This window comes from Aquarana catesbeiana, linkage group LG04, assembly GCF_042186555.1.
Source record: "Aquarana catesbeiana isolate 2022-GZ linkage group LG04, ASM4218655v1, whole genome shotgun sequence".
Lineage (NCBI taxonomy): Eukaryota > Metazoa > Chordata > Amphibia > Anura > Ranidae > Aquarana > Aquarana catesbeiana.
In genome coordinates this window covers 394,143,043-394,264,938 of record NC_133327.1, presented here as the reverse complement: position 1 = coordinate 394,264,938, position 121,896 = coordinate 394,143,043, and the positions used below count along the sequence as shown (strand labels likewise).

The 121,896-nt window shown below is 42.5% G+C and overlaps 2 protein-coding genes across 9 annotated transcripts; one reads left to right on the top strand and one right to left on the bottom strand.

The window, feature by feature from the left end:
• Window positions 1-1,499: 1,499 nt before the first annotated feature.
• On the bottom strand, window positions 1,500-32,793 carry HSF2 (heat shock transcription factor 2). 4 transcript variants are annotated; one of them, XM_073627174.1, is made up of 13 exons: window positions 32,599-32,793; window positions 26,600-26,708; window positions 25,779-25,906; window positions 18,368-18,492; window positions 16,831-16,906; window positions 14,510-14,571; window positions 14,345-14,429; window positions 12,499-12,638; window positions 10,241-10,306; window positions 9,864-10,121; window positions 9,665-9,770; window positions 6,048-6,129; window positions 1,500-2,495 (listed from the first exon to the last, which is right to left on the bottom strand). In XM_073627174.1, the coding sequence occupies exons 1-13, from the start codon at window positions 32,689-32,691 to the stop codon at window positions 2,230-2,232; spliced, it is 1,596 nt and encodes a 531-aa protein (XP_073483275.1). In that variant the 5' UTR covers window positions 32,692-32,793; the 3' UTR covers window positions 1,500-2,229. The 4 variants fall into 4 exon arrangements, 3 of the variants coding, with proteins under 3 accessions (XP_073483275.1, XP_073483276.1, XP_073483277.1); XR_012243907.1 differs by lacking the exon at window positions 1,500-2,495 and adding an exon at window positions 8,246-8,421; XM_073627175.1 differs by lacking the exon at window positions 10,241-10,306.
• Window positions 32,794-32,830: 37 nt separating this feature from the next.
• On the top strand, window positions 32,831-92,882 carry LOC141140242 (heat shock factor protein 2-like). Of its 5 annotated transcripts, XM_073627178.1 has the most exons (13): window positions 33,078-33,351; window positions 48,724-48,868; window positions 55,631-55,739; window positions 61,243-61,415; window positions 66,124-66,248; window positions 67,189-67,252; window positions 68,113-68,162; window positions 68,465-68,537; window positions 70,130-70,251; window positions 72,535-72,669; window positions 81,426-81,495; window positions 91,298-91,370; window positions 92,258-92,882. In XM_073627178.1, the coding sequence occupies exons 2-13, from the start codon at window positions 48,794-48,796 to the stop codon at window positions 92,590-92,592; spliced, it is 1,404 nt and encodes a 467-aa protein (XP_073483279.1). In that variant the 5' UTR covers window positions 33,078-33,351; window positions 48,724-48,793; the 3' UTR covers window positions 92,593-92,882. The 5 variants fall into 5 exon arrangements, with proteins under 5 accessions (XP_073483281.1, XP_073483279.1, XP_073483280.1 ...); XM_073627180.1 differs by lacking the exons at window positions 33,078-33,351; window positions 48,724-48,868 and adding an exon at window positions 32,831-32,861; XM_073627179.1 differs by lacking the exon at window positions 48,724-48,868 and having other exon boundaries at window positions 61,243-61,370.
• Window positions 92,883-121,896: the final 29,014 nt, after the last annotated feature.

Here is a 121,896-nt window from a genome sequence, read left to right as displayed (position 1 = left end):
TTTTTTTAGCGATCAGTGTCATGGCGCCAACTACAAAGGGGGATCGTCGGCTTGCACAGTTGTCCATATATGCAAGCTGGACCAATGAAACTATGCAATTAAAAGGGGTTGTAAACTCCAAAAAAAAAAAAAAAAAAAAAAAAGGACTAAAAAGGCATAATGCGCTAACATGCATTGCACACTAGCTCATTATAAAATACTTGCCTTAGAACGAAGCCTTCCAGCCACACTGAGACTGCTGACGTTTTCCCCAGAGTTTCTTCTGGGTTCGTGGGCTCCGGCGCCACAACTTATTTATTTATTATTTATTTCAGGTACTTATATAGCACCATCAATTTACGCAGCGCTTTACATATACATTATACATTCACATCAGTCCCTACACCTTCAAGGAGCTTACAATCTAAGGTCCCTAACTCACATTCATACATACTAGGGCCAATTTAGACAGGATCCAATTAACCTACCAGCATGTCTTTGGAGTGTGGGAGGAAACCGGAGTACCCGGAGGAAACCCACGCAGACACAGGGAGAACATGCAAACTCCAGGCAGGTAGTGTCGTGGTCAGGATTCGAACCAGCGACCATTCTTACTGCTAGGCGAGTGCTACCCGCTACACCACTGTGCCACCCCAATTACATCACTCCTGAGGCCATTCCTTCAGAGCACATGCGTCAGTGATTGCACTGGCTGCATGTAATGTAAATCTCTTTTAAATGGTACATGTTGAGGAGGATATTTACACTACCTATAGGTAAGCCTTATTATAGTTTACTTCCTCTTTAAGATCATACCTGAAAATCAGCTTTAATTTAACTATCATCTTGGGTTTGGAGTCTGAGGTGTCACTACCCTATCAGGACAACATTCATGCCCTTTGTATATAATGCACTTCATAAAAGGTTTCTATGACCTGGTTATACTTGCTTTCATCCACAGTCTCACATTCCAGTCTTCCGATCTTCAGGGCTGTGTTCTGCCAGCAGCTACAGCTCATCTGCTTGACTAGTATTTATTCAAATGGTCCTGCACTGATTACAGTGACAACGTGAGGAGCCAGCAACAAGACTGGGCAGTTGCAGTTAACTGGGTTACCTTTACTGAAATATTGGCTGGGAGAGGGGTAAACACTAGTGTTATTGTTCCTTCCATGACTAGCGTTCAACTTTTAGCTACACAAAACTTCACTAGCTGTGGTATCTTGATCAATACCAGATATCCAAAAAGAAAAAAGAATATATAAACATACACATATGAGTATAAGCCGACCCAAATATAAGCCGAGGCACCTAAATTTTACCACAAAAAACTGGGAAAACTTATTGACTTGAGTATAAGCCTAGGGTGAGAAATGCGCAGCTACTGTAAGTGGAAAAAAGGGGTCTCTCTCTTTGGACCCCAAATGACACGGCTGCAGATGAACACAGCTGACTGACTTTGGGGCCCCGTATCTGAGGGCCACTATATCTATATAAATAAATTAAAAAAAAAAAAGAGGAACAACAGATCTGTTTATTGAAGTAAAACATGTCACAGCCGTAATAAAGCAACCGTTAGTAGTGCATGAATTGGTTTACATATCAGACCCACTGTATAACTGAACAGAAATGTTCATTGGTCCCTCAAAACAAAAACAAAAAAAAACAAAAAAAAAAACACACACTAATAAGGACAGGCACTTTTGTTCCTAGCTGACGCTTTATCGATGTCCATACATATATAATGTAATTCCAGCATACTGTTTATATACATAAATGTACTACCTGCACAATACTGATGCAGACCAAGGCACACTGCACTTCATAATCCGATAATAACCCAGACCAGCATAACAAGATGCTTGGTGTGTTTTTCCCTTAAAGAAAGTGCAGTTTTATTAGTGCTTGTGTTACAGGAAGAAGAATGTGTGTACACCACAGAGCAGGTGTATATACATTACATATAAAAAGCAACATGGATTAAATGGGACTTTGGTGAGAGTTTACAACTAAAAGTAGGCAAAAGATAAAATAAGCCTAGATTATGTAACCATTGTTTAAAATAACTTGCCCTTAAAATGCAAACAAATCTAGCAGATTATTTTGTGCATAAACAAAAAAATGTGAAATTGCAGTGTCTAAAAAAAAAATGCAAAAAACACGAGGGAGAAAAATAGTACCAAAATGATACTTGAAATAAATAGTTCATCATTTTGATGAATATATACAGGTGTACAGTATCCCAGGTATTTAACTGTCCAATAGAGACATGTCACTGTCCAGCGGTGCAGGTGCAAGTTCACATAAATAGAACAAAGTGGCTTCATTAGCCTCAGCCTCAGTCAGGGGCTCTAGACGCACCAGTTTACTCTGAGTGGGCTCCGAATCCAGACTAGATTCTAGAAAATTGTCTATATCATTTGCCTTGGCAGATGGGACCTCCGACGTGAAGCCTCCAGTGTCTCCATCCAGAAAAGCCATGAGTGGGTAAGATGTGTATTGTACCAGCTGTTTTTCTACAAATAAAAACACAAATGATTAGAAACATTTTAAAATGACACTTCATTATTCAAATAGAATATTTTTAATAACTGCCGACATCTACATTTATGTTTACTACAACAAATGCTTAAAAGATGCAAGTCTCATCATTGAACAGTCATTTACTCATAGCAACCAATAAGCTGGTTTCAAATTTTTCTACCCTACAGACATGAGACATTTATTATTTTCTTTGAACAGCACAATGCTTTACCTATGACTTCAGGACTTTCAATCAGGATTTTTTTTTAGTGGAGAATATAAAATCAGTAGCAGTTTGAGCCATAAGGTCATTGTGTCATGTGCAATGCCATTTCCTGGCCCAGCTACAGTTCTGCATCAGAGCCAACAAAGCAGCTGGTATCTCTTTGCCCTTAGAATTGCCTTTTATAAATAAACTATCCAGTAGCTGGACTTTCTTTTGCAGTTTGACATAATGAAGTAAAAGCAACAGGCAGACTTGTTCAAACTATACAGCATGATGTTTCAGATATCCATCTAGCATTTTTACAGCCATTTGCTGCATCTTAGCTTAGCAAGGCTAGAAAGAGGTTTTAATTAGGAATCTTCTGATAGTTAAAGTACAAGTTCCTGCCCCCCCCCAAAAAAAATATATATAGATTTTTAGTTCACTCCAAATCATTTTCACATCAAGGGACACAGATTGTCTTCATATTCATTACGAATAGGGTTATGCTGCCAACCTTCAGGTGAATACTGGCAAACACACACACACTTTCTGCATCTGTGAGGAGTACAGAGGTTGGGTGGGGAAGGGAGCAAAGGAGGAACATGCAGAGCAGTATTCCAGCTCCTTTCTGAGCTCCCTCCTCTCACAAATATCTCCTGCATTAAGAAAACTTCTCAGAAGTGACTCATGCTGATAACACTTAGGGCTTTGGATATAAGCAAGTAAAACACTACAGATATATGTGCTTTGTTTACATTTCATGACTGGGGATTACAACCACTTTAAAACTTGTTAGAACCACATGCAGAAGCCTGCAAGACACACCAACTAAAGGTAGCGTCCTCAGCAGCTCTAACATCCACATGGTAAAATATCTGTGGACAACATAAACCAAAGACCAGGTAGCAACTGTATAAACTTTAAGCTACAGAAACCTTATGTCAAATAGCCCAGGAATCAACCACAATTGCTTGGGGGGGGGGGATTTTGTTCCTTTATACCGCAAGTCTGGGAAATGTCAATGCATCCACTGAGGAATTCAAGATTTGGAAGTTGTGTGACACACACACACACGTGACAGCACGAGAAAAAAAAAAAAAAAAAAAAAAAAAAGGCCAATAACCGGTTTCTGTTTACCACATGATCAGCTATCAACCAATGACCGCTAATCACGGAAAGGGTTGCTGAGAGTAGCCCCTTACCCCGATCTGTGATCAGCCAAGTCCAAAGGACTCGATCACAGAGCGTGCGAGCAGCACAATCACGGGAGGACATCTATGGACGCCCTCCCAGGACTGGAGGCCCACGCTGTAGCAGTCTTTCCAAAAAAGTTGGGATGCGGTGTACAAACAACTTATGCAGGAAAAACTCAAAGGCCCTTTTGGGTTTGAGAGAAACCCTATCTTCCTTGTCCTCCACTGATTGCTCCACTTGCAAGTATGCAGCAATGGCAGATGAGAATTCCTTCCTTGTCACAAAGGAACTGGGGGAAGGTTTCCCGGAGGTAGTGGAGACAACAGATAGGTGGAGGGAGAGATATGGAACAAACTTATAACCAAGATGATGCATGAGGGGGCTGAGTCCAGGTTCCTAACTACCTGAAAAAAACAAACAAAAATAACCCCCCCTTAAACCCCAACATCCCCTCCTCTCTTCCATCAAGGGAGGCACTGGACTGCTGAATATATTACATTTATTTTATATCCTTGCTGGATACAGCGGTCCCAGCCGAGAGAGCATTGTGCCAGAAAACGCTAGTGCACTGGTTACCCCAGAAGATTACCCAATCCAAACCTGCCAATGCATCGCTATTCCCCACAAGGAAAGGTGTGCGCGTGTGGTCATGAATACTTGCTCCGATCAGTAGTCAAGAAGGAAAGCTCTGCTATGACCCTTACTTCCACCATAAAGGTCTGCTGTGATCTGTCAACCCACCTGGTAGACCCTGCTGTGGCCTTATGTCCTCAGCAAACAGCTGCCTGGAGCATGCAACGCCTATGTTGCAGAGATCATTAGTCCCTTGAGTGCCTGGTACTCCGCCACTCTAACAGGAGTTCCAATATAACTACTGCCAGGGCACTCCACCCATCAAATGCAGCAGGCAGAGAACTATCTCTGCCTCCTGCATTTGGTGCCCTGAGCCTCCCAGACCGCACTAAGCTCTGCTACTGCTATGTAGTGCTTTGGAGGCTTTGTAAAGGGGTCCATTCCCAGGGTCCAGTGGGGACTGCCAACCTTTGAGGCCATCCCTGCATCCAGGTACTATTCTTCTGAGCGTTGACAAGCTGTAAGATATGGATCTGCAAAGAGCCAGTCTCCTAATCCCAAGATGGAATAGTTGAGAAATCTAGCTATTTTTGTGCAGAGAGCTGCACAGATGTGACCATAGCCTTCAGACACTAGCAAAAAACTGAAGCCCTAACAGGGAGGATTTTTCTTGCCAGTGTCCAATCACCTGAATGTGGCAGCACAATCCTATTGACAAGATGAAGATGTTCTGTGTCCCGTGAGGTACGGTAAAGAAAGAATCGGTCCAGACCCCGCAATACAACCAGCCGTATTTATCTCCTCCAACTACTGTGACTTCTCACACTGTCTGCAACCCAGGTGATAAAAATCTAGTAAAAAGAGCACCAATCCTAAGGGGCCAAAACTGCAATTATCATCCAGTGGGGAATATCTTATTAGAGGTAGTTGCTGATATAGACACCAGAAAGACTGGTGAACTACATACACCAAAAAACAACCCACAAAAAAGGCACAATAAAGCTTCCTGCAATCAAATATAAGGCATGTCTAAATAGATGTACATTTTCAAGCTGGAGGCCTTGAAACATTGTCTCGGCAATAGGTGACACTTTGCTCAACCTTGAAAATCTGTGTGTAGACATTCTGCTTCCTGGTTTCCCTCCCTGCTTGTGTAATTGAGACACACACACACAGAGCAATCTATCAGGACCTACTCACTTCACAACTATACTGCTGACCAAGGGAAAGCGAGGCACTCTATGATTTTGTATAGGTGTCCTGGATGTGCAGTTAGAGTTGTTCATTGGCCTGGATATTTCATTTGTGGTATCTTGATTTATCATGAACGAAGCCTGTTATTTCCTTACTAGCTACACAGATTATGAAGCTGCTACTCTGAATGCCATTCCAGTGATCCTTGCATGGATTCCTTTGGGACTTTCCCATTTTTAACCCCCTTACATTCTATATGCTTGATATTCTGTTTTTATATCCTTTTGATATTAAAAAGTACATCTATTTAGATAAGGTTTAATTGCATGTAGCTTAGAATAAAAAATGGCTACAAGCAATACAAATCAAAACAAACCTGATTTCACACCATCTGTATTGAAATTTGCTGGTCCTGGAAGAACTTCACTGTTTTTTGTCTCAATTCCTTTGGTTTCCAACTACATCAAAAAGAAAAAAGAAAATTATAAAACCACAATCTTTAAGGTAAAACCAGAATGCAGACTATAAATGAGAATACTACTTGCAAAGAGGTTGATTGTAGATTCCATCGGCAACAGAAGCACCTCTTAATGCAAATATTATTTGCAGCAGAGGCAGTAAATAAAATCATAAAAAGGGTTACACTTGTGTTTCAACAATGTAGTCAGTCGTTTTAGTAGACAGTCAACCATAGCTACCTCCAAGACATGTTGGAATCCAGGGTTGTGCAAGGACCAGAAGGGATGACAAGGCTGTAGTAGAAACTGCCATTACGCTAGATACAAGCTACTGGTCTACAAATACAAGGCAAAATGTTTGGAGAGCACATTTAGGTTTTAAACAAAGGATTCTGAGCAGTATGCAGGTACACAGAAGGGGTTGATAGCAAAGAATACCATTGCTAGAACCCCTGTTGAGTCTTTATTGCTATCGGGGCTCTTATCGAGACATTTTCTCTCATTTCCTGTCTAGCTGAGACAGGAAGTAAGATCATTTAACAGGGGAGGGGGAGGAGAGGAGGAGGGAGGAGAGATTTTTAGTTTACCTGTAAAAATTCCTTTCTTGAAGTACATCCCAAGACAGGTTTTTCTTATTCTTGATTGCTTGGGCAATGGACAATGGGCAAAAATAACCCCAGGCATAACCCCGCCAGCACAACACAACCTAAATCCTAATTCCCAATATCACAGGACACAGGATTTTGCCTATTAATGACTACTTCTAATGTCCCAAAGCACTGAACAAGAAGGGTGTGCAATACAGTAACAATTTCAAAAAAAGAACTGGGAAAAACCCCAATTATACAGCTACTTACAAGACAACCCTCCAGCCAAAACTGGAGCCTGCAGAGGCAAAAATATCTACCTGTTAAAATAAACACGTGAACAGAGGAGGACTACGTGTCAGCCTTATGAATTTCAACAGCTGAGGCTTGATGCTGAATCACTTGACATTCCTGGTAGAATGGCAAACACTTGACATTCCTGGTAGAATATGCCTTGACTGGAAAAAGGAGGAACTTTGTCCTTTATGCCAGAGGTCTGAGAAATTAGTTGTCGGCTACACAGAGAAACAGTTGATCTGGTAGTAGTCTGTCCCTTCAGCCTGTCTCATCAGGCAGAAGAAAAAGGAAATCAGGCTGCCTAAAAGAAGCCGCAGCAGGACCAAGACTGATTTTGGAGGTTCAGTACTCAAACACACAAGGACCTGCACTGCCTGACATATGTTGAATCTATTGCTCTCAAAGGAGCAGGTTGTCCAGGTAACCCATAGTGGGGATGACTAAGGTTTTCAAAAAAACACAGAATTGGAGCCAACACCTAGGGAGGAGTGGGCGGGCAAAATGGCAACATTGAAGCCGTAATAAGGTTTCCATAGATGCCTTGAAACTTTTCCTGTTCTTGTACAGGAACAATTACACAATGAGACAGCAACCTTTCCAGTGCTGCGAAGAAACTCAACCTTCTTTGAAACACCAAAGAGACACTTGAGTGTGTAAAGCTTCAGAATTCCAGCTTGTAACTTCTTGATACCACACTGTGGACCCATTCAACTGCAATGTCCAGACAGCTGAAGAGACCGACAAGCCCAACCATCCCTCCCAGGGCACCGCAAGAGTGGGTGCACCCCTTTACTGGGGGAGTGACTCTGGACTTTGTTTTCAGGTTCTTCTGCTTCGGGCCTGAAGCCTTTGGCTGAAAGGAATACATTTTTGACCGTCGAAAAAGGCCCTGGCCGCCACAGTCATCTTCTACTATGACCCATCTAATAATGGCCAAAACAAACGCTCACCCAGAAAGATCAGCTGCTCTATTAGCTTTCAGCATTTGAGTCACAGGATTCTCTTCATATGGGACTGTCATAATGCCCAGTCTAGAGAGTTGCCTAATGGAATCTACCAAGGCATCCACCAAGAAGCTCAAGGTTCTGAGTAACTCCTACAGGTATTGTCCAATGGCAGGATCCTCAGGATAACACTCCCTGGATCAGACCATACGTTTTTCCTCACATATGCTTGCCATATTCCCACTGCTCCTAAAGAGGACATCTTAGAGAGGGCTTCCCACCTCTTACCTGTAGAGTACTTCAAGACCGCAACCCTGCCGACCCGGACCGTCGGGAACTTATTCAGGTAAGAAATAGCCAGTTCCATGGCTGGAGAACTTCACACTTTTTTTTAGAGAACTATTCCTCCAACTGCTGAACAAACCATTTTGGAGGCACCCTTGTCACTCAGCATACATTACTTCCTGCAAAAGAGGATGCACAGAAAGAGGGGAAGAAGGACCTCATTTTCATCTCAATTTAGTGAAAAACCCTGAGAGCTGTTTGCACAAGCCTGAGATGGCTGCAAAAAATTCGCTGCTAAACATGAACTGGAGGAGTGTGCCCCTTAAGCACTGCAAAAGCTAAACAAGGGCAAGGATTTAAAAAATGGACCTAACCCTGAGGGGTGCCATTACAGAGGGTCTTCCCTACCTAAAGAAGGGACTTTAGAGTTCATCCCTTTGTTCCCCCCTCCGTCCACAATCCACCATGGCTTGCTGAGGGATAAAAAAAGCTTCATCTCACAAAGGAAATAATGCAGCCTCCCAGCTGAGAAGAGTTTCTTCCGGGTTCGTGGCTCCGGCGCTGTGAGTGGCTGTAGCCGCGACGGAATCACTCCTGCGCATGCGCGGGAGTCCTTCATTCCAGCAAGGAGCTCTGATTTTCTGGCAGCATCCATCGGCCCTTCAGAGTGTATGCGCTGCTGACGTCAGTGGCTGCATGCAAGGCGAATATCTCCTAAACCCTACAGGTTATAGGGATATTTATTTTACCTACAGGTAAGCCTTAATATAGGCTTACCTGTAGGTAAAAATCACATAGCGGGGTATACAACCGCTTTAAAGACAAATTACAGGAATTCAGCTCCTTTGTAAAAAAAAAAAAAAAAAAAAAAAAAATGAAGGCACACTATGAGTCCAACAACACCTTCTAACCTTAGCTCTTATATTTATTTTTATATCGACAGCTTTATAGTACTCCTGGAAGGCAGCCATTGCTGTAGTTCTGGGAGAGGGACGATGAGCTCAGAAGGCTGTGCATTTTCAACAGGAGAGACGCTGCAGCTGCTATGCTTGCCCTTCCCCTGCACAATCACAGAAGCCCTAGTATTATTTGAACAGATTCACAAAATACAGAGGCTTCTGTAAATGGGCAACAGAGGGAAGGGGTGGGCTCTGTGGGCTTCTCTCCTCTTAGATCCCCAGAGTGTCTCTTGGCAGACAAATACAATCAAATGTAAAAAAAAAAAAAAATACAGGTAAGCCTAGGAGAAGTCATGCAGCTCCTTGGCCTTAGCTCATAGTGTGCCTTCACTTTTTTTACAAAGTAGCTGAATTCCTAAAATTCAGCTTTAACCAAAATGGAGAAACCACCCATTCTTAGCCCCTGTACATGCACATACACAAAATAAAACACTGTGGAATTGAAAAATAAATAGCTTCATACATCAACTAGGAGATCTCGGTCTATGCTGAACTGACGTCCTGACAATAGTGCTCTGAAATCGTCTAAGGTGCAGTCGATGCTGTCTAAATAATCCAACAGTTCAACTCTGCAAATAAAGTGAACAAGTTAAAGCCTTGTAGAGGTTTCTTCATAGTAGACAAAAAAATGTTGGACTAGACAAATCATATATCCAACTAACTTTCCAAGGAGATTAATATTTTGAGAAATGACACCACTTTCATTAAGAATGGAATCCATCATGGTGACAGGGTCTTCTGCAGTAAGCGAGGACTGGTTATTAAGCTGAAGAGGACCAGACATTAGTGGGCTTGAGATGTATTCTCGGACTGGGCTCAGTGGACCAATCATTTCTGAATTTCTATCGTCTGGTAGAGTGGAGGCATCATCATCCTCAACATCATCCTCCACTATTACAATTTCAGGTGAAAGCCGGTCACTGAGGGGAAAAAAATAAAAAAATAAATTTAGTTTTACCTTTGAAGAAGTAGGTGCCAAAAATCAAAAGCTAATGCATGAAATGTTGAAATCCTGGTATGAACTTTATTGCATACTTACATAGGTCGAGACACTACTGTGGTGTCCCTGCAGGCTGTTTTTTGTTTTTTTAATGGGAAAGAGTCACTTAAAAAAAAAAAAAATTAGAGACCTGTCTTAAGACAGAACTACCGGTAAATATGCTATACGGCAGAGGTTTGTAGATACCTTACCATTAAGCATATATAAAGCTACTTGGTCATGCCTTTCCAAAACCACGGCTATGAATATGCAGTGATCTTGTCCTCTGTGGCTATAACAGTCTGCACTAGAGGTCGTCCGATATATCGGCCGGCCGATATATCGGCGGATATTTGACGTTTTTTTCTTAATCGGCATCGGCTGATTGTGCTGATAAAAAAGGCCAATATAACTCAGCGGACTTGCAAATGACTTCTGAAGTCAATACAAGTTGCCTGTATTCTTCTCTGAAGCGACTTCTCCCCCTCTCTGGGCAGCCTGCCAAATCTGATAAAAAGAACCTGAATTGATACAATGTTTACACTTCTGAATGAGCTGAACTCGTGTGTAGAAGTTCAGTTTAACCACTTAAAGACTAAATCTTTTCTGACACTCGTTGCTTACAAGTAAAAATCCTGTATTTTCTGCTGGAAAATCACTTAGAACCCCCAAACATTATATATTTTTTTTTAGCAGAGACCCTAGGGAATAAAATAGCGGTTGTTGCAATATTTTATGTCACACGGTATTTGCGCAGCGATCTTTCAAACGCAATTTAAAAAAAAAAAAAAAAATACACGAATAAATTTACAAAAAAAATTAAGCAGTAAAGTTAGCCCATTTTTTTTCGTCCAAAAGTTTTGATTACCTGTTTTTTGTGTATTTATTTTTAAGATATAGTTTTTTTTTATATTTTTTTTAATCTAAATTCTACATACAAGTGAACTGATTGGAGGTTTGTTTTGTTTAATAAATGTTTAAATGTAAAAAATTTTCTGTATCACTTTAGGTTGCTTTCACACTGCAGCGGGCATGCGTTGACGGTAAAACGCTGCTAGTTTTAGCGGCACTTTATCATAATTTTAGCGGCGCTATTCGGCTGCTAGCGGGGAGCTTATAACCCAGCTAGCAGCTGAGGAAGGGGTTAAATGCGCCCCTGAAGCGCCGCTGCCGAAACGCTTTGCAGGCGCTTTGGCAGCAGTGCGCTTTCATTTCAATGGGCAGGAGTGGTGGTATACTCCGCTCCAAAGATGCTGCTTGCAGGACTTTTTTTTAACATCCTGCCAGCGCATCGCCTCAGTGTGACAGCACTCGGGATATCACACTGAGACTGCAGGGAAGACGTTTTACAGGCACTTTACAGGCGCTATTTTTAGCCCAAAAGCGCCTGAAAAACGCCCCAGTGTGAAAGGGGTCTAACTGTTAAATTTTATGAGATGAAGGAAAAAAAAAAAAAAAAAAAAAAAAAAAAAAATCGGCCTTATATATCGGCCCAAAAAAATCGGCATCACATATCGGCCATCGGCCACCGAGATTTCTAAATATCGGCATCGGCCAGAGAAAAACCCATATCGGTCGACCTCTAGTCTGCACTCTTCTGGGAATGCTTTCCAGAACTTGTAGGAATGTGCGCCCATTCAGTAATAAAACCATTTGCCAAGTCAGGTACAGATGTTGGAGCAAAGGACTTGGGCTCAATTAGGTTTCCCAAGTCAACCCAAAGGTGTTCAGTGAGGTTGGGGCCAAGGCTCTGTACAGGCCACTTAAATTCAATTACAGACTCATCAAATCAGGAACACTTTTAGACTAGTTCACCTTTACAGAATATTAAAAAAAAAAAAAAAAAAAAAAAAACACAGCAAAAATGTGAACACCAGACACCTTCTGATGCTCACTCTACTTACCCTTGGGTTTACTGTCAGCAATGCCAGAGCAGCTCCAGTAGTCCAGGGATTTCAAATCCCTGCTCCCCCCCATTTCTCAGGCATTGTTTCCAGGATGGACCAAATGGATTCTGCCTGCTCACAGTCTTCTATGGAATAGTACACTGAGCTTCCCAAGCACAACTCAATCTACATTCCAGCAAAGCACCTGTGTGCTGAGATGACTGCACTCCTGCGAATGCACAATAGCAACATCATTCCGTGCCAGCCAATGGGAACCACCTCAACCCAGCTCCCAGTAGAAGCTAGTTAGAAGATGCCAGATCACAATGTCAGACCATTGAAGGAAGGCAAGTATCGTGGAGTTCAATTCTGCTTTAATGCAGTATTAAAAACATTACAGAGTTGAAAACACAAAGCAAAATTTTTACTTACTTCAGCGTGTCAGAAGAATGATCAGAATTTTCTTGAGCAAGTACATTTCTCTTTCCTTCTTCCTCTATATTGTCAGTTATATCAAAAATTACTATATCATCAGAAATCTCTCTGTTTAAGCCATCTCCCCTATGGGTCATCTGCAAAGTATTTTGAAAAGTGAAGCTTTAATATAGACTGTGAGGTTTAAAGTGCGCAAACAGGAACGACCAAACAACCTGCGTTTAAAATTTCATAAAAACATAATTTTTCTTATATTGCACTTTCATAAGTCGGCCCCCAACAACTGTAGCTCTACAATTCTTTAGTTCACCTAAATTAAAAAGATCTAGCACACATCTATGCAAAGTCAAGAGGTTTAGGATATCAGTGAAAAAAAAAGTCCTGCCCAAACATTAGAGGCTCCTAGACGCCTCCGCGGCCCGGTCTCTCAGAAGTTTGCCCCCCTCCTCTTGCACCAAATAGAAACCACATGCGCAGGAGGGGACCGGCTGTAAAGCCAAAAGGCTTTATTGCCAGGTTCCCTGAAGGGGAATGGCAGCGGCTGCACCCGACAGCCAATCCCGAAAGATCGGCTGGGGTGCCGACATTGTGGGCTCCCTGAACAGGTACATGTCCATACAGTAAAAGTCAGCATCTGCAGTATTTGTAGCTGCTGACTTAATTTTTCGTCAGGAGACTGGACCTCCTTTTTAAAGTACCGTATTTATCGGCGTATAACACGCGCCGGCGTATAACACGCACCCCAAGTTTAGGAGAGAATTTTAAGGAAAAAAACTTTTAGGAGGGAAGTTTAAGGAAAAGAAACTTACATTAAAATGCCCATCAATGCAGCCTCATCAGTGTTCATCTGCAGCCTTTTCAGTGTCATTGCAGCCTTTTCAGTGTCAGTGCAGCCTTGTCAGTGCAGCTTTGCCCCAGTGCAGCCTTGTCAGTGCAGCTTTGCCCCAGTGCAGCCTTGTCAGTGCAGCCTTGTCCCCAGTGCAGCCTTGTCCCCAGTGCAGCCTTGTCAATGCAGCCTTGTCCCCAGTGCAGCCTTATCAATGCAGCCTTGTCCCCAGTGCAGCCTTATCAATGCAGCCTTGTCCCCAGTGCAGCCTTGTCCCTGCAGCCTAGTGTCCATGCCTCCTGCCGCCGCCGCCATACACATAGAAGTAGTTTTAAATATGGCGCCGTGGAGTTCGGAGAGACTCGGCGCCGGCGGAAGTTAACGAACGCCGCCGAGATACACATAGCCGAGGGTTCTCGGCTCTTTCCGGCGCCGCTCACAGTCCCGCCCAGTCCCGCCCTATGATGGACATAACACAGGTCCAATGGCGTGACAGTGAGCGGCGCCGGAAAGAGTCGAATACACCCGACTATGTGTATCTCGGCTCTGTGATTTCGGCGGCGCTCGTTCAGCACCGCCGAGTCCTTCCGAAGTCCGCGGCGCCATATTTGAAACTACTCGCTATGTAAATGTCGGCGGCGATCGCCGACATTCACATAGCGATAGCGGGGATCGGCGTATAACACGCACCCACGACTTTCCCCTGATTTTAAGGGGAAAAAAGTGCGTGTTATACGCCGATAAATACGGTATACACTTTTCATTTACAGGGTGGATAGAATAGTCTGGGATTTAGCCTTAGAATTTTCAAAAGTGCAGGAGCCCAGTTACACTCAATAACTGACAAATGTTAGAGAGGTGTGGACGTTTTGCAGTACATACCTGAGACATTCAACAAGTCATCTTTATAAATATGCCATACTGCAAATGAAGTGTGTTACTACTAATATGGCTTTGTTATCTGGAGTTCTAGTGCAGACAACCTACACATAAAATGAAGATTCTACCAGAACTTACATGATGTGTCTCTTCAGCGGTTTCTTTAACCATTGTCTGTAAAATGGTGGATTTCTGAGAACTCTGCGTATTGAGAAGTAAAGGCCTATAATAGAGAAAATTGTTTAGTAGTTTGCATACTGTACATCACAGACCGATCTTAAAATATAAAAGCATACAACTTACTTTTTTCTCTTTAAACTCACTAATCGGTTATTCTGCACCAAAGTCACAATGAACTGCACAATCTGATGAGGAAAAAAAAAAAAAAGTGTTATTACCGGTTGACTAAATTTTCAAGACAGCTCACGCGAGAGGCTACATCTAAAACTGTAAAACGCACGATCCACATTAAGATAAAAAAACCTAGGCAAAGAACAAGACCCTCAGGCATAGGGTCCAAATCGATAATGAGAAACGATCAAATAAAAGCTGGACCGGGTTGGGGCTTTGCAGATCTGGCTTGCCCCAGCCCTTTCTGCCCATGACATGGCCCTGGTGGAATGAGCTTTACAGTGGTTGTAAACCCTTTACAACCACTTTAACCTACAGGTAAGCCAAGATTAAGGCTTACCTGTAGGTGCTGGAAATATCTCACTGACTTGCACGGTCTAGGAGATATTTACAAATCGCCGTAGGGCGATTTCTTCTGCGCATGGGCTGGAGTTAGATAGGGCACGCTCTGCCGTTTCTAGCTCGGGTCATGTCATTAAAGGTGGCTCCTGCGCGCATGCGCGGGAGTGTTGTCACGCGACTCCGGCCAGTCACAGAGCTGGAGTTTGCAGCCCCAGAAGGAAGGGGGGTGAAGAATGAACGCTCGCTACTAGCGAGGAAGATGGGGACATCGCGGGTTACTCCGGCAGGTTAGTGTCACATAATGGGCTACTATGCAATGCATAGTAGCCCATTATGCTTTACCTTTGCAGGGAAACAAAGAGAAAGTAACACGCATCAGGGTTTACTTCCTCTTTAACATCGGTAGGTGGTATCATGGAGAACCCCCGATAGACTTCCGGGATTAATTTCATCCATCAAGTGACCCCCGTGCCTTTTTTTTTCTCCGGCCCTAAAAAAATAAAACAAAAAATAAATGGGAAGGATGAACATGTTGGATATTCTCCGTGCTTTATTGCGATCGATGTATGCTGGTAAGCATCTTCGAACTTACATTTGGTTAAATTCTGATTCCTTCACACTCTTCGAGTCTCCGCACAAAGAAGGTATTCTAATCCCTTGCAATCTGTGGAAATCAGTTGTCACATTTGGTAGAAAGGCTGGGTCTAGCATGAACACCAACTTTATCCAGCAGGACAAAGCAATAAGGTTCTGCAGAACAAGACGCCTGAAACCTGCTGACCCTCCTAGTGGAGACCAGGGAAAGTAAAAGAATCATTTTTAGAGTCAAAAATCTTAGCAAACCATCCTCCAGTGGCTCAAAGGGCTCCTTCAGAAAGCTTTGAGATACTATTGAGAGGTCCCATGTGGGGAACTTTTTCATTTGTGGCCTCTTTTTCCAAGCTATGGTGGTCAGGAAGCTTTTTTTACAAGAGACTCTTCTACCAAACTGCTGGAATAATTGGTCCATCTATACGGTTATCGAGTTTTCTCCAACTAGAAGGTTGAACATGAGGCATATTTTTGATGTTTCGCTGATTGGTAAAGATATGAGTTACTCAAATCCAGGGTAACCATAAATGCTCCTGGGGACAACTCCTACGTTGAACATATCGAGTCCATTTTGAACGTTTTTTATATTACTGCTGCATTTACTGTGTTGAGGCTCAGAATTGGATGGAATTTCCCTGAGGACTTTTTACTCAAAAATGTGTGGGGATAAACCCCCCCCCCATTCTGGTGGGATGAGGCTTATTATTTGATCCAGCATCTCCTGTAAGAGGGATATCAATACTGTAGCCCAAGTTGGGTCCATTGTACATAATCTTTCTGGGGGTCTGCAAAAACTATCCTTTATCCCTGAGATATCAGATGCAGGATGAAAAGGATGATCTTTGACTTGCTGCCATTGGGTGAGAAAGGCCCTAGTCTCCACCCCCAAACACTGGGCTGGTAGGGGGAAGATTAACAGGAACTCCCCCCCCCCCCCCCCCTTTTCTCCTTACCCTTCCTATAGTACCAGCCCTTTCAGCTGCTGTTTTCCTAAATCTTTCTGCCGCTTCATGAAAGGGTGAAAATTCCTCTTCGCTGCCGTTTCTTAATAATCCTTTCTTCTTGTCCGCTGACCATCCTAGCACAGATTCATGCTCTGTTCCGAGCAACAGTTCTCCCACAAAGTGCACACAGCTTCGATTGGATTCCAAGTTTCCCGTCCATGATTTTAACCAGATTTCTCTCATGGCTTCAGTGATCAGAACCATGGATCTGTACAGCGTCGCCAGCCATTTTGCAACACACAACAAGGAAAAAAATCAGATTGTACATACTGAAGCCCAATGTAGGGATTGCCTAAAGAAAGAACAATATTCTCAAAGTGTAAAGCATTACCTTACCTTCCGAATAACCTGCTGCTGCTGGGAGTGTTTGGAGCGCAGATCAGTTATTTCTCTCCACAAGGCTTCATTTTCTCTGAGAAAAAAAAAAAAAAATTCTGGATTAACAAAAATTCTTTAATTATGAGTATGCAGTATAGAACAGTAACATGACAGGACAGCACATTCCTGAAAAAGGTTATCTGTTATAATATAATGGATATTCAAGTAATAGAGGTTAACAATCACTAACCAACTAAGAAACCAAATGTCAATAAGGTAACAAATCATATCAAACACTTTTGGATAACAGATAACTGTAGAAAAAAAGCGCTGCCACGTGATAAGCAGCATTTGAAGCGACATGCCTCGCATGAACATTCTGAGAGGATCTGATCACCTACAGATACATAGCTATTGTCAGGTAATGGCAAGAATCTACTCTATCCGGGGGGGGGGGTAACCACACTCTGCACACAAGGTATTCCTACCAGACGATTGGTGCATATTGCATAGCATTTTTCAAGCAGAGAAGGAGAAGAAATATTTTGGGAGTCGCATTTGCTTTATAGCATATAAAATATGTAAAAGATATTATGTGAGCAGCTTCCCTGTTGATATTTTAATGCAGTGTGGAACTGTATACTTTTTTTGGCAAACTAAAAGAACGAATGTATACCCACTGCCAACTGTTGCATACTTAACACCCCCCCCCCCCAAATGGCAACACCAGACTCAAACATGACCCTCTCAAAATGTTTAAAAAAAGCCCAACTGTCATCCGGTCACGTAAAGACCAACTCCTGCAAAACAATTTAAGCTTTGGATACAGTCAGGAACCGCTCTGAAGACTTCTCTCTGGCTTAGGTCTTGTACCTCAATATATGGAATTTACAGGCTAGTCAAAATTCAATCTCATCTTAATTGTAACAGCACAGGACACCGGCAGATTATTGATACACCATGGGACATCACCAAGCAATGAAGAAAACGGGGGAACAACAATAAGGCAAACAGAAATGCACCAACAGGCCCAACAACAAGGGTAAGAAGACCTCAGGGAGCCACTGCAAGAACCTTGTAGACAAAAGATGCATCAGAAGATTAGATATCCACCTGGTAAAACTTTGAAAATGTATGAACAAAAGACCAGCTGGTGGCCTTGCACAATAGGGCTACAGAGGCTTGGTGCCGAAATACCCAGAAAACGCTCACAGATCTGGTAAAATCGGCACGCGAAAGAACAGGAGGAGGTTTCTCTTTGAGAATACTTTTGCAATCAGATTTTTTATCCATCATGTAATGGTGGACTTTGAAGCACAATGTTCCTTGCAAGGTCCTTGCATAAGCAGCAATTGCAGCTAAAGCCAGCATCCTACCATCCTGGTTTATGAAATCATCATAATCATTCATGGGAAATGTTTCCATCAAATAGTATGCAGAAACAGCCCTAAAGAAGAGTCTTGGCTTGATGTACATGTTGCTACTTTTTAATATACATACATACATACACACTTCAGACTTGGTAATGCTACCTAAATATTATGAAACTACATACCTCTTCAACGTGAACAGTCGCGAATCAATAGTGTCTTGTTTCATCTGAACTTTTTGAGCATTATTTAAAATTTTTGATATATCTTCCTGTCTCACTTTAGTTTCTTCAGGTCTTGTGGCGGATACCTGGCAAACAAAAAAAAAAACAAACACACAATCAAAATTTTACAAGCAACAAGCAACCAAGCCCATATGATTATTAAAAATGTTTACGTGCAATCTTACTATTTTTTTTTTTTTTTTTATGTATTTTTGTATTGCTAATAAAACTATCTATATAAAAAACGAAGCAATAACTAGTAGTAGGGTTGCACGGATACTGGGTACTTTCATGAGTAATGCTTCGAGACCAGAAACCATTTGCGGTGCGATTTGAGCCCGTACTAAATAAATGGGCTCAAATTGCACTGCAAAGAATCTCACGCAATTTGAACAGGAATGCGGTGCAATTCCTGTCAGAACCACATGTGGTTCCGCCCACCGCTAGTGTGTGAATCCAGACTTGTCAGTGATTTCAGTCTAGGTTCACACAGGAGCAGTGAGAAACTACATGCGATTTGTACAGGAATTGCAACACTTTCTGTTCAAATTGCATGCTATTCTTTGCAGTGCAATTTGAGTCCATTCCTTTTGTATGGGCTCAAATTGCACCGCAAAAGGTATCGGTACTCGGCATCAGCGAGTACTTGACCAAGGGATCAGTACTTGCCGATAAAAATCCAGAATCAGTGCAATCCTAAATTAGTAGGTACCACCAATTCCTCATCGTACCTCTATTCTAAGAAATATTCTCTGCCACTACCCCTAAACTTTGCAGAAGACCCTACTGAAATAGCAAATTTCTGAATGCCAGTATTTGCATTAAAATTTAGACAGCACCCCCAAATTCTCTTTAGTTGTGGGAAAAATAAATTACAGATAAAAGCTAAACTCAGGAAAAGGCTTTCTGGACATTTGCCATGTATGAACTACATTGTAGTTACCTGTAAATTGCTTATAATGATAACGATTCACAAAGCGTTACGCCCAGGATGAATAAAAATAAAAGTTTTTCACCTATGGAGCACTAGCTACACATGGACAATCATTAGAGATTATAGATATAGATAATAGTGTAACACACAGTGCCTTGCAAAAGTATTCACCCCCCCTGGCTTTGGCTTTTTACCTATTTTGTTACATTACAGCCTTTAGTTCAATGTTTTTTTTTAATCTGAATTATATGTGATGGATCAGAACGCAATAGTCTAAGTTGGTGAAGTAAAATTAGAAAATATATACATAAAACTATTTTTCAGAAATAAAAAACTGATAATTGGCATGTGTGTACGTATTCATTCTCTTTGTTATAAAGGCCATAAAAAGCTCTGGTGCAACCAATTACCTTCAGAAGTCACATAATTAGTGAAATGATGTCCACCTGTGTGCAATCTAAGGCTACTTTCACACTGGGGCGGGCGCCGGTAAAGCGGCGCTATTTTTAGTGACGCTTTACCGTCATTTTAGCGGCACTATTTAGCCACTAGCGGGCGGTTTTAATCCCTGCTAGCGGCCAAAAAAGGGTTAAAACTGCCACCAAAGCGCCGCTGCCCCATTGTTTTCAATGGGCAGGGGCTCTTTAGGGGCAGTGTATACACCACTCCTATAGCGCTGCAAAGATGCGGCTTGCAGGACTTTTTTGACCGTCCTGCAAGCGCACAGGCAGGCGAGGCTCTTTACAGGCGCTATTTTTAGCACCATAGCGCCTGTAAAGTGCCTCAGTGTCACATGATCTGTCATTACATATACACACTTTTTTGAAAGGCCCCAGAGGCTGCAACACTTAAGTAAGAGGCACCACTAACCAACCACTGCCATGAAGACCAAGGAACTCTCCAAACAAGTAAGGGACAATGTTGTTGAGAAGTACAAGTCATGGTTAGGTTATAAAAAAAATATCCAAATCTTTGATGATCCCTAGGAGCACCATCAAATCTATCATAACCAAATGGAAAGAACATGGCACAACAGCAAACCTGCCAAGAGACGGCCGCACACCAAAACTCACGGACCGGGCAAGGAGGGCATTAATCAGAGAGGCAGCACAGAGACCTAAGGTAACCCTGGAGGAGCTGCAGAGTTCCACAGCAGAGACTGGAGTATCTGTACATAGGACAACAATAAGCCGTACGCTCCAGGAGTTGGGCTTTATGGCAGAGTGGCCAGAAGAAAGCCATTACTTTCAGCAAAAAACAAAATGGCATGTTTTGAGTTTGCGAAAAGGCATGTGGGAGACTCCCAAAATGTATGGAGGAAGGTTCTCTGGTCTGAGGAGGCTAAAATTGAACTTTTTGGCCATCAAAGAAAACACTGTCTGGCACAAACCCAACACATCACATCACCCAATGGTTTAGGTGCAATGGAAGATCTGGACAGCCGCACTCCGGGTTGGAATAATGAAAATAAAATCTTCTTTATTGAAAAAATAACATGATTTAAAATCTGTACATGGCTCTGTTGGAATAATGCAGCATAACCGCTAACGCGTTTCACGCTCCCATAGCTAGTTTGTACGAAAGTGATAACCACTTTATACGTCTCACACATGACCCCAAATTGATTGTGCAACTCTGAACAGCTGATCGTTGGATTGTATGGGATCTTAACTTAGAAGTAATTGGATGTGTATTCTATAGTGGAATCTTTATTGAAGACATAAATGTGTGAACAAAATGTTCATATAAACAATGCAAAAATATCTATGGATAAAAAGTGTATATTTCTTTAAAAAACTTTTTGAAGAAGGAAAGTTAGGGAAGTATACGATTTCCTTTTTTTCCACGAGACTGAGATAGGTGCTAAGGCTAACGTTTAAACGTATGAACGTGTGAATCATCATGTAGATGGATGCGGGTATGTGTGAGATGTGTGAGCTGGTGGCCACGAAATAGTGTGGATGATGTTATATATCTACCCTGTTCGCAAATATTATAAAAATAAAAATATTATAAAAAACAGCGTTATAAGGAAACTGTTTTATGAAGGATGAAATCTTATATATGAAGACCTATAACAGTGTTTGTGTATCTTTCAAATTTCATAAAATTATATAAAATCTACTAAAATTTGAGATGTAAATATAGTGTATATGTATATAGTGCTTTTTTAGTGTTTTGAAATCAACAGAAAAAGATAAATACTTTATAAATGCATGTGTATGTGCGTTCATGTGTGTGCGACAATCTAAAAGAGTGAAATTGAAGAAAAAGAAAAAATAGAAAACACTTTATATGTGTATGTATACACACACACACACAACGAAAAACATCAGCCATCGTGAAAGTATATATAAAATAAAATAAAAACTAGACAAGGTGTCAGTATCTTGACTGGAGAACACGATCAATTGTGTCAAAAATCCAAATGGTCTATGTGTGAGTGAATGTTTCCCATACAATCTCTACTTATATAAATGTCGAACTTATAACACATAAACTGGGAGTAAAGGGCAATAAGACATATACACTAATAATTCCGTGGCTCCAACTCACAAAAACATACTTTTAAAAACATATATCCATCAGCATGAATGTATTCATTTTGATTAAGCAACAAAATTAACGTTTACTAAGCGTCTTGTTTTAAAGCAATCACATCTCTTGAGGAATCGTCTTTAAATATGTGAACAGAACTATATGAGGTAAGGAAGAAAAATGCAACGTCTAAGTATATATCGCTATTCATTTCCATTTGAAGTATGGCATTAAAATGCATATGTCTATGAGTGAATACCGTTTCAATTAGATGAATAACCGAATAAACATGTAGACGGTGTACCTCTTTACTCGCTATAACCCCCAGTATAGGATAATGTACATAGAGACCCTATAAAGGTAAAAGTGGACATGTTCGTACATAATTATAAGGGCCATTCCTATGAAACTGGTGTTCTAGCTTGCGTACAGCTACCGTTGAACAATAATGTCTAATTGGAAATAGAGCTTGAACAAACAAACAAACCAAAAAGTTGGTAAATATGACCAATAATGTCCTCTTGATATGAATGTATAAATGTATCTCTAATCGTTCACCCATATAAATGGGTGGATACATGACCTCATAAAATAAGCCAATTGCAGAGGTTATGTAAAAAAGGAAAAAGGAATATTAAAACCAGGCTATGCGAGACCAAGCTGTTGTATCGTTTCAATGTAAGCTCCTATGCGATTTCTTAATTGGGGTTAGTGTGTGAATGCATGGCTTGAAGGAGAGGTGAGGGGAGAGAGGCACAAATATATTGCTGGACGTGTCTTCAGAAGTTTTATTCATAGAAAAGTGAAACATCCCACTCAAAGTTTAACCCCCGTGGGATTCTGGTGTCTAATGAGAATATCCAAAGGACTTCTCGTTTACACAATATCTGGAATCTGTCTCCTCCTCTCACCGGTGTCATAATTTTCTCAATCCCTTGAATAACCAAACTGGAGGTGTTTTTGTGGTGTGTAAGAATCCAGTGTTTTGATACATTTGTTAAAATCTCTTTCTCAATATTATACAGGTGATCATGTGGCCTATCTCTGAGACGTCGTGTTGTGCGTCCAACATATTGTACCTGGCAGCTGGTGCATGTAATAACATACACCACAAATTTGGTATTGCAGTTTATAAAGACGGGGATCAAAAACTCTTTTTGACTGCTACATGATTTTATGTATTGGCCCGTTTTAAATGTATCCGCAGTAGTTACAAGTTTTTATTCCACATTTAAAGTTGCCTGTAAAATTGAGCCAATTGGATTTGGTTCGATTGGTTGTGAATAGACTGGGAGACAATGAGCGTCCCAACGTGGGTGCTTTGCGAGAAACAACCTTAATCCCTTTGGAGAGGATGTTGTTATATATTGGGTCATTGTACAGTACCGGAAGATGTTTCACAATAATTTTCTTTATTATGTTAAATTCTGTACTGTATGAGGTGGAAAAGACCGGAGCCCCAGGGGATATTTCTCTTTTATGTTGGGTTTTTCTATGTGGTTTTTTGTTTAGAAGTGTGGATCTTGGGATGGATTTTACTGTGTTAAATGCTTTTAGTATTGATGTGTCTTTGTAACCTCGAGCTTTAAACCTATACGCCATACTTTTGGCCTCTGCTTCAAAAACTTCAGAGGAACTACATAGACGCTTTAACCTCAAGAACTGGCTGTATGGTATACTTCTGATTGTGTGTTTAGGGTGTGCAGAGTCGGCTCTGAGTAGAGTGTTACCACTGAGGGGTTTTCTATACAAGCTGGATTGGATGGTATCTCCAGACCCTGCCAGTTTCACATCAAGAAAATCTATGGAACTGACCTGCAGATTTCCGGTAAACTTTAAATTAAGTGAGTTATCATTTAAGTATGCAAGCCAACTGTCTAAATCTGCCTCTCCATCTGATGTGATAAACAATAAGTCTATAAAGCGACAGAAAAAGACAGTGTCTTTACGGCGGGGACTATCTGGTCCAAAGATGCAGGACCTCTCCCACCAGCCCATATAAATATTGGCCAGTGAGGGGGAAAATTTGGCTCCCATAGAGGCCCCGCATTTTTGGAGAAAATAGTCCCCGTCGAACATGAAGAAATTGTGTGTTAAAAGGTACTCTAGAGCTTGCAAAATAAACTCCTGAAGCATCAGAGAGAATTTACCCGTTTTTCTAAGAAAATAAGTGACTGCCTGGATCCCCAGATGGTGTGGGATGCTAGAGTATAAACTCGTCACATCACAGCTGATCCATCTAAAATTGTCTTCCCATTTGATGTCTTGGAGTTTATTCAACAAATTGTTTGTATCCTTTATATGACCAGGGAGGCTAGTGGCTATTGGTTGTAAATGGGAGTCGACCCACTCCCCTAAAAGTTCATTTAAGGAGCCTATACCTACCACTATAGGTCGTCCTGTAAGGGGATTTAACCCCTTATGAATCTTTGGTAAGTGATGGAACACTGGTGTTATATTTGAACCCAATTACCTGCAGCGGTGGTTACCAACCTGCCTACATCACATCACCCAGTCGGAACTGGGAAACTGGTCAGAGTTGAGGGAAAGATGGATGGTGCTAAATACAGGGATATTCTTGAGCAAAACCTGTACCACTCTGTGTGATTTGAGGCTAGGACGGAGGGTTCACCTTCCAGCAGGACAATGACCCCAAACACACTGCTAAAGCAACACTTGAGAAACATGTGTTGGAATGGCCTAGTCAAAGCCCAGACATCAATCCAATAGAAAATCTGTGGACAGACTTAAAGTTTGCTGTTCACAAGCGCAACCCAGCCAACCTGAAGGAGCTGGAGCGGTTTTGCAAAGAGGAATGGGCAAAAATCCCAGTGGTAAGATGCGGCAAACTCAGAGACTTATCCAAAGCAAATTGGAGCTGTGATAGCCACAAAAGGTGGCGCTACAAAGTATTGACTTTAAGGGGGTAAATAGTTACACACATTGACTTTTTCTGTTATTTTGTCCTATTTGTGGTTTGCTTCACAATAAAAAAAAAAAAAAAAAAAAAAAAAAAGATCTTCAAAGTTGTGAGCATGTTCTGTAAGTTAAATGATGCGTCAATACTTTTGCAAGGCACACATATACACACACACAGATATATATATATATATATCTATATATATATATATATATATATATATATATAGATATAGATATATAGATATATAGATATATCTATATATCTATATCTATATATATATATATATAGATATAGATATACAGGGGGTCCCCTAGTTACAAACACCCGACTTACAAACGACTCCTACTTACAAACGGAAGGAGACCACAGGAAGTGAGAGGAAATCTACCCCAAGGAAGGGAAATTCACTCCTGTAAGAGCCATTATGGGGAAAAGGTGTCTCCACTGATGCTTTATCACCAAAGCTTGTTTCCACAACAACCCAAAATTTTCAAAATCCAATTGTCATTGGGACAGAAAGTGAGGTGAAATCTTCTGAACAGGGGCACACACAGCAAAACAAATGTTACAGGGGTGTTAACCCTTCCCTATGCTATCCAAAAAGCTTAAAAATTGTTTTTTTGGCTGGAGCTACAATTAAAAAATTTACCTGTTCCGACTTACAAACAGATTCAACTTAAGAACAAACCTACAGTCCCTAACTTGTTTGTAACCCGGGGACCCCCTGTATGTATATATCTATATATCTATATATCTATATAATAATTTTAACCCAGAATGCAGCTTCAAGATCCATTTTCTATTAACAACATTTGCATTCAATCCAATTATTAGAAGCCAGAAGGTAACCCTGTCCCCAGCCAACAGTACTCATGCCTTTAATATCACTTTCACTGATCTTATGGTGTCTTGTGTTTTGTAGTCTGGAAGGTTTTAATAAAAGAACAGATTTACTTTAAAACAAGCATTCCTATTACCTTTCTCTTGATATTCTCCAGTAACTCGTCTTGCCCTTGAATGAAGTATGGATGCTGAAATTCAACTGGTCCATCCCTCTCCTGCTTCACAATTCCAGAGTCAACATGGACCACCTTTCTGAAACCATCTTAAAGCATAAAAAAAACTTCTGTAGTTAGACACTAATATCAGCCATGCCTCTAAAAATCTCAGTCATTATAAAAAAAAGGTAACATTTATAAGCGCTCTCTGCATCTGGTAAACTGAACTGGTCACCACTACCACAAATGTGTGTTTAGGGTCAGTCAAAAGGAATAAAATTGTTGGTGCTTGCAAGAAGGTGAACAAGGTGAAAAAGCAAGTGCTGAACGCATGGCCAATGGAGTTCACTGGAAGGAACAGTTCCAATACACTGATCCTGGGGCATTTCACTGTATATATTTGGTTAGAACTTTTCTTAATCATATTCAATGCAGCAGCGCTGCAATGTGGTAGTTTGCATTGTAACTCGTTGCGCAGAGAAAAAATAAAAAAAATAAAAAGAAGGACTTCATGCTGACTGTGCTGCACAAAGCAAACACAAAGTGGAAAATCATATCACTTAGGAGAAGGGGCTCAGCAATTTTCAGGTAGTGTGGAGAAGGAAAGAATCTACTATGCACCTTTCTAAGTCAATATGTCATTCAATCCGCATCCATTAGGTTAAAGTTCCCTTTAATGAACAATCGCAAGTTCCACTAGCAATAAAAAGATGTACAAAACATTATTTTGTCTCAAATGAATGCAATATCAATTTTATATGACGCTTGATGCATGCGTACCAGTCTATTACTTTACTTACACATGTTTAATTGTCTCACAAAGCTGGCCATGTTATTGTGCTTGAAGTACTTGGGCAGGATCTCTTTTGCAAATCGTTGTTCATCAAGGACCAAGAAACTCTGACCATTCTAAATAAAAATGAATAAGGTTTACAAAACAGCAGAAAAAGTAAAAGTTTAGAGCACATTTACTAATGCTGGTCACTGCATCAATGTAAAGGCATGCTTTTCAAATACACTTTTCAGTCACCAGACCACTTATTTTCTCAGGTTTAACGAAACCTGGACTTGATCTGTGACAGCCTTGTTCTTCCCTTCTCAGTGAGGTTGATCTACTAAAACTGGAGAGTGCAAAATCTGGTGCAGCTCTGCATATAAACCAAACAGCTTCCAGTTTTTTTTCTTTTTTTTGTCAAAAGCTTAACTGAACAAGCTGAGGTTAGAAGTTAATTGGCTACCATGCACAGCTGCACCAGATTTTGCACTCTCCAGTTTTAGACCTCTTTCACACTGAAGGCGTTTTTCAGGCATTTTAGTGATAAAAATAGCACCTGAAAACTGCTCTCAAGCCACCCCAGTGTAAAAGCCTGAGTGCTTTCACACTGGGGCGGTGCACTTGCAGGACAGGGAAAAAAGTCCCGCAAGGAGCATCTTTGGAGCGGTGTATACACTGCTCCTCCACCACCTCTGCCCATTAGAATGAATAGGCAGCGCCGCATCATGGGCGCTTTTAAACCCTTCTTTGGGGTTAAAAGCTCCCCGCCAAAGTGCAGCTAAAACAAGCGCTTTACCGCTAACGTCGGCTGAAAACCAATGTAAATGTGAAGTAAATGAAGGGCTCATTTCCATCAGAAAATACACTAACACTTGTGTGCCTTTTACAGCATGCTGCACTATGTTGTGGTTTTCTCAAGATGTATTCAAAAAATGTCATACGCACATAAAAAAAGTATAGATAGGTGTCAAGCCGATAAAATAGTACCCTACAATGTAAACATTGTCATGGACATACTGTACAAATAAAATGCAGTTCCACAAGCATCTAACGTAACCCCACGCATTTTACAAGACAAGGCTTGTTTCTTCATGGGTGAATATGTGTGTGTAGTATATCTGAAATAAACAAGTATGTAACACAGTGGTGATGATTATCATTTCAGATATACTACACACGCATCCACCCCTGAAGAAGCGAGCTTTGTCTCGCAAAATGCGTAGGGTTATATTAGATGCTTGTGGCACTGCATTTTATATGTACTGTATGTCCATGACATTTTTTACATTGTACTGTACTATTTTATCAGCTTGACACCCTTGACATGCTAATTTATGTGTGTATGATATTATTTGAATAAATATTGAGAATATGTTTACTTCTGGTATGTTCATTGGCTATCCGTATTCACTTCACTCAAAGTCCCAGGACGACTTTTCTGTGTTTTGTTCTACTATTGGGATGGAGGTGTTCTACGGGTGACACCAGATCTTTTCTCCTTTGCACACTAGAACATTATGACCATTACCTGACAAAGGATGCTCTCCACCCTGTGTTGTCAGTTCTTAGGTGCTTCCATCTGAGTTCACTCTCCCTGCCTGAATGGCCAGGACCACGATGATTCCACCCCCAAGCAAAGGCACAGGAGTCACTTCATCACGGCACAGAGTGGGTGTTGTAAATGTTCCCTGAGCTGCCCATGTGTAGCTTACTATACATTACCGCTGACAGGCAGGGGGATGCATTTATGACAGAAGAGACGGTTAGGGTCTTTAGATCATGTATGGGCAGGCTGATTGTATACCAAAGTCGATCCATCAACTTAGGTACACAATCAGCCTGTCTTTTTTTTGCATGCAATTATGTTTAGTGGCTATAGCCACTAGCAGTAATCATTGTATTCTACCGGCTGGGAAAGCTTCCTGCACCCCCTTGTGGAGGAAGGTAAAAAAAAAAAATCTAGTAATCCGTGGCATGCTTTAAGGAGAAATTCACCTTTAAAAAAAAAAAAAAAAAGGTATTAATTATTTAAGCAGTAGTAAAGTGGCCGGAGCTCCAATGACGTCCTCCGTTCCGGCAAGGAGCTTGGAATATCTCCTAAATCGTGTAGGTTTAGGAGATATTCATTTTACCTAACAGGTAAGCCTTATTACAGGCTTTCACACTGGGTTTGCAGCTGAGGCTTTTTTCAGGCGCTATTTTTAGTGCTAAAGTGCCTGAAAAATGCCTCCAGTGTGAAAGGGGTCTTAAGATACTGCAGGTTACCAATCCTTAGATGTGGTGGCCGATACCGATTCCTTTGCAGTGCAATTGAAGCAGATACATGAATGGACTAAAATTGCACTGCAACAAATCGCATGTGAAAAGAAATGCAGTGTGATTCCTGTCCAAATCACATGTAGAAGTCACTAAGACAAGCCTGGGTACACACAGGAACAGTGGGGGAAACTGCTTGCGATTCATCACATTAAAGTGATTGTAAATTGTTGTGGAAATTTTTATTATATGGACTCATTTGGACATTTTATTCTAGGATGTGTGTTTTATAGATTGTCATCAGTCTCCCTGTGTCTGATTTAACCAAGGAGCGCTCTAGTAGAGCGCACTTGGGTTGAATCGGGACCAGCGGTAAAACCGTCAGTATGAAAACCTTCTCATGGGCTTGGTGACATGTTCTGTGTGTGTGGGCATTTTCCGGTTTGTAAGTATCAAGTGCAATGCACTGGACTTCTTGCCTTCAAATGTCTATGCACATTAGAGAAGTGAAGTCTGCATAACAAGAGAAACATTATTATATCTCTGTGTGGCTATGCTATCCCTTTTGGATACATATCTACTTTATTAAGAGGGCATTGATATCTGCCTTGTTAATATACTCGAACCGTATATTGACAACACCAGTAGCAATGTCCCCGCAGATCTTCTCAAGCCTGTAAGAACAATTAGAATGATCTTACTAGATACTGGTTACTCTGAGCAGTATTGAGTGGGCTCCATACTGACAAAGATGGGACATGTGCATGCATTAGGCTGGGCAGAGGGGGCAATGTACATGCCTCGAGTGGATGAGACATGTACACTTCTCCCTCCCACTCCTGTGGATGCCCTCCCCTTTAGTGTCATTTCTTGTGATGTCATTTTGCATGGAGGAAGCGATTGGATGTTGGGGCCATGATTTTCTGTGTTGTCATATCCTTATTTGGTCATATCCTGTGATGTCACATCCTGTGTGTGTGAATAAAAAGCAGAGAGTCTCTGCCCTCCTGGGCAGATAAAGGAACGATGGGAGTTGAGATGGTGAGTATGGCTGTTTACTGGGGAAAAGGGGAGACATGGGTTATTTAAAGGTGCATTATACCATTATGGCAAAGGGGTGCGTGTTAGCCCAGGTGAGATTGGTTACGTATAGCCAAACTCTCCACCACAATCTTAATGTATTCTGTGCATTAAGAAAAAACCCTTCTGTGTGCAGCAGCCCCCCTAATACTTACCCGATTTCCCTCTACATCCAGCAATGTTGCATGAGTATCTTGGCTGCTTAGGACTCCCCTTCTTATTGGCTGAGACAGTCGCACTGCGACATTGGCTCCCGCTGCTGTCAAAGTCAGTCAGCCAATGAGAGAAAGGGGCGGGGCCACAGCTCCATGTCTGAATGGACACAGGGTGCTGTGGCTCGCTCAGGTGCCCCCATAGCAACCACTTTTACCTACAGGTAAACCTATATTAAGGCTTGCCTGTATGTGCTGGAAATATCTCCTAAACCTCCATGGTTTAGGAGATATTTACAATAAAGCCGTGCGCTGATGTCTACGGCGCATGCGCACTTTAGAAAGGACAGATTGTGCCGTTTCTAAAGGGGTCATGCCATGGCTGGCGGCTCTCATGCACATTTGCAGGAGTGACGTCACGCAACTCCGGACAGTCACAGAGCCGGTATTTACAGCCCCCGGAAGGAAGATGGACACTCGCTGCTAGTGGGGACCTCGGTGGCATCGCTGGCTTCGATTTCTGGTAAGTGACACATAATGGGCTACTATGCTATGCATAGTAGCCCATTATGCTTTACCTTTGCAGGGAAACAGAGGAAGTAAAACCCATCAGGGTTTACTTCCTCTTTTGAATTGGTAAGCTGCAGTACAATAAAATGTTTGCTTTTGGGTTTAATACCGCTTTTAAAGTGGAACTTTACCCATAACCAAAAAAGTTATGGCTAGTTCAAAAACCGTTCCATTCCTGGAATGCTGGGATTGCTAACTGTCACATTTGATAAACTGTCAAACCATCAAAATTTGGCGTCATAACTGATCACATGTGCAGCACCATGGCAGTTTCAAACAGAAGCAGCTTCCTTGGCTGTAAAGGATATGAGAGTTTAATTCTGTTTTAAAGCAAACTTTATCCATAACCACTTGATAAAAATCATGTTCTTTAGCAAGGAACATACATTCCAAAAGAATGATTATGCTACCAAATTTAGTGTGTGCTGTAAACAGCCTCCATCATTACTCTGGTTTCTTCTTGCTGGAGGCTGCTATTTTGCTGAAGCCCAGAGCCCTTGAACAGCACTAAATCATAAAGCGGAACTAAACCTATTGATTTAACGGTTTCAAAAAAAAGGTTACATTCCTGAATGCTGGAAATGCAAACTGTCACATTAGTGTCCTCAACCAAACCGTCACATTAGTGTCCTCAACCAAACCGTCACACACCTGGTGTCATAACTCATCACACGTGCACCAGCACGTGGCAGTTACAGATCAAACAGAAGTAGCTTCCTGGGTTGTAAGTGCCGGTTCACATGGGGGCGACTTGTCAGGTGACCTAGTCGCCTGACAAGTCGCCTCCCGTTCTGTACAATGGAACCGTTCTTAGAAAAAGGTTCCTGTACTTCTTTTGGGGCGACTTGAGGCGACTTGCATAGACTTCTATATAGAAGTCATTTTGCAAGTCGCCACCCCTGTCGTGTGCAGGTCGCCTCGGTGAGGCGACCTGCAAGTCGTGCCGCCCCTAGTGTGAACTGAGCCTAAAGGATAGGAGGGTTTAATTCTGCTTAAGCCCAGGTGCACACTACTGCGATCAGACATCACATGTGAGTCCCACCTGCGTAGGGTTGCCACCTCATCCCTTTAAACCCAAACACGTATGAATCACACAGGTACTGAGGCTAATTTAATACAGATAAGGCACCAAGTGAGTTTAATTACCACCATAATCAGCCTCAGAACTTGTGTAATTAATGTGTTTGGGTTTAAAGGGATGAGGTGGCAACCCTACACCTGCGGCGCCGATCACATGCGAGGTCTATGAGATGCGAGTTCAGCCATACAGTCGTATGACTGAACTTGCATTGGATTCGCAGGAAAAAACGCAGGGACTTTTCCCCCCCGCACTGGAACGGGATGGCATGGGTGTTCTCACCTATGCAATCCGATTCCTATGCGAGTTCACAGTTCGCACTGCGATCTGCTGGTGTCATTACCATTGTAATGACACCCGCAGTGGTTCATGGAGGGCAGTGTTAACTTCCTGCGGGAGAGATGCGATAATCGTGCTGGTTCCTGTATCTCATCAGTGTGAACCCAGGCTTAAGCAGAACAAAGCCCTTGTATCCTTTAAAGCCAAGGAAGCTGCCACCTTAGCCTCAGTCTGGTGTACAGTTGCCATGGTGCTGCACATGTGGTCAGTTCGGACACAAGCTATTTGATGGCTTGTTGTTGAGAGCCAATCCAGGCACACTAGAAGTGTAAGGGTGTTGATTGAGGGTTTGGCATTCTTTGTGAACAATGACATGAATGGGGTTTAGGAGGATTGGATGTGAGCTGTACATATTCTATAATGTAGGATGAGAAGTGTCCACTGACAGAGAGGTACAATGAATGTAGAACACCTAGCCTTGAGGAAAGGAGGCGAGCCCAAGAAGGCAGGCAGGCAGCGTGTGGAGAAGGCTTGGTTGGCATCATGCCTGGGCCGCTGCCACAAGATGGAAGCCGTGCCTATGTACACTCAGGGCAGAAGGACACTTACCTGACTCCATGTGATAAACTCGTTCGTGTCCGAGTCCTCCACCAACGTCCACAGTTTGCTCAGGAACGCCGGTACGTTAGAATTCTGCTTCATTGTCCCGAGCTCCCCCCGAACCCAATACAAAGTACAACCCGGCCTCACTGAGCTTAGACGGAGCTACAGCGCATGCGCCAACTAGGCACCGCACCACACCACGCCCCCCCCCCCCCCCCGAGTCTGACGCTACAGCGTCGACCGGGACTTGGCTCCTCCTTACATAAGAGGTACAACTTCACGTGGGGGGAGCTGGAGGTTTGCCAGAGATGATTGGATGATGATGAGCTAATCAATTCAGATCCAGCAAAGACTACTCGATTGCTGAAAGTCACCCAGGGTTGTCTCAGCACGCACGGACTCGCTGTCAATTAAACTTTGTGAATGAAAAAAAAAAACGTATTACAGCCTCGGCAACGCTGCGCGGCGTGAGTGGTAATCACGTGACGGAGGTTGGCTTGCTGTTGTGTCGGATGTGGATGATGGCGAGTCACGTGAGGGGGCGCGGCCATGTTTGTGTAGACAGTGTGTGGATACCATGTAAATGAGTAGGGGATAACAGGCAGAGATTTCCAGGCCAAACAGCAGCTTGAGAGGAGGGACCACAAATATTGGCGCACTGCAAACATGAAGGCCAGCTCCAGTGTCCCCAAATTCCTCACTAAGATATGGGCTCTAGTGGAAGATCCCAGAAACAGCGATTACATCTGCTGGAGCCAAGTAAGGGGGCATGCAGGGATGATAAAGGGGGCATGATGGGAAGGGGGAGGCAGAGCATACCCATTTCACTAATGATGCTGCTACATCAGGGCCATGCAATGCTGCACAATGGAGAATCACTGAAGGTGTCCTGCCATTCATTGGGATGAGAGCTGCTTTCCTTCTATCTGACAGAATGTGTTATTAAAATGTATGATTGAAAGGCAGCGCTCACACCTGAGCAGATCCATTCCCAGGCATTTTTATTTGTGTGCGAATCTATAGAAACCTGTTTTACTTGTGTATTTAGGGCCTTTTTACCCCAGGACAAGATACGGGAAACCCGTGTTCAAAACAGCACTGGGCGTGCGATTTGCTGCTGGTGTCAATGAATTTCTAACACCGCCCACCCAAGCACGTTGCAAATGCACTGCGTTTTCCTGCACCAGAACATATAGTGCCACAGTAAGGATGGACTCGGGCGTGTTCACAACCCCCCCATGTGCAGAGCCCGCCAGGAAGCTGACACTGTGCCGCGCTAATCACAGGCAGTGAGACATTTCCTGATCCGTGGCTGCACAGATCGAGATATGTCTCGCTGCCTGCGATTAGCACTGCACGGTGTCGGTTTCCTGATGGGCTCAGGCATGTGGAGATGCGAACATGCCCGAGCCCATCCTTATGCCAAAGTACCATGCGATCCAGTGCAGCGCGTTTTACTTTTTGTGCGATCAAGTACAGTTTCAGCCCATTTAAAGCGGTAGTAAAGCCCACTTTTGTAATTTTATACCTACAGGTAAGCCTATAATAAGGCTTACCTGTAGCCGAAATGAATATCACCGTTTAGGAGATGTTCACCCTGGATGCAGCCAGTGATATCACTGGCGCACGCACTCTGAAGGTCCAGCATACCTTTCTGGAATTTCAGTGCTTCATGCCAGAACCGAGGGTTCCTGCACGCATGCACGGAAGTGATGTCATTGTGGCTCCAGCCTACCACACAGCCAGAGCGTGTGAACTCAGAAGAAAGACCCGGGAGGGGCGGGAGATGTCAGCCCTCTCAGTGGTTCTCTTCGTTCTAAGGTATGTATTTCATAATGTGCTAGTATGCAATGCATTAGAGCTGCACGAGTAATCATCAAGAATCGTTATCGTGATCTTGACTAAAGAGTTTCCTGATTCTTTCTATGCAAAGATTTCTCTCTGCTCTTCTGAAGCCACAGCTGTCAAAAGAAAGGAGGAGAAAAACTGGTCAGTCTGCCAAGAATCAAAACATTCTTTATCAGTTGAACTAAGTGTAAACATTGTAACAATTTGTCAATGGAAGGGACTTCGTGTGTAAGGCCCCTTTCACACGTGCGGACCGTATGTCCGTATTTCATCCATCCGTTTTTGGATGAAATACGGACATACATGCATCCCTATGGGATAGCGGGTGTCAGCGGATGTACATCCGCTAACACCCGATGTCGTCCGCCTCCGCTCTCGTCCGATTCTGCGGACGGAAGAAAATCCTATTTTTCTATCCGTCTGCAGAGCGGATCGGAGGAACACGGACAGACGGTCCGTGTTCCTCCGATCCCCCATAGGGGAGAGCGGAGATCTGACAGGGCGGTCCCTGCACAGTGTGCGGGTCCCGCCCTGTCGTCTGCCTGCTCAGCTGGGGAAAGCGGAGCGATCCCCGCTGAGCAGCGGATAAACACGGGGCGGATCAACACGAATCCGTCCCGTGTGAAAGGGGCCTAAGGCCCCTTTCACACGAACAGACCGTGCAGGTCCGCCTGTCAGTTTTGTCGGCGGACCGGAACAGGCTATGGAGCGACAGATGTCAGCGGTGACATGTCTGCTGACATCCGATCCGCCAAAATCAGACTGACGCCCCTACGTTCACATCCGTCCCTATTGGATCGGGTGAGATCTGACGAAAACGGACATGCTGTCCGTTTTCGTCCAATCTCTATAGCGACCAGCAGCGCTCGACAAGCCCCTCCCTGCTCAGTGGGCAGAGAGGGACCTGTCATCCGCCGGCTCAGTGCAGATCAACGGAGAGATCTCCCACTGAACCGGCAAACTCAATGGCAGCGGATCCACCTCGTGGGAATGAGGGCTTAGTGGAAAAAGTTTAACCACTTAAATACTAAACCTTTTTCTGACATTTGTTGGTTTCAAGTTAAAATCATATTTTTTGCTAGAAAATTACTTAGAACCCCCAAACATTATATATATATTTTTTAGTAGAGACCCTAGAGCAGGGATATGCAATTAGCGGACCTCCAGCTGTTGCAAAACTACAAGTCCCATCATGACTCTGCCTCTGGGTGTCATGCTTGTGGCTGTCAGAGTCTTGCTATGCCTCATGGGACTTATAGTTCTGCAACAGCTGGAGGTCCGCTAATTGCATATCCCTGCCCTAGAGAATAAAATGGTGGTTGTTGCAATATTTTATGTCATACTGTATTTGCGCAGCGGTCTTTTTTTGGAAAAAATTACTTTAATGAATTAAAAAAAAAAGTTAGCCCATTTTTTTTGTATAATGTGAAAGATTTTACATCGCAAGAATCGTGATCCTTTTATTCTAAGCAAAAAAATTGTGATTCTCATTTTGGCCAGAATCATGCAGCTCTACAATGCATACTAACACATTATGCAATTGCCTTACAGGGTTTTTCTCTTAGAGCCCTTGCACACTGGGGCGGTTTGCAGGCGCTATTGCGCTAATAATAGCGCCTGCAAACCGCCCCGAAAGTGCCGCTGCTTGTATTCCAGTGTGAAAGCCCCGAGGGCTTGCACACTGGAGTGATGCGCTGGCAGGACGGTAAAAAAAGTCCTGCTAGCAGCATCTTCGGAGCGGTGAAGGAGCGGTGTGTATACCGCTCCTTTACCGCTCCTGCCCATTGAAATCAATGGGACGGCGCGGCTATACCGCCGGCAAAGCGCCTCTGCAGAGGCGCTTTGCGGTGGTATTTAACCCTTTCTCGGCCGCTAGCGGGGGGTAAAACCGCCCCGCTAGCGGCCGCATACCGACGGTAAAACGCCGCTAATAATAGCGGCGTTTTACCGCCGACGCCGCCCCAGTGTGCAAGGGCTCTTATAATCGGCCGCAGTTTACAACCACTTTAAATGACTAGGCTGAAAATTGCACTTTGTGGAAATGCACATGCACACAGCCCTTAATGCGGAGCTAAACCCATCCATTCAACTGTTTCTCAAAACAGTTGTGGTTCGTTTAGACTCGCTGTCAGGCTAGGTTCACATTAATGCGACTGCAAGCCGTGCATTTTGCCCTTCATTTGAATGGGCTGCCGTGGCTCCTAAAACTCAGGGAAAAGGTCTCTGCACCATTTCTGGAATCGTAGCCCATACGGGAACTGTAAGTGCAATGTGGGTGCGATTTCCAGTGCTTGAGTCGTGCCATTAGGACACATCCAGCGTGCTTTTCTGTGGGGGTGGCTGTGGGAACAGGTGAAGACCCACAGTGGGAACCATCCACGCAGTTATAAACCTAGCCTCAGTGGACATTCAAAACCAGCAGTTGAGCTGCTGTTAATGCCTTCTGAGCAGCCCCTTTAAAGTGGTATTAAACTCTATTTTTGTATTTTTACCTACAGGTAAGCTTATAGTAAATCTTGCCTGTATTAAATAAATATCCCCTAAACCGTTAGGAGATATTTTAGTGAGCAGCAGTGGGTGATGTCACCGTCACATTTGTCCTCGGAAGGAATGGCATACCCGTGTCGTTTGTTCAGAGCTGTGTGACGCGCCCGAGATTCTGCACGAGAGTGACGTCATTGCGGCTCAGCCATGGCAGCTGGCAAACCCAGCAGGAAGACTGGGTGAAGATGGAAGCCTCTGTAGCCGTGACCGCACGCCGATGGAGGGTTTTGTTTTACGGTAAGTCTTCAATAATATGCTAGTATGCGATGCATACTAGCACATTATGGCTTTACCTTGTAGGGGGAGATTTTTTTCTAAGGGTTTACTACCGTTTTAAACTGCAGAAAACAGGAGTTCACATGTCATGCCTGTTGCAAAAATTATCGCTCCTGTCGTGTTTGGTGGATAGCGAGCCTACCGAACATGACCTATTCAAGTGAAATGGAAAGCGCTGCAAATGCCCAGCGTTTTCTGGCTGTTTGTGCAGCAATTATGAGGGTTAAAACAGGTGGTGGTGAGGCGTCCCATCCCCTCCTCACTGCCTGTCAAACTCCTCTGAAAAGCGATCTGAACACATTTTATAGAGGCATGGTGATTTAGACACAAGTCTAAGCTTAGCCTTATGTACTAGACATGCCCTAAATAACTGTCACATTTGTTTGTACTCTTAAACGAACTGTCAAGCCATAAAATGACTGGTGTCATAACTGATCACATGTGCAGCACCATGGCAGTTGCACATCAAACAGAGGAAAAAAATGTCAGCTTCCATGGCTTTATAGTGGAACTAAACCCACCAATTTAATGTTTTCTTAAAAAAGGTAAATTTCCTGGCATGCTGGAAATGTTAACTGTCATATTTGCTTGTGCTCTCAACCAGCCTGTCAAACCATCGGTGGCCGGTGTCATAACTGACCACATGTACAGCTCCATAGTCAGGCCCCTTTCACACTGGGGCGGTTTGCAGGCGTTATTGCGCTAAAAATAGCGGCTGCAAACCGCCCCTAAACAGCCTCTGCTGTTTTTTCAGTGTGAAAGCCCGAGGGCTTTCACACTGAAGTGGTGCGCTGGCAGGAGAAGAAAAAATCTCCTGTCAGCCGCATCTTCGGAGCGGTGAAGGAGCGGTGTATTCACCGCTCCTTCACCGCTCCTGCCCATTGAAATCAATGGGACAGCGCGGCTATACCGCGGTAATGCCGTGGCTATAGCCGCGCTATACGAAGGGTTTTAACCCTTTTTTGGCCGCCAGCAGGGGGTTAAGACCGCACCGCTAGCGGCCGAATACCGCGGTAAAACAGCGCTATAAATAGCGCTGTTTTACCGCCGACGCCCCCTACCACCCCAGTGTGAAAGGGGCCTAACTGCAGATCAAACCGGGCCAAAGAGCAGCTTCCATGGCTTTTACCAGTTCCCGCCTGGCCTACAGTCAAAAGACAGTCGGGCAGGACATACCGTTCTGAGTGGACGTCATATGAAGTCCTCCCGAAATGCGCTGCTGGACACAGCGGATAACTGATCATATTTTATTAAAGTATTTGTAAACCCAAACACCAAAATGTGATATAAACTTTTACTTCATAATGGAATTTCAAGAGTTATTTGTAAAATTTTTAAATCTGCATTTCTTTCATTAACTTTCATTAACTCAATACCTGTTCATGAATGACCTTGTTCAGTCACTTCCTGGTATCGGGTGACATTGCTTTTTCCCAATTGTGCTCCTGCATTGTAACACAGGCTTCCGATGTGGACTGTTTCAACACAGGCATGATCCACTGTTGTCACCGCCAGGAAACCTGCTGTCATGCTGCCACTATTGAGGTACATGAATTCCTGTAAATGGGAATTGGCAGCAAAGAGGCTGGAGGTGATCAGCATCAACAGTTGCAACAAAGGCAGAAAAAAAGTTAAGACAAGTCTTTCATGAAAACACATGTACCATACCCAGGGGTATATTTATAAACAGATTTCGTCGCCATCAGAATACAATGATCACTGCTTGCGACTATAGCTACCCGCAGTGGTCGCACGAAAAAAAAAAAAACCTTTTAGGCTGCTTGTACTGAAGTCAATTGATAGATTGACTCTAGTACAACCAGCTTGCTCACAGATGAATCAAAATTCAGCCGGTTCCTGCTGAACCAGTCCAATTTCGATCTGTCTATGGCCAGCTTTACTGCCTGATTTCCAGCTCAGTCTAAAGCCTCGTACACACGATCAGATTTTCAGACAACCCAACGTCCGTTTTTTTTTTTTTTTTTTTTTGCGTGCTAGTCTCATGTTGAAAGTGAAGAGATTACTTACAATACAAAAATTCTCCCAAGACAGAATACAACTTCAGAAGTGAAGTAACATATTGACTAGTTTTGTATGTATTCTTTTGTTTCTGAGCATGCGTAGTCTTGCGCTTACGTATTTTTTTTCGTACAAAAACCGTACTGATTAAATGAAAATTGGATGTTGAGTTCATGTACGACAACAATTTTATAGTCTGCACAAACAGCTTTTGTCTGGCCAAAAAACGTAATCGGCTGCTGAAAGCACCGTACTAACGATCTGAAAATCGTTCGGATGAAATTTTACTTTGTATTTTCGTATCGTGTGTATGGGCCATTAGGGATGGGGGGCATCATTTATTACACATGCGTCGCTTGAGAGAAGCAAACGCTGTCAACTGCTGCTCCTGCATACATTATCCAAGGTTAAGGCTCCATGCACACTGGAGCTGATAAACTGCAGTTTATTGGAATTTGGGCGTTTTTTTTTTTTAAAGCCCATGAACTCCACTCTGTTAGCCTATGTGTCTATGCACACATGGACGTTTTTTAACTTTAATGAGCAGTGGAGTTTATGAGCTTTTTTTTTTCTGAAATTCCAGAAATTTGCGTTCAAAGTGCCGCTTTTCACCACTAAAAAAACACCAAACGCTCATAAACGCGCGTTAATTAGCGTTCGGCGTTCTATTTTTTCAATGCATTGTGGGAGTTTGGAAAGCGTTGTGGGATTTTTGGAGTGTCCTCTGTGTATTTTAATTAAAAACGCTCATCAACGCTAGTACAAAACGCTGTTAAAAGCATGTTTTTCAACCAGTGTTTTCTGCCAGCAATCTGGCGTCCAGGAAAAGCTTTTTTGAGCTTCAGTGTGCATGGAACCTAATTGTTTAGTGTTTGATTGACGTGAGTAAATAAATAAAAAAAAAAAAAAAAATGTCTTCCAGTTAGAGGAAAAATTGCACAAATACAAAATTACTAACATGCATATGGATCCTTCTAGGAGCTAGGCTTCAAAATGATCTAATATTCTATATTTGTAATACAAAGGCAAACCATTTTTGGTGCTGACTGCCATTTAATGAAGGTGTGTGGCTACATTGTTTATTGTTTTGTGTACATGCAGACCCCTGCAGGTCACATGATTGACCCCCCCCCCCCCCCAAACACTCCCTTCCCTTTTATCACTGGGACCAGGACTCACAAGCTTGCCTGTGGAGATGTAATGATGACTTTATGTATTCTCTGTTATGTTAATGAAAGGTCCTTCGGCTGCTACCATGACTGGAACCTTTTCTTTGTAATCTATATAGCATTTGTAGCAGTGGTCATATTGAGATTACAGTGGGAAATCCTTTATTGCATTGTGTGCTGTGTAATGGAAATCAAGGTCAAAAGAGCAAATATTCCCAATGATGGTATTAAAAATATATATATATATATATATATATATGTGTGTTTGTATATATATGTGTATATAGATAGAGAGATAGATATATAGATATATATATATATCTATATCTATATATAGATATAGATATATATCTATATATAGATATAGATCTATCTATCTATCTATCTATCTATCTATCTATCTATATATTTTTTTTCTACTACTGGCCTGATAAGCTATTTTTACGTGTGCCAAATAAACAACATTGTGCGCCTATATTTAAAAGATAGGTTCACCTTTTGTCAAAAAATAATAAATGCACTTTTTTTGCAGGTAAAAAACTGCATTTATTATGTTTTGTTTTGGGAGCCTGTAAAGCATTGCACCAGTGATTAGCAGATCGCTGATGCCATTCGGGTCTCCTGCAGACAGTCAGTGTATCTGCTTCCTCATACATGGAAACTGATACATTCTGACAGGAAGCATGATTGCTGTGGTAGTTCATTGAGAACTACAAGCTGACAGTTGCTAAGGCTGACAGTAGTTTTCAATTCCCAGAGCACTGTGAATGAGTGATGTTGCCGGGTGGGCGGAGCCCCATATTGACGCATTTTTTAAAACATTTTGACAGCTAGCGGGGAAAAGAAGATCCCCACCCCCCCCCACTAGCTGTCAGAGTGGGGGCCGGTGCTTTCATAACATGTTACACTCTGATTGTGGGTGTAACATGTTATGAAAGGTGAACTTATCCTTTAAACAGGATTTCTAACCTGCACCGGTCTGACTAGGCACAGATCTGTACATTGAGCTGACTCCTCTAATAGGCTTCTGTACAGATGTCTAGCAAAGGGAGTCTTGAGTTGAGAGAAGCTCCCTCCTCTCTCCCTTCTCCCTCTGCCTAGCTGAGCAGAGGGGAGGAGAGGATAGGCAGGTTCCCTCTGATCAGTGTCTGGACAGGCAATGGACAGCTCTGTGGCACTCTGCTACCTGTACTTCTCTCTTCCATCCGGCAATCAAATGCTGATTGTGGGTGAAAGAAAAGCGATGGGGGAGTAAAGCCTGCTGTATTGCTTCCTGCACAGTGACCGCGCTGGATGTGTGCTGTTCAATACTGTGCACATGCATATTCATGGCACTGCTATATATATAATATAATATTATTATTACTTCGCTTTATACAGCAAGTGTTTCTTTGCATTTACAGTTTTCGGGTTTTTTTAACCACTTGTGCTCCAGAAGGTTTTACCCCCTTCATGATCAGAGCATTTTTTGCTATTCAGTACTGCACTTCTACGCACATGCAATTTACATCATTTTTCCACACAAATAGAGCATTCTTTTGGTGGTATTTGATCACCACTGGGTTTTTTATTTATTATATAATTGAAAATAAAAAAACAAACAATTTTCTACTGAAATATATTCAATAGAATCAAATTTTCTCATAAATGCGTCGGAGGAGGGGCTTCTGCGCGACAATGAGCGGAAGTGACACAGCTTCCGGTGGAGCCACATCATTAGTGGGAGCCACGAGACAAGGTTCTGGTCTCCAGGAGCAGCGTGTGGCTTTTTGGGCATCCAGAGCCAGTGTAGATCCAGCAGAGGCTGTGACAAACACCAAGGAGCCATGGAGGGCACTACAGCATCCCAGGCGGTTGACTCCGGTTCTTCTGGCACCAGCACCTCTCAGGTAAGCATGGTGAGGGGAGACCATGGCTTACTCTGGGAGGGGGTAGGGTCCTTGTGACCAAAATCCTTCCCTGGGTGGGGAACCACAGGTGAAGGACTGGGCACTTTTCTCCTTCTCTCTGATCTAAGCACAGTGTTGGTGAGGGTCGGGGGCGGGCTCTCATGGGTGTTTCTGTCTTTCCTTTTGCTTACAGTGTAAAGCACAGGACAAGACCCAGATGCAGCCACCTAGGAGAAGATGTGCCGTATGTGGGTAAAAGCTAGGCTGCAATTGGGAGAAACCACTTTGCCCCAAATGTGTCAGCAGTTTAACTAAGGATGACTCTATGGCAGAGTGTCATAAAATCCTTACGTCTGTGAAAGACGAAAGTGCATCCACATTCAAGTCATTTAAAGGAATGATGTGTAGGATGCAGGGTGCCTCTGTGCCCCTATCTAGAGCAGCAAGTATGCCTATTCTATCTGAGCCTAGTCAGGAGGATACAGAAGATAGAGAGCGGGAACTCAGATCGCTTGCCTCTTCTAAACCGGACTCAGGGTCTGATTCTGAGGGAGAAAAAGTTCTCTCCAGATGGTCCAGGTACAGATTGACGCTGGACGATGTGGGGGACTTACTAAAAGCGATTTATGACACCTTAGAGATCAGAGAGGAGTCTGTACAGCTTTTTAAGCACAACCTTATGTATCAGGGGGTCACTGCGCAGAAGTCCAGAGTTTTCCCTGTGCACAAGTCTCTAGTAGAAACGATCTTGCTGGAGTGGGAGCACCCGGAAAGAAGACCGTTTTTTTCAGGCAGTCTTAGGCCCCTTTCACGCGGTTGGAACGTTCAGGTCCGCCTGTCAGTTTTGTCGGCGGACCTGAACGGGCGCTCTATGGTAGTCTATGGATTGACGGATGTCAGCGGTGACATGTCTGCTGACATCCGATCCGCTAAAATCAGACGGATGCCCCTACATTCGCATCCGTCCCTATCAGATCGGGTGAGATCTGATGAAAACGGACATGCTGTCCGTTTTTCGTCTGATCTCTCCATAGTAACCAGCGGCGCTCGACAAGCCCCTCCTCACTCAGTGAGCAAAGAGGGACCTGCCATCTGCCGGATCAGCAGAGATCAACGGAGAGATCTCCCGCTGCGCTGGCGGACTCCGAGGCAGCAGATCCGCCTCGTGAGAATGAAGCCTTAAACGCAGATTTCCCTTTGAAAAGGACACAGCCCATCCTTGGAACAAGTTCCCTAAGTTGGATGCGCCGCTGGCGAAGGTTTCCAAAAAGACTGATTTGGCCTTCGACGACCTGGGATCCCTTAAAGACCCCATGGACAGATGGGGTGACGTACTGCTAAAAAGGGCTTGGGATGCCTCTTCTATTGGGCTTAAACCAGCCCTTGCAGCTACCTGTGTTGCCAGAAATTTAGAATGCTGGTTAACCCAGTTGCAGTCCCATATTTCTGCAGGCACATCCAGGCAACAACTGCTAAAATCTTTTCCTTTTATTATTTAAAGCAGTTGGGTTCTTAGCTGATGCTTCTGCGGAATCTGTAAAGCTAGCAGCCAGGTCAGCAGCTTTGGTAAATGCCGCAAGAAGGGCCGTGTGGTTGAAAGCTTGGTCAGGAGATAAATTTAAAAATAAAAAACTGCGCTTAGAAAAAATTGAATACAATAGTGAGAATGAGACTAGAATAGAAATAAAAATTAATAAAAATTAAAAACAAAGAGCTGCGGTTATAAGTAAGGCACACCAATACAAATATAAAAACAAAAAAAACGCGCTAAAAAATATTGAAAACAATAATGAGATTTTAAAGTCCAATACAAAAAAAGTCCAATGGTGATAAGTGACGTGAAAACTCCTCAATGTGATAATGTTGAAAAGATGATAATTCAATTATGACATATCTATGTGGTGAAATGCTTACCAGAACGTAAGCCAAAAACAGACCAGTGGCTTAAACCCAGCCTGGGCCTTTAGAGAGCGATTCCAATGAGACAGGATCAGTCGCACTCGTGTAGCATATTCAGGTCCGCATGGGGTTATCCAAAAAATATATGGCAAAAAACATACTGATACAATAACAAACACAAAAAAACAAAAAAGGGGTGCAACACTCAACAAACCCAAATCATAAAAGTATCCTGTGTCCACAGCACACACAGGAGTGTAACGTGAGTGTCATGCAAACATGCAATAAGGTAGTGCTCTTTGGATATCAAGGACAAGTGAGCATACAACTGTCACCCAAAAGGAGGAGCATGGAAAAAATCCCACCAAGTGTAACAGGCCACATAAAGCTGCTTACCAGATGGCAAACTAGTGTGCGCAAACTCCACACAGTTAGGGACTTGACATCATAAGACGTGACAGAGGATGTATCTATATAGTGAACCTCTTAAAATTCCTGCTTACCAGATGGCCAATAAGGTAAAGCACAAGCCGAAATCCTGACGAAAATAACGTAAACGCGTGCTGGCAATCTCATCACGGGCTCAGTGGTGCATATAGTATAAAAAGAACAGCCAATAGTGTGATACCGTGTAAAACTAAAATTTATTAAACAAATTGCACTTACAATAAAAACGAAGGAATACAGCGATGCCGGCCGGCACTCAAACAAACTCCCGTCCACAACAGGGCGACGTACTGATATCACCACGTCGCCCTGTTGTGGACGGGAGTTTGTTTGAGTGCCGGCCGGCATCGCTGTATTCCTTCGTTTTTATTGTAAGTGCAATTCGTTTAATACATTTTTTTGTTTTTTTGTGTTTGTTATTGTATCAGTATTACGCTATGTTTTTTGCCATATATTTTTTGGATAACCCCATGCGGACCTGAATATGCTACACGAGTGCGACTGATTCTGTCTCATTGGAATCGCTCTCTAAAGGCCCAAGCTGGGTTTAAGCCACTGGTCTGTTTTTGGCTTACGTTCTGGTAAGCATTTCACCACATAGATATGTCATAATTGAGTTATCATCTTTTCAACATTATCACATTGAGGAGTTTTCACGTCACCTGTCACCATTGGACTTTTTTTGTATTGGACTTTACAATCTCATTATTGTTTTCAATATTTTTTAGCGCGTTTTTTTTTTTGTTTTTATATTTGTATTGGTCAGGAGATGCAGCATCAAAGCTCAAGCTTTGTGGATTGCCTTTCTCAGGTGCTCACCTCTTTGGACCTGGGCTTCAGGAGGCCTTGGAGCGTACCCAGGACAAGAAGAAAGCTTTCCCAGAGAAAAAGAAAAAAACCTGAAGGTAGAAGTCTTTTTTGAGGTTTGAGGCAGCAGACCCACAGGAGAGAGAGGGTTGTCCTAAAAAACACTGGACAGGTTACAAGGGACGTGGTAGAGGAGGAATATTATTCAATCCTCCTCAGACCACCCCAAAGCCCCAGAGACTCCTGTGTTCCGGTGGAAGGTTGGGGGACATCCTCCTGCAATTGACCAATGCAACTTCAAGCCTGTTTATATTACAGATAAAAGAAAACGGCTGGAGTTCAATGCCATTCCCACGCCCACCTTATTGGTCACCCCGAGACCGGGAGAAAGCAGGAGTTCTGAGTTTGCTGTTGGGAGAGCTGTTGGATCAACAGGTCATCAGCCAAGTACCACATGTGGAATGCGGCCAGGGGGTATACTCCCATGTGTCCGTAGTCCGAAAGCCGTCAGGCAAGTTCAGGTTGATTCTCAATCTCCACCCCCTGAACAAGTTTATCAGATACAAGCCTTTCAGGATGTAGTCTATCTTCACGGTAACTAATCTCCTGTTTCCCGATTGTTATATGGTGATGATTGACCTCAGGGATGCATATTTGCATGTACCGATACATCGGGATTTCCAGAAATTCCTCAGACTAGCAGTTAGGGTGAATTCGGAAGTTCTCCACTTCCAATTCAGGGCACTATCGTTTGGACTAGCATCCTCTCCAAGGATTTTCACGAAGGTCCTGGCAGAGGCCCTAGCTTCGCTGTGCGTCAGGGCCATTACAGTGATCCCCTATCTTGACGATTTCCTGTTTGTCGCCCAGTCATATTGACAGCTAGAAGAGAACTTACAGGAAGCATAACTTTTCCTGCGTTCTCTTGGTTGGTTGATCAGTCGGGACAAGTCCCAGCTGATCTCAACCCAGGACATACAGTACCTGGAATACAGGATTTCTTCAACAGAGAGAAAGGCCTTTCTCCCATCAAAGAAGATAAAGTGGGTCTAGCGGTAGTGCAGCTTCAGACCAACCAGGAAGCCCATGTCAGAGATGTCATGAGAGTGATAGGGTTAATGACATCCTGTTTTCCAGCAGTCCCTTGGGCAAGGTTTCACCAGCGCCCCTTACAGGCTCTCCTTCTGCAGCACTGGGATGGCAGCCAGCAGGGTTTGGATCAGCCTATGTCTATAACGATCAGTCAAAAGGGCACTATTTTGGTGGCGAGCCAACCACAATCTGGACGGGTGTGTTGTGGTTCAGACCAACAACCCTGGTGGTGACAACAGACGCCAGCTCTTTTGGCTGGGGTGCCCACCTGGAAAAGGATCTGGCTCAAAAATCTTGGTCTCAGGTGGAAGCCAGACGGACCTTGAATCAGAGGGAGCTACTGGCAGTGCAGAGGGGGCTAGAGGCCTTCCAGCAAAGAATAAGGGGACGGCACCTTTAAGGTCAGACAATGCGGCCGTAGTCGCATACATAAACAAGCATTGGGGGACCAGGAGCCCTGCACTGCAGATGATAGCAGGCGAAATTTTCGCTTGGGCCGAATCAAACCTGGCTTCTCTGACAGCAGTACATTTAAAGGGGACTCAGAACTCTCTGGCGGACTTTCTCAGCCGTCAGCGAGTAAAACAGGACGAATGGTAGCTCAACCAGGAAGTGTTCGAGCAGGTTGTGAAGACCTGGGGCAGACCAGAGGTGGATCTGTTCACCTCAGAAAGCACCAAGAAAGTTGCTTAGTCCTTCCTGCATGCGCTGGATCGAGCCAGAGGGATGGGAGGATTGGGATTAGGTCTTTCTATTAGCACCCTGAAGGTACAGGCTGCCGTCTTGAGCGTTTTTCTTCGGGTCTCCTTGCAGCACGATCGTTTTGTAAAGAATTTCTTTAAGGCTCTCTCCAGGTCCGGGCCAGTGAAGGTCAGAGCCTGTCCCTCCTGGGATCTATCCTTGGTCCTCGGTGCACTTACAAAGAGTCCCTTCAAACCTCTGGAAAAATCTGATATTAAGTGGATGGTTCTAAAGACAGCTTTTTTGATTGCAATCACCTCAGCCAGAAGAGTGAGTGAGTTGCAGGCTCTCTCGTTTAGAGAGCCATTTTTGTTGATTTTGGAGGATAGGGATGTGCCCAAGACAGATCCTAGTTTCCTCCCCAAAGTTTCTTCTACTTTTCATAGAACTCAGGACATTATCCTGCCAACATTTTACTCCTCCTCCAGAAGTCGATGAGGAAGGAGAGTTCCGTTTTTAGTAGACGTCAGGCGTAGCCTTTTATTTTATTTAGATATCAGCAAAGACTTCAGGAAGTCAGAATCTTTGTTTGTGAATTTTGCGGGATCACGCAAAGGATTTAAAGCGTCAAAATCCACTATCGCCAGATGGATAAGGACGACAGTTTTAGAGGCATACAGGTGGGTGAGGCAAGCGCCTCTAGTTAAGGCACATTCAACTAGGGCGGTTTCAGCTTCGTGGGCAGAAAAAGCCGGTGCCACTCCAGGGGAGATCTGCAGAGCAGCGACATGGTCCAGCTACTCAACGTTCGCAAAGCATTACCGCTTGGACCTGGTTGCTGATAAAGAACAGGCATTTGGGCGAAAAGTCCTCCAGGCAGTGGTTCCGCCCTAACGGAGTAAGTTTCTTGCTTATCATCTCAGAGGCTGTCCTGGAAGACGATAAGAGAAAACCGGAGTTAGAATTAAGGCTCTTTCACATGGGACGGATCCATGATGATCCGCCCCGTGAACATCCGCTTGCTCAGCGGGGATCGCTCCGCCGATCCGCGCTGAGCAGGAAGATGACAGGTCTGTCTCTGCACACTGTGCAGCGACGGACCTGTCACAGCGCCGCTCTCCCCTATGGGGGATCGGATGACGACGGACCATAGAGTCCGTCGTCATCCGATCCGAAATCGGATGGAAAAGTAGGTTTTTTTTTTTTTTTTTACCTCCGCTACACTTATTTGGAACGGAGCGGGTCTGATGTCCGACGCGCCATAGAGATCTATGGAGGGTCCGTTCAGGTCCGCCTAAAAAACTGACAGGCGGACCTGAATGGATCATTCGTCTGAAAGAGGCCTTACCGGTAACTCTTTTTCTAGGAGTCTTCCAGGACAGCCTGGTTTCCCACCCAGAGTCTTATAGCTGGTGCAAAGGGGATATAATAATGTCATGCCAGTGTGTTATGTCTTTCAGAGCCTTCCGGCGGTTCTTGTGGAAACTGAAGGGGAAGGCCTGTAGGGCCTCCTTTTAACCATTTGGGTGAATGTGTTTCCTGTCCCGGAGGGAGGAGCCCTGTATTAGAGGCTGTCCTGGAAGACTCCTAGAAAAAGAGTTACGAGTAAGTCTAACTCCGGTTTTTGCAAAGTGGACACCTCAAGCTATTTGCTGAGAGGCATGTTGAGTCCATGAAGACTATTTTTTTTTTTTTTTTTTTTTTTTTTACACGGTTGTCACTTTAATGAGATATTTCTCACACATTCAGTGGTTATATGGGGAATTACACCCCAAAACACATTCTGCTAATTCTCCCAAGTATGGGGATGCCACATGCGAGAGACTTTTTGGCAGCATAGCTGCATACAGGGGCCCAAAATCCAATGATGACCTTGAGGCTTTTAAAGGGTGTAATTTCCTCATGTTGCCTCCTCACTAACTGCCACAGCCCTGGAGGCCCTGAAATGCCAGGACACTACAAACACCCCCCAAATGACCACTTTTTGGCAAGTAGACACTTCAATGTATTTGCTAAGAGGCATAGTGAGTATTTTGCATTCCTGCAAAGCAAACAAAATGGTTAACAATAGCTACAACAGTAAAAAAAAAAAAAAAAAATAACTTCAACTCAACAAAACAAATTTTTTTTTTACTTTTAACTCTTTTTGTAATTTATGAGAACCATAAACTTTCCAGCGTTTGATTTTAGAGTCTCTCAAAATGCGATAGACAGTTTCCTGACTAATGTCTTTTAACACCCTTGTGTGTGAATTGTGTGCCCTTGACCCTGTCATGCTGTACCCTACACTAATATAAAAATATATAGTGGGGAGTTGTGAGAATGCCATCATCCCAGTGTATACGGAAAAGAAAAACCCTCCAAAATGCGGGACTTTCATTGGCGATACGGACAAGTAACCACATAGGCAAACAAGTATAACAAAATATACGTTTTATTTTTAACAGAGTAAAAAGGGCTGAAAGATGAAACATCCAGTCTCCCCTTTCAGTTGTGGTTACCTGTCCGTATCACCCATTAAAGTCCTGCATTTTGGAGGGCTTTTCTTTTCCCTACCTTACACTAATACTCCACTAGTGTGTAGTAGCGATGGAAGCAGTCTTGGATGCAGAGACCAGGAGGGATAGAAAAAACAAGTGTTTCGCCTTATTCCATTTCTGCCACAGACTCAGCATCATCTTTGGGGTGACTTTTTGGGTTGGAGTACCAGAAAGGATATCAAGAAAATGCCTCTCATGCAGCCGGCTCACTGCATCTGTGTTTGGGGCCAGTTCACACCACATGTGGTCCAGTGCGTTTTTTTTTTTTTTTTCTTTTTTTCTTTTTTTCTGCATCAAAAACATATGGAAAGCAAGTGATATGGTTTTCAATGGCATAGTTCACACCAGTGCTTGCAGTTCCAGTGCATTCCAGTTTCAGAAAAAAAAGTTAAACATGCTGCATTTTTCCTGCACTGGGCTTTACTGGAATGCTGTAAAATGCAGTGGCACACACATCATTATTTTAGGTTAAGAAAAGAGGGGGAAAAATGCACTGGACTGCATCAAAAATGCGCATGCAGAAAAGCTCCAGGAACGCATCCGGACTGCGTTTCTATGGCGTGAACTGGCCCTTAGAGTTTGGGCCACAGCACCTTCTGGATACAAAAGGGCTGTAATGATCGCTTCCTGAAATTTTAGGAAGGATCTACTTCTTCCAGTTGCTTTGTAAATTAAAAAAAAGCATTATACTGTATATAGTGAATTGAAATAAATAGACACCTTTTTGTACCAGTGTTAAACTCTGTGGGAAGATAAATACAGCTTCATCATTTGGTAATTGAAGTCTGCGCCACCTATACAAAGATAATAGTCGTGGACACAGGGAGGCTTTACAATGACACCAGATGCCATGCTAATTTGAATTGTCATGCCTGTGTGAATGGAAGACAAGACAAAAACATCCTTATTGTCCTTCCACTTTACTGCGAGTAATTAGTGATTCTGCAAGCAGGCTTTCTCCCCCTTTCTAAGTCATTGGGGGAAACCGTGGCAATTAGGGTGCACTGTGCCACAGCAGCCAATTCCAAGATTTAATAAGTGTCTAAAAAGTGGCATGCTTGTATAAAAGTTGTCCACATACAAATGGTACCTCTTACGGAACAAGGGTGACACCAAGCCCCATACTATCTTGCCACTGCTCCCCATGTAGTCTGGGCATTCGGAGGACTCCACTTCATTGTCTTTTCTATCATAAACTCTAAATCTATATGTAAACCCTTTTGCTCTCTCACAGAGCTTATACAGTTTGACCCCGTATCTGGCACGATTGCTGGGGAGATACTGCTTGATTGCAAGGTGGCCAGTGCATGAGGGACTTGTCTACGCAGATGTTTTGTTGAGGCATATACACATCTGGGAATTTCTTGGAGAGGTAGTTCATGAAGGGCTGAATTTTGTGGAGCCAATCATATTCAGGTTCACCCTGGGGATGACAGCGTGTATCCTCACTAAAATATGTGAAATGCAATATCTCATATGGTTTCCTGGCCGTTGCAGCAGATAACAAGGGCATCTGATAAATTGGGTCTGTGCACCAACAGACCCGCAATTCATTATTTTTTGTAATACCCATGTTAAGGGTCTGGGGTTTAGGCCCAAAAAAGTTTTTCATTCAGAACCCATGATATGCTTCCATGTGAATGGTCTAGCAAGAGTTGAATTTGGGTTGGCGGGGATGTACAATATTGGTGTGCATAAAGATTGCTTTGGTCCACAATCAATTTATACAGATCTTCCGGGAAAAACATCTAAAATAAAATCAAGGGGCGCTGTTAAATTTGCTATTTCCAACTGAATTCCGGGTTGGGCTATGAATGAGAGAATAATGGGGGCTGCCAATCAGGTTTTGTAAGCACCTCTGGGAGGACACTATGGACTCTATGGGCCTGTGTGTGATTACTTTATGGCTGTGGGACCCTACTAGTGCTAGCCACCTCACCAGCTTGGACTGAGTTTCTGAGACTCTCCACATAACCCTGAGATACTGCAGTGCGGGTGTGTAAAATGCCAGGATGTACTAGGGCACTGGTGCCTGCCAGTCCACCAAAAGGTAGTTCAGCACCAGTAGCCTGCTGCATATGAGAAAAGTCATGCTTTCATAGCACTTCAGCTACCTGGGGTCGGGTATGCCTGATTTTAACAGAGACCTCTTCTCTATCGTCTGAGCTCCTTGTCAGGGATGCTCTCATCTGTCATACTCAGAATGACACTTCACTAGTGTACCTTGCTTTGGATATTTTGGGCACTAAATTTATAGGTACCTAGTGCGACTAATGGGAAAAAGAGCTCCTGGCTGTCAAGGACTGCTTGAACCGCTAGAAATAAAATTGACCTCCTCCTAGTTAGAAAGATCAGGCCCGATCTCTGCTAACACTGGTCTTGTGTACAATGTACCAGAGGTGGCAGTGATCCACTGAAACTGCACTTGTTGGGAGGGGGAGGTTATAAATACAAATGCTGGCAGGTATCCGGGCTTATCATGCTGCGTTTTTGGGGACATTATACTAAGGGAGATACTAGTATAGTTCTGTTTGATCAATATATTGATTTCTATAGACACTATACTAGTAATGGCGGCAATCAGCGACCTATAGCACAAATGCAATAGTGTGCGGGCAATCTAATGCTAACTGGTCGTCACTATCTGGTGTCACAAGTGATGCTGATTCTGTGATCAGCGAAAAATACTATACACTGACACTGTGCTAATGGCGATGGGTGACCGGTGATCAAAGGGTTAAGTGTGCATAACTAAAGTGTGTGTGTGTGTGTGTGTGTATATGTTCTGACTTTACTCGCTGTGTGGTAGAGCTGCACGATTCTGGATAAAATGAGAATCAAGATTTTTTTTTTTTTTTTTTCTTATAATAAAAGATCACTATTTGGTGTAACATCATCTTTCACATTATACAAAAAATTGGGCTAACATTACTGTTTATTTTTTTTTAATTCATTGAAGTGTATTTTTTCCCCAAAAAAGCATTTGAAAGACACAGCTGCGCAAATACAGTGTGACATAAAATATCGCCGTTTTATTCTCTATGGTCTCAGCTAAAAAATATATATTTAATGTGTGGGGGTTCTAAGTAATTTTCTAGCAAAAAAGTACTGATTTTAACTTGTAAGCAACAATTGTAAGAAAAAGGCTTAGCCTTTTTAAAGGGAAGTATAGCCAAAGCTCGTTTGGCTGTACTTCTGCTATGGATCACAGGAGTGCAGTTCATTTTGCCCTACTGTGACCCGTTTTCAGCAGAGAGTGGGCTGAAGTCCGCACTCTGCTGATGTCACAGAAATCAGTCCAGAAACTGCATCATCAGGACAAAAACTAGATCCGCCAGATACCTGGACTGACACCCGACTCAGCCTCTCAGCGAGCCGCTGAGAGACTGTGCTGGCCGCCTCCACAGCCCAGTGCTCCAGTGAGCGAGGAGAGGGGAAGAGCAGAGAGCGGTGACTGACAGTCTACAGCTCTCTGCTCATGGAGCTCTGAAAACTGAGCAATCGGCGATGTTCTTAGTGCAAAGGTGCTGGGGAACATGTGCAGCATAGGACCGATTGTAAGTATGATTCCGAAAAAAAAAAAAAATCCTTTACTTCTCTTAAGTTATTAAACTGACCTCATTTGCAGACTGAAGTTCATCCCTTTGATCTGTAAATAAACAGAAACATGCAATGCAGGGAACTGCTCTGCACTCATTACATGAATTGTCGAAATGCTGGATTACGATCGTGTGGGGGGTTTGAATCGAGATTGTGACCTCCTTCTTTTTTTTTTTTGAGCGATTAATCGTGCAGCTCTACTGTGTGGTGTCTCTCTCCTCTTCCTGTACTGAAAAGGGTCCAGGGAGAGAAGAACCAACTAGTGTTTACTAACAAAGGCACAGAGCTGATCTCTTGTTTGCTGCAGCCAATCAACGGGGTCCCGTGCAGAATCATTGGCTGGGACCTGCTGACTAGCTTGTCCTGCAGCAAATGACAACTGGGGTCACAAGGGGTGCTCACATGCGCAGACCTAGAAGAAGGCCGCAACGTACAGATATGTCGCTGTACCTGTACAGGCCGCCATCTGCAGTACATTGCACGCGATCCAGAGGTGGTTAAAAGAAACAAAACATGAGCTGCACATTTCAAAGAATATGAAATACATGTGCAAAGGAGAAGAAATTACATTAGTAATTAACATAATTACATTAGTAGCTAACATGTAAAGCTAAACAGTATCTACACTAAATCTGTTCAAAGGTACTGCTTTAACAGTTCCAAGCAGGCTCCAGTAACTGTCTTCCTGAAACCAGCCTTATAAGGTTACGTGAAATAGACAAATGGCAATGAGCAGTCATTTTATGCCCCGTACACACGGTCGGACATTGTTCGGACATTCCGACAACAAAATCCTAGGATTTTTTCCAACGGATGCTGGCTCAAACTTGTCTTGCATACACACGGTCACACAAAGTTGTCGGAAAATCCGATCATTCTGAACACGGTGACGTAAAACACGTACATTGGGACTATAAACGGGGCAGTGGCCAATAGCTTTCATCTCTTTATTTATTCTGAGCATGCGTGACACTTTGTCCGTCGGATTTGTGTACACACGATCGGAATTTCCGACAACGGATTTTGTTGTCGGAAAATTTTATAGCCTGCTCTCAAACTTTGTGTCGGAAAATCCGATGGAAAATGTGTGATGGAGCCTACACACGGTCTGAATTTCCGACAACAAGGTCCTATCACACATTTTCCGTCGGAAAATCCGACCGTGTGTACGGGGCATTAGAGTAAGGCTGCTTTCACACTGGGGTGAGTGGGGATTGACGGTAAAACGCCACTAGTTTAAGCGGTGCTCTACCGTTGCTATTCGGCCGCTAGCGGGGCACTTTTAACCCCCGCTAGCGGCCGAATAAAAAGTTAAGCGTACCCACGTAGCGCCGCTGCCGAGGCGATTTGCAGGCTGCCCATTCATTTCAATGGGCAGGAGCGGTGTATACACCGCTCCTCCACCACCACAAAGATGCTGCTTGCAGGACTTTTTTAATGTCCTGCCAGCGCAGCACCCCAGTGTGAAAACACTCGGGCTTTCACACTGGGACTGCAGGGGAGGCGTTTTTCAGGCGCTATTTTTGCCCAAAAGCGCCTGAAAAATGCCTCCAGTGTGAAAGGGGTCTAACAAACCTACATACAGTATTAATCATTAAAGTGGTGTTCTGGCCGAAATTATACTTTTTAAATAAAAATACCCCTATAATACACAAGCTTAATGTATTCTAGTAAAGTTAGTCTGTAAACTAAGGTCTGTTTTGTTAGTTTATAGCAGTAGTTTGTTATTTTATAAACTTTTCACAGCAGGCCGTGGCCATCTTAAGTGTGGGCATCTGAAGCCAGACTGTATTTCTTCCTGAATCTCATCCTTGCAGACCATAGCAACGCCAATGTCAGAGAAAGTTGCCGCCCCTTCCCAGAAGGCATTGCAAACAGGAAATGATGTGATGGGCCAGGGAGGAGGAAGTGAAAAATGAATACAGCAGATATACAGTAGGTGCTGAGAAAAAAAAAAATTAAATATCCAATTCGTTTACAGTGCACAGTTTAGTGAGGGATGCTGAAGAGTTGTAAAAGTGGGTGAAACTCCACTTTAAGGTGAACAGTGTGGCACATAAGAATAAATGTAGTCGGTTTAGAAGTGAATGGTAAAAGCAGTCTGAGAGAAGACATTGAGATTACAGGAGCAAGAGAATAAAAGTGGAATATTTGTATGTGATGATATGAGGTGACAAGGAAGTGGTAATATACGGTATTTAATACATCATCTGTTTTTTGTCTACAGGATGGAAACAGTTTTATTGTGTTGGATGAAGAAAGCTTTGCAAAAGAGATATTACCCAGACATTTCAAACATAACAACATGGCAAGTTTTGTACGGCAACTCAATTGGTGTAAGTACAGACCCCCTCAATATGTCTTACAAAATCATAATCTAGTCAATATTGCAAAATGTTAAACCTGAATTGGAGTCAAAATTTTTTTCCACTGCCTGCCAACATATCACTTACCTGTAATGATGTACTGTATGTCCCACATCTGCTACTTTGTGTAGAGATTTTCTCCGCAGAGTGCCCAGTCCTCTTCCTGGTGCTGAACTTCTGACAGTGGAGGTTAATAGTTTTGGGACTTGAGATTAATTGTATTCGTGACATTCTGACGAGAAACCACCCATCTTGCCTTCTCATCCATTGAGAAAAGCTTATGCATTGTGTACACTGAATGTGATCTCTTAATGAAGGAGAGAATCCTGTCGTTCATCATATTCGCACCTATTTAGAGATTGTTTTACATGCAGTTTAATTAATGCACTGGATTTTCTTAATGGATGAGAAGGAAGGAGGTGGTGGGTCCCCATCAAACCATCTTGAATGCAGTTCACCCTGAAGACCGGAAGCTACTAACGTCTGCTGTGCCAGGGAATCAGTCTAGGAGGACTGGGCACCCTACATAGAAGAGTTCTACATGAAGCAGCAGCCTGCATGCAGTGGGGCATACTATAGTTCAGATAAATTACGTATGTGACTGCAACTATTGGCAAAGCTCTGGTTCACACTTCTCTCTCTACAGCGGCTGGTGGGAGCAAACTTCCCCATATATGGTGTACATTTCAGCCCTCCCCATTACACAGAGTAATTGGAGCTTTGCAGTCATGTGACTGCATAGAAAAACCACCATTTCCAGTGGCAAACTTACCTTCCGTTATCCGTTCTGGTTATGTTTCTCAGATATATTCTTTAAATTTCAATAAGTGAGATAACTTTAATGTGCGCACATATCTGCAGGAGCCTTCTACAGCCTGTCACAACCAAATATCAAGATCTTCTAACAATCAAAGCACTGATGCTTCTGGGTAACATTGGAGCTTGTACAGTACATTCGGCTGTGTTTAATAAAAGCCAGAGAAGTTGGCAGCAGTAGCTGTCAAAAAAGCAGTCTGACAGTGTTTATAAACAACACTGCTCCACATATTATACAAAATTACATATTGTTACTTTTACATCTTTCTGCTCCATTTATCTGCAGATTAATGGGGTTAATTTAGATCTGCAAATGATGTCAGTTAAAGTAACCTAACAAGTAAAGTTTTTGATATTTAACCACTTCAATACAGGGCACTTTCCCCCCCTTCCTGCTCAGGCCAATTTTCAGCTTTCAGCGCGGTTGCAATTTAAATGACAATTGCACGGTCATGCAACGCTGTACCCAAACAAGATTTTTATGATTTTGGTTCACACAAATAGAGCTTTCTTTTGGTGGTATTTGATCACCACTGGGGTTTTTATTTTTTGCTAAACAAATAAAAAAAAGAAGTAAGTTTTCTCCTTTACTGATGAGGTGGCACTGACGGGAACTAATATGCAGCACTGATGGTCATGGATGAGGAGGCACTGGCAGGCAGCACTGGCGGGCACTGATTGGCATCTATAATGGGCACTGATTGGCATCCCTGGTGGTCATGGGTGGGCATACCTTGTGGTCGTGGGTATCCCTGGTGGGCATCCTCGAGGGAGGGGGGGCTGCACTGATAATCATTCAGCGCAGACCCCCCCCGTCAGAGCAGCCAGTTGGCTCTCTTCTACTCTCTTCTATTGGACACAAGCTGCTGATCACATGGTAAAGAGCCTATGCCAGAGGCTCTTTACCTAGATCGAAGATGCGGTATGTCAGACTGACACACCACACCAACGATCGCCGCGTCCTGCTGGACGTCATATGATGTCCAGTCTGGCGAGCTTAACCACGTTCCAGCCTTCATTCTGCTATATGGCGGATGGGAAGTGGTTAAACTTTTTTTTTTGTTTTTTTTTTTTTGTTTTTAATATTTTTACACCTTTCCCAATTTATAAAAAAAAAGCGCAAAGTTGAAAAAAAAAAACCAAAACACTTTTTTATTTGTAAATATTTTGTAAATTGTTTTTTAACTAACATTGCTAAAAAAAAAAAAAAGTGTGCTTTGTTTTAGTTTTGTTGCATTTATTTTTTATTTTTTATTGTCTAAGGATTACGAGAGGGGAAAAAAATAATTGTTGAAAGACAATATCATGAAAAGAAAGCCTTGTCCTTAAATACAAAACAAAACAAACCAAAAAAAAAAAAAAAATATACCAGACCAGAGCATTTTTTTTTTATTATATATATATATATAATCTATATCTCTATATCTCCTTGTTATCCTCAGTAATGATAGTTATTAACGAATAAACAGGTCCTTAGCAGAAATGTAAAAAATGCTCTGGTCCATAGGGGGTGAACAGGTGTGAGAGGCGAAGTGGTTAAGTAACTATCATCTCATATCTATGGGTAGGTGAGGCATATTGTATTCAAATCATGGGAGCTCATACATAAGCTTCCCCCCTCTTTTGTCCCCCTTAAAACTGCCCAACAATAGTGTTTGTTATATATTAAAAATCAATGTCGGAGCACAATTCTCCTTAGAAAGTAGTTGGTCTTTATTTTACACTTATATGATTACAGATTAATGTAGCAAATGGGATTGCTACTGGTTAGTGCCTCCTGCACTAATCTCTGTATCCTTTGCACCATGCTCTGCTCCATGTATGTGTTTGCGCCCCATTCGGGGGGTTCTCCTGGGGCTGTCTTCCTGCAGGTGCTGGAGAGACTGTGTGGAGTGGGTGGTGCTTGTTTTCCCAATCATGCCTATGGGAGCTGCAGCAACCTACGGGCCGGCTCCCAAACCCCCCGATGCACCCGCTTTGGTGCGCTGATTTATTTTTATGCTACTCAGTGAAGTCTGCCTGTGCTACTGTACAGGAGCAGCCCGGTGAAGCCACTGTGCAATTGTAACCTCCCTGCCTGTGCTACTGTTCAGGTACCATCTTGGAACTGACCTTTTCCCATTGGGACACCAGTCAAACAGGACACACTTTGCAGAGCCCCCACACAGCACAGGCCACATCATGACTAAGGACCTTGAAGCCTCCAAAAGGTGGGACAGACACTGTGACGCTACCCTTTTCCCCAACCTTGGTGCTAGCACTAAGAATTTAGTATTTTGCCCCTTGTGCGCTTGGCAAGCATGGTGTATTTGGTACTAGGGTAATCAGGATCAAGAGGATTAGGCTCTCTTAGGAGACTGTCTTCCCTCCACAAATTAATTTAGGACTAGAAAACCAGCTCTGGCTCTCAAGTAACATCGGGTTTCTCATTAACTCGTACAGGAACTTCATCCTCTGCGACCTTTGTGTCCAGGAGGAATTCTGAGCTGCCTTTTCCACTGTTGGAAGAGCTGGTGGATATCCATAAGGATTTGTGGAGAGATGGCTGTAATACTGTCATTACCAGAACCCCCAGATAGCAAAAGGTATCAGAATCGGGGTCCTGGAAAGCCCCCCAACCAACTCAGTCTTTCCAATTGCATCCACATACTGAGCAGCACCTGTATGAAAACTAGACCCCTTTGCACAAGGTATTTTCTTTGCTTTTTAGGGGAACAACATTTTTAGTTTGTGGCTTTGGCCTAGTCGTGACACTGCGATTGCTGATTAAGGTCTTAGCTTTCCTGCGACTCAAGAGATTCCCATTCTGCGGTATATGGTCAATCTACTCCTGTCAGGGCAATCGAGTGAAGGCCTCAAGGCCAATGTGCAGCAGTTGGCGCATGCAATGTAGGCCTTAGGCTGGGTCCTCAATCTCAAGACTGAATTAAAAATCTGGACCTCATCCTGGACATGACCCTGGCACAAGTTTTCCTTTCCAAAGGAAAGGATGCAGACCCTTCAGTCCACAGTTCGGGAGTTGAGTTTCTTGGAACACCCCACTATTCACTGATGCATAAAGTTGTTGGAGTTAGTAGCAGTCTCCTTTCAAGCCAGTCCCTTACATGCAGCTGTGCAGTTTTATTCAAGGCTGTTGCAACTTAATTTCTTCCCGGCTTTGTCTGTTTGCAGTCGGCCCTTCCCCCGACCTTGTCTGGGGGCGGTCGGCCCTTCCCCCCAACCTTGTCTGGGGGCGGCCGGTTAAGAGTGCAAAAACGTCTGCAGAGAGGTTCTGAATGATAGCTAATGTGTCCACTTCCGGATTGTGTCTCAAGTCAATGTGTTTCAAAGGTTAAACCTCCTTGTCAAGCCCCCCCCCCCCCTTTTTTTTTTTTTCTTTTTTTTTTTTTTCTACTAGTTGTCGACCAGGCTCTTCTCAATCGCCGTAGCTGTACGGCAGCTCACACAGTGGCGGGCGTGTGGGTCAGGCGGACTCTATGTCCGCCGGCGACCCATGATTACTTAGTACAGGGGCAGAATGGGTATCTGCCTTTTGTAAACAAGGCGGATCCCTATTCTGACAGGGGACATGTAATTCACAACTCTGCCCCGAGCTACATAACCAATCTTGTCTCCAAATATCACGCAAATCGTCCTCTTGGCTCTTGTCAAAACCTCCTATTCTCAAGCTCTTTTGTCTCCTCCTCCTCCCATGCTCGTCTCCAGGATTTCTCCTGAGCCTCTCCCATCCTCTGGAACTCGCTACCTCCACTGGTCCGGCTATCCCCTACTCTTGCTAACTTCAGGCGATCCCTGAAAACTCATCTCTTCAGGGAAGCCTATCATGTCTCCAACTAACCTCCTACCACTTCCATTAGCTCATTCCCTACAGTTACAACCTTTTGTACCACCTGCCCCACCCTATTAGATTGTAAGCTCCTCTTAATCCTCTTGTATTTTATTGTAGTGTAACTGTATTGTCTCCTTTTATATTGTAAAGCACTGCGTAAACTGTTGGCGCTATATAAATCCTGTATAATAATAATAATTTTAATAATAATTTTTTTTTTTTGCAGTTTTGGTGTATCTTGAGATATATTCTTTAAAAAAGTGTCACGTTCATCCACTCCAAACACTCAGCTCATCCCCACTGGCCACAACTGGTCTTATGCAAAAATGTAAATTTTCTGTCTGTAATTGTATGGCTGAAAATGCATTGCATTCGCGCCAAAATGGTGCAGGACCCTTTTTTTGGTCCTCGCTGGAATCTGATCCGATTCCACAATTCTCACCGCATTCTGCGAACCAATTTGGGGTTGTCATTAAATTTCTATTGACACCTGCAGCGGTTCAGAGAGCTGTGTGAACTGCCTGCGAGTTAGATGCGACGCGGGAACCCGCATAGGAATTGCGCAGGTTCCCCCATCGCATATGTGTGAATCCAGCCTGAATCTAATGTCTCTACTAAACTCAAGGAAATTTGGAAGTAAACTGGTTAATCTACCTGTGGCTCCTGAAGGATTTTCATAGGTATGATTCTGCATATCACTGCGTGTCGGGGACAACAAACCACCTGATTTCTGACAGTAACTGCTTGTCAACCCATGTGTTTTTTGTTTTTTTTTTGTTTTGTTTTTTTTTTTTTTCAGTAATGGTAACATCGCTCTTGCTTTTGCAGATGGCTTTCATAAGGTTATGCAGGATGAGTCTGGTGCAGCTAGACATGATAAATACTGCTCAGGCAGATACCAGCATCCTTTTTTCAAGCGTGGCCAAGAAGAGTTACTAACAAAGATAAAACGGAAGGTAACGTCAAGTACTGGAGATAAGCGTGTATTCCGGAAGGCTAAGGTTTGTTTGCCTGTTTGGTTTTTTTTTTACAAATTTCAGGTACAGTATGTTAAGCCCAGATGTTGGGTGCATGATTATTCAGGAATAAGATCTACAAAATTTTCCTAAGCCGATGTTTATAATTGTCTCTAAAAAGAAATATCATAGATAAAATCTGCATCTGAATGGGTTTATAAGGACATTTTATTTAAACTAAAGCCTTATGAATCATTAGTCTTTTACTATTATGGTCTGTTGATTGATTAGTGATCTCCAGCATTTTGCATTTCCTTAAGCAACTGGGAGCCCACAGAAGTTTGGTTACAGGTAGTTTGGTTCCTAGTTCCAATAACCTGCTGTCACTGACGGTGCTGATCTCAGACTAATGATCTGTGTCCACTCTGATTGAACCCCGATCATGTGATCACTATGAGAGCCATAATGATTGCATGGGTTTGCTTATGAAATAAACCTGCCAGATAAGCTGCCCTATATGATTTGCCCAGAGCGAGGCACATTAACAGCTGGCTGGGCTAATAAAGTGAAACAAAAATAAATATATTACAGCTCAACTGCTCCCAAAACGATTTTTTAGTTTGGACAGAGTGGGAGGTAGAACCCCTGTTTGGTTTTTATTGCTGTTTTTTACTCACTTTCTTTTGGTCACTGATAGGAAGCTTATGAAATCTCTCAAACAATGGCATAGACAGTTCTAAAACATTTTCATAAACTAAAGTGGGGAAGAGTGAGAACCTTGGTCAGATTCTTATTTTCTCTGCCCCCACCTTTGAGATATCCTTGCTTCCTGTTTGGTCATCAAGATAGGCAGTACATTGAACTCTTCCAATAATGGCACAGATAGCAATAAAAACCATACAATAGTTCCGCAATCTGATTTAGGAGTGGGAGCGTGGTACCTGTCAAAACCAGGTACCCCCCCCCCCCCCCTCCAAAAAAAGTGCCAAATGTGGCTGTGGAGGGGAGAGGGTACAGGCAAGCAGAGCTTCCCCTTTTGGGTGGAGATTTACTTTAAGTAATGGGGACTTCCATTTCTCCTTTTGGCAGCACTGGAACCCCTATGCCCACCTCCACTTGGTACCATGAAGCTGGCCGCTGTGGCCTTTAAAGTGGTTGTAAAGTTTTTTGTTTTTGTTTTAATTTTTACCTCAATGCATGCTATACATTAAGGTGAAAAACCTTCTGTGCTGAAGGCCCCCCCCCCCCTTTCCTTACCTGAGCCCGATCCAATCCAACGATGTGCAAGAGCGCAGCAGACCCGGCCGCTGTTGCTTTCCTCATTGGACAGATTGATAGCAGCTGTCAATCAAAAGCTGTGACACGGGGAGCAGGGCTGAGTCCCGCTGTCTGTGTCCATGGATGCAGCAGTGGGACTCCGGAGAGAATCCGCACGGGTGCCCCCTTGGAAAGCGGCTTTCCATGGGGGCACCTGATGGAGAGGAGGGGCTTGGGGCACCGGCGGGGGACCCCAGAAGAAGAGGATCGGGGCTGCTCTGTGCAAAAGCATTACACAAAGCAGGTAAGAATAGGCACGTTTGTTTTTTATTAAAAAAAAATCGAGTGTTTACAAACCCTTTTATAGCTAAACTGTAGTCAAAATATAAATTGACCCTTGCATTGGTCGTCTCCCATCAGTGCGGTGGTTTAAGGCTAACTAAATGCAAGAACAAAAAGTAAGGAGACAGTCTGATCTCTGCTGGATTTGCACACTGGCACTGTATGGACAAGTGGCAGCGGGGCATCCGGGCTCAGGAGTCAGGCGGCTGTGGTGACACCTTCTGTTCTACTTCTTCCCACCAGCTGGGCTTGCTGTCATTTTGTCCTGATTCCTGAGCCTCACTCAGTAAATGCTGTTTGCTCTGCTGAATGTCGGTGGCTCCCCTGCCCAGGCAGGACTCCATGGCTGACAGCAGTTTGGGTGCACAGTGAACTGTGCTGCCTTTGTAGCTCCCTGTGCCGATCCTGCAGTGTCGCTCAATATCTCTCTTGCACAAATCCTGTGAGTGAGATATTGGATTTAGCAGGATTCCGAGTGAATAGCACAGGCCCCCAGGGTGCTGAAGACCCTTTGTAAAGTGACCATACCTTCTGTGCCCACCCTAGCAGCCCCACCCCCTGGTGTGCACACACAAGGCATGGTGCTAGATAGGGGTGTGTGCATCTGCAGCAGGTGAAAACTTTAATTGGTTGACACTAGAGATTGCAAAATCATTGAGTCCACTGTCCAAACACCCCTCAGCTTGACAGATGCTTGCATATGTTGCCTCCTCACCACCTGTTTTAACCCTCTAATTGTTGAATCTCCCCCACCACAACCACATGTATAGTACATGGTTGTGGAAAAGTTCTTTTCCTCAAGACTCTTGTATTTGATTGCGTTTGGTGAGCAGTAGTGCCTGGCAAATGCAGCTGGTGATATTCTTGTTGCAGTCATGAAGCAAAGCATTGTGGCTTTAGCATGTGTACACCCTCAGCTGCAACCTTGTCAGCAAAGCCCTGGTTCACAGTGGTGCAGTTTTGAAATTGTGTTACTTCAGCGCAATTTCAAAGCCGCAGATCAGTGCGATTTGCACCGCTGGATTCATTGCAGCTTGCAACTTCATTTACCAGAATTCTATGCAAATTGCAATGAAATCGGAAAAAAAGTAGTGCACAAACCTTTTTCATAGTCGTGATAATATGAACGGTTCAGTTGCCAGCAATGGGGTGCGACTTGTCATGCGATTTGGCCTTGTCAAATGACATGACAAATCGCACCAGTGATGACAAGGGTTTATTCACCCCATCTCCTGGGTTACAACACGCTGTGCTCTTCTTCCTTTTTTTTTTTTTTTTAAACAAACTTTATTAAAATGTCACACTGACATTTCATAAAGTTCATTTTAGCCGCAGTTTTGTCAACGCAATGGTGCGAACTGGACATACCAGAGACAAGGTATTTTGTCTTGTCATGCGGTGGCACTGTGCTAGGAATAGCCACCCAACACAGTCCCACCACGTCTGGTGTGAATATACACCTGCCACCCAAATTGGCACCTAAATTGGGGAAGGTGCATTACTTTGCCCAGGTGCCCATTATGCTATTAAGATGGCCTTGCCCCTGAGCAGAAGTAAATCATAAAGCAGAACTAAACTAATCGATTTAACAGTTTCAAAAAAAGTTACATTCCCGGAATGCCGGGATTGCTAATTGTCACATTTGCTTGTTTCCTCAACCAAACCATCAAATGGCTGGTGTCATAACTGATCCCATGTGTAGCACCATGGCAATTGCAGATCAAACAGAAGCAGCTTCCTTGGCTGTAAGGGATCGGCCTCTACAAATTCGTCAGTGCCTAAAAATAGAGAACAGCTGGGCATGTACAGAGCAGGGTGAGACAGTGTATTACTGGATTTTACGCAATATAGACTCTTATTTTTAATGTTTTACATAGCCATACCTGCAGAAGGGGCCAGCCTGAAGTGATCTAGCAGGACTTAATTTTCTGATTAAAGTTCCACTTTAACTTTGAGTGCTGCGAGGGTTTATAGTTCAGGGAAAAAAGTTCCTGACAAGGACCTAACACTTCTCCCCTCTCCTCCATTTAAAAATGTTCTTTCATTGTTTAAACTGCCTGTAACTGCGAATGGCGGAGAGAATCCTGTGGCTGATCAGACTTTTCCTCCATTCACAGATCATCGTAAAGGCAGTGAAAGCAATTTAAGAACGTTTCTCAGTAGAGGAGGAGAAGGTGAGTCCTTGTCTGGAAATTTTTACAGTAGCTTCACAAAAGAGCTGAGGGTATCAACCCCCACAGTGCTAGAAGTGTAGAGACAGAAAGAGGACAGGGCATCCCTGCACAGAAGATTTTCCTCAGTATCTAGCTGTCGCTGTCTGGGACATCTTCATTACAGGTACATTTGCTAACTAAAGCTAAAGACAATGTTTTCTCTTATGGCTAACCTTTAGCTTTAAACACGAGCAGCCAAAATGCATACATTCAATAAGTAGTTTACGTGAATCCGTTGCTGCATAATCATGTACCCTAAGCCCTCATTCACATTGGAGCGATTTGTCATGCGATTTGACAGGTTGCAGCCTATTGCCGGCAATGGCACTGGTCCAATCGGTGCAACGCCAACTTTGTGGCGCTGCACCAAGTTGCAAAAGTAGTTCCTAACACCACTTTTGCCAATTTCGGGTGTCGACTTCAATAGACATCTGCGCATGAAGCCGCACAGATGTCTTCAAGTAGCACGATTTCAAAGTAGCATCAATGTGAACCAGGGCTAAAGCTGAAATATTTAACTGCTTTTTCTTTATTTCCTTTTACTCTCTTTTCCTGATCTTTGCTTTTGCACTATGTTTTTTTGTGAATTTATACTGTCCTTAAAGGAAAATTACGCAAGTATACAAACAGATGGGAAACTTGCTTATTGAGTAGGCCTACCATCACAGTCATAGAACATAAATTTTACCTGTCTTTTTTTTTTTTTTTTTTTTTGCTTTGGTTTTGGAAAGCCATCATCTGCTTCTTATCCGAAAGTCAGATTATCTTTGAAAGCTTGATTTGCCCTGTTATTCTGTCCCTGTATGCTAATCATTGATTTTTTTCAACTATATAACTGCATTTTTGAATGTCTGTCAGTTATGCAAGTGACTGATGCTGGCAAAATGTAAATTTTGTGGTTAAATATAAACACTCTGCATCTTGGAATTCCTTTTATCCAGGTATCTGTTCCTCGCATTGAAGAAGGTAAATCTGGACCAGATGACATGCAGAAAATACTGACGTTTCTGCATCAGCTTCAAGCAAGACAAGATGTACTTGATTCAACAGTGGAATCTCTAAAGAGGTACAGTAGACTGCTTGTAAAGCTGCTTAGTAGTTGTAGGTAGGGCACTTGCTAGGTAGCAAAAAGACCTGGGGCTTCAGCCCGAAGTCCAAGGCCGGCACGGGGGGGGGGGGGGTTGGGTTCGCTGGGTTTTTTTGGCTGGGCGGTGGGGTTGTGTGGCGGGGGGTAAGCTCACTTGCTGGTTGCTGCCTGGCTTACCGGTGCCCATCAATGCTGACCACTAAACTCACCTGCCTGACACACAGTGACCTACCTGCCTGACACACAGTGACCTACCTGCCTGACATACATACTGACCTACCTAACATACACTGACCGTAGTGACACATGATACTGACCTACCTGATCAGGAGACTTCATGTGTCCTGCAGCAGCTCAGCCGTGGTGTGTGTGGTGCACACCCATCTTCAGAGCAGGCAGGAGGAGGAGAGCCGAGCGGGGAGCTCATGCGGTGGCTGCATTGTAATTCCCGCCTTCTGGAGCCTGCAGCACCTATGATGGACGTCACACATCCCGCGGTCCCACCATTGGACCAGTGGGACGTCCATCATCGCTGCAGGCTCCAGAAGGCAGGACCTGCTATGTGACTCGGCGGCACTCTGCACAAGATTGGTCCCCGCTCGGCGGCGCTCAGGGCTATAAATGGGACGGTGCCCACTCGAGATTCGGGGCTTTTTGGGGACCACTCGGGGCTTCAGCCACGATGAGCCCCCCCACCCCCCCGCTGACGCCACTGGTTGTAGGGTATTGAAGTTCACAGTGCATACCCTCACAGATAACAAATCAAGTAGACATTCCCTGAAACAGGCTCGATTGACCTTGAAAAAATTTGTATGTACTTAGCTCTGAAAGGCTTTTGAATATTCTTTTCAAGTCAAAGCATGTTGAGATTTTATTAACCTCCCTTAAAAAAAAAAAATGTTTTTCTTTTTTAAATTAGGGAAAATGAGGCCTTGTGGAAAGAGGTCATACAGTTACGGCCAGCTCAGCCGCAGTTTGAACCTGTGAGTACTGTGTACCATGTGTGTCTATGTACTGTATGCATGTGTATATATAATTATTTTTTACTCCAGGATGGCTCTAAAACCTGTAATCTGCTGCTTTACCATTTGTTGGACCTCTTGCTGATATGTGCTGTCCACATTATGTGCAATCACCAAGGACCATAAAGCTGCAAAGCAGAAGTAGTAAGCAATTGTGCTGCCCCAAGCATTTCATATGTGATCTTTTGTTTTTTTTTTTTAAATGTTTTTATCTTGGAATGTTATTTGTGACTTCCACTTCTTCACTTATGTACAATTGTAAACACTATAGTAAGAGTGGGATCAATAGTTTCTTGTATTCAGGTATAGCTGTACACTCGTTCTCTTCAGCAGTTGTTGATTTTTTGTAGCAGTGTCAAATTATTCTTAAAGGATAAGTTCACCTTTGGAACATGTGATATGTTCCACCTGTATTTACCGGTACGTGTTCCACCCCCCCCCCCCTTCTCCCCGCACCCGCTGTTAGTAAATAAAAACAGCTCCGCCCACATGTCTGCGTCATTCATTCACAGAGTTCTGTGAATTAATGAACTACATCTCTTGCCCGCCTCCACAGCCAATGGCTTGTATTTCTCAGTGAACTGGTGAACATCCTCGAAGTCCATTGATTCTTCCTGGCAGACAGCTGTACTGAGTGTCTGCCGGAGCCGGGCATTGCAGCCGCAATGCCTTACAGGCTGTAGAGTAAAAAAAATAATCAAATGCATATTTGCTTGCTAATGAAAATCTGTTGAAAGATCATGGTGAATTATTGCTCAAATTGTATTGAATCATTTAGATTATATCTGATATTATAAATGTACATACTTTCTATTTTATAGGTTGGAACATCTCACTCTTATGAACCAATATCATCTTTTCAATCAAACCAGTAAGTACTGTTTACATTTACTAAAATAAAATGGCAATATAAAATATGAGTTTATATGACTTGCTGTCATGATAAATGCCTTTTACTGATGTAAATTACTAGGGAATTGAAATAGCATGCTGAAAATGTCTGATATTCAAAGATTCAGTTTTTTTTCTGAAAATATGGTAATGATGCTCTAGAAAATTAGGTATTAGCCTTTTTGGTCATAAGAAGCCGAGCGTTTCTGTGGGAAATGTTAGAACTGTGTGTGTGTGTGTGTTTAGAGCACACAAAATGAGAACTGTATTTGCATTCTGCAGGCCTCTAATGATTGACAGTACTGGTAACTACAATCAGTTATCTGCTTCCAAAACATCACAAACCACCATTCAGGTAAGTCGCTGTCTTCTCTTTTCTTTTTTTTTTTTTTTTTTTTTCCTTTTGATTTTACTATTATTAAATAATGGTCATATTTTTATAACCTTGTACATACGTGCAAAGACTTTGGGAGTGTCGCATGTCTGATCCCCCATTGCTTCCAGAGCACAGCAATGATGTATAAGTTGGAGCAAGGAAGTGCAAAGTGCACTGGGGGATCAGGCAAACCACACAAAAGTTGGTGAATAGAATTACAACTATTTTGTCAGGTTAGCCAGGTTAAAAGATGATTTTAGAGGCTGTTGAAGGAATGTGCAGGCATCTAGTGGTGCCTGCACTTTCATGCCTGCAGCAATTTCCCCTAACTCCTAACTTTGTTAGCTTTGGGCAGATTAGAGAAGGAATATCTGTCAGGGTTTTATTCCTGATCCGTGATCCTGTTGGAGATTCCCCCCCCCCCCCCCCCCCTTTTTTTTTTTTTTTTTTTTTTTTTTTTACACAGGCTCTTCTAGAATATCTATCCAGTGGGGGCTCAGACTTTAACAAAACACTTTTTTGTCAGGTAAACATAGGAAAGGTTAGAATCCCTATCAAAGTATTATTAGAAACTGCTTACCTAAGGCAAGTCATAGATAATGCGATTTTTCTTTCCTGCAACCACAGACAGTGTTGGGGGATTCCCTCCTGTAGCACTATTGTGTTCTGCCAGCAGGGAGCCTTCCCTGTCGGCAGGATACGATTACTGCTGGTGGCTATAGCCACCAGCAATAATCGGATGCAAAAAAATCTGACAGACCGGTTGTACTGAAGTCGATTCGGTTCAACTAGCCTGCCCATAGATGGATCGAATCTTGGCCGAACCCTACTGAACCAGCCAATATTCGATCCATCTATGGCCAGCTTTAGCCCTATCTCTGCGACAGCAGGACATGAAATGAATCAAAAGCTCTCCAACACTGACATAAACTACAATAAAAAATGACAAAAGTATTTATTTTTTCCATGTTTATCAAAAACCGCTATCCAAAAGTGTTGGTTTATTTGATTTTAGATCCTTAGAGAATATGTAGACTTATGCTTTTTCCCTTGGGTGGTATTTTTTGTTCACTTGTTTTTGTTTGTTTTCATTCTAACAGTATCCATTGTTGCACTTCAGAACAATAAAGTTAAATGTCATTAATAATAAAAGAATGTCTGTGCTCAAATCTAAATTGTGTATACTGCTATACAACCTTACTTGCATCTAGCAATCTTCTCCATAGAAACAGGATTCTTGATTCTCATATATACATTACGAGGGGTCTTCAAAACGTTTCCGCACTTTTATAGTATCATTGGAAACAGTGAGGGTGGGAGGAGTTTTGCTGATGGCATTAAAAAGCTGGCACGACGATGGGGAAAAATGCATCGCAAAAGAAGGTGAATGTAGAGAAGTGATGATGTAATTTGTTTTTGAAATTCTTAATAAAAAGAAAAAAAAAATGCAAACCTGGTACAATTCCTGTTTAACCTAACCAACTGAGTCAAAGTGATTTCTCTCTTTCCAGTTCTGACTTTACTTTGCTGAGAGTTTTATGCTTAAATTTAATATCTTATGCAATGTGCAGGCTTTTGAGAACAGATCGCCATGGTACACTGAACAGAAGCCTAGCAAAGGCATCAAAAGAGTAATCGGAGAAGATCATGATAGCTCTACAGAGGAGCCCAACAACCATCTGAAAACTTCTTTGTACGTAGATCTGCTGCGTGTTATAAAAACATAGAACTTATGAAATAAGATTTTACATAAAACAGTCTGTTTCTAGTAGCAGGTATAGTATGCTTCTCGGCAGCTGCAATTCTCATGGAAATTTGTAACAGTACATGATTAGAGTTGTGTGTGGCTGCATTCGTTTTTTTTTTTTTGTTTTTTTTTCCAGACTTTTTTAGTTTATTTTCATGTGGTGACCCTGCCATTATCACACTTCTGTTCTGAGGTGACAAAGGTCAGTCTAAGGGCTCGGTCACACAGGGCGCTTTACTGGGGGCCTCATGAAGGTCTGTCTTTTCCTGGCATGGGGATGCACAAGTATTGCAGGCATCCCATTTATTTCTTTTGGGACATGCGGCTTCACGGACACAGCTTGTGTGTCCTGATGATCTGCGAGTGAGTGCAGGTCTCCAAACGCACTCATGTCATATTAGGACACAGCAGCTGTGTCCTTGCATCCTCATGTCCCAACAGAAATGAATGGGATGTTGTTGTGGGATGCATGCAATACCTGTGCGTCCCCGTGCTGGGAAAACATGGATCTGCTTTGGGCCCACAGTAAAGCGCCCCATGTGAATGAGCCCTAACTGTAGAGGAGCAGTGTTGTCATCCTAAGGTACTCTCCTGAATAGTAATATTCATATAAAATATCAGCGTACTAGAGCCAAAAGCAAAAAAAGGGATTTGGATCTGGATACAATACGCTTCCCTATGCAGAGAAAAAAAGAATTAGGATCATAACCAGTGCTTGTGAACGAATATTAGTCCCAGAAACAGTCCCATTAAGTGTTTACATTACATATTTGGTATCCCCTGGATCAATTATAGTACATTTGTCCAAATTACAAGTGCGTCTTGCTCTCTTGATCTTTATCCAACAGGTGGAGTTCCAATCTGCAGGCTGATCTTCCCTTCCACTAGTGATGATCTAAAAAAACAATATAGTGCAGTATGCTCGGCTCAAAGACTCCTAAAAATAAAATTGAAATGTGCTCACATTAATAATCAGTGCTGGAAACATCACTAGTGGAAAGGAAGATCCGCCTACAGATCGGAACTCTACGTGTTGGATATAGAGCAAGACACTCTTGTAATTTGGACAAATGTACTTTATTTGATCTAGGGGTTACCAAGTGATATATTGAGAGAACATTTAATTTGTTCACGAGCACTGGTTCTGATCCTAACTATCCTGAATAGACTACAAACCTCTCCCCCTCTCCACATCTGCATTACAATGGGAAGAAGGAAAGGGGGGTCCTAAAATGCTTACATTAGATAGCTTGTAAGGCTAATAAGATTGTTTGATATTTGAATTCAGTGTCCAGGAAGTGCATAGGTAGCACAGTGCACATTAATTGCCTATTATTCAGATGAAAGATGGTAAATACTTGTATCCATGTGATTGTACGTGTTTTGGCTTTTTTCTTTTTTTTTTTTTCTTTTTTTTTTTTTTTAAGTAGAAAAGAAAATGCAAGTACTGGTTTACAGTACAGCACTGAATTGATTTATTCTGAACACATGAGGAAGAGGTATACCGTATATACTCGAGTATAAGCTGACCCGAATATAAGCAGAGGCACCTAATTTTACTACAAAAAACTGGCAAAACTTATTGACTCGAGTATAAGCCTAGGGTGAGAAATGTGCAGCTACTGTAAGTGGAAAAGAGGGTCAACAATGCCCATTTGCATGCCTCACTGTGCCCATTTGCAGCCATAAGTCCCCCGAACTTCAAACTTGGTAGTTAAGGGTTCATGCCCCCTAGCTGCAGCCAAAATTTGGGGTCTCTGGACCCAAAGGGTCCCGAAATGACATTGCTGCAGATGGACACAGTTGACTGATTTTGGGGCCCTGTATCTTTGGGCTACTTAGTGCTAGGAACTCCAAAATTGGTGAAGATCCCAGTGGAACTAGCACTACAACATATCCAAAGCTGGGGTTCCTAGCACCAAGTGGCCCCGAGATACGGGGCTCCAAATTCGGTTTGGAAAATGTCAAGCACTTTTCTGCAGCAGAGAGTGGCGAGTATAAGCCGAGGGGGGAGCTTTCAGCACAAAAAAATGTGCTGAAAAACTCGGCTTATACTTGAGTATATACTAAAAAAACAGGAGATAATTTTAAAATGAGGCGCTTGTGAAATAACTTTTATATTTCAGTAAACATATATTTTTCTGCTTTTTTACCACTAAAGAGCAGTGCATAGTGCTTGAAGGCAGGTTATTTGAGCATTTTGGTATATTAAGGTGTCTGTGATTCCAGAAACCGAGGGTATGAAAACTACAACACAGATGAATCTGATGATCCCTCAGATTTATCCTCTTATGAAAGTGAGCTGGTGATTAATGAAGATACTGCCTCGAACCTCGAACAGTCATTTACAAATCCAGAACAAAAGTAAGTAATAACCCTAAAATTTTGGCACAAGCTGTTATTCAGTGACCATACTTGGGTGACAGCATTGTACTTCGGAGGACACTTCCAGTGAAAAATGAAAGCCGATTGTTCTATATTTTTTTACACATTTTCGGTTTGATAATGCATTTAATACCTTTTTTTTCTCTTGGTGAAAATTTGTTTCCTGTCCTCTCATTGCAGTGTCCTATGCTGGCATTGATGAGTAGCAGCCACTTGCCTGATCACAAATCCTCACTTGGAAAGAAAGAGAGGGGCGCGTAACTAGTTCAGCTCTTGCACCTAGGGACCACAGCAATTTCACATTTCTTTTATGGGCTTGTTTGTATTCAGCAACAACTTTGTTGTGACTTAAGATAACAAAGTAATACATATATCTTTTGTCAAAGAAGCTTTTCTTTTTGTGATATTCTCTTGCGAACATGATTTTATTTTTTTTACCATGCGTAGACCACAAACGCAACAGAAAATTAAAACACTTTTTTCTACTTTGATCAATGATAGTTCTTAAAAAAAAAAAAAATAGTTGTAATGTAGTTAAAGTGATACTAAAGCCTTGTTTTTCATTTAAAAATAACAAACATGTTATACTTGCCTGTTCTGTGCAGTGGTTTTGCACAGAGCAGCCCGGATCATCCTCTTCTCTGGCCCCTCTTCGGGCCCTTCTACCCCCACCCCGCTGAGTGCTCCCATAGCAGCTTGCTATGAGGGCACCCCAGCCGAACTGCAGCTCCATGTGTCCATTCAGACACGGAGAAATGGTCCGACCCTCTCTCTCTCCTCATTGGCTCATTGAATTAGATTGACAGCAGTGGGAGCCAATGGAGGGAGAGTCCTGGCCAGCCGAGTCTCTCGTACAACATCCATGGATTGAGATGAGCTTAGGTAAGTATGAGGGGGCTGCTGCACACAAGTATTTTTTTTTTTATCTTAATGCAAAGAATGCATTAAGATAAAAAAACCTTCTGCCTTTACAATTACTATAATGGGTCCTTTTTAAAATGATACTAAAATTAGAATTCTGGTACAAAGCATTGAAAAGTAATTTACAAATTAAATAAAGACTTTATTTTTACCATACAAAACACAAAATTGATTAATTGACCATGGGTGATATGCCGCTACCTTTAGGTGATTTGACACTTATAAAAGCTTCACTGGGTCACTAAGTGGGGCCATATAACCCCACCCATTCATTGAGACTCCATTTTTACTAGTGTCCTTAGGTGATGGATGCCTGCTCCCCTTTTTGAGAAGAATTTCCTACTATTTTCAGCAGATTTAGTTTACCTCCTTCAGCTGACACTTTTTTCAAGATCTGACTGCTTGTTGCTTTCATAGCCTATTGGCATTTTCTGGATCAGTTACTTGTGGGAACTGTACCCTAGACTCCATGGCAGTGGGCCTGGTCTGTAATGTTTGCTTCAGGCATTTGATTCTGCATTCAGCACTCGCCTTGGCACGTGGTGCAACAAGTGTTAGCCGCAGGTCCAGGGCCATGGTCCATTTCTTGGCACCCAGATGATGAAGACCCCTTTGTCGATATGCCCAACATGGTGGGTGTAGCCTTGACCCTAAATGGGAGCAACGGCATGGACAAGGTAAGGCAGGGTTTTCCTGTACCCTTATACATAAGTGTTCTATGCATTGTACAATAATACTTCTCAATCCATGTATTGAGCTATAATACACATGTGTGCAATGTACATTACTATCACTTTATCAGTGCATTGTTCTATACTACACTGTATATTATAGAACAGTGCATTGATACTTAAAAAAGTGATGGCATAAAAGTCTGCCCTCTTTTTGTCTGAGGACAGACCTACGTTTGTCCCAGGCATGTTTCAATTCACTTTGTGTTGACAGACTCACTACCATTGCTAGAAGTCTGTTCTAAGCATCATCTACTCTTTCAGTAAAATTATACTTTTTAAAGCAGACTTCCAGGCTTCTTCAGAAAACACCTGTCTACGAATCCAGCAGTGTCCTTACCCCAGCCGATGACTGTCGGGTGCTGCCGCAGCCATCTCCTCTTCCCTACTGCTGCACTTAGTGAATGGCCAGCGGCGGGCGAGGAAGAGGGGGGGGCGAACGTCTAGCTGATCTTGCCGTGTACCCGCCCCCCCCCCCCCCCCTCGAAAGCTGCCTTCAGGACAAATACTGTAGCTGCTGACTTTTAATAAAAGCACACTTACCTGTCCAGGGATCCAGCGATATCCTCACCCAAACCGATTCTTCAATCGGCTTCGGGTGTAGGCGCCGGCATCTCTAGTGTGGGAAACTGAGTGAAGCCTTGTGGTTTTACAGCCTGTTTCCTACTGCGTGAAATGCGCTGTCCCTTGTGAATGGTCCGGTAGTCTTTTGGGACCTGTGATGTGTCGCAGAAGACTGCGGGAAAAGGGGGAGGGAGGGACAAACTTCCAGCTTGGATTGCAAATATGGCAGCGGAGGCGAGGAGGAGGCAAACAAGCGGAGCTTCCCTTTTTGCATGGTGCTCTGCTTTAAGGTTAATTTTAAACTTTCTTCCTACTAGTTTGAAGTCCCCTTCATGTTTTTCTGGTCTTAACTTCATTCATACAGACGAGCAGATTTTTCGATAGGAACTGGGTCCGGCGGAGTTCCGACGTAAAGATTTGAAACATGTTCCTAATCTAAAGTCCGTCAGATTTTCGACAGAAACGGTCCGCTGAAGGTCCGGGATGAAGCCCACACACGGTCGGATTGTCCGCCGGATTTGGTCCGTCGGACCAGTCCGGTCAAAGTCCGCTCGTGTGTACAGAGCATAAGGCTTACTAGACTTAGAAAGGACGTTGGTTAACAGTAGTCTGCCCCCAACTGTGGGATCCATCAGTGGCTCACCTTAACAGGGAGACCGCTAGGGTAGTAGATATTCCTGTATTAATGGATCCTACTGATGAGCAATTGAAAACAGTTCTTACTGGTGGGTCCTGCCCTTTACCAGTATTTCAGCTGAGATTTTATTTTGTCAAACCAGGGCAATATCTCTCTTCTGCGGCAGCACATCCTTCACTTATAGTACATGTGGAGCAAATGACTGAAGCTTTGCACTTGTGATAGCCTCCTTGAAGCATCTTTGTTTGTGCTGGTTTGCAGAGCCTGCGTGCAAGGCGCACCTGACCCACAAGGAATGTCTTTTGGACTGCTCTTATCAAGAAGTGTTATCAAGAATGCCACTGAAGGCATAGGGACTTCCTTGCCTCAGCGTAAGATACTCAGGGAAAGATCCTATTAAGTTCCTTTTTGCTTCTTTAAACCTGGGGTATGCACATATAGGTCTTCCAAATTTTGGTTCTTTGGTCAACCGCAAAGTCTGAGGTAAAAACCTGCTAAACTCTACAAAAAGCCTTCATCAGCATGACAATGTGCCTTCTCTTTCCAAAGTAGAGGGACTTTGTTAATCTTTGAGGACTACTAGATTGCCTTTCAGGTGCTTAGGTGTGGAGCGTGATATTTCAGGGAAACAACTTAAGCCTTCACTCTAAACTTCCTTTTCAGGTCCTCACATTCAACTTTACTTTGCCACAGTGACCACCTTCCCAGTCTTCCCCATAGGGATTTTCTGGCTTCTGTGGTCAGGGATACTTCGGTGACCTCCTGTGGAGGAAACAATTTGTGCAGGTTCTGTTGGATAAAATCTCTCTGTGCAGATGTCTCAACAATTCAGCTGGATCCTAATTTTTCAGAATTCAATACTGGAGTCCCCTTATCTTCAGGTGGCTCTAATCTCCTATCATTGTCCTTCATTCTGGAAGTTGCCTGCCTCTCAGTTTTTGCATGAGAGTTGTGGGTCTGTGGGTAACCCTTATTTGAGGCAGACACTTTTTTACTTTCTTTTCTCAGACTGCCCTAATAGTACATTCTGTTTTCATGGGAAACGTTGGCAGAGATTCTGAGTAGATTGGTTTGTGTGTCCCTTAGGATCATGCAGTCCTTGGTCTGTTGGAAAGTCCTCTCTTCCCACCTTCTGCAAGGTCCTATCATCGGACATTGGCCTGTTGTGCTTGGGAGGAGTTATGAGCACCCTGACCATTGGAGAATTATTCTTTCAGTCTACGGTATATCCTGCAGTTTTAGAAGATGTTGTCGTTTCTACATTGATGGATTATTCCCTTGGCAGGTCACCTGATCTGGATCTAGTTGGACAATGCCACAATGGTGCCATGCCTCAACCGTCAGGGAGAATCACAAGATTTTGCTGTGACGAGAGGTAGTTTCTACTCTGAGCTGGGCAGAAGTTCATTCTAGTCCTGTTCAATATACTCGTATCAGGTGCAGATAATTTGTGGAAAGGCTTCTTCATGGTGTCATATGTGAACCCCCCTAATATCCTGGTTCAACTGCATGCTGAACAGATTAATTTCCAGGTGCAGGAATTCTCTAGTGGCAACAGTGGATGTTCGTCTGACTTCATGGGATCTGTTTGCCCAGAGCTAGACTTTTCTTCTTTTCTTCTTTTAACACTTCTTTGTCTGCCTTGCAGGCTCAATGGTCAGCTTTCTGTGTGTTTTTTTTTTTTTTTTCTTCCTTGCTCCAGTTTGACCAAGGTGAATGTGCTTCCCTGACCTTGTGAGGTTCCAGTTGCTCTGTGGGACTGATTGGATTTGGTCGTAAGGATTGTTTTTCTCCTTTCCTGTCAAGACATACTTCACTAAGCGAGTGTTTCTTGATCTTCTGGGATGAAACATTGGTTTTCCAATGCAAGGTTACAACCTGATATTTTGTGTCAGATTTTTGCTACCAGGTATAGGTTGCGGCCTCATCTGATGCCTTCTTTGGGTGTACTGCCTGTCAATTGGGTCTTGAACTGTAGGCAATCCTCAGTTTTTTGATTGATTGTTCAAATTGGGCTTGTAAACAATTGTTTGCTGTGTTGCCCACTCCTTAGTTGGACATCCCAAAGGTGAATGACTTCTATGTCCCTCAATGGATGAGAAAAAGAATAGGTTTTTCTATTCACCATAAAATCCTTTCCATGGAGTCTGTTGAGGGATATAAGTTTTACCCCTCTGTGTTTTTGATCATGCTTTCTGTACTGCCTTGCTTCAAAATTGAGGTATATTGGTAGTGGGAGGGGTTATCCTGGTCTGATACACCATTTTTTTGCTTGCCAGTATCCAATCCTTATGTAGGTGGCAGCATTACTACAAGGTGAAAGACTTCCCGTGTCCCTCAATAGACTCCAAAAAAGTTTTGAGTACTAAAATCCTATTTTGTCTCCCATAACAAATTTAGGCTTCATGCACACTGGTTAACTGTGAATGCTGTTTCTCTTGACAGGAGAAAATTGGCATTAAAAACTCACCTAAGCTGCATTTTTTTCAAACCAGTTTAGATGAGTTTAGCAGCATTTAAGCTCCTCTCCTGAACGCAGAAGAATCACTTTAACTGCCTATAAACTCTGCTGCTCCTAAACTCTGGTAAACGCCTATGTGTGCATGGACACATAGGCTTTTATTGAGTTGAGTTTCGGGGCGAGTATAGGAGCAGCAATGTGCATGGGGCCTTGGCTGTTTCCTCCTCTTTCTGTGCTTTAGCAGCACTGATAATGTTTGGCCTACTTTATCCTGTTTCATACACTTGCCTATTAGCTACACTTTGTTTCCTTGTATCTCCAATATGCTGATTTTCTTCTCCTTTTTAATATTCAACTTTCCTTTTGTAGTGAAGCACAATGGTTTTCAGTATAGCACAGTAGTACAAAAAAAGGGGGATGCAAATTATGTGCAAATTTTGAAAAATATTTGGGGTTAACTAAGATTTAAAAACTGGTGAAACAAACAACTTAAAAAAAAGACCAGCTTTGGTCATCTGTGAAAGTGAAAATGAAACCCAGCATGTTATACCAGGAGGTCCCTTTTTTCCACTTTAATCCAAAGGTCTGTCAGTGCTTCTGATACACAGAGTAGTACCAGTTCTCATAGTAAGGTCTCATTTACTGTGGTAGCAGCCCTTGCCACCATCTGAAAAGCAACCCATGGTGGATCCCTTTTGAGAGGGTGGCTGGGTATGTGATTTGTTGCCTCCACACCACCTGTTTTACTATGAAAATCCTGCACCACTGCACTGCAACCACAAGCCGCATGTATGAACGAGCCCAAACAGCAGAGCTCTGCAGAGTAAACCAAGCCAGTCCCTTCATGCTTACCTGTAAGCCATCAGTTTGACAATTGGGTCACCTGTATGAAATGGAGCTTTATGCTGACAGGGTCTCTGATGTTTGTTTGTAAACGCTATGCTTATACAGCTTCCCAGATTTAGAGCCCATTCACACAGGGGCAACACGACTTCCAGCACGACTTTGGGAGGCAACTTGGACACGACTTGAGTATGAATCACAGCACGACTTGGGGCAACTTACAACACAACTTGAAGTCGCCTCCAGGACAGGGAACTTTACAAGTGGCCAATCAGAGCTTATCAGCTGTGTGTGAGAAGGAGGGGACTGGCTGTTTAGTGGAGGAAATTACTTTCTGTTTCTTTTCTGCTTCCTGTAAAGTTGCCTCAGTATGAACAGTGATCAGACTTGGAGGCAACTTCCATTGAAATCAATGGGTACAAGTTGCCTTCAAGTCGGATTGAAGTAGTACAGGAACCTTTTCTGAAGTCGGAGCGACTGCAGTAGTGTGCATTAAGACAGATCCATTCACTTACATTGATTTTTTCGTGTAGCGCGACTTGAGGCGACTAGGGGCGACTTGGGGCGACTTGAAGTCGGATCCAAAGTTGCCCCTGTGTGAATGGGCTCTAACTGTTTTGTTTTCAAAAATACTTGATATATTACAGTATGAAATTACAAAACAATCTTTACACTAAAACAACCACATTATATTTGTGTTTAACATACTTCACTGAATTTATAACCTCATTAGGAACAGGGTGGATTTGATTTAAATCAAGTTGACTTAAATCACTAGTAAAAAGGCTTGATTTAAATCATCGTTTTTAACCACTTGCCGACCGGGCCATAGCCGAAAGACGACTACAGCGCGGTCGGCTTTTTCTGGGTGGACGTCCTTCCAGAATGTTGCTCCTGCGTGCTCCCTGGGGCGCGCACCTGGGAACATCCGTAACCGCCGGGTCCGGTAAATAGCCGTTGATGGGGCCCGTTTACCACGTGATCGTTCCGTCAAATGACGGAGTGATCACTTGTAAACAAACCGGCATGACGTCATGACGCCGGTTCCTCCCTCCCCTCTCTGTACTGATCGGTACAGTGTGAGGGGAGAGGGGTAGAGCTTGCAGCAGCGCTGTGGGCTGGATGTGTAGTGCCCACGGCGCTGCTCAGTGCCAATAATCTGCAATACTCTGCAACACTGTGCAATACTTTGCAACACTGTGCAATACTTTGCAACACTGTGCAATACTTTGCAACACTGTGCAGTACTCTGCAACACTGTGCAGTACTCGCCAATACACTGCAATAAATTTTAACAGAAACAAATAATTTTATTTTTTTTTACCGAATTTTCAGTCTTTTTTTGATTTATAACGCAAAAAATTAAAAACCCAGCGGTGATTAAATACCACCAAAAGAAAGCTCTATTTGTGGGGAAAATAGGACAAAAAATTCATATGGGTACAGCATTGCAGGACTGAGTAATTGTCATTCAAAGTGCGAGAGCACCGAAAGCTGAAAATTGGTCTGGTTAGGAAGGGTGTTTAAGTGCCCAGTGGGCAAGTGGTTAAAGAGCAATTGTCATCTCTGTCCCGCAGTGGCTCCTCCTCTGACTTAAATCACTAGTAAAAAGGCTTGATTTGGGACTCAACAGTCCCATTCACTTTAATGGGATGGTTGGTAATGCGGCAGTGACACAACAAGGTGAAGGGACGTGGTGGCAGTGAGTGAGTGGATGCCCGCTAACAGGCGCTGCCATGATGGATCTGAAATGACAAGTGCTCTTTAAATGTAAGGACTAATTCTTGCTGGTAGTTAGATTCTTTAATATTTTTCAAACAAAGTATAGGTTTCCTATTAAGAATAATACGCTGTCAGGTTAGTAAAACAGTGATATCAGAACCGATGTTAGGTTATTAGGTTAATCACACATAGTTGTAGAACTTCTCAAATTATTTTATTTAATTAAAACAATAACTTTATATTACCTGCTTTACCCATAGATAAAGGAACTTCATTAAAATATTCTCAGACTGTGTCTGTTTTATGGCCTGCTGCCATTTTTCTCCTCAAGGGAGGAATAAAGCACTTCAAGCTATGTGCGGAAAGATCACAAGGTTTATAAGCTGCTTAGAAGGTTTCATTTTTATTGCTTGCCCTTCCTCCTCACACTTGGAGCCTGGTACAGATGCATTTCTCTTCAAACAATCATACATTTTGTAGTGTACATAGATTTGTAAAACAATGGAATATTCCTGAACTTTGTTTTATCTCATGGTTACTGTGAAATTGTGTGAATGCATCAATGCAGTGCATATTATCTCAGCTTGCAGAGCTTGGATTCATTGAATAAGTTTACCAAAAAATGTAAATTGCAGAATATACAGCCTCATGCTACATAACTAAGCTCCATTTCATGCTGAATAAACAATATTGTTAATTTATCTTAAATAGAAAACTTTCTATTACTCCAAAAGCATTTTATTAAAATAAATTTGATAAAGATCAAAAAATTGATTTAAATCAAAATTCAGATTTTTTTTTTATCGATTTTTATCCACCCTGATTAGAAATGATTTTGTGATTTATCTTTATACAGCTCAGTGGCAAAGCACAGAAAATCAGGACCACACAAGAGGCTGAAAAGCTATGCAGAAAGACAAGATTCTGTAAGTACTAAGAATTGTTGAAATACATAAAAATTGTATGTGATGGTAATGAAGACATAGCTGTTAAATGTATGATTAATGGAACTATATACACATGCACATAATATATATATATATATATATATATATATATATATATATATATATATATATATTAATTTATTTATTTATTAATATTATATACAAGGTTTCAAAGATTTCAAATGAACATTTTGTCTTTCCTGGTGCTTATGCATTAAACATTTTTAAACCTTTTTAGGCTTTATGCTCACTAGACACTTAAAAAACAGTCAAAAATTAATATTTCTTTATCGTACATCACGGGCCACAGAGCACCATAGTAATTACTATGTGGCTTATAGGCCACTTTCAGGTGATGGACACTGGCACACCCAAGACAGGAGGTTCACTGCCTATATAACCCCTCCCATACTGGGAGTACCTCAGTTTTTTCGCCAGTGTCTAAGGTGTTGAAGTGCTAAGAAGGGCTCCGCTGGAGGATCCTTACTGGATCAAATAGACTTTGAAACCGGATCCATTCAAAGTGCCACTGAGGCCAAAATGGATGGTACCCAGGCCTCGTGAAGGAAGAACGAGGTTTTGTCTGTAACGCCTCTCTTGGAGGGTTGAACCCTGGAATCCAGTGCTTTGGTCATGCAACTAATACCACAAAGCTTTCTGGCAGGGTGCTATACAGGTCCAAGGGAGTGGAACCACGATAAAAAGGGACCTGGTCCTTGAAGGTTTTTCATAACATAACCCGCCGTGATGGGTGAAGATTGAGTCTATCTGGTTACCAGCATAATCCTGTGGTGGGAAAAGGTAAGTGAAGAAACCTAAGGAACTCCAAGTTCACTTATGGATTTCTTCTTTGAGTTAATGTTGTCATGACTAGATTTCACCACTAGAGGGTGTGAAAGCACATACCTTACCATGCTTCTCAGTATCTCGCTCAGTGTCAGCAGGAGAAAGCCAGGCTTCCTCCAGGAGTCAGTCCCAGCCACTAGGAATGTTGAAAGGGGGAATCCCTTGGTAAGTCCATGAAGAGATTTCTCCCTCCAGGAGCTAAGGGGATATAAGCTGCGGTGGTCGGCCGTGCTTCTCTGTCTCTCTCTGTCTCGGCGCTCCGTTCCTTCTCCCTCCTTCCTCAAACCGCCCCCCCCCCCCCCCCCTCCGCTCCGGGATCTGCCTTACGGAGGATCCAAACGGCGCCCGCAGGAATTGGTTTAAAGTTGGGGGCGTGTCTGGGAGAGGGGCGTTGCTTAGCAGCAGCGCGTGCGTGGCTCAACGTTTCAGCGTGGGGCTGCCGAGTCCATAAAGGCTGCTTGTGTAATGCAGCTGACGGACGGATGGGACACAGGAGCAGACTGAGGCATGTAAGCTGCTGTATACAGGCATTCCCAAGACACATTTACTCAGCATCAGGCTGAGCATTAATAGCTTTTATTGCTGGACTACAGCTCAGCAGTGGATGAATTGTGTTACAAGTACCTCTGCTTTTGTGCTTAGGACTATGCCTTCCAAAAAGGGGGGTACAAACTCCTCAAAGAAGGGACCAAGGGCCATCACCTTTGGGCTCTGAGGATCCTAATCACCCCGCCACTGTGCCATCCTCTCCGGATAGACCAGAGGTGGCTGGCCAGGGTGAGTCATTGGGATTGTCAGGTGTTGCAGCTGTTTCCAACATTTCAGCCCCTGTCTATGTTACCGAAGACACCTTGTCCTCAGCACTAGTGGGGTTGGAAGAAAGGTTAGCTGCTTTAATTGCATCTTCCTCCCAGAATAGGAGAAAACGCAATAGATCCCCTCCTCCGCCCTCGGCCCTGGTACAGGGGAGCAGTGGGCAGAGGAGAAGGAGTCACCCTTAGGGAAAGACTAATGATTCCTCATCGGAGGAATCAACTGTAGAAGAACCTTTTTCAGCCTCGCAATCTGAAAAATTGCTGGTGCAATCCCTTACAGAAATGGCCCGTTCCACGTTCAAGCTGCCCTTTACTGAGTCAGCTGAATGGCCCGTTTCTTCTTTGGGTTCTCTAAAACCCCCTCAGACTCTACATGTCTTTCCTGTCCATCCGTTGCTGGAGCAATTCATATATGCTGAGTGGGATCACCCAGATAGGCATTATCTTCCTCCTAAAAAGTTAACACTTTATCCCATGGAGGAAAAATTCACCAAAAAATGGAGCATACCATCAGTTGATGCTGCTATATCCTGTGTGAATAAAAGCTTAACTTGTCCAGTGGACAATGCCCAGATGTTTAGGGATCCAACGGATAAAAAGATGGAATTCTTGTTGAAAACTTCTTTTTCCTTGGCAATCCCTAAAAGATCAATCCCTAAAAGATCAGTTGAAGCAGGTGCTTAATGCTGTCCCCATTCAGCATGGCCCGGGACTTAGCAGAACTGCCAAGGGCACTATGTTTTGCAGTTGACGCTATTAAGGATACTATTCATCAGGCGTCATGCCTTACGCTCTTGCTAGTGCATATGTGTAGGATCTTGTGGTTGAAAAATTGGTCATCCGAGGCGCTGTGCAAAAAGCTTCTGGCTGGTTTTTAGTTTCACGGGGAACGGCTGTTTGGGGATGATTTCAAGTGGGAAAAGTACCCTTTTACCAGTTAAGAGAAGGAGTAAATGACTCATTTAAACGGGACTCTTCTCTAGGGCCAGGGTCATCAGCCTCTAGGCAGTCATGATGGCCTCCGCCGTCAGGGTCAAAAGGAAAACCTCAAGGTCAAGCCCAAGGACAGAAGAAGTCCTGGGGAAGGAAACCCACAAAACAGAATGCTAAGGCCTCTTTATGAAGGGGTGCCCCCGCTCGCTCGAGTGGGGGGAAGACTTCTGCAGTTCTCAGGAGTCTGGCAGGAAGAAATTCAGGACAAATGGGTCGTCTCCACAGTAGCTGTAGGTTACAAACTAGAGTTCCCATCTCCTCGTTTCTGAGGTCAAATGTCCCCAAAGATCCAGAGATAAAGTCTGTTTCTAGCATTAGACCGGTTGTTGTCTCAAAAGGTGATCATGGAAGTCCTCATGGATGAGCAGGGGTTGGGGTTTTATTCAAACCTCTTCATGGTGCCAAAACCAAATGGGGATGTCAGACCCATTCTAGATCTCAAAGATCTAAATCGGTTCCTGAATATCTGCTCCTTTCGCATGGAGTCAATCCGGTCAGTAGTTTCCATTCTACAAGGAGGGGAACTTCTGGCGTCAATCAACATCAAGGGTGGATACCTGCATGTACCTATTTTCCCCGCTCACCAAAAATATCCGTGATTCGAGGTGGAGTGGCACCATTTTCAGTTTGTAGCCTTGCCCTTCGGTCTAGCTACTGCACCCCGGGTTTTTACAAAGGTTCTGGCCCCACCTCTGGTCAGACTAAGGGCTCAAGGTATAACAGTTATGGCATACCTGGACGACCTGCTGCTGATAGATTGGTTGGTAGCCCGCTTAGACCAAAGCGTGGTCAGCACAGTCAACTACCTGGAATACCTAGGTTGGATTCTCAATCTAGAGAAATCTTCCTTAAAATCACTAAAAAGGCTGGAGTACTTAGGTCTGATCATAGACACAGCCCAGAGAAGGGTGTTTTTGCCTCAGGCAAAAATCAGTGCTATAAAGGAGCTGGTCCAGGTGGTCAGGACGAAGAAGAATCCCTCCATTCGCCTTTGCATGAGGTTGTTAGGAAAGATGGTGGCTTCATTTGAAGCTGTTCCCTATGCCTAGTTTCATTTGAGATTGTTGCAAAACGGTATCCTATCTGCTTGGAACAAAAGGATCCAAGGTCTAGATTTCCCAATGCGTCTAACCCCAAAGGTGCGTCGGAGCCTCAGTTGGTGATGGATAACCAAAAATATGCAGAAGGGAAAATCCTTCTTACCAGTTACCTGGAAGGTGGTAACAGATGCCAGCCTTTTGGGTTGGGGAGCAGTCCTGGAGAAAGCGACTGTCCAAGGGAAATGGTCCAGAGCCGAAAAGGCCTTGCCCATCAACATCCTAGAGATTTGGGTGTCACGCTTGGCTCTGAGGGCCTAGACGTTCAGGTTACAGGATTGTCCTGTCAGGATCCAATCCGACAATGCCACAGCAGTGGCCTATATCAGTCACCAAGGGGGCCCCAGGAGTAACGCAGCCCAGAGGGAGGTGAACCATAGCCTAGCTTGGGCTGAGAAGCATGTACCTTGCCTATCGGCAGTCTTAATTCCAGGAATAGAGAATTGGCAGGCGGACTTTTTGAGTCGCTAGCAGTTATTTCCGGGGGAATGGTCTCTTCACCCCGACATCTTCCTGGCTATTTGCCAAAGATGGGGGACCCCAGATGTAGGTCTGTTGGCATCCAGGTTCAACAAGAAACTGGACAACTTTGTGTCAAGGACAAGAGATCCACTCGCATACGGGACAGATGCGTTGGTGACCCCGGGGGATCAGTTTTTACTGATTTATGCATACCCCCCCCCCCAGTCAGCTGCTACCACAGATTCTTCGCAGGATCAAGCAGGAAAGGAAGCCGGTGGTTCTTGCAGCCCCGGCGTGGCCGAGAAGATCTTGGTATGCAGAGATCGTAAAAATGGTGGTAGGGGACTCATGGACCCTTCCACCACGTCCAGACCTGCTCTTGCAGGGACCAGTATTCCATCCTACCTTACAAACTCTAAATTTAACGGTTTGGCTATTGAAACTCACATTATAAAGAATCGCGGGCTTTCCGGGTCAGTGGTATCTACCTTGGTTAACCGGCTTCCAGAATCGTATATTGTAGACTCTGGAGGGCATATGTTTACTGGTGTGAATCCAGAGGTTGGCATCCTCGGAAGTATGTCATAGGTAGAATTCTTTGAGTACTATTAAGGGTCAGGTCTCTGCCTTTTCAGTATTGTTTCAAAGACCACTTGCTTTGCATTCTTTAGTCCATGGTTTTATGCAAGGGGTAACACGGCTTAATGCACCAGTTAGGTCACCCTTGAACCCTTGGGACTTGAATTTAGTCTTGTCAGTGTTACAAAAACAGCCTTTTGAGCCGATACGGCATATTCCTTTGATCCTTTTGACAAGGAAGTTCGTTTTTCTCTTAGCTATATCCTCTGCAAGAAGGGTAACAGAGTTGACCGCTCTTTCTTGTAAAGAGCCATATTTAGTTGTTCACAAGGACAAGGTGGTGTTGCGTCCTCATCCAAGTTTTCTGCCTAAAGTGGTTCAGGTTTTCATCTGATTCATCTTATTCTACCTTTGTTTTTTCCAGATCCATGTTCTATGGAAGAGAAGTCACCACATTGCCTTGATGTAGTGAGAGCAGTCAAGGTCTATTTAAAGGCAACTGCTCAGTTTCGGAAAACTGATGTTCTATTTGTATTGCCAGAAGGACCTAGGAAAGGACAGGCAGCGGCGAAATCCACTATTTCTAGTTGGATTCGGCAAGTTATTATTCAGACTTATGGTTTAAAGGGGAGAATTCCACCTTTTCAAACCAAAGCGCACTCTACCAGGGCAGGGCATCACCATGCCTCCATGGCGCAAATCTGCAAGGCCGCAACTTGGTCTTCAGTCCATACATTCACTAGATTCAATCAGATGGATGTAAAAATGCATGAGGATATCGCTTTTGGGCGCAGTGTGTTGCAGGCGGCAGTATAGGGCCTCAAATCTGATGGCGCCCTGCTTTGTTTGTGTCTCTCTCCTCTCAGATAGCATTGCTTTGGGACATCCCACATAGTAATTACTATGGTGCTCTGTCCCATGATGTACGATAAAGAAAATAGGATTTTTATAACAGCTTACCTGTAAAATCCTTTTCTTGGAGTACATCACGGGATGCTAAGGTCCCTCCCCTCTTTTGGGATATATGTATATTGCTTTGCTACAAAAACTGAGGTACTCCCAGTATGGGAGGGGTTATATAGGAAGTGAACTTCCTGTCTTGGGTGTGCCAGTGTCCATCACATGAAGGTGGCCTATAACCCACATAGTAATTACTATGGTGCTCTGTGTCCCGTGATATACTCCAAGTAAAGGATTTTACAGGTAAGCTGGTAAAAATCCTATTTTAGCATCTCTGCAGTGTTTTTAGGAGTGTTTTCTAAAGTGTTTGAACGGTAGCATTTTTGTTAAAGAGCAGGCCACCACCGGCATCCTTAACAACCAGTAAATGGCTGGTTAAGGAGCGGTCGTCCCCCCCCAATCCATCTTCAAAGCACCACCCCCCCATGTTGAGGGCATGTGGCCTGGTTTGGCTCATTGGGGGGGGGCGCTTGCTTCCCCCCCCTTTCCTTCCTGCATGCTCGGATAAGGGTCTGGTATGGATTGTGCCCACGCCAGGTATAGGGTTCCCTTAAAATCCGTACCAGGGGAACCCCGCTGACAGCTGATGAGTCACTTGTTAAGGATGGCTAAGGGAGAAAAATACGCTGAAAACTGGTGCTTTGAAGCAGTCAACAGTGTTTAGAAGCTTTAGGGAGTTGTCAGCTTTTATTTGCTGGCAAATAGTTGACTTTTTAATAAAAGGACATTCACCTGTCCAGGGATCCAGTGCCGTCTTCACTCGGGCTTGTTCTTCACTAACCTTCGGGTTCCCGGTGCTGACATACTAACTGTGGGCAGCCAGCTATGTGGCTTTCGGCTTCACAGCTGGCTGCCCACTGCGCATGCAAGAGCAACGTGGCGCTTTGTGAATGGTTCCAAAGTCTTCTGGGACCTGTCGCGTGTATAATTAAAAAAAAAAAAAAAAAAAAATTGCATGCCAAACGTGGCAGGGGAAGAGGACTTAAATCAGAAATTCCCCTTTTTCAGGTGGAGTTCTGCTTTAAGCTGCTTTATAATTCCAATAGACTTGTATAGGAAAATAAGCAGTTCTGATGCAAACAAAAGCCTGTGGCCATTATATTTAAACAACCTTTTATCCACAAAAACAACACAGACATGGTGGATTTATTACTGGGTTTAAAGGAACATACACGTTTTTATAGATGCATTTTTGTGAGTAGTATCAATTATATTTTGTGGCTAAAAGGTTGTCTTCGGTGTTTATATATATATATATATATATATATATATATATATATATATATATATATATATATATATATATATATATATATATATATATATATATATATATATAAATTAGGGCTGCGGAAATTAACGATTAACTCTTCGGTAATCGTTAAATTTTTTGGATCGGTAGGCTGCCTGCCCTGGGGCCGCTTTGGGCCAAGCTCCGCTTCCTCCACTATATGTCATGCACAGTCTGTGAGAAAAGTCCCGCCCTCCTCCTAGATCAGCTCGTGTTATAGACGCAGTGTTCTGTCTTTCACACGAGCTGATCTAGGAGGAGGGCAGGACTTTTCTCACAGCGCGCCCAAAGTTTTCACACACCGCTCCGAGACACACAGCGGGAGATGCCCGCAGACTGTGTAATCCAAGCACAGTCGCTGACTACAGTGAGGCTGCCATTATGGGCGTGGCGAGACTGTGATTATGGCACGGCGAGGCTGCTATTATGGGCACGGAGAGGCTGCGATTATGGGCACGGTAAGGCTGAGATTATGACGCCATGCCCTGCTATGTCCGGCTTCGGCCGTTTCCATAACAACGGAGCTAAAAGTAGTTGGATCTGTATGTGCGTTATAATTAATTAGTCAAGTAATCAATTAAAAAAAAAAAATCGATTAATCGAACATGAAAATTTTAATCAGTAACAGCCCTAATATATATTTATTTCAGTATCTCACAAAAGTGAGTACACCCCCTCACACTTTGTAAATATTTTATTATATCTTTTCATGTAACAACACTGAAGAAATGACACTTTGCTACAATGTAAAGTAGTGAGTGTACAGCTTGTATAACAGTGTAAATTTGCTATCCCCTCAAAATAACTCACCCCACAGCCATTACTGTCTAAACCCCTGGCAACAAAAGTGAGTACACTGCTTAGTGAAAAATGTCCAAATTGGGCCCAAAGTGTCAATATTTTGTGTGGCCACCATTATTTTCCAGCACTGCCTTAACCCTCTTGGGCATGGAGTTCACCAGAGCTTCACAGGTCACCACTGGAGTCCTCTTCCACACCTCCATGATGACATCACGGAGCTGAGGGATGTTGGAGACCTTGCGCTCCTCCATTTTCCATTTTGAGATGCCCACAGATGCTCAATAGGGTTTAGGTCTGGAGACATGCTTGGCCAGTCCATCACCTTTACCCTCAGCTTCTTTAGCAAGGCAGTGGTCGTCTTGGAGGTGTGTTTGGGGTCGCTATCATGTTCGAATACTGCCCTGTCGCCCAGTCTTCGAAAGGAGGGGGGAACATGCTCTGCTTCAGTATATCACAGTATATGATGGCATTCATGGTTCCCTAAATGAATTGTAGCTCCCCAGTGCCGGTAGCACTCATGGTGCCCCAGACAATGACACTCCCACCACCATGCTTGACTGTAGGCAAGACACACTTGTCTTTTGTACTCCTTACCTGGTTGCCGCCACACACGCTTGACACCATGTGAACCAAATACGTTTATCTTGGTCTCATCAGACCACAGAACATGGTTCCAGCAATTCATGTCCTTAGTCTACTTGTCTTCAGCAAACTGTTTGTGGGCTTTCTTGTGCATCATCTTTAGAAGAGGCTTCCTTCTGGGACGACAGCCATGCAGACCAATTTGATGCAGTGTGCGGCGTATGCTCTGAGCACTGACAGGCTGACCCCCACCCCTTCAACCTCTGTAGTAATGCTGACAGCACTCTTACGTCTATTTCCCAAAGACAACCTCTGGATATGATGCTGAGCACGTGCACTCAACTTCTTTGGTCCACCATGGCGAGGCCTGTTCTGAGTGGAACCTGTCCTGTTAAACTGCTGTATGGTCTTGGTCACTAAGCTGCAGCTCAGTTTCAGGATCTTGGCAATCTTCTTATAGCCTAGGCCATCTTTATGTAGAGTAACAATTCTTTTTTTCAGATCCTCAGAGTTCTTTGCCATGAGGCGCCATGTTGAGCTTCCAGTGACCAGTATGAGAGAGTGAGAGCGATTTAACACCAAATCTAACACACCTGCTCCTCATTCCCCCCTGAGACCGTGTAACGCTAATAAGTCACATGACACCGAGGAGGAAAAATGGCTAATTGGGCCCAATTTGGAAATTTTCACTTAGGGGTGTACTCACTTTTGTTGCCAGCGGTTTAGACATTAATGGCTGTGTGTTATTTTGAGGGGATAGCAAATTTACACTGTTATACAAGCTGTACACTCACTACTTTACATTGTAGCAAAGTGTAATTTATTCAGTGTTGTTGCATGAAAAGATATAATAAAATATTTACAAAAATGTGAGGTGTGTGTGTGTGTGTGTGTGTGTGTGTGTGTGTGTGTGTGTATATATGTGTGTGTATATATATATATATATATATATATATATATATATAATATAATATGCCACCCATAGTTAGCGCTGATCTTATAACTGATATATTTCTCTGCTGGGGTGCAGAGTTTTTTCAGCTGCTGCTAAAGTGAGCGTTTTGGTTTTATCCATTTGATCTCTAGTGCGCCAGCCCTGATGTAAGTGTCATTCAATGATTGTCATATTTATCAATTTAAATACACAAACTATTCTGCTTGGCAGTGCTAATTGTAGTGCATCTTGCCTATAGAATGAGTTACAAAATGCTGGGGTATAAGATGAGGTGAGCTATAACTAGCCTTGTCAAGTACAATGGTTTGTTTAATAAAATTGATGAACTTAACAAATATTTGATACATATGCAAATATTTAATACAACCTATATGTCTTTTGTCATTTAAAAAAATTCTAGACAATAAAGCGCAGAATTGTATACAGTGGCTCAGAGAATGAAGATGAACAAAAGAGCTGTCATATGGACTCTGGTATCTTTCCGTTCTATACTTTGTGTTCTCTATCATATTATCCTGTATATTCTGTTTGCTGATTCTGCAGTCAACCCTTAAATTGGAACTATGGGCAATAAATTATATATGATATTGTCTGTCACTAACATCAACACAGCAGTTTTTGTTTTCTTTGGTCCCTAGTAGTGTCCTCCAACAGGGCGATGGTACTATTCGTGCTGCACTGAAATTGCACCACAGCAATGTTACTTGGCGCATAAAACTATCACATTCTAAAATAGTTCTCTCATGTTCCATCCTTGCTCCTAACAGCTGCAGTCACAGAGTCTCTGGCATATATCCCTGTATGTCCAAACCCTATCTGACTCATTTTGTCCCAAGACCTCTGACGAAGTTCTTTTTAATCTTAAGCCTTTTAATAAATGTTTCTGCACCATAAGGAGCTTCTCTTTCTTTCCTGAGTATCGTCATTTCCAACAATTTCCACAATGTGTACGTGTGGCAGAACTAGGTTATATGAGCACAATATGACTTGCCTGTATTGGTTATTTAATTGTGCTGAGATTCAATCCAAACTGCGGTGGCTCTGCACACTTGGAATTGGTGTGGATACACATGTATGGTGAAGTTATTTAAAGAGAGATTTAGTGGTTCTTGGTGCACTTAATTATTCAGTGTGCTACCTTTTTGATTTATAGCATGTTGTGGTTTTGAATTATGTAGGGCATGCAGCACTTTAAATCGGTTTTGTTACTTTTATACACAGCCGTGCAGCAATTCCTATTCTTTTTTTTAGTGGTATTATCACATTTTGATTAGGGTAAAAAAAGAGGTTATTCTACTGTAGTCGTAAAGGTAAGAGACTCTATCTACTCATGTATTCATCTGTATTTTTCTTTTGAAAGGGTCAGTAGACAAGTCCATCAGATCATGCCGATCATCGTGTTACAAGATGGACCAGATGGTTAAACAAATGCATCGGGATCACACTCGTCTGACTAAAAAGGTCCTAGCTGTCGAGCAACAGTCATTACAGAAACTTTCTGAAATATCAACAGCACTGAGCACATTAAGCAGCTACATTATGAACACCCAGAATCCCCAAAGAGCTTCATTTCCTCCTTTTCTGGATGCTGCAAAGAATCAGCAAAATGAAAAGCAGGGTCCCCAAAGTTATCGCCATGGACTGTGGTCAGACACCTCTGGAAATCATTCCACTAAAAGAGAGTATGAGTCTTAGCAACTCTTCACGTGAGTGCCTGCATAAGATCTGTTGCATCCATTAGAGTTCTTCTGTTGAATTTGTAATTGTATCTACTAGTAGTTATGTGAATGTCCAGCAGACTACTTTTAATCATGTTTCAAACCATTACATAATTTAAACACTAGTAAATGTGTGTCAGTTGGCTGAATGGTAGAATATATAGAAGGAAAGAATGGAGTGTGCGAGAGTGCCAAAGATCAAAACAAATGGATTTTAAACAATATTAAGCAATTACATGCTGTTATACAATAAATGGATACAAAATACATGGGTGTATCAGTTGTGTGATTTATGTGTAGACAAATGTGAAGAGTAATTGACATACATAAATGAATTGTGACTATGATGGAAAAAATGTGTGATTATAAATTTGTATGTGCATAAGATTCATCAGAGAGAGTTTCTGGATTTCAGCAGGATGTCGGTGGGCACTCATTGGTCAAAATAAGTATAGTGAATCTTAGATAGTCTACAGGATGAAATTTCAGTCCTAAGGAACCAAAGCTGTTCTTACCAGAGATGAAACCGATACAAGTAAAGGTGTGGACTAGAGAATTAAGGGCCGGTATCAGTCCTTGACTGGACAAGACTGAATGCTCAATAAGCTCATATCTTAATCGTACAGCACAAGTACATAGGCTTGGGGTATTCATCAACCCTGGGTTATAGGCTGGTATCTTCAGGTGATTGGACACTGGCAAAGCTTTTTCTGGACATATCCCTCTGGGCATACTCTTTTAATCCTGCCCCCACTCCATGAGACCTCAGTTATTTGCTAGTGTTCTAAGGTGATGGATCTGGGAGCCTTATTTAAGCCCATACTATTCTGTCAATTTCAATCTTGTCCTCTCCACCTCAACATCTTGCTGGCCTGGCCCTTCTGTCAACCTTTCGTTTAACTCTCCAGCAAGCAATAAATTCCCTAGCTTTGTGGATTTCCTGTCCATCCAGGCATTCCTATCACAACATATTCCAACCTTAAAAGCTGGGATGGATTGTTCCAATTACCCATAGTTTAGGGAACATGGTTACCCAAGGAAGCCAAGCTCCCTATTAACATCCTAGAGTACAGAGTGATAAAACTATATCTGAATCAGTGGACCCCCCTTCTTCAGGGTTACCAGTGGGAACTGCTCTGCAAAATAGAGCAAGAGAAGAAGTAGGTGCCCAGACACACTCAAACATATAGGAGATTATCTCTGGCCTCACCAAACAAGCCAAACCTTCTGTCTCAGGGCACCCTGTTCCATCCTGCCTCTCAGTCACTGACATTAATGGCATGGCTGTTGATCCAAGTCTTGAGGAACAGGGGTGTCTCTGATTCTGTCATTCCCACATTGCTCAAAGTCAGAAAAGCTACTTTGAGGGAAAAAAATGCTATTCTACCTAAAAATCCTTCTTTGCCTGGTGTGAACATGGTTTTCATTCCCAAACATCTCTGTACCTTGCATGTTGACCACCTTACAATTGGGACCAGAGTTTGGCCATAAGTACTCTTAAAGTGGACCTTCAGTCATTTTTTTCATCTTTCCATCTATTAAATCTTCTGCCCTTGTTTTAACTTTGGATAGTAAAACATTTTTTTTTCTGCCAGTAAATACCTTATACAGCATACTTCCTCTTTCTTGTCTGGTCATTATCCTAGGTTTATGACATCATGCACAGCTCTCTTTCTCACTCTCGTGACAGTTTGCGAGGAAGGGTGGGGGGATGAGTCATAAGGGGGCCAATGAGAGCTGCAGAGCTGGAGGTGTGTCTGTGTAAATCCAGGAGGTGAACAGGCAGCAGCTTCAGCTGCCCACAGTTAAAATGGATGCAGCCAGACTTGGTGGAGTAGATTTCTGCAGCATATTTGGCAAGTACAGAATCACAGTATATATAAAATAATATGCAAAGTGGTTGGAGGGAAGCTTCAAAATGGCAAAGATGTTTTTAATTACAAATTATGTGAGCAGACTGTAGTTCCTCTTTAAGGGACGGGTTTTGGCCTTGTTCATTATGTTCCAAAAACTTCTGGTTTCATTTTCCCTTGTAAAAACCTTTTTATTCAAGGTGTTTCTTGGATGAGACTACCCTTACAGCACCCTGTGCTTCCTTGGGATCTTAATTAGGTTCTCTCTGCCCTGCAACAACCACCTTTGAACCCATCAGGGAACTCTTTAGATGATCTTTCCTGCAAATTTAATTGTCCTTTAGTGGCTATCGAGTCTGTCAGAGGGGTTTCTGAAGTAGTGGCTCTTTCTTGTAAGGAGCTATTCCTGATCCCTCACAAAGGAAACCCTTGCACCCATGACCTATCTTTCTACCTAAGGCAGTATCTAACTTCCACCTTATGAAGACATTTCCTCTTTGTGTCCTGCTCCTAAGTACTCCAAAAAGATTGCTCTTCATTATCCAGACATTGTCAGAGCTATCAAAGTTCATCTAAAAAACGTAGCTTATATTATAAAGACAGATTCTCCGTGCCTTGTCATCAGGACCTTGAAAAGGACATCTTGCTTCAAAATCCACAGTTGCCAGGTACATAAGACAACTCCTTTCAAGAGCATACTGTACACTGTAAAGGAAGACACCTCCAGAACTCTTAGGTGTTCACTCCACCAGCTTGGTGGGTGTTTCCTGGGCATTCTAAAGTCAAGCCTCTGCTGCCCAGTTTTCCAGGGCCGCCACCTGGGCTTCAGTTCATACCTTCCCTAAGTTCTCGCAGGTAGATGATGTCCAAGCTTATGCAACTTTTAGCCGCAAGGTTCTTGCAGCAGCACTGTGTGTGTTCGCTGACCCTTATTGGTGTGCCTGTTGGCACAGTTCTAGAGAGAGGGGAAGAGGAAACCAAAGACTATGTGAGTTAGTGTATAATCCAGCCTAATCCCTGCAGGATTTGCTGTGGAATATCATAGACTGTGAAGTCAAGCCTAGGTGAGGGTAATCTTTCAGATAAGAATGTCTGACATTCCCCTGGCTTAAAAATTGGGTAGCACTATAGTCACAAAACCTTGTGAAGAATTTGGATGCTGAGGCTAATCCAAAGCGCATAACCACACAAAGTTTAGATCCTTGAAAGACAAAGCAAGTCTGACAAGGGAATTGGGACATGAGGATAGGTGTCATACATGCCTATTAACCTAAGGAAGACTATCTTCATCGAGGAAAACTAGTGGGTTTTGAGGTCCAGAATAGGACATGTGATTGCGTTTCTGCTGGGTACTGAAACAAGGTTGGAATTGAACTCGCAAAAGGACATGAATCACTGCTCCAAGGACAGAGAAAAACCTGTAGGGACTTTAAAAGCTGCAGTCCTGGGGAAAGGTGTAAATGTGCCTGTAATCACTACACCAATTTATAAATTGGAGAAAGGTCCTACCTCCCCATCGTGGAGCTGGAGTGGTAACTGAGCTTCCTGCTGCCCTACAGTTATCAACTTGGCGGACGGTCTTCCCAGTAGACATATGCAATTTGTTTCTTTACAAGTCGAAATTTAGACAAAATATTCATTAGAGATTCGGATGTAATTTGAATTCCAAATGGAAACATATTGCAATCAATACAGTAAGGTGTGAAATAAGATTCCTACCTAGGTTGCTTAATAGAATAGACTAGAATACAATATAATAGAAAATAAAGGAATAGAAGAGAATAAAATAGAAAATAATAGAACTTAAATAGAATAGAAAATAAAGGAATATAATGGAAAAGAATAGAATAAAATGGAATAGAATATTTTCTATTCTATTCTTTTTTTTTTTCTATTCCTTTATAGTCTATTTTATTCTATAAAGCAGCCTATGTAAGAATCATCATCTTGTCTCACTTTTATATCTTACTGTATTTATTACAATATGTTTACAATTCAAATTCATTTTCTAATAGAAAATAACAAATATACAAAATTAATCCGAATATATGAAACAAGTTCTGAAAACGAATCATTCTAGCACAACAAATATGACAAAATTAACAAACAAATCTGAAACAAAACAAGTTTGTTTTGACTTACGAAAGAACTGCAATAGGGACAGGTCTTGCACATACCCTGGGAGTTTCATGAACCTGTCAGTCAAGGCATCCCGTAACAGTCAGGGATAAGGTTAGTGTGTCTGGGTATAAAATCTGCTTTTTCCACCCATGGAATCTTGTCATCAAGGTTTGTGCCTCAGAGATGAAAAACCAGGGCGCATGGATCAATAATTTTTTATAACTTCTACCACTGACCTCCAAAGATGAGCCATTTTTTACTTGTACTGACACTAAAGATGGGGCTAATTTTACTCTCGCTTACACAAACGATGGGGAAAGAGGGGATAAAATGGCAGTATGGAGGTGAGTAGAGGGGACCCCGAAGATGGAAAAGGATTGTCCCTGTTGTTGTATGCATGCCTTTTCCTGATTTCATTACAATACTTCTGGCCATTGCTATCTTTTACCCTGGGCTTTTCTTGCTATGCAAAGGGCCTGGGTGTTTAGTATAATAGAGACTGGGTATAGCAGAGGTTCATTCATGTTAGATTTGGCCTTCCTCTCCACTTGTGGAAATGTGGCCTTCGGACCTTTTTAAGTTGGACATCACTGGCCTATACCATTGGTTACAAGCTCAGAAGTACCGCATTTTGCTGTTTGGATCTAGAGTGTGTGTGTGTGTGTGTGTGTACTTTTAGTACTAACAGATGCTACCATTTCACACACAAACTGGGTGTTTAAAATTAGGTATGCAGGACGTCATTTTAGTTCATCATTGCTGCATGCTTATTCCATCCTAGTCATCAGGATAAAGATAGCTTCAAAAACAAGTCTGCAATGGCAGCTGGCATGTTTCCATCCTCGCTGCTTCATGTTAAAATGGACCTGAAATAAAATTTTGATTTATAAGTTAGCTTTAAAAGATTATTAATCCTAAGAACAAAAATGTAATATATTACTGTATACCACTCTGTAGATGTGATGGCGGCATTATTTATTTTTTTATTTTCAGTCTAAGAACATTTTTTTCCAGTAGAAATACCTGTTGAGTTTGCTGGAATCGGTTTTCTTTTTACTTCCTGTGAGTTGAACTGGTTGTACTCTGTGTGTTATGCACTCCTGAACCCTGCAATGTAGACTCCAAAGTGAGGGAATCTCTGGCTTTCATCAGAACTAGTGCCCAGGGACCATGCCCAAGGTGTCCATACACAGACACTGGCATACGTGAGCAGTCCTTGCAGGGTCCACGGCTCGGCCGCTGCTTTCGGGTATGACTTTTTTTGTACTAAGACTGTCAGACCCTCCCTCCCTTACCCGATTGTGATGCGATGGCAGGCTCGGGCGCCTCTTCTGTAGATCCAGCTGGCGCCGCCCACTCTATAGTGGAGTCTTGATGTGGCAGAGTGATATGTTGGAGGGACAGAGGGAGTACAGCTGCCATCCCGCAGCGTAAATAATGCAGCAGAGTGTTGTGCTTTCCAAATGCAGAGGGGGCGGCGCTTTTCTGACAGTGCAGTCGGGTCTACAGAAAAGGAAGTCAAGGTCAAAGGACAGGTGCTGACCTGGAGCTGGATGGATTCTTCTGTGCTGGCCCGGCTCCAGCATAATAACGTCATATTTGCTAAATATATATTATATTCTTTGCAGGGAGAGCCACTGGACCAAAGTACTACCTGGTGGTGCTGCAGGAAAACCTGGCAGCACGGCCGGGAGAATATAGGTGAAAAGATAAGACTAAGGGGGGGATCTATGGGGACCCTGGTCTGCTCTAAAGGGGGTCATGTTGGCTAACTATATTCTTTGCAAGGAGAGCCTGGAGTACCTGGTGGTGCAGGAAAACCTGGTAGCACGGGGAATATAGATGAGAAGGTAAGACTAAAGGGGGATCTATGGGGACCCTGGCCTGCTCTAAAGGGGGCTCTATGGGGACCCTGGCCTGCTTTTTAAACATTTTATAACAGTATACCACAAGCAATCTTTATATAATGTTATTTTAAGCTTTGTACTTGTAGAACTAGGCCAGAGAGTAAACGGAGTGTTTTTTGATGGTTTTAATTTGAAATGTACCTTGGTGCCTTAACTAAGGTCTGTGCTTTGGAAAATGTCGGCCACAGCCTTGGTCCGTGCCTATTCCTGCTAGTGCCCCTATTGGCAAATATCCCTTCTATTCCTGTTCTGGTGACAGCCTAACATTTGGGATTTTCTTTTACTCCTGGCAATAATGGTAAACAGGAAAAAAATATATAAAAAGCAAATCTCTCTAATTGGGCGCAGAAGTTAAATCTCCCTAACAGGGTGCTGAGAGCAAAAGAAACCTGCCAGGTGATTTAATGCCTTTCCACCCTATCCAAAACTGCAAAAAAAAGTTCCCTTGATGCTTGGTTAACATTTGAATGGGCTGCTGTGCCGCATGAACTGCACAAAAAAGATGCATGCATATTTTTAAATATGCGGCCACGGGAAACCTCATGGTCTTTTTGATTATGCGGTTCTTGCGATCACGCTGCGGGTTGAAATGCGTGGGGGTGCCATTCAGGATGAATGGCAGCCCTGCAAGAGCAGTGCGATTCGGCTGTGGATATTGATGCGATTTCTGCAACTGGAACGCACAGTGCAGACTAGTATGAACCTAACCTTAGGTATTTTTTTTTTTTTTTTTAATTAAGGCTGGTACTTAACCACTTCCAGCCCAAGGACATCATATGACATCTTTGAGTGGGGATATCCGGATGATGCCTGCAGCTGCAGGCATCATTCGGATATCATCTTTTACAGCTGGCGATACTGTACACAGTAAGAACAATCATAGTGACACTTCAGCCGCTTGATCATTCTTACAGGCGGCGGGAGGGGACATTATTCCCTCGGGTGCTTCTCCGGGCTTGTCCGTGCGATCGGCGAGCCGAAGAAAGAATCCTCCGCCACCAGACATTGATCATAGAGATTTCCGGTGACTAGATGGTTGCCAGTCATCGCTGGGACATCATGCCTGGCCGGCGGAAGTAAACAAAGCTAAGATCTTGGATGGAAAGAGAGTAAAATAGACACATTTTTTTTTTTTTTTAAAGCGCCCCGTCCCTGTGTGCTCGCGCACTTAAGTCACGCCTGCATATGTAAACGGCGTTCAAATCGACACGTGTGAGGTATTGCCACGTGTGTTAGAGCGAAAGCAACAGTTCTAGCCCAAGACCTCCTCTGTAACTCTAAACTGGTAACCTGTAAAAATAATGTAAAGCATCGCCTATGGAGATTTTTAAGTACTGAAGTTTGGCGCCATTCCAGAAGTGTGCACAATTTTAAAGCGTGACATGTTAGGCATCTATGTACTCAGCGTAACCTCATCTTTCACAATATACAAACAAATTGCCTAACTTTACTGTTTTATTTTTTTTAATTCATGAACTGTTTTTTCCCTAAAAAAAAAAAAAAAAAAAAAAAAGCGTTTGAAAAATTGTTGCGCAAATACCGTGTGACATAAAAAGTTGCAACAACCACCATTTTAAATATATAGATATATATCTGGGGGTTCTGAGTAATTTTCTAGCAAAAATATTAAATATAATTTTTACATGTAGGAGAGGAGTGCCAGAATAGGCCCAGTATGGAAATGGTAATGAAATTAAAGAAAAAAAATCACTGACTAACTTTTTTTTTTTAATAAAACTTTATTTAATCATTAACCAATTCCATACCAGGCCTATTCTGACACTCCTCTCCTACATGTAAAAATCATAATTTTTTTGCTAGAAAATTACTCAGAACCCCTAAACATTATATATATATTTTTTTTTTAGCAGACACCCTAGGGAATAAAATGGCAGTCATTGCAACTTTTTATCTCGCACAGTATTTGTGCAACAATTTTTCAAACGTGCTTTTTTTGGAAAAAAAAGTTTCATGATTTAAAAAATAAAACAGTAAAGTTAGCCCAATTTTTTTATATAATGTGAAAGATGATGTTACGCCGAGTAAATAGATACCCAACATGTCACGCGTTAAAATTGTGCACACTCATGGAATGACGCCGAACTTCAGTACTTAAAAATCTCCATAGGCGACGCTTTTAAATTTTTTACAGGTTACGTGTTTAGAGTTACAGAGGAGGTCTAGTGCTAGAATTGTTGCTCGCGCTCTAACGCACCTCACATGTGTGGTTTGAACGGCGTTTACATATGTGGGCGGGACTAACGTGTGCGTTCGCTTCTGAGCGCAAGCTACCGGGGACAGGGGTGTTTTAAATTATTATTTTTTTTATTTTTACTTTCTTTTACAATTTTTTTTTTTTTAATCACTTTTATTCCTATTACAAGAAAAGTAAACATCGCTTGTAAAAGGAATCATTCGTGACAGGTCCTCCTTTATGGAGAGATCAATAAAAACCCCACATCTCTCCTCCAGGCTGGAAAGCATGAGATCAGAAAAAAAAATCCACGATCCCATGCTTACCAGCCGCTTTACAACCGCGGCCTGGATGTGATATCATAACGTTGCGCCCGGGCCTCCGGCGGTCATAGAGATAGGATAGGAAATCTGTATGCTCGTCAACCGGCGGCGGGCGATTATTTTTCCGGGTCCCCGATGGCACGGGAGAGCCCGGAGGAGCACCGGATGGCGGTGGGGGGGGGGGAAATGTCCCCTCCCGTCGAGTGTAAGAATGATCAAGCAGCAGAACTGCCGCTATGATCATTCTATGGTGCACAGAATCGCCGGCTGCAAACAAGGATACCTGAATGATGCCTATAGCTACAGGCATCATTCAGATATTCCCACTGAAAGTCCAGGACGTCATATGACGTGGTTATAGCATCAGAAAAAAAAAAGAAAATAAACAAACACTGAACTATAGTAGCTCCCTAACTGCTGCAGCTTGGTACTATGATGAGTCCCGCCTTTACAGTCTGTAAACCGCTGCTGGGTCCAATGTGACACGTAAAGCTACTCAGCTACTGGCTGGAGGGTAAACGTCCCCTGTGACTGAGCCATACATAAAAAATAAAAACGGAAATATCACATGGTCCTAAGTATTCAGACCCTTTGCTCAGTATTTAGTAGAAGCACCCTTTTGATCTAATACAGCCATGAGTCTTTTTGGGAAAGATGCAACAAGTTTTTCACACCTGGATTTGGGGATCCTCTGCAATTCCTCCTTGCAGATCCTCTGCAGTTCTGTCAGGTTGGATGGTAAACATTGGTGGACAGCCATTTTTAGGTCTCTCCAGAGATGCTCAATTGGGTTTAAGTCAGGGCTCTGACTGGGCCATTCAAGAACAGTCACAGAGTTGTTGTGAAGCCACTCCTTCGTTATTTTAGCTGTGTGCTTAGGGTCATTGTCTTGTTGGAAGGTAAACCTTCAGCCCAGTCTGAGGTCCTGAGCACTCTGGAGAAGGTTTTCATCCAGGATATCCCTGTACTGGGCCGCATTCATCTTTCCCTCGATTGCAACCAGTCGTCCTGTCCCTGCAGCTGAAAAACACCCCCACAGCATGATGCTGCCACCACCATGCTTCACTTTTGGGACTGTATTGGACAGGTGATGAGCAGTGCCTGGTTTTCTCCACACATACCGCTTAGAATTAAGGCCAAAAAGTTCTATCTTGGTCTCATCAGACCAGAGAATCTTATTTCTCACCATCTTGGAGTCCTTCAGGTGTTTTTTTTTTTTTAGCAAACTTCATGCGGGCTTTCATGTGTCTTGCACTGAGGAGAGGCTTCCGTCGGGCCACTGCCATAAAGCCCCGACTGGTGGAGGGCTGCAGTGATGGTTGACTTTCTACAACTTTCTTCCATCTCCCGACTGCATCGCTGGAGCTCAGCCACAGTGATCTTTGGGTTCTTCTTTACCTCTCTCACCAAGGCTCTTCTCCCCTGATAGCTCAGTTTGGCTGGGCGGCCAGCTCTAGGAAGGGTTCTGGTCGTCCCAAACGTCTTCCATGTAAGGATTATGGAGGCCACTGTGCTCTTAGGAATCTTAAGTGCAGCAGAATTTTTTTTGTAACCTTGGCCAGATCTGTGCCTTGCCACAATTCTTTCTCTGAGCTCTTCAGGCAGTTCCTTTTGACCTCATGATTCTCATTTGCTCTGACATGCACTGTGCGCTGTAAGGTCTTATATAGACAGGTGTGCGGCTTTCCTCATCAAGTCCAATCAGTATAATCAAACACAGCTGGACTCAAATGAAGGTGTAGAACCATCTCAAGGATGATCAGAAGAAATGCACAGCACCTGAGTTAAATATGAGTGTCACAGCAAAGGGTCTGAATACTTAGGACCATGTGATATTTCAGTTTTTCTTTTTTAATAAATTTGAAAAAATGTCAACAATTCTGTGTTTTTCTGTCAATATGGGGTGCTGTGTGTGCATTAATGAGGAAAAAAAAATGAACTTAAATGATTTTAGCAAATGGCTGCAATGTAACAAAGAGTGAAAAATGTAAGGGGGTCTGAATACTTTCCATCCCCACTGTGTGTGTGTGTGTGTGTGTGTATGTGTGTGTGTGTGTGTGTGTGTGTATATATATATATATATATATATATATATATATATATATATATATATATATATATATATATATATATATATATATATATATATATATATATAATCTCTGCTCTGAAATAAAGTAAAAATTAACAAATCGTGTATACAGTCAGGACCATAAATATTGGGACATCGACACAATTCTAATCTTTTTGGCTCTACTCCACCACAATGAAATGAAACAAACAAGATCTGCTTTAACTGCAGACTTTCAGCTTTAATTTGAGGGTATTTACATCCAAATCAGGTGAAAAGTGTAGGAATTACAACAGTTTGTATATGTGCCTCCCACTTTTTAAGGGACCAAAAGTATTGACACAATTGGCTGCTCAGCTGTTCCATGGCCAGGTGTGTGTTATTCCCTCATTATCCCATTTACACGGAGCAGATAAAAGGTCCAGAGTTAATTTCAAATGTGCTATTTGCATTTGGAATCTGTTGCTGTCAACTCTCATTATGAGATCCAAAGAGCTGTCACTATCAGTGAAGCAAGCCATCATTAGGCTGAAAAAATAAAACCAACCCATCAGAGAGATAGCAAAAACATTAGGTGTGGCCAAATCAGCTGTTTGGAACATCCTTAAAAAGAGAGAATGCATTGGTGAGCTCAGCAACACCAAAAGATCCGGAAGACCATGGAAAACAACTATGGTGGATGACCGAAGAATTCTTTCCCTGGTGAAGAAAACACCCTTCACAACAGTTGGCCAGATCAAGAACACTCTCCAGGAGGTAGGTGTACGTGTGTTAGAGCCAACAATCAAGAGAAGACTTCACCAGAGTGAATACAGAGAGTTCACCACAAGATGTAAACCATTGGTAAGCCTCAAAAACAGGAAGGCCAGATTAGAGTTTGCCAAACAACATCTAAAAAAGCCTTCACAGTTCTGGAACAACATCCTATGGACAGATGAGACCAAGATCAACTTGTACCTGAGTGATGGGAAGAGAAGAGTATGGAGAAGGAAAGGAACTGCTCATGATCCAAAGCATACCACCTCATCAGTGAAGCATGGTGGTGGTAGTGTCATGGCGTGGGCATGTATGGCTGCCAATGGAACTGGTTCTCTTGTACTTATTGATGTGACTGCTGACAAAAGCAGCAAGATGAATTCTGAAGTGTTTGAGGCAATATTATCTGCTCATATTCAGCAAAATGCTTCAGAACTCATTGGACGGCGCTTCACAGTGCAGATGGACAATGACCCGAAGCATACTGCGAAAGCAACCAAAGAGTTTTTTAAGGGAAAAAAGTGGAATGCTATGCAATGGCCAAGTCATTCACATGACCTGAATCCGATTGAGCATGCATTTCACTTGCTGAAGACAAAACTGAAGGGAAAATGCCCCAAGAACACGCAGGAACTGAAGACAGTTGCAGTAGAGGCCTGGCAGAGCCAGAGGATTTGCAACCAAGTATTGAAAAGTGAAAGTTTGATGGATGATTGTTAATCTGTCTCATTACTTTTGGTCCCTTTAAAAAGTGGGAGGTACATATACAAACTGTTGTAATTCCTACACCATTCACCTGATTTGGTTGTAAATACCCTAAAATTAAAGCTGAAAGTCTGCAGTTAAAGTACATCTTGTTCTTTTCATTTCAAATCCATTGTGGTGGTGTATAGAGCCAAAAAGATTAGAATTGTGTCGATGTCACAATATTTATGTACCGGACTGTATGTGTACATATATGTATGTATGTGTGTGTGTATATGTGTATATGTATGTATATATATTTATATGTGTATATGTATGTATATATATTTATATATGTATATGTGTGTGTGTGTGTGTGTGTGTGTGTGTGTGTATATATGTATATATATATATATATATATATATATATATATATATATAATTTGTCCTATGCTGTAAGGTGAAGGTGGTGTTTTTCTTAGCAAAATGGTCAGAGACTCAAACCAAGAAGAACGTTCTCTAGCGTTTGAGAATTCTTCCATTAAAATCAATACAATTTGGTCCACAAAATGGCAGCCAGCCGGAGCCCTAATTACAAGGACAGATTGTTTAGTGTTGATGGGGATGCTAGGAACAGAAGCTGTTTGCAGAGATGTCTGCGGGGACACAGTCGGTCTTCACAGCTGTTTCCCGCACCGATCATTCCCAGGAGATGGGGAGGCGCTTGCGGGTGTGCGGTACCCGCCGCAGAAATGCGTGAGTCTCCCGCACCTCACGGGAGACTTGAGATGTCTGGTTGATGTCACGTCAGTTTTTTCCCCACGCAGAAAACTGCATACAGGTTGCAGATTCCTGCACAGAAAAAATCGTCACGTGATACCAGTTTTGTGGTGTGAACAGAGTACACAGAGAACAATTTTTTTTTTGTGCCCCTGTAGAACGCATGCAGAAAAACTGACATCTCTGCACATGGTATGAACGAGGCCTGAGGGAGGAGTAGTATGTGTTTTTTGCCATTTTAAATCATTTAAGTGGCTGTTGTAGGAGCACAGAGCTACATTTTTGCAGTACATGGGGAGTATTACAGGGCTTTCTTGCCTTTAAATATTTTTTTATTGTCAGGGGGCACGTGTTCAGGATTGTTGTGTAGTTAATTTGACTACTGATCTGTTTTTTTGGAATCAGTAAGAATAGAAATATTGGAGCTGACACTTGTAGCTTTTTCAAATGTGCTAACTCTGGGGCTTTCATCCTGGCTTCACTACCTTATGATTTACCAATCTGAATAATTGTTCAGATTTTACTGCGTGCGTCCCCTAGGTTTGAAACTGGATGGTAAAACCTGTGCCTTTTAATATTCAAATCTGCAAAGGCAGCTCTGGTGTTTCTATGCTTATTTATTCCCATATAGGGCATTGTCTTGCTTTTTCAAATTTTTCGGATTTGTTGCTCCACACTGAATTTTAAAGGTTGCCATTCAGTTGACCTGAATAGAAAAATGCATGGCAGTGTGCTCAAAATGCAACATGCAGTACTTAAACTAATTGGGGTTGATTTAGTTAAAGTGAACCCTTACCTTGTAAAACAACCCATTCAGCTTAAAAGAGTAGTATTTTCTTTCAGAATCATACTTACCTACAGTAGGTGGATGCAGCATCGGTCCAATGCTGCATCTGTCTCCAGTCAGCTCTAAGACTAAGAACCGAGCAATCCAACACCGCCGGTCGCTCGGTTCTCACAAAGCTCCCTCAGCAGAGAGCTGGTGACTCAGTCACCGCTCTCTGCTTTGCCCCCCCCCCCCCCCCCCCCCCGGCTGCGCTCATTGAAGCGTTGGACTGTGGAAGGGGTGAGAGTGGCTGGCTCAGGCTGTCAGTGACACGCTGAGAGGCTGAGCCAGGTGTTGGTCCAGGCATGTAGGCGGATCCTCACTTCATTGTTGCGATCTTGCCCAAGCCTGAACTGGCTCTGTGATGTCAGCCGACAGTAGGCTTCACAGGAGTGCAGAACAAACTGCACAAACAAGCTTTGGGTGTACTTCTCCTTTAAAATAGAAATTCAATGCAAATCATTTGTGTATATAAATAATTTTAAAAAATTATAAACATTATAAATACTTTTTCCATGCTTCTATAAGTTATCACATAACCTTTGTTCGCAGTTTCAAATGATTTGGAGAGCCTGGGGTAAAGACTGCAGGTGGGTATGTCAGCAGTAGGCAGAGAAACAGCAGTACACTGATCTTCCCAGTGAAGTGCTGTGCAGGGGTGTGTGCACAATTCTTGGCCATTGTGGAACAGGCAGGCTGTGCTCCCAGCACAGCCAGGGAACTTGCCCACACTAGGATGGATGTGCCACTATGCCTAGTGTGGTCAATTTGAAATAGAAAGTCAGGAGAACTGTCAGGATCACCAGGAAGCAATTCAAAGAGAATAATACAAGTTCATGGTAACACAGACACATATCAGGAATATGAAATGTTGGGGTAACATACACTTTAAGAAGTAGAGCAAAGTGAATTTTCACTTGGCTTAGCAAAAAGGGTGAAGCTGTGTTCACTTGGAATACACTTGATTGGTTGATTAGAGTGAATGCAGTTTTATCCTATTTACTTAGCTAGGAGGAGCACATTCACTTTGTAAAGTGGACATTTACTTCCCCAAGTAAATTGCCTTAACTACTTTAATAAACCAGCCATGAATGAGTTTTGGATTTTTTTCATGTCTTTTTATTTAGCTTGCACTGTAAAATGCACCAAAGACAGCACATTTGAAATAAGTGATTTGTCAAAAAAGATTGGAATTAAAGATATATAAAAAAACACTTCTTATTTTCAGTTATAATATAATATGGAAAAGAATTGAGAATTCCGGGAAAATAAGCAATTTCCGTTAGCACTTTGTCCAAGACATTATAAAACCTCTCCCTTTGTATTTGTCCTCTGTTGTCACATCACTTATTCCTACCTTTGGATACTTCTGCATTTTCCATGAGTTTGAAATAAAGCCATTTCAGTATGATGTGTTAAATTTATATCTTCTACAGTTGTGCAGAAAACATAAATTATATGACTTCATCACTACTGGTGAAAACTGGTACAAAGAGGTGATATTTCTGGAAACATTTTGCAAGCTTAACTGTAACTGGGTACAGTGGCAGAAGTGATGCTGGCAGGAATTCTGAGGGAGGCATAATCCATGTCGTTGTAGCTGTAAATTATACCAAGGCACATATAGCTGGGGACTCAGCTGTATCTCCCTCTTAAAGCTGAACATTACTCCCACAAGTATATTGGCCTTTAAAACTCCGGTTTATAATATCACTTTCAGATTTCCTTTTGTTCTTCTTAAACAGGATCACAGAAAGCTGTGTCTTGCCAGTTTTATTGTAGCTGGAGTATTGCTCTTGTGACGTAATACCCTCGTTCTCGGCATCAATGAAATGCCAAGAAGTTCTGGTGCTGGTGTAATCTAGACAGCCACTCAAATGCTATCTATAGGTGTGTCTAAAAAGTTTGGTGCATGGAATCAGAAAACAAAAAAAAAAAAGAAGAAGATACAAACAAATTACCTTTATTGGCCTTCAAAATAATTGCCATCCTTCACAACACAATTTTGGCAAAGTTTATAAAGCTTTCTGAAACTGTCAGCAGAGGCCTCTCTAGAAATTGATCACAGAACCGCTGTCACACATTCTTGGATTGCTGCCACATCTACAAAACATGCGCCTTTCATGATGCTCTTAAGGAGGGGAAATGGCAAGAAGACCGCAGGTGCCAGATCAGGGGAGTAGGATGGATGATCGAGAACAGGTACACCGTGCTGAGCCAAGAATTGGTAAACACGGATCGCACAGTGCGCAGGCATGTTATAATGCAGCAACACCCACTCTCTAGTCCTGTGCAACTCTGGCCGAACATATCGGATGCATCATAGCAACCGTTTCAAATTTTCCTCGTAGGATGCGGCGTTCGCGGTTTGACCCACAGGAACAAATTCCTTATGAATGATGCCTTTTAGAATTTTTTTTTTTTATATTTTTTGGGGGGCTTTGGTGAGATGTCAGCATATACACTTGTTAATTTTTTTACTTCAAAGCGCATTTATATTTTATATATATATATATACACACACACACACACACACACACACACACACACACACACACACACACACACACACACACACACACACACACACACACACATATATGTGTGTGTATGTGTATATATATATATATAAAATATAAATACGCTTTGAAGTAAAAAAATTAACAAGTGTATATGCTGACATCTCACCAAAGCCCCCCAAAAAATATAAAAAAAAAAAATTCTAAAAGGTGTAAAAAAATAAAAAACAACTGACACCACTCTCTCCCCTGCATTACCAACACTGTCCACTGCCCCAACCCCCTTCCCCCAAAAAGCATTGTGAAAAAAAAATAAGAAACAAACTATATTGTAAAAAAATCAATTCTTAAAAATAAAAAAAAACTACTGACACCGTCCACTGCCACATACCACCCACCTCTTCCCCAGAAGCACTGTGGAAAAATATTAAAAAGGTGATTTAAAAAATATTTTGCCATGGGGGGATTGCGGGCGCAAAGCGCCACCTCCCTGAAATGAGTTTACCACCTCCCTGAAATGAGTTTACCACCTCCCTGAAATGAGTTTTTGCAGGTTAGGATGTCTGAAATAGTGTTTGCATACAATTATTCTAATAATGTCATAGACAGCTCCACGAATAGCCAGGCAGACCTCTACGCCATAATAACTGCTTTATTAGGGGAAGTAGGCTGCTGGACACCCATTTTGAGAACTCAACACCCAGAGAAAAACATTGATAGCAGAAAAAGACTAAGTAGTTAATCAAGTCTGTCCCTTTTTTTTTTTTTTTTTGTTTTTTATTTTTTTCTTGTTTTCTTTTTTGTTTTTCTCCTTTTATAAACCATTTTCACTGAGTTTAAATCTATGATTGCTCCAAGCAAGTTTAAATTCACTTGCTGTTGACTGATTCACTGCCTCTGTTGGAAGTCTGTTCCAAGCATCAACTACTTTTCAATAAAAAAATACTTTATAAGGTACTTTATTATGTTCTTCCTGCTAGTTTGAGGTCAGATCTCTGTGTTCTTGATCTTAGCTTCATTTTCATTTACTGCCTACAGCTCAAAGTTAAACATTAAATAATAATATATTTTTATTTAAATAACATGCTTAGAGATGTCTTAACCTCTTTGGGCAGGCGCCTCCTGGCCCTTTAAGAGGTTTATGACCCTGGGAAGCTGGGCGGGGCAGGGCTTAAGATCATGTGACCGCTGTGATTGGCTGTCACGGCGGTCACGTGTTTTCCGAAAACTCCTAACAGCAAGCAGCAAATGGGAACTTTCCGTTAGGCACCGACAACCGTGGCGGGATCGCACAGCGCGTGCACTCTCAGCAAAGCTGTATTGACAGCAATTCACGCAAATATGCGGCTTCTTGGGGCCAAGGACCAGGCACAGAGAGGCCGCATATTTGTGTGCGGCCGGCGCCAAGGGGTTAAAGAGTATTTCCATATTTGCAGTCAAACTGGGATAACACCAACTTTTTATGTATTACATGTTTCCATTCACATAATATAATTTAAAAACTTGCTAGTTTTTTTGAAAAATGTTCCTGGTATGTAATCTTAGGGAGGGGGCTTGGAAATTAATGTTTACCATAATTAACCCTATCTGTACTTAACTGGCAGAGCTTCTTATCAGTTGTAAACTAGATTACAACACTGTCTGTCCCGAAAAAGGGTTCAAGATTTCATGGCTTGGGTTTTGCTTGTATGTTAATAGGAGAAATCTTAATATGACCCTACTTTGTCAGTGGGGACAGATTAAGTTTCCCCTCATTTTCAAATTGTTTATAGTAGATTTCAGTCTGCCCAAGGCCTGCTCCAAGAAAAAATCTAGAAAGGTAAGAAATATTATTTTTAATTATTTTAAGTACGCTGTGGTAATTAGCCAGTTTTTAGGCTAATAAGCAAAGCATTAATAAATAATGGGTATGGGGAGCTGGGCACTGCTCTGGGGCATATGTACCCAAATATATATTTTTTAAATGCAGTTCAGCGAGGAGCAGCTCTTTTAATATAGCTTAACAACTTGAAGACCAGGCAATTTTCTGACATTTGTTGCTAACAAGTTAAAATCAGTACTTTTTGCTAGAAAGTTACTTAGACCTGCTAAAAATTATATATTTTAGCAGAGACCCTAGAGAATAAAATGGCGGTCGCTGCAATATTTTTTGTCACACTGTATTTGCCCAGCGTTTTTTTAAACGCATTTTTTGGGGAAAAAATACACTTTAATGAATTAAAAAAAAAACAGTAAAGTTAGCTCACTTTTTTTGTATAATGTGAAAGATGTTACGCTGAGTAAATAGATACCTAACATGTAATGCTTTAAAATTGCACACACTTGTGGAATGGCGACAAACTATAGTACCTAAAAACTCCATAGGCGATGCTTTAAACATTTTTAATAGTTACCAGTTTAGAGTTACAGAGAAGGTCTTGAGCTAGAATTATTGCTCTCGCTCTAACGATCATGTCGATACCTCACATATGTGGTTTGAACACTGTGTACATTTGCGGGTGCGACCTATGTATGCGTTCGCTTTGGCGCACGAGCATAGAGGGATGGGGCGCTTTAAATTTTTTTTAAAATGTTATTTTTACACTGTCCCTTAAAAAAATATATATTTTTGATCACTTTTATTGCTGTCACAAGGAATGTAAACATCCCTAGTGACAGTAATAAGCAGTGACAAGTACTCTTTATGGAGCGATCGGGGTCTATAAGATTTTTGATTACTTTGGACTTTTGAAAAATGGCGCCGTTGGCTGCCAAATAAACCTGGAAGTGACATTGTGTCGTCGCTTCCTGGTTAGTACATCCGAGACCCGTCTTTGTTCGGGTCTCCGGACAGCCGGCGAACGTGCCAGCTGGTGGCTCGGGTCTCCTGATGGGAGAGCCTCGGCAAGCGGCAGAAGGTGGCGAGAGGGGGGACATCCCCCTCCCGCTGCTTGTAATAACAGCCAAGCGGCTGCTTAGCCGCATTGAATGTTATTACAAGAAAGCCGACCGTCAGCTCTAAAAAACAGTACCGGGGTTAGGGTTGCCACCTGTCCAGAATTCACCCGGACAGTACAGGTTTTGAATCATGTGTCCGGGTCTCTTTCCGCCTGGAACCCGTGCACATGATCCAGACCGGACTGTGACTCTGGGCTCCATCTGCTCAGCTGAGGGCCAAGAGAGGAACATAAGTAGTTAATGTTATCAGGCACAGGTTCTTATCTTTATTCAGCAGTTCCGATAGTTTAATCAGTCACGATGTCCACTTCTATACCAATGCGCTGAGGAACCGCAGGACAAGGATTACTCCGCCCGAGCCCAAAAATGATCAAATAGTCCCAGCGGAGTAATCCTTGTGCTGTGGTTCCCAGTTATTACATTCACCAGCGGATTGGTATAGAAGTAGACTTTGTGACTCTGATTAAATTGTGCTGAATAAAGATAAGATTCTATGCTCGATGACATTTACTAGTCATTTTCCTCCATCGGCCACCAGCTGAGCAGATAGAGTAAGAGCCACAGTCCGGTCTGGATCAACACAAGAGGTAAGCACTTAAGCTGAGGGGTTAAATAGTTCTGTTCCTTCTCCTGGCCCCCAGCGGAGCAGAAGTTTTTTGTAATTGCTGCAGACAAGAGCTTACTCAGCAATAATGCTGTTCCTGTCCTCAGTTCCCTGCTGATTTCACAGAATATCTTGGAATGGCTGAACAGCATTAGGGCTCATTTACACATGTGGTTCCCTCTGAAGAGCAATCCATGTTTTCCATTCAGACATGCCTGCCCTTAAAGGGGTTGTAAAGGTTCATGTTTTTTCTCCATAATGCATCCTATGCATTAAGATGAAAAAACACCTGGCAGTCACAGCCCCCCCCCCCTTTTACTTACCTGAGCCCTTTCATCTTCTTCGGCGAGGACGCGCTTTCCTCTCCACTGAGTCCCGGCTTTGATTGGATAGATTGATAGCAGCGCAGCCATTGGCTCCCGCTGCTGTCAATCAAATCCAATGACTGGGGGGACAGGGCTGAGTCATACATTCGGCTTCTGTGGACGCCGAATGAATGACTCGGGAGCGCGCCCGCAAGGTAACCCCCTTGAGAGAGTGCTTCTCCTAGCAGGTTATCTGATGCAGGGAGGAGCCATGAGACCCGCCGAGGGACCCCAGAAGAGGATGTTTGGGGCCACTCTGTGCAAAACGAGCTGCACAGTGGAGGTAAGTATGATATGTTTGTTATTTAAAAAAAAAAAATGAAGCTTTAGTATCACTTTAATCTATCCCTTATTATATATGTGCTGCTACTATGGAGGCTTTCAAAATGTATAGTGTTAGGACTGTAGATAACACTGCAGCTTACGCATGTAGTTGCAAAGAAATGTGTGCAAACTAAACCCCTGTTTTTTATATGAACTGTTAGATTTGTTGCAGGTTGGCTGGTAAGTTGAGCTAGGAATTTTTCTTTGTTTTTTGGCGGACGATTTTAACCCTTCGCATATTTGGTATCTACTCGACACAACCTCGTCTATTATATTTTACTAAAAACTGGGTAATATATTGTTGTTTGTGTGCACTAAAATTATCTGTGTCTAGTGTATTTTTTTTTTACTGAAAATGTGGGATTGATAAACTGTTATTAAACCCATAACATAAAAAATTGCAACTACCACCATTTTATTCTCAAGGGGCTTTCAGAAAATATATAATGTTTGGGGCTTTTAAACTAATCTTTTGACCTAGAATATGCATGTTAACGTGTTCAAAACTGATCTGGCAGTAAAGTACTAGAAAAACATGGTAATTAGCAATGACATTTTTGGAACATTATGTGTAAAGCTTTCAGAGTTAGCATTAGCTTTGTTTTCATTCAGGGCAATATAACACATCCTGAGATAGTTGCCTTTCAGTTTACTGAATGCTTTGAGTCAGATTTGAATAACTGCCATTAGGGGGCAGGTACATTATATTTAATATACACTTTTTATTTCTATATATTATTGTGTTAAGTTTCCTCTGCAAACAACTTTTCTGTTTTATTTCTCTGAAAACAGAAATAGCTGATTAACATGAATCTGTAAGGATCATTTTAGATTCTAATTTCTCTTTCACGCATATAGCATTGTTTTGCCAGCAGATGGCGAAACTGTCACATTTATTGAAAAGCCAAAAAAAAGTAATAGCAATAGTTATAAAAATGTATTAGTGGAAAAATACTAAAAAAAAAAAAATTCCTTATTGGTTCCTTATAGAAAATCATTAAATGTAATATATTTATTGAAATATTTGTCTAAAAAAAGTATTGATGGTTATTACTAAAATATTTTTAATAATAAGGGACTCGAAAGACTCTCATACAAAAAGTCATATATCATTGTATAATATGAAATAGGATGACTTGCTAGAAGCTTTGTACATCTGTGCCACTACTGGCACAGTTTTGTTAGACGAGCACATGACACTTAACCTTTGTGCAAGTCAAACATTTTAATAATCGCCTGCTATGATTTCTATAGAACAAGCCAAATTTGTTTAATTAGCAAAGTGATATGTTTAGCTCTCACTTATAATAGCATTTCCATGACATAAGCTGGATACCTAATCACAGACAAACCATTAAGAACTGTTTCATGTTGCCCTTTGTTTCCAAGGAAAAAATACATAAACCAAATGAACGGAAAATCTTTAATCTTTTTTTCTATGTCTTTATTAATATGTTATGTTACAGTTCAACAAAACTTGACTGATTTGTAAGCTGTTGTGTTAAGAGAATCTGTCACAGTAATGATTTACATAGTGTCTTATACAGTATGTATGTCCTGAAAACCATGAAGAATGTTTAAAAACCCTACTAGTTCTGCTATCATGACAACTGAAAGTTTATAGGAGTTTTACATTTTTGAGACCCACAGTCTGAATCCTCTGTGAAGCACAAAGAATAAAGGATAAGTATGGCCAAAGCTAAATGATCACAGGAGTGCAGTTTGTTCTGCACTCCTGTGACCCGTTTTCAGCTGACAGTGAGTTGAAGCCCATTGTCGGCTGACGTCACTCAGCCTGTCCAGGCTAGGGAAAGAGCCTGACTTTACAATCAGGATCCACCTAGATGCCTGGACCAGCAGATGGCTTAGCCTTTCAGCTGTGCCGCTTGGAGACTGAGCCAGCTGCTCTCACCCCCTCTCCAGCCCAGCGCTCCAGTGAGAACTGGAGAGGCAGAGCAGAGAGCTGCTGACTGAAAGTCACTACTCTCTGCTCAGAACAGAGGGGAGAACTGAGCGATCAGCGGTGTTTGATCATTCAGTTCTCCATGCAGAGGTGGCAGGGGACAGATGCAGCATTGGATAAATTCTTCTCCACCATTGATTCCCCAGTTTTACTCCCCCTAGTATGTATGTTGCATGCTTATTGTTGGCCCCAAGTGCATAACTTTACATTTATCAACATTGAACCTCATTTGCCACATAGTTGCCCAATTAAACAGTGCATTGAGCACATCTTGTAGGTTGGAGACATCTTGTAAGGACGTTATTCCACTGCAAAGCTTTGAGTAATCTCTAAAGACTGAAATTATACTTTTAATCCCAGGCCCTATATCATTTATAAAGATATTCAAAACTAAGGGTCTCACTGAACCTTGGGGTATACCACTGATAACCTTAGACCATTCAGAGTAAGAATCATTAACCACTACTCTCGGAATTCTGTCTTTTAGCCAGTTTTCTATCTATTTGCAAACTGATCTTTCCAAGCTTGTAGACTTTACCTTACATATTAGCTGTGTGTGGGGAACTGTGTCAAACACTTCTGCGTCAAGTATACTACATCCACAGCAACCCCTCTGTCCAAGGTTTTACTTACTTCCTCATAAAAAGAAATCGGGTTTGTTTGACAACTTCTGTCTTTCATGAATCCATGCTGTCTGTTGCTTAAAATATTTTTTTCCAGCAAGAACTCATCTATGTGGACTTTTATTAGACTCTCCAGTATCTTCCCGACTATAGAAGTTAAACTAGCAGGTCTATAGTTACTTGGTAAAGACTTTAATCCCTTTTTAAATATAGAGAGAGGGGGGGAGTGCTGCGCTAACCAGAGGGGTCTCGGCTTATAGGGATAGGTAATATTTCCTAGTATCCATAGATCACGAGGTTTTAAATAGTGAAAAACGTCAGAAAATCGCATGAATTGGAATAGAGAGTATGCATAGATGTAGTGACTCAAAATTAATTACATATGTAGATCCAATCGGTGATATAAATATAAGAATAAACACTGGTGCATATATTGATTAAAAAAGTAATATATAAAAACCAATTTTGCATATGTTAAAAATGTTTAGAAATTCAATATAGCCAAAGTGCTCGTGCTCTTGTGCCTTAAATCTAAAGATCAAACTCATACATATGCTAAAGTGCAAAAATGAAGCAATAAAATAAAAACGAACAAGTCATATATCAAGTGAAAACAAACAGAAAACAAGTGAAACAAACAAGAAAAAAGAAATGGTCGCCTGATCCTTATTTTGCGACCCGTGCGACAGTGCAAGTATAATGTGAATGATCACGTGAGTGAATAAACCCACTCTGATAATTAGTGTCCAGAGTAAATTAATAATTCAAGTGTCCAAAGAAATAAATAGTGTTCAAAAGCCAGTGCTTAAACGCAATACTCCAATGACAGTGGGGTGTTACTATGCAGATCAGACACTCTATGTCTTCTTCATGCAGCATGCACTAGTGTAGGTAATGGCCCCTTACCTAGCGGTGCTAGGTCAACCGCATATAAGTTGTTAACTCTCGAGGTCCTGGGTCTCTCCTGTGTCTCTGTGTCCAGACTTGCTGACTCTACAGGATCCTATTGGGGGCTGGGATATGTCTAGTTGTGGTCCTAACTGGGGTCCTGGGACAGTGCGGCTCCTAGCTCCTCCTCCGCATCATGTCTCAATTGTATGTAAGATATAGGATAAAGTACCCAGATAGTGAAGAATGTTTTTATAGGTCACTTTATTTACATAAACCATATACAGAGTACTCACATTAGCAGTTGTTCTCATAAAGCATGGTATCCTACGAGCAGCGAGCTCGCAATGCATTCAGCAAGGAAGGTAAAACGAAACAAGCCTATTCCGTCCCTACGCGTGACGTCACTTGATCACGTGACTTCTTCAGGGCACCTTTTTAAATATAGTCACCATGTTGGCCCTACGCCAATCCAGTGGTACTACTCCAGTCATTAACGAGTCCCTAAAAATTTGAAACAATGGCTTTGAAATGACAGAGCTCAATTTTTTTAGGATCCGTGGGTGTATGCCATCTGGTCCAGGTGCTTTATCCACCTTTATTCTGTCTAAATATCTCTGGACCATATCACTTTTGAGCCATTGTGGATCATTTGGGGCTGTGTCAATACCATCACCATTATGGACATGAGCTCCCCCATGCTCCTTTGTATACACAGAGCTAAAAAAAAGTATTTAATAAATTTGCTTTCTCTTTATCCCCAGTCACCCACTCCAGATTATTTTGCTCAGACCTGAACTGTTTACTATTAATATATTTTAAGAATTTTTGGGGGTTTGTCCTACTATCTTTTGTAATTTGATGTTTGTTTGAATTTTTGCTTCCCTGATTTCCTTTTTTACATATTATATAATATATATATAGATATATATATATATAGATATATCTATATATATATATATCTATATATATATATAGATATATATATATATAGATATATCTATATATATATATATATATCTCTATATCTATATATATATATATATCTATATATAGATATATATATATAGATATATCTCTAGATCTAGATCTAGATCTACATATACATATACATATACATATATAGATATATCTATATATAGATCTATATTCTTTGTAACATTTAAACGATGATAGTGTGCTTTCATTTTTATATTTTTTAAAAGCTCTTTTCTTATTATTTATAGCTTTTTTAACTTTGGCTGTGAGCCACATAGGTTTTATTTTTAGCCTTTCAAACTTATTGCCCAAGGGAATATACTTTGCAGTAAGTTTGCATACAGTCTTTGTAAAGAATGTCCATTTCTGTTCTTTGTTCATCGATGCCAATATTCCCTCCCAGTCTAAGTCTTGGAGAGCAGCCCTCATCCTTGGAAAATTTGCTCTCCTAAAATTAAGTGTTTTTTATATTTCCCGTATGTATTTGTTGCTTACAGCTAACATTACTATTCTCAGAAATACTACCGGTACCTCGAGCCATACCAGAAAGGTAGAGGGAGATTAGGGAAGTAAACAAGTGTCTGAGGAGCTGGTGTAGAAAGGAGGGGTTTGGGTTCCTGGAGAACTGGGGTGACTTTTCAGTCGGTTACCAGTTCTATAGAAGGGATGGACTGCACCTAAATGGGGAAGGTGCAGATCAGCTGGGAGTGAAGATGGCCTGAAAAGTTAAAGGGGCTTTTAAACTAGGCGACGGGGGAAGGGTCCAGAGGTAGAGATAGCCAGCGTGGAACATATTCCAGAGGGTAGTATAGGGGGCATTAGTGGTAGGTTGACTAAAGCACCTAAACCCAAGGTAAATATAGTAACAAGTCCTATTTGCAACCCAAGAGCACCTAATAAGGAGATAGTATGCGACCGGTCTAAACTACGTGGCATGTTCACCAATGCCAAGAGCCTGCGGACAAGATGGGAGAACTAGAACTACTGTCATAAGAGGAGGATTTTGATTTTGTAGGAATTACAGAGACTTGGTTCGACAGCTCTCATGATTGGCTGGCAATCATTCAAGGGTATTGCCTATATTGCAGGGATAGAGAGGGTAAAAAAGGGGGAGGGGTATGCCTGTATATCAAAAATGATGTACAAGTGAATATGAGAGATGCCATCACTAAGGGAGCAAGGGAGGAAGTGAAATCCTTATGGGATGAGCTCCAAAGGGAGGAAACTAAGGGGAAAGTAATAGTGGAAGTATGCTCTAGGCCCCCTAACCAGAGGGAGGAGGTGGAGGCAGGCCTCTTATCAGAATTTGGATTAGCGGCAAGAATGGGAAGTGTCATTATAATGGGGGATTTTAATTATCCAGACATAGGCTGGGTGGAAGGAAAGGCGCATTCATCTAACGCTCCCCAATTCCTAAATGTCTTTCAGGACAATTTCATGGGTCAGATGGTAAATGCACCAACTAGAAACAAAGCGTTACTAGACCTACTAATTACCAACTATACAGACCGGATCACGGATGTGGAAATACGAGCCAATTTGGGAAACAGCGATCACCGTTCAATTCGTTTTAGTATAAATCACACAAATAGGAAACATAAGTGGAATACAAAGAAACTGAATTTCAAAAGAGCCAACTTCCCTAAACTACGATCCTTGCTAGAAGATAATAATTGGGATAAAATCTTAGGAACAAAGAACATGTAGGAAAAATGGGTATGCTTTATGAGCATATTAAATAAGGGCATTAACCAGTGCATCCCAATGGGAAATAAATTTAACCACTTGCCGACTGGCTCACGCCAATATACATCAGCAAAGTAGCACGTTCCTGCGAATCGCCGTATGGGTACGTCATCCCCTTTAAGAGCCGCCGGAGACACACACGCCCGCGGCACGGCGGGGGACCCGATGCACATGGCTTGCATGCGCGATCGTTGCTGGCCACCCGCGATTGCGGGAATGAGAGCTAGAACGGGGATTTGTGTGTGTAAACACACAAATCACTGTTCTGTCAGGGGAGAGGAGACATATAATTTGTTCCTACTAAGTAGGAACAGCGATATGTCTCCTCCCCCAGTTAGTCCCATCCACACACAGTAAGAAACACTCACTAGGGAGCACAGTTAACCCCTTGATCGCCCACTAGTGTTAACCTCTTCCCTGCCAGTGACATTTACATAGTAATTGGTGCATTTTTATAGCACTGATCGCTGTATAAATGTCAATGGTCCCAAATGTCAATGTGTCAAGTGTCCGATCTGTCCATGGTAATGTCGCAGTACCGCTAAAAAATCGCGGATCACCGCCATTATTAGTAAAAAAATTAAAAAGCCATAAAAATGCTATAAATCTTTCCCATAGTTTGTAGACACTATAAATTTTGCACAAAGCAATCAATATACGCTTATTGCGATTTTTTTTTTTTTTAAACAAAAATATGTAGAAGAATATATATTGGCCTAAACTGATGAAGAAATGTATTTTTAAAGAACATTTTTGGGGATATTTATTATAGCAAAAAGTAAAAAATATTGTTTTTTTTCAAAACTGTCACCCTTTTTTTTGTTTATATCGCAAAAAAAAAAAAATGCAGTGCTGATCAAATACCACTAAAAGAAAGCTCTATTTGTTGGAAAAAAGGATGCCCATTTTGTTTAAGTACAGTGTCACACGACTGTGCAATCGTCAGTTAAAATGACGCAGTGCAGTATCGCAAAAAATGGCCTGGTCATTAAGCAGGCAAATCTTCCAGTCTGTGAGTGGTTAAAAAAGCTCATAAAAGTTCTGGGTGGCTTAACTCCAGCGTAAAAATGCATATAAAAGCAAAGGAGAAGGCCTTAAAAAAAAAAAAAAGGTTGAGGGATCATCATCAGCATTCCAACTTTACAAAGAATGTAACAAGAAATGTAGGGGTGCAATCAGGGCGGCTAAGATAGAACATGAAAGGCACATAGCGGAGGAGAGTAAAAAAAATCCCAAGAAAATCCTTAAGTACATGAATAGTAAGAAAGGGAGGTCAGATGATATTGGTCCCATAAAGAATGATGAAGGGTTACTAAGGATGGAGAGATGGCGAAGGTATTGGATTTATTCTTCTCCTCAGTCTTCACGAAGGAATCGGAGGGTATCAGTAACCAAAACTGCAATGTTTATCCTCATGGCATATCACAGGAAACTCATGGCTAACAGAGGACAGTATTAGAATTAGACTGGAAAAACTTAACATTAATAAGTCACTGGGACCAGATGGCTTGCACCCGAGGGTCCTTAAGGACATCAGTCAAGTAATTGCCAAACCATTGTTCTTAATTTTTACGAACAGTCTACTGGCTGAAACTGATTGGAGAAAAGCCAATGTAGCACCAATATTTAAAAAAGGGCCAAGATACATCCCTAGAAATTACAGACCAGTTAGCCTAATATCAATTGTATGCAAGCTCTTGGAGGGGATGATAAGGGACTATATACAAGATTTTTGTAATGACAACGGTTTGATTACCAGTAATCAGCATGGATTCATAAAGAACCATTCTTGCCAAACCAATCTATTAACCTTCTATGAGGAGGTGAGCTGCCATCTAGATAAAGGAAGGCGTGGTGTATCTGGATTTTGAAAAAGCATTTGATACAGTTCCCCATAAACGTTTACTGTACAAAGTATGGTCCGTTGGCATGAACCATAGGGTAAGTACATGGATTGAAAACTGGCTACAGGGGTGAGTTCAGAGGGTAGTGATAAATGGGGAGTACTCGGAATGGTCCAGTGTGGAAAATGGGGTCCCCCAGGGTTCTGTCCTGGGAGCAATCCTATTTAATTTATTCATAAACGACCTGGAGGATGGGATAAACAGCTCAATCTCTGTATTTGCTGACGATACTAAGCTAAGCATACTTTCTCCGCAGGATGTGGAAACCTTGCAAGAAAATCTGCACAAATTAATGGGGTGGGCAACTACATGGCAAATTAGGTTTAACGTAGAAAAATGTAAAATAATGCATTTGGGTGGCAAAAATATGAATGTAATCTACTCACTAGGGGGAGAACCTCTGGGGAAATCTAGGATGGAAAAGGACCTGGGGGTCCTAGTAGATGACAGGCTCAGCAATGGCATGCAATGCCAAGCTGCTGCAAGCAAAGCAAACAGAATATTGGCATGCGTTAAAAAGGGGATTAACTCCAGAGAAAAAAGAATCATTCTCCCACTCTACAAGACTCTGGTCCGGTCGCACGTGGAGTAAGCTGTCCAGTTCTGGGCATCAGTCCTCAGGAAGGATGTGCTGAAACTGGAGAGAGTCCAGAGAAGGGCAACAAAACTAATAAAGGGACTAGAGGACCTTAATTATGAGGAAAGGTTACGAGCACTGAACTTATTCTCTCTGGAGAAGAGACGCTTGAGAAGGGGATATGATTTCAATGTACAAATACCGTACTGGGGACCCCACAATAGGGATAAAACTTTTCAGTGAAAGGGAATTTAATAAGACACGCGGCGATTCACTAAAATTAGAAGAGGTTTAACCTTAACCACTTGACCACTGGGCACTTAAACCCTCTTAATAAC

Bases quoted from the DNA above. Each gene is read 5' to 3' on its own strand.
- HSF2 (XM_073627174.1), bottom strand. From the start codon at position 32,691: ATGAAGCAGAATTCTAACGTACCGGCGTTCCTGAGCAAACTGTGGACG. The intron at 18,493-25,778 runs GTAATAGGAATG...TTTGTTTGCCAG, and splicing joins TGGAGAATATCAAGAGAAAG to GTATCCGCCACAAGACCTGA. The intron at 16,907-18,367 runs GTATGTAGTTTC...TTTTTTTCTCAG, and splicing joins CGACTGTTCACGTTGAAGAG to AGAAAATGAAGCCTTGTGGA.
- LOC141140242 (XM_073627177.1), top strand. From the start codon at position 33,259: ATGAAGGCCAGCTCCAGTGTCCCCAAATTCCTCACTAAGATATGGGCT. The intron at 72,670-81,425 runs GTAAGTAATAAC...ATCTTTATACAG, and splicing joins TTTACAAATCCAGAACAAAA to CTCAGTGGCAAAGCACAGAA. The intron at 91,371-92,257 runs GTATCTTTCCGT...TTCTTTTGAAAG, and splicing joins GAGCTGTCATATGGACTCTG to GGTCAGTAGACAAGTCCATC.